This window comes from Podarcis cretensis (genome assembly GCF_951804945.1).
Source record: "Podarcis cretensis genome assembly, chromosome: 9".
Classification (NCBI taxonomy): domain Eukaryota; kingdom Metazoa; phylum Chordata; class Lepidosauria; order Squamata; family Lacertidae; genus Podarcis; species Podarcis cretensis.
The window spans coordinates 12,050,574-12,194,752 of record NC_137178.1 but is presented as its reverse complement, the minus strand read 5'-3'; the positions used below and the strand labels follow the sequence as shown (position 1 = coordinate 12,194,752).

Sequence of the window (144,179 nt, the reverse complement as noted above, 5' to 3'; positions counted from 1 at the left end):
TATTGGTGCAGTGTATTGATTAAAATGTTGGACTAGCCCAGGGGTAAGCAAATTTTTTCAGCAGGGGGCTGGTCTACTGTCCCTCAGACCTTGTGGGGGGCCAGACTACATTTTTTTTTGGGGGGGGGGGGAATGAATGAATTCCTATGCCCCACAAATAACCCAGAGATGCATTTTAAATAAAAGGACACATTCTACTCATGTAAAAACACACTGATTCCCAGACCGTCCAAGGGCCGGATTTAGAAGGCGATTGGGCCGGATCCGGCCCCTAGGCCTTAGTTTGCCTACCCATGGACTAGGCCCTGAGAGCGTTCAGAGTCCCATGATGCTCCTTAGTGACCTTGGGCCATCCACGGTCTTTTACCCTATCCTCATTCCTGGATTTTTCTATTTAACCGTGCTAGCAGCACACCTCGTTCCCTTCTTTGTGGTCTGCCATCAATGACCTTCTGCATGACCTTGTTTTTTTGATGCTACCATCATCCTGTGCGTTTGTGAGGACTATTGGGCTTCACCCGCCAACCCTCAACACCTAGCAATCCGGCAGTTTTGATACCCGGCGGCTTGGCATTTTTGCTGCGCCGGCTTTAGCAAAAGTTGCAGAATTGCAACCAACTTCCGAGAGCAAAGGAGGCGCAGCAGCCTTGTGTCTGACGTCTCTCGCGTTATTAATGCACCCCTTGTGGGTCCCATTCATTTTAATTAGTGATCAATTACCCAGCTCCATAGACAGCATGTAGCAGAGTCTCCTCAGTCCTTGGAGGATAACTTTCCAACATAATCACTCTTCTCTCTCCCTCGCCACCAACCTCCAAGTTTGCAAAAACTCTCTTTGCTCATAGCATACATGGGGGGAGTCTAAGAGAACAAAGGGTCTCTGGGTAATTACTCTGTCCAGCTACTAACACCCCTGTCCTTTATTTGGGGTGGGCTGTTCTCTGCACGTACAGTTTGGGGCTTTGGGGAATGGGGAGGGAGATGGGGGAGGGGCTCAGGACCTGGTGAACAGCTGGGCCCCATCACTTTTCATTGCTGGTCCTGGAGAGACACAGTTGACAGAGTGATACACAGAGGCTGTCCCAGTTAATGACTTCACCATTCTCCATCATTATTCCCATCATTAGGAAATTAGGAGGACAGAAGGTATTTACTGTAAACCTGCCACCTCCCAAGGAGAGATAAATAGAAACTGATAAATGGGATCTTCTGGTGCTGTTCGTCTATTAACCTTCTGCTTCCCAGCTCAGACATATGCATACCATCCTGCCATTAATATCTGGTAATTGGCATGGCAGCAGGCAACAGAGTACCTTTTAATACACCCCCCCCTCTTTCCCACACACACCCCCACTTTGAATATAGGTGTACCAGCAAGGAAAACAGAGGAAGGCAGGAGAAGAAAATTTGGTTGAAACTTCTGGAGAAGAGGAGGTTAAGGGGTGATATGATAGCCATGTTCAAATATATAAAAGGATGTCACATAGAGGAAGGAGAAAGGTTGTTTTCTGCTGCTCCAGAGAAGCGGACATGGAGCAATGGCTCCAAACTACAAGAAAGAAGATTCCACCTAAACATTAGGAAGAACTTCCTGACAGTAAGAGCTGTTCGACAGTGGAATTTGCTGCCAAGGAGTGTGGTGGAGTCTCCTTCTTTGGAGGTCTTTAAGCAGAGGCTTGACAACCATATGTCAGGAGTGCTCTGATGCTGTTTCCTGCTTGGCAGGGGGTTGGACTCGATGGCCCTTGTGGTCTCTTCCAACTCTATGATTCTATGATTCTGCTTAAAGGGACTACAACCACAATGGCCACAATACCTTAGAGTGGGAGTGGGGAGATGTTTTAAACCAAAGGGCCGCATTCTTTTCTGAGCAACTATCTGGGGGCCACACATAACCTCCGGTGAAAATTGTTGTTGTTGTTTAGTCGTTTAGTCGTGTCCAACTCTTCGTGACCCCATGGACCAGAGCACGCCAGGCACTTCTGTCCTCCACTGCCTCCCACAGTTTGATCAAACTCATGCTGGTAGCTTCAAGAACACCATCCAACCATCTCATCCTCTGTCGTCCCCTTCTCCTTCTGCCCTCCATCTTTCCCAACATCAGGGTCTTTTCCAGGGAGTCTTCTCTTCTCATGAGGTGGCCAAAATAGGAACATCCTATTCCACACACTCCAACATTTCTCTGATGAAAATAGAGGTGTCTCCTCCAATATTTCTCCAATGAAAATAGGGATGTCCTCGTCCATACCGTCTCACATTTTTCTGAAGAAAATATTTCACACTTATTCCCTGCATTTTGCCAGCTCTCCTGTGCATTATGACAATCATAGAGTCAAAGAATCCGTTCTATTGTCAAACAGCTCTTACTGTCAGAAAGTTCTTCCATGTGTTTAGTCGGAATCTCCTTATTCAAAGTGCATCATAACAAATAAAGTATTGCAAACTGTGCAAGTCATTCGACTTCAAAATAGAGGATCACTTGAATTATGGTGCTGGAGGAGACTCTTGAGAGTCCCATGGACTGCAAGAAGATCAAACCTCTCCATTCTTAAGGAAATCAGCTCTGAGTGCTCACTGGAAGGACAGATCGTGAAGCTGAGGCTCCAATACTTTGGCCACCTTATGAGAAGAGAAGACTCCCTGGAAAAGACCCTGATGTTGGGAAAGATGGAGGGCACAAGGAGAAGGGGACAACAGAGGACAAGATGGTTGGACAGTGTTCTCGAAGCTACCTTCTACCTAACTGCGGGAGGCAGTGGAGGCTTGCTCTGGTCCATGGGGTCATGAAGAATTGGACACGACTAAATGACTAAACAACAACGTACCTTACCCCAATCCAGTTATCAGTTTGCCCAGCAAGCAGTTTTTGCCAGATGCTGAAATTTCCAGACACATTTTCTGCCTGGCACAAAAAATAATCCAGAATTGGCACCAGGTAAGCCTCCCTGCCGAGGACATTCCACAGACTGGATGCATCAGTCAGGAAAGCCATCTCCCTAGCCAACACCTGCTTAACTTCATTTTGATAGAACTCAGAGGTGGAGCTCTTAAAACAGTGTTTCTCAGCAGCAGGCCTGGGGCAAATTTGAAGTGGGCTGCAGTTCCACAGCCTGCCCAGTGCCTTTTCACTTGCCTTCCCCACTTGCTAGCCATGCAATAGCCTTATGGTTGGGCCAATGAAAGCACCAGCAACACTTTGTATGCTGAGTCAAGGTGGCTGGGAGGCAGAGATGTTTGGGGGGGGTGTGGAAAAAGAGAGTCTCCCTCCTCAAGGGATGGGAGATAAATTTGATTCACTTTGCACTTCATGGTGAACCTCCCTATTTTATGCTTTCTGAAACAAGACGAGAACCGGAACAGAGCCAGCCTTCCAAATTTACACTGCTCTGAATCTTGCCGTGAAGCTCTCCAGCAAAGCAATAGGTTAAAAAATATATATACCAGGGCAAAGTGTGCATTAAAATGCATGTTAGTAGAAATAATATATAAAAATGCAGTATAATTGGGGAAATGTAAACATCAGGAGGAAATTATTTATTAGGTAAATGCTAAATCCCTTTTTTCTTTTTTAAGCAGGCTGGGATGGAGCAGGATCAATCGTGTGTGCATTTGTGGTGTGTTTTAGCTTATTTTATCCTCATTTTAATCCTTGTTTTTATGTTCATTTTTTGTAAGTCATTGAGTTTCATTTTTAAGTGACTAATGCATATAATAATACATAAATAATAAAAATAAATAATAAAATGATCCTTATTTTATTGTATTTATTTATGACTTACTGCAAAAAAATTATCTCAAAGTGACTTACACTTTTTTAACACACCAAATTAAAACAAATCAAACTAAGAGTGCTCATCCTGAAATAACATTAGAAAGACTAAAAGGTTAACAACAATTAAGAGTGGAATGCCGCAGCAAAAAGGTGTCTGTTGCATACAAATTGCATACAAAAGTTTGTATATTTTGAAACAGTCACACTGAAATTCTGATGAACTTCCATGAGAAATTTTTCTTTTAAAAAAATCTGACCAATATGGAGAACTGAATTTAAGATTGGAAAAGTGAGAAAGTGGAAGATACTGAAACTGATGAATTCACCCGTCTCTAGTGGTGGTGCTGGTGTCTTAGAATATTTTTTTAAAACCCAGCTATATTGAGATTCGGATAACATGTAAACAAATACCCATTGAATCAGTGACCTGAGTGATCAGTTACATAGCAGGAGATTAATCAACTAAAAAAATCTTTGTGGGTGATTAATCAACTAAAATTGGTTATATGTACATTCATAGAAGCTACCACAAAATCCCTGGTATATATGTGTATTCATAGAAGCTGCTTTTACTGTCAGGGACCTCAGTAAAGAACCAAAGTGCTGTCAACTGAAAGAAAACATTCTGTCTAATGCGCAACATCTGATTCCCTCCGCTCCTGCTCCTTGTTTTACACCGCAATACTTTTGATTCATTTCTTTCTCCTCCTCCACTTATGTTCCTGAGAACAAGATGGACCGCTTGCTTGCCAGATAGACAAGATGGCTCTGTAGCCCTGCAGCCAATCAGACAGCTTGGCTTACACCAGAAAGCTTGCCCAGCCAAATCCTGTTTTGACCTCCTTCATCTGCGCATCTGAAAACTTTTAGATGACTGAGAACTTCTGATAGCATTCTGCTCCAGTGAACCTAACCCTATGAACAATTCCAGGCATTGTGGGATAAAGATACAAGGGAGGGGGGGCTATTTTAATCCACTGGCATCAAACACAGGTCTTCCAAGAGTGCATCTGAAAGTCCAAACAAATTTGCTATGGAGAGTGTCTTCTGTAAATCCCTTGGATATATGCCGAGGCTGAACGTTCGCCAGGCATTCTCTGAACGTTTTCTAAGATACTAGCCGAATATTCGAAATCCGCATTGACGCCAGATTTGATTTCAATGTTTGATCGCATTGGCAGTTGGCAGTTGATGTGAGATGACATTTCAGTTTAGACAGTGTTTCCCAGGAATGAAGAGCCACCTGTAGCTCAAGGGCAATTGTGTGCTTCTCTGTTGAGCCGTTGAGTCTTCTGTATGACTTCTTTAGTTGTTCTCTCTTTCTACAAACCGCTTTTGTACCTTAAGGCTAGGGAATGTGCAGCCCTCCAGAGGCTGTTGGATTCCAACTCCCATCAGCCCCACCAACATGGTCAGGGATGATGGAATTTGGAGTCCAACAACATTTAGAGGGCAACCAGCTTAGCCACCCATAAAAAACCCACACACAAACTATTTGTTGTATTTCCAGCCCGTCTTCCATCCAAGGAGCCCAATGTGGTATTGTGAATTGTTCTCCATCCCCAATATTATCCTCAAAACAACTTTGTTGTGGAGGCTAGCATACCCTCCAACATTCCTCAGATGAAAATAGGGACATGTCTCACTCCCCCTTCCGCAGTTGACTCTCTTCAAACTCCCACACACACATTTTTGCCCCCCACCCCCATCCTGCAGAGCATTTCCACCACCGCTACACCAATGGGACACAGCATACACACCCTCCAATGTCCTGAGAAAAGCGGCAAAATTATATGCGGATGCACAAAGCATTTTTTTTATTTATTTAAAAAAATCAAGACTCATGCACTCCACTCTGCTCCCCCTGTCTTCCCGCCGAAGGAGGCCCTGCCTGCACCTCAGAGTTGGCTTGTCATGGCGACAGCCTCTCTTCTTCCCTGCCTGCTCTCCAACAGCCACTATGAGTTGCCTGTCATCTAAATATCAATCATCTATCTATCTATCATCTATCTATGCATGCAACAAAGGGGCTATTCAACTGGCAGAAAAAGAAAAAGCAATTGACCAGACCAGGTTTCATTTGGCCTTTTTGTGTGTTTTTTTAAATGCTGCTCACAAATCCTCCCATTTTGTTTACCTTGCCTGCTTTCTGTGCAGTGCCAAGAGAAATCGTCTCACTTTAGCTATTCTGCACAGCTGGTAACACTGCCAGAGGGTCAGTACGGATTCAGGGAAGATACCATTTGAACTGGCCCCATTTCTGAGGATTTCTTTCCCCCTGTGCAAAATCTCTCCGTTCCGGAATCTGACAGTCAAGCCACCATGGGGAAAAGCACAGGCACTTCAGTGATACTGGGGTTCTGGCTCTGAGCATTCATGAAATGCATTTTTTTTTAACCAAAGTGACACTAATTGGGTCTGTCCAGATTGTGGGATTCTACCCTGAGCTTGTTGAACTCCCAGAGCCCTGCTCCCCTATGAACAGCACAGAGACAGAGAGGCTGGATCTTAAAGGCTCGTAGCTCACACACACAAAGACACACAGAGTCGGAGGTGTTTTGTTTGTTTTTTTAAGTAATAAAACCCAGTCTCTTCATCATTATTGCTTCAAGGCTTGCCCAATTACACTTTTTCTTTCTAAGATGGGAGAGAGGATGGGAAATGTGAGCAACTGAAGGAAGCTACTGAGCAAAGTTCACCTCAGTCAGCCTTTGCCAACCTGGTGCCCTCCGGATGCTTTGGAATACAACTCCCATCAGTCCCAACCAGCACAGCTGATAAGGATGCCCACTCTTTCATGTCATGTGACAAAGACACATGAGAGCAGAAGCAGCAAAGCAGGCTGGGAAGTGCTTGGACTGCACAATCATTTGGGCCTACTAAGGTTATTCAGGCCCAACTGCTAAGTGTTGAGTCACTCTGACATGTGACTCATTCTTCTTATAAGTAGAGGCCATTTTCTCTCTGTGTTCTCTGTAAGATTTCAGTCAGAGTCAGTCTGCCTCAGTTGTGAGCAGAGTCAGTAGGTAATCTCAGTCCAACTGTCTGGAACCATGTTGTTTATGAAGAAGTTTATTTTAACTCAGTAAAGCTCCTATTCTTTCACCTAAAAACTCTGCATTATTAATTTACGCTGCGCGTCATTTCACTCAACTGAACTGTAAACTTAGCTGAGTTTCAAATACAATGACTTCTTGTTATTGACAACTACATTATATCAGAAGCACTTAACTCTGCAGAGCAGAAGGTATTGTTGGCATCTGTCTATCTCAGGAGACAGTGGGGTGTGCCTCCAGGGGTGAAGTTAACCCACTGTGTTTGCAACATCAAAGTGACCTCTCTTGGACGCAAGCCTGGGCAGGGTGTGTGGAGGCCCTGAACTGTCCAGAGCAAGACATTTGGCACCAGCTTGGCTTCTAGAGTTGCCGGGAGGAGGAGGAGGAGGAGTTTGGATTTGATATCCCACTGTATCACTACCTGAAAGAGTCTCAAAGCGGCTAACATTCTCCCTTCCCTTCCTCCCCCACAACAAACACTCTGTGAGGTGAGTGGGGCTGAGAGACTTCAGAGAAGTGTGACTAGCCCAACGTCACCCACCAGCTGCATGTGGAGGAGCGGAGACGCGAACCCAGTTCACCAGATTACGAGTCCACCGCTCTTAACCACTACACCACACTGGCTGTACAAGGTGCCATCCAAGCATATTAGGGACTCCACTCCGGATTTGTGTAGGGTTTACTCATTAGCCTTTTCTTTTCCCAAAGATATCCCAAAAGGCAGCAGAGGTTTAGGGTCAGAGTTTTCCTTCTCCTAGATGGGCTACCTTCCCAGGTTGACGAGTCCCATCTGCCCCTCACTTCCCTCTTCCAGCATATGCAGAAACTGGCTTCTTGACCATTGAATCCACTGTTAGTTTCATCTGCTCAATCCTGTCTTTGCATGCAGAGAAAGTCCCTTACTTATCAAGGTTTTCAGCTACCCTCACCTGGTTTAGCTGGCCAGTCAAAGCCATTTTCCTGGAGTGTTACCGAGAGATGCTAGTGGAGCTCAGCCTCTAGATTATTTGGACTGCCAGGGCAAAATAGGCGCAAAAATCCGGCACCCTGTCGTCTACAACTTCATCAACATCTATCTACAACTCCACTAGCATCTCTCGGTATTGTGAATATCACCAAACTTACCTTTTGTTGGTATCTTCATGAACTTATCTAAAAGACTAAGTTAAGCATTTGAAAAATCTATTGAAACCAGACATTATAGGATCATCTTAGATTTCCCTGAAGTGTGGCTGCTTCTGCATGCTGACAGCTTCTAGGAGCCGCAGGTGAGAGCTGAGTGCAGGATGGGGGTCAAAGGTGGACGAACTACCCCCAAAAGTGCATGATGTGTCCTTCACCAAAGGTACTACCCCTCACCTAATACCCCATACACCCCAGAAGGTCTTAAGGGGGGGTTATCCTGGGTGAGGAAATCCCACATATCTGTGAACTTTTCTAGCTATTCCATGTACTTTTTATTCTGGCCCAAATCCCATCACAGAATCTTCAGAAGTTTAAGTTGCATCAAGGTGTGCAAAATGGGGACTTGTGTTTGTGTGTGTGTGTGTGTGAAATGAGTAGCCATCTAGTGGGAAAGAAGGAAACTACCTGAGATATCTTGACAAAAAATCTAGTCCGTAGAATACAGCATAGCCAAATGAATTCTGCAGCATAGGAAAATCTATGCAAATAGGCTCAGTTTACATAATGGATGCAGGTTGTACAAATTGTTCTCATTTTCTTTTTTTCTGGCAAGGTTTGCAGTGCAGAATGTTGATGTGTGTTTTTGTAGACAATACTGCCCTGACCATTAATGACTCTCATTGCACTTTTAAAATAAGGATAGGCAAATCTGTCTATTTCAGGCCTATGCCACTGTTGCATGTTTTCTCATACTTCAACTCTGTTTCTGTATTCACCTTAGTTTTTAACACATACACACTTAAAATATTTATTGAAATATGTATTGTAATATTTAAATGTGTGTTTTAGTTCAAAACACATATTTAGGTACATTTAAACTGTCAAGAACTGCATTGCAGTGTTGAAGGAGCATAATGAGGTAGATGATTACAATCCTGCACATTAGTCTGAGGGGTTCAGAAAAAGTTGTGCCATCAGTGTTAGACCAAACTTCCTGATGCAAGAAGTGCATCAAGTGTGGATATGATCTAGTTCTAGGGCATCCTCCCCACAATCTTGGGTCCCCAGATGTTGCTTCACCTCCACCACTATGCATTGCATGGAGAAAGTGTTGCTGCTGGAAGTCCATTGAAGATGAATGTTGAGGAGATTCAGGACAGATAAAAGAAAGTACAGTGGTACCTCGGATTACATACGCTTCAGGTTACAGACTCCGCTAACCCAGAAATAGTACCTTGGGTTAAGAACTTTGCTTCAGGATGAGAACAGAAATTGCATGGCGGCGGCGCGGCGGCAGCAGGAGGCCCCATTAGCTAAAGTGGTACCTCAGGTTAAGAACAGTTTCAGGTTAAGAATGGACCTCCAGAACGAATTAAGTTCTTAACCTGAGGTACCACTGTACTTATTTTCACAGTGCACAACTAAAATATGGAACCCGCTCTCCTAGAAGGCAGTAATGGCCACCAACATGTATGGCTTTAAATAAAGATTAGACAAATTCACGGAGGACAAGGTTGTCAATGGATAATAGCCATGTTGGCTCTGTTCTCCCTCCATTGTGGCAGGAATTGTGCCTTTGAGGTGGCAATGGGTGTCAGATATCGTCAGGGACTGGGCAGAGGAGGAATGGTGGAGACCGCCTGCCCAGCCTGACCCTTCCAGAAGAGAAGGAGACAGTTCAAAATTACAACAGGGGGTTGAGGGAGATCATGACTCAAGAGGCAGATGAGGAGGAAAGCTGGGAAATAATGGAGGAGGAGGAGGAGGAGGAGGAGGAGGAAGAAGAAGAAGAAGAAGAAGAAGAAGAAGAAGAAGAAGAAGAAGAAGAAGGTGAGTGATAGCTGATGGACTCAGTGTCTTTAGAAGGTATTCCAGACCCTCCGTCTCCCAGAACACAGCGGACCTTGAAAGTAGGAGAGCAAAGAGCTCAAAGGCAGAGGGTATGTAGCAGCACCCATATTGATGACTCATGAGGAATTGGGAGGGGGTGGAGATTCACACTGAGCAATGCCATTATTCTGAGAGGCCTCTCTTGGTGAATATTGAATAAAAGCAGATGGTTAGGACTTTCCCTTGTCTTGTCCATTCCTGGCAACCTGACGTAGGGTTGGTTCCTCTGCTGCCTGACCGATATTGGACACAACATTGAGCTTCAGGCCTGGGAAAGGTTATGGAATAAGACAATTAACTTCTCAGCCTTAAAGTGAATATTTTAAAAGTAATTAACAGATGGTATCTGACACCCAGTTAGATCTATAAAACGTATAAGAGAGGCTTGGACTTGTGTTGGAAGTGTCTGGAAATGGAAGGAACATTAATACACATGTGGTGGTCATGTAGTTTAGCAAAGAAATTTTGGGGGATGGCTTATGAGGAACTGAAAAAAAATGTTTTAACTCACCTTTTCCAATAAGCTGGGAGCTTTCCTATTAACAATAATTGGGGAAGAAATATCAAATGAATTTTAAAAGCCTATTTTTTAATGCAACTGCTATGCAAAGTACTGGAAGTAATAGAATTTGGAGAACTAGCAAGTAAAATGGCTAAAATAAGAAATTGGAATGAAGAAAAATTAAAGAGTGAGTGGGATTGCCTAGGAGAATATCTAAAAAGAGAAGGTATTACAGTTAATTTTCAAGTGGGATAAAAATATGATCAGCAGTAAATAAGAGAAGGCAACAGAAAGGATGAAACAGGGTTCAATGGGACTGCAGCCAATGAAAGGGTATGAATTAGAATGTCAGTAAAAGATAGATTGGGAAGTCCACACAGTCCAAATATGTAACTTCATGTAAAAATGTATGTAACTGTAAAACTGAAAACGCATAAATAAATACAAAAGAGGGAATTATGCCTTTGAATGCCAGTTGCTACAAATCACAGGTGGGCATTATTATTTTTAGTAGTAGTAGTAGTACCCTACCCCACCCATCTGGCTGGGTTGCCCCAGTCACTCTGGGCGGCTCCCAAGAGAATATTAAAAACACAATAAAGCATCAAACATTAAAACTTCCCTAAACAGGGCAGAGTGCTGTTCCGCTCACATCCAGCTTGACAGCTTCCCATCTGGTTAGCAACTGTGAGAACAGGATGCTGGACTAGATGGGCCATTGCCCTGATCCAGTAGACTTGGCTTATGTTCTTACCACCAGCACCCAGCATGTTCAGCAGTTAGGGATGGTGAAAACTGTAGGCTAACAACATCTGGGGACTCAAGGTTGCGACAGGCCTCCAGAAAGTCACCTCAGTTTTGATCCAATTGCACCAGCTATTGTTTTCCCTACTGCCATGCTTCCTTGACACACCTGGGGCTCAGGTAACCCTATTTGATTTGCCCTGTTGCAAGGGGAGTGGACAGAAATGTATGTAGCCCATTAAAACAAAAGTTTCCATGTTTTAAAGTTTGGCAGGGGAGAGGAGATGCACTTCTGGAAATACTTAGAAGAGGGATATTGGGAATGACTAGCTAGCTCCCTTCCTTGCTGTCCTCCATTTATCTGCTGTTGCAAAATTAGATGTGGCACCTTGTTTAAAACTTGTTTACCAGAAGGAGGTTGTAAACTGTGCAGAGACCCGAGATCTGCTTAAAAGTTTAATAAAGAGGAGTATGCGAATATGAGTTTCACAGGCAAAATCTTCCTGGTGGGAAGTGATTTGTCCAGGGAAAACACTGAAATTCATTAACTTTGCAAGGAGCCACTAAGCTACAAGCATGCAAAAATGATGAGAGAAATTCCTGATGTGGGGCTTCAAAAATGAAACTTGTATTATGCTCCTGTCTTGACATTCTGCAGAGCGTGAGGCAAAGTTTGAACAGGGCGGGCACAGAGTAGGTGTCCTAATCCACTGTGTTGTCTACTACCAAGAGAAGGTGATGGCCTGAGCTAGATAAGGTAAAGGTAAAGGTACCCCTGCCCGTACGGGCCAGTCTTGACAGACTCTGGGGTTGTGCGCCCATCTCACTTAAGAGGCCAGGGGCCAGCGCTGTCCGGAGACACTTCCGGGTCACGTGGCCAGCGTGACATCGCTGCTCTGGCGAGCCAGAGCCGCACACGGAAACGCCGTTTACCTTCCCGCTGGTAAGCGGTCCCTATTTATCTACTTGCACCCAGAGGTGCTTTCGAACTGCTAGGTTGGCAGGCGCTGGGACCAAGCAGCGGGAGCGCACCCCGCCGCAGGGATTCGAACCGCCGACCTTTCGATCGGCAAGCCCTAGGCGCTGAGGCTTTAACCCACAGCGCCACCTGCGCCCACCTGAGCTAGATAGAAACCTGCAAAATAAAGGTTCTGAAATAGACAGGAAACTACAGCAAGGTCAGCACCTTGGACAGGGACCAAAGCAGTAGTTCAGGACCATGGTTAGCAACCCTGCAGCTGAGGCAGGAAAAGTAGTTGTCTAAGCAGTGTCTTGGAGGAACTGGCAAAGTGTTTTAGATTGGATCTACACACAGGAAAAAACGCTATAAATAAAAAACGCTATAAATAAAATTGTTATGCTATAAATTAAATCATTATAAACAAAAGGAGGTGGGCCATATGTACTGCCCTTCATCCAAAGAGCACAGGGTAGTTTACACATCCATGCTGATACTGAGGGTTGTATCTCAAACTATAACTTGTTGCTCCTGGTTGCAACAGCACTTGCTGGAAAGGTTGCATTAAGATTCCCCAACCTAATCCAAACCAAGACTAGCACTTGGAACAAGGCTGTGGCATTTGGCTGGACATGTCTGTGCACAAGGAACTCCTGGGACAAATCAGTTGTCTAACCCAGCATGGAAATTCTTCAGGTTTTTTTCTTTTTCTTTTTTTTCAAAACTTTTATTGATTTATTACATCCATAATGAATAAAACATACAAAACAAAATACACAATACTAGAAGAAAAATAAAATAATAAAAATAAAAACACATATTCTTTCTTGTATTCATTTTAAATTCCATTATTACGTGACTTCCTCAAATCCCCCCAACTGAATTTCATTATGTTCCCTTGTAACAGTTCTCCCAAACATCTTTCTATTACAATCAGTTCCTTCCATTTACTATCTTCATCTCTTTTCTTATTGTCTTAAATCCATCTTACTATACAACATTCATATTATAATCCTAGGCCTGTTTAATACTTTCAAGTATCTTCTTAATTATCTTATATTACAATATTTGGTTAAATATTATTTAAATTTCATCCAATCTTCTTGGTTTTCCTCCTCTTTCTGTTCGCGAATTATTCCAGTCAGGTCAGCCAGCTCCCAAAACTCCAACATCTTCATCTGCTATTCTTCTACCATTGGTATTTCTTGAGATTTCCAATTTTTTGCTAATAGCAGGCTTGCCGCTGTGGTGGCATGCAAAAATAATCTAACATCTTTTGGGGGCAATTCATCAGGTTTTTTTTCAAGCCAAATGAAACCTACTTTGCAGAGGTTCCGAGGTAGGGTTATCCAATGCAATATAACGTCATCGAGAGTCAGTGTCGTAGTGTGATGGTTAAGCATGTCAGATTGGGATCCAGAGATTCAAATCCCCATTAAACTATAGCTCACTAAGCAGTTCTGGACCTGTCAGTATCTTTCAGCCTAATCTACCACACAGGGTGGGACGTGGGTGGTGCTGTGGGTTAAACCACAGAGCCTAGAATTTGCCGATCAGAAGATTGGCAGTTTGAATCCCCATGACAGGGTAAGCTCCTGTTCCTCAGTCCCTGCTCCTGCCAACCTAGCATTTCAAAAGCACGTCAAAGTGCAAGTAGATAAATAGGTACCGCTCCGGCGGGAAGGTAAACGGCGTTTCCGTGCGCTGCTCTGGTTCGCCAGAAGTGGCTTAGTCATGCTGGCCACATGACCCAGAAGCTGTATGCCGGCTCCCTCGGCCAATAAAGCGAGATGAGCGCCCCAACCCCAGAGTCGGCCATGACTGGACCTAATGGTCAGGGGTCCCTTTACCTTTTACCACACAGGGTTGTTGTGGAGTAACAGGGGTGTGGATGTGATAAATAAAATCTGTCAACTGACTTGGTTTCTTCTTCTGCAGTGCTTACAGGTCAGCAAAGACACAGGGTCACCCCTGCAAGAAAAAACAGAGCCTGGACCATATTGAAGAGGCCTGTGTGCAACTGATGCAAATGGGAAAGGGGAAAAATTGATGTCCTCCCTCTGGTCTCGTTTCCCTGCCAAACATAAGGTGAGCTTTGCTTCCTTCTAGCTCTCCTGCTCTCGCTCTCTCCTGACTGCAATGCACAGCAAAGGCATCACAGGGAGGGGAAAGTGACAAGCTCCTAAGAAAATGAAGACCTCATTCTGTTTGAATATTACATTAACCCCAAGCACTGCCACTTCATTCGTCAGCTCCCAGCCCCCCTCCCGCAAACCTCTTCATCTCTCCGGCGCTCTCCCCCCGCCCCACCTGACCTGGTTGGTCTGATTATGAATGATCAATGTGCCCATTTGCAGCGGAAACCTCTTTCCACATCTCGAGACCCTCGGCCTTTAGCCGCTCATGCAGATAATAACGGCACTTCAAGTCGCTTGCCCATAACTCCAAGCTTCATTAAACAGTGGGGTTGTCACCAAAAGTCCCTTTAACTGTCGTTCGCCTCTCCGCTGGGGGAAATTGACAGTCCTGAGAAAAAGGGAGCCGGGATATAAATAAAGTAAAATAACCCATTTGGATATTCTGCCAAATGCCTGCCGTTAGCTTGGGACTGTGTGCTAGAATCTGCTCACGTAGCAAAGGGGGAAGAGATTGCGGGAGGCAGGAAGGTTTTAATGCTATCTGGTGGGTGAGCTGGCACCTAAACCATGCCTGCAGTTGTTGTTGTTTAGTTGTTTAGTTGTGTCCAACTCTTCGTGACCCCATGGACCAGAGCACGCCAGGCACTCCTGTCTTCCACTGCCTCCCGCATTTGGTCAAACTCATGCTGGTAGCTTCGAGAACACTGTCCAACCATCTTGTCCTCTGTTGTCCCCTTCTCCTTGTGCCCTCCATCTTTCCCAGCATCAGGGTCTTTTCCAGGGAGTCTTCTCTTCTCATCAGGTGGGCAAAATATTGGAGCCTCAGCTTCAGGATCTGTCCTTCCAGTGAGCACTCAGGGCTGATTTCCTTCAGAATGGATAGGTTTGATCTTCTTGCAGTCCAAGGGACTCTCAAGAGTCTCCTCCAGCACCATAATTCAAAAGCATCAATTCTTCAGCTATCAGCCTTCTTTATGGTCCAGCTCTCACTTCTATACATCACTACTGGGGAAACCATGGCTTTAACTATATGGACCTTTGTTGGCAAGGTGATGTCTCTGCTTTTTAGGATGCTGTGCCTGCAGTTAGCTTCCCACTTTCTTGGAAGGGATTGGCCAGATATTTGACAGAGGGGTGGTGCTCTTCCATTACCAGCTATTGATGAGATACACTTGGTTGTCAAGACTCCACAAAGTGGCTATGGGGCTGCTGGTCTTCCTTTATCTCTGGGAAGGACATCACCATCCAGCTTGGCTGCACACTCAGCAGCTAAAAGGCCTCGGCTTGCATCCAGGTTACTCTCAGAGCAATGGTAGACTTCTGAGAGTTTCTCTGCCACTGTTATGGGCAAAGTATTAACCAGTGTCATGGCCATTCCAGCTGGTTGGCATGAAGGAAGACAGCTATTGGCTACCAACAAGGACCTGGAAACTTGGAAACAGAGGGAGGGAGCACTATGCAGATATCTGCTATCTGGTGGAATGCTCTGTCCCATGAGACCAGGGCCCTTCAGGATTTAACTTCCTTCCGCAGGGCCTGTAAGACAGCTATTCCACCTGGCTTTCAATATGAACTTAGCCTGATCTTTTATTCCCCTTCCTTCCCTCCCCTTCCCCATTCTATGAAGATTACCCACTCTGGGATCCCACAGCTAATTCTCCCCTGGTCTCCTCGCTGGCCCAAATAGGACTAACTTAGCCAGCTAGCCCTGGTGATCATCTAATGTTTATTGGATGGATCTTTCCCCCAAACTGATTTTTGAATTCTGAATTTATTGTTATTCACGTTTTATACAGTGGCACCTAGCATTACATACGTTTCAGGTTACAGACTCCGCTAACCCAGAAATAGTACCTTGGGTTAAGAACTTTGCTTCAGGATGAGAACAGAAATTGTGCTCTAGCGGCACGGCGGCAGTGGGAGGCCCCATTAGCTAAAGTGGTGCTTCAGGTTAAGAACAGTTTCAGGTTAAGAACTGACCTCTTAACCCAAGGTACCACTGTACTGTATTTTATGCTGTCTTTTGTTGCATCAATTAAGTGAGCCCAGTTTTCTGAACCGGGAAGGGCGGGGTATAAATAAAAATGTATTATTATTATTATTATTATTATTATTATTATTATTATTATTTCTCCTCACAAGTAAGGCCTCTTAATTGGCTTTGCAAAGTAATGTAATGGATTAGGGTGCCTATTTGATACATTTCACTATTCAAACTCTTACAGCAGGATGGAAGCACATAATGTAATTAGTTTTAATACGAGACTGATGCTAGAGTTAAGGTGCCGATTTTTTTTTTGCAAGATGTTGCAACAGTTCATTCTTTTCCCTGCCATGACCCAGGACTCAGATTCCCATTCTTCAGGGGATGAGGCCAAGAATCAGAGTAGGAGAGGGAATTGTCCTCAAGGCCAGTCCCAGATATACTTAACCAACCAGAGACATTTGGAGAAAAGTCCCTGTTGCTCCTGAGGACAATATATTGCTCTGCTCTGACTTTGAGGGTTCCAGCTCAGAAACCATAGTGGAATCAATGGCTGGAGAAGCAGGCTGGGACCCTTTAAGGGAAGAGGCCTCCCCCATGAAGACCAGAAATAGCTAGTGAGCTAGAGCCACAGCTCCAGATCAATGTGAGGGCGACATCTGAGCTCTCCTGTTATGCAAATGGTGGAAAACCTGTGCCCCTCCTGATGTTGCTTGACTGCAGTCCTCGTCATTGCTAGCCATTGGTTATGTTTGGGTGTGGATGGAAGACCACATGTTACTCTGGTTGGCAAAAAATGATTGAATACTTACATCTTGCAAAATTAACAGGGAGAATAAGAGGAAATAGCATTCAAAAAGTCAAATGGTGAATTGTCAAAGAATATTCTCAAAAATTATATGGACAATGTAAGTCTGCTGGCAGATACAGATTAAATCTTGTAAACAGAGGGAAGGTACAGTAAAATATGTTTAGAATAACAAAGAGGGGAAAGTAGAAGATTCAATGTGATCTGTGTACAGAGTTAAGATTGATAACAAAGCATAAAGAGAAGAGTTGGAAGCCTATCACGTGTGGTGCAATGTCGGTCATGAAGGTATGTAGGGTATGTAATATTGGGATACTACCAGGGAGACATAGGCCATCACTGCCTCCACGCCGACTTCGGACTCCGGACGTCCATCGACCTCCCGTAGATACAGTATCAGCAATTAGCGACATGAGCTCCAGAAAATAGCTTTCACATTCCAGAACTGATGCACGCTCTTTCAGCAGATAATGCACAGCGAAAGTTGCACTCAGGAGAGCATTATTTACAAGTTTATTCAGCGTCGGTCAGAACAAAGAAAAACATGACTGACTGCTAGCGTGTTCTGGCGCAGAGAGAGAGACACACAACAGCTCTATCGAAACAGAAACATCCTGTGAACAGGAAATACGCAGGCTGTATGACTCACATAGCCTGCTCCCTTTTAAGGTGGAACGGAAATATCCTAACATGTAATGCATGCAATGTATGTAATATATTGTATGGAATCTGTTGAGTTTATGTTAATTAATGTATAATAATAAATATTATTTTTTTGAAAAAAGGAAGACCATATGTTGCTACTACAGGACCACTACAGCACTTTATAGACTATTTTTAGTGCCTTTAGGTGAAGTCACTAAAGTTTTCCACTTTCGTGGTTGTGGTTATGGAGCCGGCTGGTGGTGTCAAATGCCTGGCTAGTGCCGTCATACCCTCCAACATTTCTCTGATGAAAATAGGGATGTCCTATTCAACAACAACAACAATTTTATTACTTATGCCCAGTCCATTAAACATTAAAAAGCCTTCCTTATACAGGGCTGCCTTCAGATGTCTACTAAAGGTTGTATAGTTACTTATCTCCTTGGCTCAGGTGTCTCATAACTCCATACCCTCCAACATTTCTCCAATGAAAATAGGACATCCCAAGGAAAAGCGGGACATTTCAAATCAGAAACCAGGGTGGTTTCTGAAAATCCAGGACTGTCCCTAGAAAATAGGGATGCTTGGAGCATCTGTGCTGCCCTCATGCATCAAAAATACTTCGCAGCTTGCCCTGTGCCTTATGATGGTCTTTGAGAGAAAGCCTCCCAGTTTTAAGATGTTGAAGCCTTATATATGTGGACTGGGACTATATTGTAGGAACTCCACATCTCCAGAGAAGCTGGCTGGCTATTAAAAATCCCTCACCTTTGGTAGAAAAAAGGGTACTTTGGGAGACTGGGTCAGACAAGGACAGCAGGGCATGTTTTATTTTGTCTTTGCAAGGCACTTCGAGACACAAGTGAGAAGCAGGCTATAAATTTTTAAATAAATGAACGAATAACATTTATTCATTCATATACATGCTCTGAAATTTTGCTCTCGTGGCATTCAAAGTGGGTTACAAACAAGGCATTGTGAATAATTGCCAAACAACCCAAAATAATAACCTCGCTGACAGATGCAGCAGCATCAAGAAATCAAACACAGAAGTATGAAAACAGCAGCTGGGTCACAGAGGGTTGTATGAAAGCGAGCTTTTAAGCAAAGGTCAGAATGAAGGCACATGAGAAAATAAAACAAAGTTTGATAGATGCCGAACAAAACATTCTGGGGAGGTTGTTTTTTGGCATGGCACAAGTAAAGAACAGATTCTATCTCTTCTTACAATCTTCCTCTCATTTGGGAATGGGAGGGCACAGTGAAGGGTCTCAGATTATGAGCATTATGCTTATTTTATTTGATATCAGCTAAGCCAGCATCAGTATGAATTTAGATATTAGTTATAATATTGCAGGGGGAGATATGATTGGATATAGCTGGATGTGTGTTTGTTTTCATATCTTAAGTAATTATAAGGGGATTGTGGGGACATTGTTTAATTTTGTTGTGTACGTTTTGTCATGTTTTTTATTTACTGCTTATGAGTACTTATATTTTTGTAATTACGTGAACCTTTTCATGTTGAGCATGGTTTTAACTATGAAAGGGCAACAGAAAAATAAACGATAATGACAACGGTGATATTTTCCTGGTATTTCTTGTTCCAGAAATTAATGAATGACGACCATTTATCACCTTGGGCATTCTACTGACCTCTTGAGTAATGGGTCAGTCTTGTAAGTAAGGGTTTATCTCCCACTATGGAAAAAACAAGAGCCATTCTGTAATGTTAGGTGACTATATTGATCATATTGAAGATCTTTTATAGAGAAAGAATGCTCATGAGACTCCATTAGGCAAGGCCTCCTTCCACCTGCCTTGCCCCACCCTCCGGCCCTGGGTCTCCTCATAGGGAAGCTGTGCCTGGAGGCAGAACTGTGAGGGGAGAGACTCCATCAGGCAGGGCCTCCTTCCACCTGCCTTGCCCCACTCTCTGCTTCTCAATGTGTATTGTATTGTTTTATGTACTGTGGCTTGCTGTTGTTTTATTGATTATAGTTTAGATATTATTATAACTGTTCAGTGGATTTCTGTTTAACTTTTATATGTTGATATTATTATTTTATACTATTCTAATGATTGTTGAATGTTACTTTTTTGACAGAGGTTGCCTATTTTAAAGTTATGTTTTATTATCACATTTTTGTATCGCATTATAAAATGTTATAAAATGTACATTTTTTGATCTTCAGCTTGTAAACCTCCTTGAGTATTGTAAGATAGAAAGGCGGTATACAAATTAAAAATGATGATGATGAAAAAGATTTGACTTGGTGAGTTGGTTCACACATACACGTTAATGGCTTCAACCTTGAGTGTTGACTTGAGGGGATGGGACATCATGGACATAATGTCACAGACTGACCTTTCAGGTGTCCTCAAATTGCCAGAACATAATGTTTTCCAATGGCGCACATTCCAAGGGTACAGCAAACGAGCCCAGAGAATTCAAGGGTGTCCATGCAAGTGTGAAACGGACCCTATGTTTCCTGCTTCCTTTTTGGGTAGAGAAGGAATGAAGAAGTCGTTCTCAGCAAGGATCCAATTCCAGGACTAACCACGCCTGGATATTTGAGGGGACAAATTACAATTGGGTGACATGAATCCAGCAACATGATTTAGGAAAAGACTGCATTGTCCACATTGACCCCAAAGGCCACTGAACTTTTCATGGAAGGGAGCAAAGGAAAAGCCCTAAGGAGAAGAGGAGCAATAAATATAAGCACTTCTAGCTCTTTAAGGGAGGGTAAAATGGCCATTTGGTGCCCGGGGGGGTGGGGGCTGTGCAGACAAGAACCCGGACACCTGCCGGACCTAATGGACTCTGAAATGTTATTTCAGAATTAATCAAGTCATTTAAAATCATGGCCCTAGTCCCTCCATTCATGACTCCTGTACATAGATGTGCTGATCCTGATACTAATCCACATCGGGTGACTTCGGCAGTATATCACTATAATTGCTGTTTTAGGGCTGCAAATTGGAGCTAAAATAACCAGATGCAAAAGAGACGGCCATCTCAGGCTCTCAAGATGGATCTTCAAAGTTCAAGGAGAGTTCAACCATGGAAGAGGCAATAGAAAAGGGTCAAGTGTAAGGAGATTGTTCACGTTCGGGAGGAATTAACTTTACAAATATATTGTTTCAGGAGGTGGTAATTGTCCCATCTTCCAGCTATTCATACCTCATTGAATCTTCGCATTTCTTTCCAGGCATTAGAGTGAGTCTCCCTCATTGAAATAAATTTGATTTTGACAAAATATTCTGGTTTGAAGCCCGCGGCTTATTTCCCTGGCACTTTAAATTATCCTCTTGAAAGTCAAAAGAGGATGGTCTCAGGTTCGAGATCTTTGGTGAAATGGAGTACCGGGCCCCTCGGACTGTGCAGCTGAGATCCTACATTGAAATTTGTGTGGAAGAGGGTAAGGAGGCATCAAGGGAGTGGCCATTTTGCAGCATCAATATGTTTCCTGTATGAGACCAATGCCTAACTCACCTAAAGGCAAAACACATTTCAAACAAAAGCACAAACCATATACATCTGCTCCCAAAGCTGTTCAGCATTTTGTCTCCAAGGAAGGCTCTACATGGCATGGTCAGTATTACTGGTGCTGTGACTTGATCCACAGGAGGGTTTGATCTGGAGATCTGATGAAATCCACCCATTGTGCGACTGGTCATCTCCAGCCACAGAATAATGATGATGATGATGATGATGATGATGATGATAAATTAATTTTATTATTTCTATGTTGCCCATCTGACTGGTTTGCCCCAGCCACTCTGAGCAGCTCCCAACAAATTATTTAAAACACAGTAAACCAACATTAAAAACTTCCCTGAACAGGGCTGCCTTCAGATATCTTCTAAAAATCAAATAGTTGTTTATCTGTTTGACAGCTGACAACAGGGCATTCGACAGAGTGGGTGCCACTACCGAGAAGGCCCTCTGCCTTGTTCCCTGTAGCTTCATTTCTCGCAGTGGGGGAACCGCCAGAAGGCCCTCGGCGCTGGACCTCAGTGTCCAGGCTGAACGATGAGGGTGGAGATGACCCTTCGGGTATACTGGGCTGAGGACATTTAGGACATTAAAGGTCAGCACCAACACTTTGAATTTTGGGAGCCAGTGTAGATCCTTTAAGACCTACTGGAAGTAACTGGAAGGATACTTGCTCTTGCTTCTGCCTTCCTCTTCTTTCTGCTCTTATCATCACTCTGCTGCCATTCCCTCAACCGCCTGGGATGCAGGTCTAGCAGGTGGACAAAAAGGGTCGGACTTCCAGGTTAGCGCCTCCATCAATGGCGGAATTCCTCTGATCGGGAGGAATTTGCTCCGTGGAATTCAGGGTCTGGCTGCCACGGCGAAGGCGGAGACCCATTAAAAATCGCAGGCGGGAGAAGCCTGTGAACGTGGGATTTGGCTGGCACCTTTTGCGCCTCCCCTACTCGCGGGGAGACCCAGTTTCGGGCATCCGGAGCGATGTGGGGTGAGCGGTGCGGTGCTTCGAATTGATTGCTTCTTTCACGGAGTGAAGCCGCATTGCTGTTGCCAGAGAGCGCTGACTTTTTCCTGTGGACAATTTGATTCTAAACAACTACCCGTGAGTAGAACGGAAAATTGGATTTTTAAGCATCTTAATTTGGCACCGAAACAGGGAGGTTTCAAACAGGAAGTCCACCTTCCCCTTTTGTAAATAGATTGAAGCAAAGAATTTGCAAGCTAAAGTCCTGGAAAGTCCTATGTAAAGTACTAAACTTCCATCGGCTAAAATCATTAAACCCCCCTTGGAGGGAGGAGAAGAGGGGGGAATTTTTGGATCGTGTAAGCCTGCAGGAGAGAGTGAAGAAAGTTGGATCACCACCGCTCTGAACCTGGAAACGGACTGCTAGTAAGACTGACGTTTTTGGGAAAGTTCATTGACTGTGACAGTTAGTTAAATAAGAGAAATACATTGTTTCCATTGTCTCCTTCTGCGCTTAAAAAGGAGTAAAAGTAGTTGAAAATTGAAATTAATCTTACTGCTTGAACTGTGCTTAAAAGGATTGATACAAGCAGAAATTGTTTCCTCTAGAGGGAGCCGTTGAAATTGTTATAAGAGTTGGGCTGGTGGAATCTCCAGCTGCAAGAGAAAACCGTGAGATTGACCTTGGATTGCTTGAGAATGTCGACAGAAGAAGCCTTAGTGATTGCACTAGGCAAGATGAGTGAGTCATTGGAACAGCTCCACAAGAAGACGGATGTGATGAATATTAAAATTGATATTTTGGGACAAAAAGCGACTAATTTGGGACAAAAAGTGAACATCTACACAGAAACTATTCAGGAACTGATACAGGAATCTACTTTGACATGCCAAATGGTGGAGAAAGCGAGGGAGAAAGTTGTGGTTGTTGAACCTAAAGTAGTACAAAGGGAGAGGGAGAGAGCCCCAGCCTTACAGAGGCAATTTGATGACTACAAGTTGTTGCCCTCTATGATTGAATTCAGAGAAAGTCAGATTGGAACCCTGCTTGGACTGGAGAAAGAAAGTTGGATAGATCATCTCATGCAGGGATTTACTGACCTTTGGGATCTGGACTTGGGTCAGGAGGAAATTGGAGTTGTGGGGACCTTCAGATTTGGAGGGATTTTGAAACACATCCTGAAATATCTTTTGGATTTTAGTTTTAACCACGGAGATGTGGATGACATGTCGAGAAGGAATAAAAACATTGCTAGGTTGGAGCTCCCCCGAGACCTACTTTTCAGCATCAAAGGAAGGAAATTAACAACAAGATCAGCAGAAGACAAAGTATATGAAGAAGACTTGCAGAAGGGACCTGGAAAAGAGTTAAGAGCCTCGGATAGAAGATCACCAGGTTGATGGACTATATGGATTTGACGGAAATGACTGGCAGAATCCGAGACCAGGGAGAAGAGACGGTGGAAGAAGATTGGAAAAAGTTTAAAGTTTATTTATAGAAATACGGTAAAATTAATGAGTGTTAGAAAAATGTTGGAATGAAATTATATGGCTTTAATAGAAGTGTTATAAGGAGTTAAGCATAAATAAGTATTATAGTATTAATGGAAAATAAGGTTAAAATAAGTTAAGATATTTATATGACAGAAAATAGTGAAAGATGGAAAGGAATTGCTGAAACAATAAATAGAAGTGGAATACAAAAAGGGAGGTAAGAGGAAGTCGATGAAACAAGGGAATGAAAGATAAGGCATTGAAATGGTATGATGTATGTTTTTAAATTGTTTTTGTTCTGTTTTGTTTAGTTTAATGTGTTAATGTTGTGTGGTGAATTGTTTATATATTGTATTGCATTGTTTTTTCTTTCTTTTGTTTTTTCTTTTTTCTTTTTTTTCTCCTTTTCTTTTTCTTCTTGTTTGTAAGGTTTAAAAGCAATAAATATTATTATTATTTTTAAAAAAGGGTCATCTACATGCCCTTGGGGGATGCGGGTGGCGCTGTGAGTTGAACCACTGAGCCTAGGACTTGCCGATCAGAAGGTCAGTGGTTCGAATCCCCACGATGGGGTGAGCTCCCATTGCTCAGTCCCTGCTCCTGCCCACCTAGCAGTTCAAAAGCACACCAAAGTGCAAGTAGATAAACAGGTACCACTCTGGTGGGAAGGTAAACGGCATTTCTGTGCGCTGCACTGGTTCGCCAGAAGCAGCTTAATCATGCTGGCAGCTGTCTACCAACTCCACCTGGTACGCAGGCTGAGACCCTACCTGCCTGCGGACTGTCTCGCCAGAGTGGTGCATGCTCTGGTTATCTCCCGCTTGGACTACTGCAATGCGCTCTACGTGGGGCTACCTTTGAAGGTGACTCGGAAACTACAACTAATCCAGAATGCGGCAGCTAGACTGGTGACTGGGGGCGGCCGCCGAGACCACATAACACCGGTCTTGAAAGACCTATATTGGCTCCCAGTACGTTTCCGAGCACAATTCAAAGTGCTGGTGTTGACCTTTAAAGCCCTAAACGGCCTCGGCCCAGTATACCTGAAGGAGCGTCTCCACCCCCATCGCTCTGCCCGGACGCTGAGGTCCAGCGCCGAGGGCCTTCTGGCGGTTCCTTCATTGCGAGAAGCAAAGCTACAGGGAACCAGGCAGAAGGCCTTCTCGGTAGTGGCGCCCGCCCTATGGAATGCCCTTCCAGCAGATGTCAAAGCAATAAATAACTACCTGACATTCAGAAGACATCTTAAGGCAGCCCTGTTCAGGGAAGTTTTTAATCTGTGATATTTTAGTGTATTTTTGGTTTTTATGGAAGCCGCCCAGAGTGGCTGGGGAGACCCAGCCAGATGGGCGGGGTACAAATAAATTATTATTATTATTATTATTATGACCCGGAAGCTGTACGCTGGCTCCCTTGGACAATAAAGCGAAATGAGCGCCACAACCCCTGAGTTGGCCATGACTGGACCTAATGGTCAGGGGTCCCTTTACCTTTACCTTACATGCCCTTGGAGAGTCCAAAACATCAAGGTGCTTCTAGAGACTAAATGGACACAATTCTCCAGCCCTCATGGGTTTGAGGCTACAAACATGTATAGAAAGCCCAAAGCATTGGGCAGTTTCCCATTTCTCTTTTGGTTCTCCAGCCCACTCCATTAATTCTTACAGCGTCTTGCCAAAAATGGGGTGAGTGGCATTCTGCAGCTTCACACAACCCCCCACCCTTTTATCTTGTTTCAGTGCCTACATGCAGAATTGAAATTCCCCTCTGCATTCCTTCTATCTTTCATAAGCATCACCAAAAGTATAACCCGCTTCCACCCTTACATCTCTTCCCTTGTTCCACATCTCTCTCCCTCCCTCCATCCCTCTCCCTCTCCCTCTCTCTCTCTCTCCCCCACCCCACCCCTCATATTCAGGATATCAGGCAGATAAGAGTTATCAGGAAAGGTCATTCTCAATTTCTGTACAGAAATTATCTGTCTCCGGTATGTAATAAACATTTATCCATGCCTTTATTAGCTATATTGGATCTGACAGTTCTGTTAAACCATTTTCTTTCATTTTGCTAGGTCATGACGGTTAATGCCGCTAAAAAAATCTCATCATTGCTTTGATCACTGTATTGTCTTCCCTGCATAACTGGGATTTTGTAAAGGTAAGCAGAGACTGGAATTACCTATTACATTTACAGCCCGTTGACTTCCTGGTTGGGTTCCACACACCCCCCCACCCCCGCCCTCCTCCTTGTCCTCTCATATCATCCCAATAAATAAATAAATAAAGCAGAAAGGGCTGCACGAGGCATAAATTCTGCTTTTGGGGGGTTATATTTAGTTGGGCAGCTGACATTTCATTCAGCAGTTGCATTGAGTCCATTCAGCATTGGCACCGCTCCATCTTTCTCACATCCTTGAGCTTCAGAAATGACTGCTGGTAAAGTCATGCCAAAGAAAATGAGCCCCTTTAATGAGGATGTATACCTGGCGACGACATGCCGGTCAGAGGGATGCTGGGAAAAGGCAAGGTGGGTACCTTCTTTGAATGTGCGCAAGTATGCAGGAGAAACATACATGCAGATGCTTTGCCCCCATTCCCTCACTGACTCACAGAGCTGTCAGAAAGCCCTACAAGATCTAGAAACCTGGAAAATGTGGAACGTGTAGCCCAAGGTATCCTGATCATAGAATCGTAGTGTTGGAAGGGACCCTTAGGACCTTCTAGTCCAACCCCCGGCAATGCAGAAATATGCTGGTGGCCCATAAGGGGTTAAAATCCGCAACCTTTGCATTATCAGCACCACACTCTAACCTGCTGAGCTAACTTTTGAAAATGGATAATAATAATAATAATAATAATAATAATAATAATAATAATAACAACAACAACAACAACAATAACAACAACAACAATAACAATAACAATAATAATATTTTATTTATAACAACAACAACAATAACAATAATAATATTTTATTTATATCCCGCCCTCCCCAGCCAAAGCCAGGCTCAGAGCGGCTAACAACAATAAAAGTAACACAGCATTCTAAAATCAATTCATTCTAAAAATCAATTCAAAATCAAATTAATGGCATTGGGCTAGGGTTCTATGAGGATTACCAAAGGAGGGGGTCAGGCTGTGCCCTGGCCAAAGGCCTGGTGGAACAGCTCCATCTTGCAGGCCTTGTGTAAAGATGTCAGGTCCCGCAGGGCCCTAGTCTCCTGTGACAGAGCGTTCCACCAGATTGGGGCCACGGCCAAAAAAGCCCTGGCTCTGGTTGAGGCCAGCCTAACCTCCCTGTGGCCCGGGACCTCCAAGATGTTTTTGTTTGAAGACCGTAAGGTCCTCCGTGGGACATACCAGGAGAGGTGGTCCCGATCTTTGTGCCTCTCCCTCAAAATGGGTGGCACCCCAAAATGGTCAGAGCATTTTCAGATCATCCAGGAAGTTGAACTCTTGCGTACTTATAGCAGACCCTCTAAGTGTCACTATTTCCCATATTTACAGAAGCCATCGTGGTTTCTGGTTTGTTTTTTTAAAAATAATATTTATTAGCAGTTTAAAGATTACAAAAGAAAAGAAAAGAAAAAGAATTAAACAAGACAATACAATACAATACAAAAGCAAAAACAAAAACACCACACAACCCAAACCCTAAAACACTGAATCAACCAAACAAAACAAAAACAATTAAAAACACATCCAATAATTTCGATATCATAACTTTTGTTCACTTGTTTCAGCGACCTCCTCACACCTCCCTTTTTGTATTCCACTTCAATTAACTGTTTCAGCAATTCCTTTCCATCTTCCTCTGTTTTCTGTCCTGTAATTTATCTTAACATATTCTAACCTTGTTTTTTCCCTTTAATACATTTACAATCTGTCTATACCTAATTCCTTATAAGATTTCTGCTAAAGCCATATAACTTCATTCCATCATTTTTCTAACATTCATTAATTTTACAATATTTCTGTAAATAATCTTTAAATTTTTTCCAGTCTTCTTCCACCAACTCTTCTCCCTGGTCTCGGATTCTGCCAGTCATTTTCGCCAATTCCATATAGTCCATCAACTTCATCTGCAATTCTTCCCGGGTGGGTAAATCTTGTGTCTTCCAATACTTCGCGATGAGTATTCTTGCTGCTGTTGTTGCATACATAAAGTTCTGTCCTTCTTTGGCACCAATTGGCCGACCATGCCCAGGAGAAAGGCCTCTGGTTTCTTCAGAAAGGTATATTTAAATACCTTTTTCATTTCATTATAAATCATCTCCCAGAATGTCTTAATCCTTGGGCATGTCCACCAAAGGTGAAAGAATGTACCTTCAATCTCATTACATTTCCAACATTTATTATTGGGCAAATGGTAAATTTTTGCAAGCTTGACTGGTGTCATGTACCACCTGTAAAACATTTTCATTAAGTTTTTTCTTAGGGCATTACATGCCGTAAATTTCATACCTGTGGTCCATAACTGTTCCCAGTCAACCATCATAATGTTATGTCCAACATCTTGTGCCCATTTAATCATAGCAGATTTCACCGTTTCATCCTGAGTGTTCCATTTCAACAGCAAGTTATACATTCTTGACAAATTCTTATTTTGGGATCTAGCAATTCTGTTTCCAATTTTGATTTTTCCACCTGGAAGCCAACTTTTTTGTCCAAATTATATGCCTCCATTATTTGGTAATAATGGAGCCAATCTCGCACTTTGTTTTTTAATTTTTCAAAGCTCTGCAGTTTTATTCTGTCTCCATCTTGTTCCAAAATTTCCCAATATTTCGGCCATTTGGCCTCCATATTGAGTTTTTTCTGTGCCTTCGCTTCCATTGGTGACAACCATCTTGGGCGTCGTGGTTTCTGGTTTGACCCTGCAATGTCCTGCTTTTCCTTAAAGGTAAAGGGGACCCCTGACCATTAGGTCCAGTCGTGACCGACTCTGGGGTTGCAGCACTCATCTCGCTTTATTGGCCGAGGGAGCCAGCGTACAGCTTCTGGGTCATGTGGCCAGCATGACTAAGCCGCTTCTGGCGAACCAGAGCAGCGCATGGAAACGCCGTTTACCTTCCCACTGGAGCAGTACCTATTGATCTACTTGCACTTTGACGTGCTGTCGAACTGCTAGGTTAGCAGGAGCAGGGACCGAGCAACGGGAGTTCACCCCGTCACGGGGATTCGAACCGCTGACCTTCTGATCGGCAAGTCCTAGGCTCAGTGGTTTAACCCACGTCCCTATTTTCATAGGAGAATTGTTGGGGGGTATGGTAGGACATCTCTATTTTCATCTGAGAAATGTTGAAGGGTATGGAGTTATGCGACCCCCTGAGCCAAAGAGATAAGTAACTGTACAACCTATAGAAGACATCTGGAGGGTAGCCCTGTATAGAGAAGTTTTTTTTCAATGTTTAATGTTTTGTTATGTTTTTATATATGTTGGAAGCCACCCAGAGCAGCTGGGGCAACCCAGTCAGATGGGCAGGGTATACATAATAAAATTATTATTATTATCATGGAACAGGATGTCCCTATTTTCATCAGTGAAATGTTGGAGGGTATGTATTGTACTCCAAAGCCCCTACAGTGTGACAGTATTGGGAACTAGGGCAGATGGATAGACAGACAGATACTGTAGTGTGAGGGGGGAAATGAAGCTTCATATCGGGTCGGATGCAGAGGAAAGGCTCACAGCATGCAAGGATCAATGGCGGAGAGACCTTGGAGGCTTCTTAACCCTCTCTCCCCAGGCTCTACTTGTTCCTGTCCATAAAGTCGTGTGATGTATGCTCCACTGCCAAAAGCCCCTGCTTCTTTCTGACATGAATGGCACCCTGAGAAACAGACAGGCACACACACACATTTGCATCTCGGCTTCAGAGGAGCGCTGACTTCTTCTGTTGCCTCGGAAGAGCCCTGCTTTGTGCCTGCTACAAAATCCCACCAATTCCAACAAAGGAAGATCAAGGGTGCTAACCTCAGTGCCCTGGCTAACCTAACCTAAGCGTTCCTCCTTGCGCCCATGTTTGGAAAAAGGAGGGCCTTTTCTGTGGTGCCAACTGGCCACCCAGCTTCAATATCACTTCATAATAACTCACCCTTGGCCATCGAATGGTTTGGAGGTAGACGCTGGCTGCAACACGACTACTCCTTTCATCAAACTACATTTCAATATGCAAGACAAAAGAGGCACAGACCCAATTGGTGCACTCTGACCTCAATTTTTCCAGGACAGCAGGCGGGTTAAACAAGAGGCAAGCTCCCGTGGTCCTGGGAACTTGCAACTTACATTTTAAACGATGACTTGATATTGTCAGCGATGAGAGCAATGCTCGAATGAGCTTGATGTCTTTTCTCAGGTATGCCCCCAACACAAACAGCTGGTGCTTGCTCACTGAAATGGCTCCCCTTCTGTTACAATATCTAATATTTGGTATATAAATCCGGAATGTGCTCCCTGACAATGCTTCTGGAGTGAGACTGTGCTCTGAACCTGCCCATGTCTTAAGATCAGCCGCCAAAGGACCTATCCATCACCCGGTGAGGTGAGCGATGGCATGTGCAGGGATAGGCAGCGTGGAAATGTGGTTCCGTCCACATTTAAAGGTGAACTGGTTAAATCCGCACCTTCTGATATAATGCGGGAACTGAAACACAATTTGAAACGTCTCCGGATTTTGCAACGCAGTTCTCCATCCGCTAGGGTAAAGCGTTATTTTAAAAATGCATAGGTTGGTGACAATAACATGCAAACATGGGTTATATTAGGGGAAGCCACTTGCAAAACTCAGCAAAAATGCCTAGAAAAAATATGCTTATTAGGAGAAAATTGTGGTAAAATTTTTATGCTGACATATACACAAACAACACACACACCAATGTGGAAACATGGAGAAGTGAACTTAAGTTTGGAAAAATGAGAAATGGGGAGAAACTGAAATGTGACAGATTTACCTGTCCTTAGGAGAGAGGTCCTTCTTGGCCACAACAGCCCATCTCTGAAACTCTCCATCCTGAGAGGTACTCCTGGCACCATCTTTGTTTTTCCACTATTGTTACCAAATGTACTCACTTTACCTCAGCATATGCACTTTTGCACATTTTACTCAAATAGAGAGCTACATTGCCCAATCTCACACGTTTGGAGGTTTTATGCTCACGTCTCTCCCCCCCCCCCCCCCCCCGTTGACTGCTGCTGCTGTTTTGCTTTATTCGTTGTTTTTAAGTCATGGTTTTTGCCATTTCGTCATCAGCCACACAGAGAGCATTGCTGAAGAGCAGGCCTACAAACATTTTAATAAATGAACAACTATGCAAATGCTGCCACCTTCACTACTCCCCTAAGAAATGTTGCTCCTCTTACTGAAACCTTTTTGGCTTCCTTCCATAATACCTCAAGATATTTTGGCCTGAGGGGAAACTTCAAAAATGTTGCTACAGCCTAGGGATGTATAGGGGGAACAAGGCCCATTTGTTCTGTCAGTGAGTCCTGCCCATTGCTGAGTATATTTCCCTACACAAACATGCCTGCGATGTAGATAGGGGTTTCCTAACAACATTCAGCACCCTTAACAAAGTACAGCTCACAGGTTTCTTTGGGGGAAGCCATGACTGTAAAAGTGCTTTAAATGCGTAATGCAGATGTGGCAATGCGACTCATTCTGTGAGTGATATCCTGAAAAGTGGAAGCTGCACATTCTGACCCAAAATGTGGCCTATCAAACCATCAAGCAGTTTTGCAGCTGTTATGTAAGTTGACATATAACAACAACAACAACAACAACAACAACAACAACAACAACAACAACATATTATTACAACAACAACAACATATTATTATTTATACCCCACCCACTCTGGGCAGCTCCCAACAGAAGATTAAAAACATGATAAAACACCAAACATTAAAAACTTCCCTAAACAGGGCTGCTTTCAGATGTCTTCTAAAAATCAGATAGTTATTTATTTCCTTGACATCTGTTGGAAGGGCATTCCACAGGGAGGGTGCCAATACCGAGAAGGCCCTCTGTCTTTCATTACCCTCCAACATTCCTCAGATGAAAACAGGGACATTTCTCACTCCCCAACAACTGATCCTCCTCAACCCCTGTTTTTGTACGGTCCCCTCCCCACCCCGCAGAGCACTTCCTATCAGAAGAAGGGTGAGGGCCAACACCACTACCCTAATGGGACACAGCACACATGCCCTCCACCGTCCTGAAAAAGGTAAAGGGACCCCTGACCATTAGGTCCAGTCGCGGATGACTCTGGAGTTGCGGCTCTCATCTCACTTTACTGGCCAAGGGAGTCGGCGTATGGCTTCCAGGTCATGTGGCCAGCATGACTAAGCCACTTCTGGCGAACCAGAGCAGTGCACGGAAATGCCATTTACCTTCCTGCCAGAGTGGTACCCATTTATCTACTTGCACTTTGACGTGCTTTCGAACTGCTAGGTTGGCAGGAGCAGGGACCGAGCAACAGGAGCTCACCCCATCGCGGGGATTCGAACCGCCGACCTTTTGATCGGCAAGCCCTAGGCCCTGTGGTTTAGACCACAGCGCCACCAGTGTCCTTAGAAACTCCGAAATCCTGATTTTATTTATTTTATTCTTTGGTAGATTTACAAGAAGAAAAACACACACCAATAAATAAATAAATTTTAGAAAGGGGCAAGATTAGATCCAGATGCACAAAGCATTTTATATTTAAAAATTCAAGACTCCTTGAGTTTTGCTCCCTGTTTCTTCCCACCCAGGGCGTCCCTCCCCTCTGCCTGTCCCTCAGAGCCAGTGCGTCACACAGGGATGGCCTTTGGTGACAGCAGTCCCTCCTTCTCCTCGCCCGCTGCCACGACCTCCCCAAGGGAGGAGGCCAGCAGGAGCAGCCATGAAGAGACCATGAAGAAGCAAAAGGGTCTCCCTCTCAGCCGCAGTTGCTCGGGACAAGCGCCCACTCATCCTCCTCCCTGAGCCCAGCGGCGGCCGCACTGGAAGGGAAAATCGGGACATTCCGGGATCAGATCAGAAACCGGGGTGGCTTTTGTCATTCAGAGACCATCCCTGGAAAATCGGACACTTGTCTGTTGTTTAGACAGCGAGAGGAGAAAAAGAGAAGAAGTACTCTTGTTCTCATCAACCTTGAACCTGACCCAACCTCGCAGACGATTCCGTTCAAAAGCCACGCGGCCCAGCTCAGTTTAATAGTTAAATCACTCGCTCTCCGGCAAAGCAGAAATCCTGCCCTGAAGCGATTAACAGCAGGGCCTGCAGTTTGAAGTCTTGCAGAACGTTCTGCCGAAGACCCTCGTGGTTTCAGCAGCGAGGAGGGAAAGCGCTGAGCAGCCGTGAGAGGGCCTGGGAAAATGGAGGTTCACAGTATGAGGATATGAAGTTCTGATGGCTGTTACATCAGGGGGGATTGTAGTTAACGGCTCCGTCCGCACTTCGATCCAGCCTGTGCCTCTTCCCTGCCACAAGTGTTTATGGCCGAGCCTAATATCAGCCCACTTTGATAACAAGAAGGTTGTCAAGATAACAGCGGGAAAATTTCCACCGCAGTTTTTTTTGTTTTGTTTTGTTTTGTTTCTCAGAAACCAGTTTGCTGTCTCTTCCCTGAGAGGAGGCCTTTGGAAAGACGGGTGGTGTTAGGAGGCTGAGGCAATTGAGTTCATTTTTTTAAGGGGGAAATAATAATAATAAATAGTAAAATTTTATTTATATCCCGCCCTCCCCAGCCGAAAAGGAAAGGAATTTACTCAGGAGAAAGAAATCAGCGCTGGTGTGCAGGTGGCAAAATTAAAATAATGTTAACTGAACGTTTGAAATCAATGGGACAAGTTGTTGTTGTTTAAATGGATAGCAAGGCATACAGACATACCACAAAGCAGCTAGAAATTGTATTAAAAGCAGTAAGAAAATAACCACTTTTTGTTTAAAAACAATAGAAAATGAACCCCCTATGATTCAATGTATGCTCCGTTGTTATTAGTGGGAACTAAGGCTCACATTGAAAGCCGTGTCATAGCACTTTAGGTGGATCTGTAGGTGGTTGGCGGACCAAACCCTAGGAGTACTCATCAATGGTTCCTCGTAGTCTTGGGGAAATGTGTTCAAAGTCTTCATAAATGACCTGGATGAAGGAATTGAGGGTGATGCTGATCAAATCTGCTGATGACACCAAACTAGGAGGAGTAGCTAATGATGCAGAAGACCGACTCAGAATTCAAAATGGCCTTAACAGATTGGAGAACTGGGCCCAAGCTAACAAAATGAATTTCAGTAGGGAGAAATGTAGGGAGGTTCTACACTTAGGCATGGAAGAACCAGATGAAGAAGAGCCAACCAGGTCAGACCAGTGACCTATCGAGGGCAGAGCCACTTCCGCCCATCAGAGGAGGTGGAGTTGCGGGCTTCAGGCCCCACCACGCACGAGGCGGCTGGAACCCAGCCCCTGCGCGATTGGGGAGATTCCCAGCTGTGTCACCTCCTGGCCAGCCAATCGGCTAACTCTGGGGGTGTGGCCTGCCTTATTTAAAGCAGGACGCAGCTGGGGATCTCCCTCTTTGCGCCTGCCAGCTGTTCCTGCTTTTCCCACCCTCCCACCCTTTAAGGTTTTCCTTCCTTGACCTTGCTATGGACCTTGGTTGGTCGCCGTTGAGGGGCCTGGTAGGAATTTTTCCACTTGGCAAATTGGCACCAGCCACTTGGTTTTCGCCTACCTCGTAGCATATCATCACAACGTTCTTGGTATTGGCGGTTAGGCATTGGTATTGCTCTGTAGAAGGAAGAGGGGAGGTAGCGCCATTGCCTGCCCCGCATATTGAAGGGTAGTCCAATAAAGGATTATGGGGGGTGTGGCCCTGTCCGAAGCCAGGGGAGGTGAGGGCCTAAGGCACGCCCCCGAGTGGTGACCCCGGGGGAGTTCCTAGTTGATGTGCATCAGCAGGACTCCCCCTACTGGTGGTTAACCCTTCCCGGACTTCAAGTGGATGGGCTGAAGTTGGATATACCGTATTTTTTGCTCTATAAGACTCACTTTTTCCCTTCTAAAAAGTAAGGGGAAATGTGTGTGCGGCTTATGGAGCGAATGCAGGCTGCGCAGCTATCCCAGAAGCCAGAACAGCAGGAGGGATCGCTGCTTTCGCTGCACAGCTATCCCTCTTGTTGTTCTGGCTTCTGAGATTCAGAATATTTTTTTCTTGTTTTCCTCCTCCAAAAACTAGGTGTGTCTATAGTCCGAAAAATACGGTAGGTGGTTAGGACCAATGCCGAAGCCAATACCGCTCATCACCTGTAACCAATAAAGTTGTGGCCTTATTTAGCCCATTAACCTTAATAATTGTGTCGTGCGTCATTATTTTCACGGGGGGGGGGGGGGGCGGGAACTCGCCATGCAACATCCTGCTCTCATAGAAGCCAAACAGATGTCAATGAAAAATTGGACAGAAGGACCTGGACACAACCACACTCTCCGCACTTGTGATTTTCAGTAACTGGCAACAGAGGAACTCTGCGCCTGACAGTAGAGGCAGAACTTAGCCCTCATGGCTAGTAGCCATTGGCCACCTCATCCTCTATGTTTGTGTCCGAAGTGACTCACAAGTGCATCATAGTGTTAATAAGCTCAAAAAAACAACCCCACCAAACAAATAATCCATGCAAAATTGTGTAAGACAAATAAGTTAACCTAATTCAACAGCTTAAACTATAAGCAATGTTGATTAAACAATGCAAATAAGATGGCCTTATTAAATAACTGAAGAGAAAATAATATAATTGGAGAAGAAGAGAAGAGAAAATAATATAAGAGAAGAGAAAATAATATAATTGGAGAAAATGGGAGAGTGGCATCAAAAACACTCCTGACTTGGCGGGGGGGGTGGGGCACAATTTAATAGACCGCCCAAACTGGTGATGGTAGCGAAGTAACATGCAATAACTTTTGAGATTTATTATTGTAAGAATTATTGCTTACTTGCTATGCATGCTGGAGAGATGGGGTGGAGGGAGATAATGCCCAAATGGAGACGCCCCCCCCCCACCCCTCTGTTGCCCCCTAACTCTCCTCCACCCCTTTCTTTCTTGCATGATATTCCATTCAGAAGTTCAAATGAGCTGGGATGTAATGCGATTATTTTTTTAAAAAAAGGAAAAGAATAGTTGTATTGTGAAAATCTTCAAAATCAGTATTTCAGGGGGGGTTTCAGCCTGGGAAACTCTCACTATTGTTCCCATACAATCAATGCTTTGGGAAGGTTTTGGGTGTGTGTTTTTTTCCACAACTGCCTTTTATGCCCTCCATATATTATCAGTACGGGGAATTCTGACCCACTGACAAGTTTGTAGGCAATGGGAAGCCCCAAGTTGTCTGGGGGTGGGGAGCCCTGAAACCTATTGATGGGGGGGGGATGCTTTTGAATCTAAAGCAAGCTTAGTATCTATTTAGTGAAGGTGCATTTGTGCCACCCTACAGTAGAAAGCTCAGAGCAGTTGACAGAACAGTAATAAAAAGAATAAGGAAGTGTGGGGTCTGCAACAAAATGTTGCAGTGTGGACCTCTCCTTCTCAGGATCCCAGCCTGCCATGCATTGGAGGCTGATCCTTTAGGAGAAGTGGAGCACTGCCCCAAAGTTCAGTCTTCCTCAGCTATGCCCCACCTGCCTGCCTTTCTACTTACAACCAGTCCAAAGAGTGGCACAAGCTGTCAGCTTCCTCCACCTTAGCCCCAGTATTGCTTTTGTAGAACTCACTGGGGAGGATGTTAGAGACAATAGCAGATTTAGTTGGCTCTGCCTATAGGTGGCCCTCATTCCACTTATTGTGGGCATCTGGCAGGATCAAAAAGGTAAAGGTAAAGGTACCCATGCCCGTACGGGCCAGTCTTGACAGACTCTGGGGTTGTGCGCCCATCTCACTTAAGAGGCCAGGGGCCAGCGCTGTCCGGAGACACTTCCGGGTCATGTGGCCAGCGTGACATCGCTGCTCTGGCCAGAGCCAGAGCTGCACACAGAAACGCCGTTTACCTTCCCGCTGGTAAGCGGTCCCTATTTATCTACTTGCACCCGGAGGTGCTTTCGAACTGCTAGGTTGGCAGGCGCTGGGACCGAGCAGCGGGAGCGCACCCCGCCGCAGGGATTCGAACCGCCGACCTTTCGATCGGCAAGCCCTAGGAGCTGAGGCTTTAACCCACAGCGCCACCTGCGTCCCCTCTGGCAGGATCAAGCCTGCAGTAAATCACATGAAGTCAATGCATATATAACACAGGTCCTGAAAGACCTGCATTGGCTCCCAGTACATTTCCAAGCACAATTCAAAGTGTTGGTGCTGACCTTTAAAGACCTAAATGTCCTCGGCCCAGTATACCTGAAGGAGCGTCTCCACTCCCATCGTTCTGCCCAGACACTGAGGTCCAGCTCCGAGGGCCTTCTGGGAGTTCCCTCACTGTGAGAAGTGAAGTTACAGGGAACCAGGCAGAGGGCCCACCCTGTGGAATGCCCTCTCATCAGATGTCAAGGAAATAAACAACTATCAAACTTTTAGAAGACATCTGAAGGCAGCCCTCTTTAGGGAAGTTTTTAATGTTTGATGTTTTATCATGTTTTTAATATTCTGCTGGGAGCCACCCAGAGTGGCTGGGGATACCCAGTCAGATGGGCGGGGTATAAATAAATTGTTGTTGTTGTTGTTGTTAGAAAGAAACAGGATCTGCACAGGAGTGTTTGACCAAATGAGAACAGTAGGTCTTTTACCTATGAAGCAGTTGTGGAGACTGCCTTCCCACAACTGCCTAATTCCCCTCCTCTCTAGTGTTTTCCTCAAGTAATCTGAGACTGTACCTTCATGACACAAATTTCTCCGCCCTCTTCATGCCTCTCCTGGTTCTGGGAGACCTGTAGGGAAGATGAGCTTGTTGCTGTAGGAGGGGGAGACATCTAGGGTGCTCAGGTTGAAAAGAGGAGTCCAGAACCTTTCATCGTCATGTAGAATATCAGCCAGTGAACCTTAGAGGACAGGATAAAAAGTAAAGGTAAAGGTACTCCTGACTATTAGACCCAGTCGCAGACAACTCTGGGGTTGTGGTGCTCATCTCGCTTTATTGGCCGAGAGAGCCGGCGTACAGCTTTCGGGTCATGTGGCCAGCATGACTAAGCCGCTTCTGGTGAACCAGATCAGAGCATGAAAACACCGTTTACCTTCCCGCTGGAGCGGTACCTATTTATCTACTTGCACTGGTGTGCTTTTGAACTGCTAGGTGGGCAGGAGCTGGGACCGAAGAAAAGGAGCTCACCCCGTCGCGGGGATTCGAACTACCGACCTTCCGATCAGCAAGCCCTAGGCTGAGTGGTTTAGCCCACAGCGCCACCACAAATGTGAACGGTTCTGGAGCCCTGTCCTGGTTTGCATCTGGCCACTCTCAATGAAGCGTCCATGTTTAAAAGCAAAACAATGGTGGAAGAATCTGGCTGTCATGCCTTGCTCTTGAGCTTCCCAGAGGTAACTGCCTGGTTGTTATCGGTTACAAAACAGAATGCAAGACTGGGTGGCCCTTTGGTCTGCTATGCCGAGGCTCTTCTGATGAGGCACTGGCTTACCTGGCCAAAACCCATCCATGTTCGCAAACGCACATGTTGAAAGAGAGAACAAGAGCAGACCTCTCCATTTCTGCCTCTGCCTGCTTTGGTTTGGGGGTAGGTTTGCGTTCTTTCATGTGCCATTCAGTGTCCTTGAGGAGCTACACACGAAGGGCTGCTCTGTCCCACCAGGAGGGAAGCCAATCTGTTCAACTGCAAATTAAAACAGGGGGCATAAAGGAATTACACTGATGGCTTTAACAAAATGGAGGTGTAGAAGTCTACCAGTGGCAGCTCTCCACCTCTGTCTTTCTCTCTCTTTAACTCCTTGAATCTCTCTCCCCCGACCCATAGCCATTTATATATTTTATATTTTTCTTTCCCTTTTGCACATTGCTGAGCCCTTGCGTATTTCCTAATGCATCCCTCTCAACCTGGACCACGCTGGCCTGTTCCTCTGAGAGACGCAATATGGGATGGAGAAAGGGAGAGGCAGGGGAAACCGGGAAAGGGAGGGGGTTCCTTTTCTTTGCACTTGTGCGCGGCTTTGAATGTGGACCATCTGTGCCCCCAGCTGGAATGCCGGAGATGGTTTGGCACTTGAACCACACCATATTTACAGATCTAAACACAAATGGCTGTTGCCTGATTGTTTCATGATTCATTAGGCAGACAAGCTCTCCTCTCCCGCCAGCACAGCTGTTACAGAGTAAACCTTTGTCACTTAATAGGCCTGATTATTACTTTCCATCAAAGGTATTGATCTGTGTCAGCTCTACTTAAGGGGAGGGAAAGTGTGTGTGGGGGAGAGAGATGGAGTAGAGGAAAGGGATAGGTAGGACACCAAAATGTGTCAGAAGATCAAGCAAGGGGATGGTGGGAAGGGGATGGAAGGAGTAGACAGGACAAGCAACGCTGGTCGGCGCTTTTCATCTCCACTGGCTGCACTGTCTTCATTTGTTGTGATGGTCAGTCAGCCAGCTTGTTCCTGGAGACAAAACGTCACACAACCATGATGCAGTGATTCTTCCCCACACAAACACACACCAAAAAAAAACACCTTTGCCTGCACAGCTCTGGCCAGCCACACAGCCCAGACACAGATGGGAGTGGGCAGCTGAAAGATGTGAAGAAGACTTTAATTATAATTATTATTTTCCTCCCAGTAAAAGCTCTAAACAGCAGGCTGGACGGGGAGGGGGGTGGTCGTTAAACATAAGGGGGGGAACTAAGGTATAAAATAGAAGGCAAGGATGTGCTGTTAGATTAAGACGAGGATGTATGGCATAATGTTTCTAGAGCTGTGGGGTCAGCTTGGAAATGGCCTCACCATGGTCAAAGGCAATGGTATCTTCCCTCTCCAAGGCCCACCTCTGAAAAGCTCAGTTCTGCATGATTGCAGCGAAATGCCATTTGTGGACAGCGCCAATTGGCTAGCATCCATCATGTCAACAAGACTCCTTCCTCTGATCCAGTTTTGCAGCTGTTTGTTTTAATAAAGAGGGAGGGGGGTTAAAACATAATAGCACTTTGACCCTTGAAATGTTTTTTAAGGTCGCCAGTCTGCCTAAAATGTGTGTGGGGAGGAGGTATGAGAGAGGGAGAGAGAGAGAGAGAGAGAGAGAGAGAGAGAGAGAGAGAGAGAGAGAGAGAGAAGCAACACTGACAACTGAGACACATGCCCAACATGTGACTCAACATGCCTGTACCCTAATTAATTAATTAATTAATTAATACAAATACTTTGGAATTTTGCAAAAATTCATATCTGCACAATGCATTTCAGATGTTTGCTTTTACCTTGCAGACTGTTCCTCTTTCATAGAACACTATTTAAGGTGCACCAGTGGGCACAATTCCATTGGGAAGGCTTTAATTCTCTGTCCTCTCCCTTGAACTAGCATAAAGTTACCTTTATTCAATAGCTTTGAAATATTGCCTGCATTGAGATACGGAAATCTTTTCCCCCCAATAGAATGATCAAGAAATAGCAGTAAAAGCAAATGAGTTAATCCATTAAACAGAACTATAAATGGTTAAGAACTCTCATAAAATACATTTGTCTCCTCAGGTAAGTTTTTCATTAATTCATTTTATTGAGAAGTTTTTGAAATGTAGTTCATTCCTGAAATAATTTGCCATTCTGTAGAAGACTTCCTTTTACATAGGCTTCCATTATGCAAAACATCTGAATTCTTTGTCGGCCATGGTAAAGAGCAACCTTGCTTCTCTGAATTCATAATTGCCCAAATGCTTTGGTGAATCCCAAAGTACATGTAACTAGAGATGGACAGGCCCACCTAATTTGCATTTTCTGAAACAGTATGCGAACCAAAATACAGCCGTCTTTGGAATGCCAAACTTCTCCAAATTCTGCAATGAAGTTCTCTGGCCAAGTAATGTGTGCAAAAATGTATATACTGGGATAAAGTGTGCCTAAAGATGCATATATCGTTAAAATAGTGTACAAAAATGCTTTATATTGGAGGAGAGGGCTTTGCAAAAAACAAAAAAATTACGTTATGTGTGTATATTAGAATAAATTCACTTAATGTTTGTTTGTTTAATTTGTATACCACCCTATACCCACAGATCTCAGGGCAGTTACAATGTAAAATCACAAAATGCATAATAAAAACAACAACAAAATTATTACTACTGCTGCTGCGGCTGCTGTTACTATATAGCAGGGATGTGGACTAGAGAACCCTCAGGGTCCCTTCTGACTCCATAGTTCCATGATTCTATTATGATGATGACGATGTACTAAGAGGAATGTAAGTTGAGCAGTTAATGTGCATAATACCTGGCCAATGTGCACATTCACTGGGCCTCATGGAGTGCGTCAGAGCCAATCCAATGCTCCTGTCCCACCCCACTGAGCTCAAGTGCCTCACCAGCGCCATCAATAAGTGGCAGCAACACTTTTCCTTTCCTTAGCAGACCATAACAATATTTTCCCTTTCCAATAGCACCAGCGCAAGGCACTGTTCATACGGATCGTGTGACTCAATGTCTGCCCCATTCCAGATGGTGCTGAACATTTCGAAGAAATTTATTCCCGTTCCAGTTCCCAAATAGAGACTTCCTGTAATGGTGAGATTTATGAGTCCCTTCCTGCTGGGTATTGCTCAATGCAACACTGCGGACCTTTGTTGAGTATAACTGGTTTAATTCACACTGAAATGGGAATAGCTAAGTTGTATGTCGGTGAAAGGGTTTAACTAGAGAATTCCATCGTAGCTAAAGAACAGCAAGATGAGCTCTCTCACATGGAGCTATTTCTAAGATATATAAAAGAAACTTCCGAAAAGTTTTACACATCACTTGGGAAGACAGGTGAACTAATACCAGTGTACTGGAAGAAGCAAAGATCACCAGTGCCGAAGCAATGATTCTTCAACATCCACTTTGTTGGACTGGTCATGTTGTGTGGATGCCTGATTATCGTCTTCCAAAGCAACTACTCTATTCTGAACTTAAAAATGGAAAGCGTAATGCTGGTGGTCAACAAAAGAGGTTGAAAGACTCTCTCAAGGCAAATATATATATATAAAATGTAGTATAAACACTGACAACTGGAAAACACTGGCCTGCGAGTGGTCCAGTTGGAGAACAGGCTTTACCAAAGGTGTCATGGGCTTTGAAGACACTCAAACTCAGAACGCAAGGGAGAAACGTGCTAAGAGCAAGGCATGCTTGGCAAATCCACACCGCAATCAACTCCTGCCCGGAAACCAATGTCCCCACTGTGGAAAGACATGTGGATCCAGAAGTGGCCTCCACAGTCACTTACAGACCCACTGTTAAAACCATGTTTATGGAAGACAATCTTACTCGGCTACAAGTGATCGCCAAAGAAGAAGATTATTATTATATATAGAATTTATATACCGCCCTATACCCAGAGGTCTCAGGGCGGTTCACATAAAAAGATTGCAGCATATAAAATAAAAATAAAAGCAATAACCCAATAATACACACACACACACACACACACACACACACACACACAAAAGAGCCACATTTTAAAGGGGTATGGGATGTTGATCAGGTCAACCAAAGGCTTGGTTAAAAACGAACATCTTTGCCTGGCGCCTAAAGGTGTATAATGAAGGCACCAGGTGAACTTCCCTGGGGAGAGCATTCCACAGATGGGGAGCCACTGCAGAGAAGTCCCTGTTCTCATGTTGCCACCCTCTGGACCTCTCAAGGAGGAGGCACACAAAGGAGGGCCTCAGAAAATGATCTCAGGGTCCAGGTAGGTTCATATGGAGAGAAGCGGTATTTTGGGATGTATCTTTGATTTTTCTGTTTTGTTTTGAAGAAAGTTCCGCAAGTAAACTTTTGGATTAAACTTATGGGCCCGGACAAATTTTTTATTCCCAAAGGACTTTGTTTTTACGCACCCAGTCACTTCAAACTGCACAATATTAATATCTGCAATAACCAGCCCTCGCCAATCGCGCTGGCTGGGGGCTGATGGGAATTGTGATCCCAAACATCTTGAGGGCACCAGGCTGCTGAATGCTGGCCTCTCACAAACAATACCTTCTGTAATGCTGGGAATTGCCACTCATTAACACTGTAAGGAAAGGATGATTAAACTAATAGTTACTGAGAAACATTTGCGGTGACAGGAGGCAGCGATTAGAATAAACTGACTTCTCTGTGCATTTAGACCTGGGAATAATGGGAAGTGGCAGGAAGCCAATAAGGGAACATGGCCCTCAGCTCAAATCAATGAATTACTCTGCCCCGCCTCCCACCTTTATAGCGCTACATGGTACACTAATGAAAAATCAATAGCCCCCTGTAATTCCAAATTGTACTCAATCGTTTGACCTGACAATTTCTTTCCTTGCTTTTTTTTTCTTCCACCCCAACCCCCATCACACTCAATTGGGTTTTTTTTTTTTTTCTCTCCCTCCTTCCCTCCCCTCTCCCAGGGAGGACACAGTTCAGCTGAAAAGTGCAGTACTTCACCAGGCATACAGGAAGAATCTGCCACCGGCTACTAACAATTTATCCCAGCCGCACAAAGAGGAAGCGAGATCACTGTGCAGAGAGAATTCTACCAGGCCAGAGCTCAGTGCTAAAAACAAGCTGTTTGCATGCAAAACATCCCAGGATTAATCGCTGGCATCTCCTGGTGTGGCAGGGGGAAATCCTTCTCTGAAAGTGACACTTATTATTATTATTATTATTCTGCCATTTATCCATAGATCCCAGGTGGTGGCACATAAATTTTGGAACTCCCTATTTTCTAGAGATGCTCCTGATTTAGAGAAGCCATCATGGTTTCTGATTTGATCCCAGAAGGCCCCAGTTTTCCTTAAAAGGTAAAGGTAAAGGTACCCCTGACAGTTAAGTCCAGTTGCGAATGACTCTGGGGTTGTGGCGCTTATCTCGCTTTACAGGCCAAGGGAGCTGGCATTTGTCCGCTTCTGAAGGCAGTTTTTCCGGGTCATGTGGCCAGAATGACTAAGCCGTTTCTGGCGAAGCCAGAGCAGCACACAGAATGCCGTTTACCTTCCCACTGGAGTGGTACCTATTTATCTACTTGCACTGTGTGCTTTCAAACTGCTAAGTTGGCAGGAGCTGGGTCCAAACAACGGGAGCTCACCCCGTCGCGGGGCCTCAAACCGCCAACCTTCTGATCAGCAAGGCCAAGAAGCGTAGTGGTTTAAACCACAGCGCCACCTGCGTCCCCCCCTTTTCCTTAGGATGTCCCTATTTTCATTGGAGAAATGTTGGAGGGTAAGGAGTTACCTGACCCCTGAGCCGTCTGAAGGCAATCCTGTATAGGTAAGGTTTCTTTAATGTTTAATGTTTTATTATGCTTTTATATACAGTCAAACCTCGTTCTGCGTCCGCCTCCGCTTGCGTCCACTTCGGCAAACATCTGTGGCAAACCCGGAAGTACCGGAACGGGTTACTTCCGGGTTCGCCGCTCGCGCATGTGCAGAAGCGTTAAATCATGCATCATGCATGCGCCAACGTGGCGCTTCGATGTGTGCCATTTTTCGGGTTGAGGCGGGGCCTCTGGAACGGATCTCCCCCGTAACCCAAAGTTCCACTGTATGCTGGAAGCTGCCAAGAGTGGCTGGGGCAACTCAGTAAAATGTGTAGGGTATAAATAGCAAAATGATCATTATGGAATGGGACGCCCTTATTTTCATGGGAGAAATGTTGGAGGTTATGTTCTTAAATTCTTATGCATCTGGCCATGTGGCATAGGCCTTGCCTCCTTGCTTCTGCTGTAGCACCCTGCTTGTGGTTAACACTTAGCTGGAATGAAATATTCAACGCAGCAATAGAGAAATTAAAATAGTAATTTATTTGTCAGACAAATAAATATGAGGCACAGTGGTATATGGTTACCAAGCTCTGGCCTGGCCTCTTGCCATTCTGGCCAGCACTTATATTTCCTTAATCCAGCCCCCTTGCTCCTCCTGTGGCTGCCTCTGTCCAATCAGCCTGGTTGAAATTCCTATTGGCTGTTTGCTAGAACCAATCACAAAAGATACACCCATTTCCTTCTTGCCCTTTTATGGGAATCAAAAAGCTATATATTCTTCTATCTATAAATGACAAATAAGTAGTAATATATCTTACATGTGTCTCAACAAGGAATCTTAATTACCAGCTCACCTCTTGCCCTCCTTGCCCTATTGCCTTCCAAAACAGATGGTTAATCTTGAATTTTTATCTTAAGCATGTGTCAAGGATTTTGAGTTCACATCAACATTGAGAGATCTCCTTCATTTGAAGGTTTCTAAACAAAAGGCCTGACAACCATATATCAGGAGTGCTCGATGGCGTCTCCTGTCTGACAAGGGGGGCTGGTGGCTGATGGCCCCTGTGATCTCTTCCAACTATATGAAATAAGAATCTAGCATTTCTTAAATCCTTTGCATAATTATATTTAAACTAATATATTTAATACATAAATAACCTTTTAAAAGGAAAAGAAATCTTAAAAGGATCTTAGTTTAAGAAAGAAACAGCTTTAGAAAAGACTTCCCAAAAATGCTCTCTTTCTTTCTGCCAGCTCTTCTTCTCTTGTTTCTCAGCCTCAAAAATAGAAAGAAAGAAAACCTATTTTCTCCAGCCAAGCCAGTTGTCTTTTTCACTGCTCTTGACCTTCTTAATCTTAGGAAGAAGATATGGCTCATTTTACTATTTATCCACCCTTAATTTGTAGGGTCAGTGTAACCTTGGCTCTCAGCCTGTAATTCCCTTTTTACGACTTTGAGAATTGTTTTCTGCTATAAATCAGGGGGCCCCCTTGTCTAGGAGTAAAACATTGCCAAGGTTCTTAGGCAGCTGGTCTTCTGCCTGGCATGAAACATTTGAAGATCTTTAAGCTCATTTTTAAAATACAAGCCCTGATTAAACATATAAGCTTTGATAAAAATGCAGGCTTATGATTAGATGCCTCACTGCTTCTTCTTCTCTCTATTCTACCTTTTCTCTGCATTACTGGTTTGCCTCCCTCCTCCCCACCCCACCCCAAACCCACCTTCCGCTTCCTTTCTTGGAATATTATCACAGGCTTCACTCCCTACTGTAGACATGCAGTGTGGAGTTTCAGCTGCAGGGTCTCTGCTGCCTGAGGCAAACCAGGACAGCTTAGTCCACTTTGCAGGATGTGTTTGCTGCCTTGGGCATCTTCCTGCTTGGCCTGTGAGTGGGCGGCTGCTTCCCCTCCTCTCCCAAAATGTATTAGCACCACCTGCTGAATAGGAACACTGGCAAGAATGACAGCTCTCAGGGGCAACAGGGTGATAGATGAAGAGAGCCTTCCTAGGAGCATTCTGGGCATGCTGTTAGAAGTGCAAATGTTTTTTAGGTGCACGTAGGTCCGTACAGTTAAAGCTATGGTTTTCCCAGTACAATCGTACGTCGGGTTAAGAACTTAATTCATTCCGGAGGTCCATTCTTAAACTGAAACTGTTCTTAACCTGAAGCACCACTTCAGCTAATGGGGCCTCCCGCTGCTGCCACTCCGCGATTTTTGTTCTCATCCTGAAGCAAAGTTTTTAACCCGAGGCACTATTTCTGGATTAGCAGAATCTGTAACCTGAAGCGTATGTAACCTGAAGCGTATGTAATCTGAGGTAACACTGTAGTGATGCATGGAAGTGAGAGCTGGACCATAAAGAAGGCTGATAGCTGAAGAATTGATGCTTTTGAATTATGGTGCTGGAGGAGACTCTTGAGAGTCCCATGGACTGCAAGAAGATCAAACCTCTCCATTCTGAAGGAAATCAGCCCTGAGTGCTCACTGGAAGGACAGATCCTGAAGCTGAGCCTCCAATACTTTGGCCACCTCATGGGAGGAGAAGACTCCCTGGAAAAGACCCTGATGTTGGGAAAGATTGAGGGCACAAGGAGAAGGGGACGACAGAGGATGAGATGGTTGGACAATTGTTCTCAAAGCTACCAGCATGAGTTTGACCAAACTGAGGGAGGCAGTGGAAGACAGGAGTGCCTTGCGTGCTCTGGTCCATGGGGTCACGAAGAGTTGGACACGACTAAATGACTAAACAACAACAAACAGCAGTGTTTATTCCAGTTCTGTTTGTGTCCAAGGAGGATTCAGCCAGGGTGTCAAGTGCAAAACACCAAAAAAAGGCAACAGAAGAATTGCCTTTGGCTGCATAAATGGGGGGGAAAAACCACACTCTATCCTCAGAAAGTTGTTTAAAGCTACCCCACAGATTGTGGCACTGCCCAGCGGACCACTGCAATTGAAAAAGGGTGCTATCATAGGACTGCTGAGTTGGAAGGGATCCTCAGTGTCATCTAGTCCAACCCTCTGCAATGCATGATTTTTTGGCCCAAAGTGGGGTTCAAACCCAAGACCCTGAGATTCAGAGTCTCATGCTCTACCGACTGAGCTATTCCAACAGCTTGGCACAGCTTGGCACTAGACACAACTCGTTCCCTATGTGGGATGACAAAGTGCCCCATTTGCCCTAAAGGAGCAGCCTCCAGTGCCCAGATATCTCTGGATATCCTCAGAGCAGGACATGAAGGCAGCAGCTTCTAGTTTTCTTACCTACAGGAAGCCAAAGTTGCTTCGACCTCTTCTGGAGACAAGTTGGAATCAGTAGGACATTAGATGTGTTTAAAGTTATGCTTTGTGACCTATAGCATTAAGGCAGTTTCTGACAGGAAGAAAACAAGCAAACCCACCAACATTTCTTGGGTGTTTGGGTGTCTGCATTAATCACCATCAAGCGGCACAGAGAATAAAGGTGTGCGACTGAGTTTTCACAAGTCTTGCTCTCCTTAGCTACTATACTTTATTCTTTGAATCACTCGATGTTGAGCTCAGGGTAAGATGTATGTGCATTGCTAAGGGCCCTCGGTAAAATATGTTGTCTTGTGTTGCTTGCGCAGGCAACATTTATATCATCTATTTTTACCTTTGTGCTTTGAATATAAGGGACAACAGCTGCTGAATTTATATGTACAGTGCTTTATTTAAGCAGTTAATATGTGTATGTTTATGCAGAAGCGGTGGTGCTTGAGTGCTGCGGGAAGTCGACAGCCAGGAAAACTAAAGGTCTTGAATTTCTCCTCAGGCCACACCTCACACTGCCCCTGTTTCATGCCCCCAATGTTTGTGCCTGGCTGGAATGCCCTCAAACTCCCTTTGGCTTGTATAACTTGCTGTTGAAATGGAATACTCAGGATGAAACGGTGAAATCTGCTATGATTAAATGGGCACAAGATGTTGGACATAACATTATGATGGCTGACTGGGAACAGTTATGGACCACAGGTATGAAGTTTACGGCATGTAATGCCTTAAGAGAGAATATAATGAAAATGATCTACAGGTGGTACATGACGCCAGTCAAGCTTGCAAAAATTTACCATTTGCCCGATAATAAATGTTGGAAGTGTAAAGAGATTGAAGGTACATTCTTTCATCTTTGGTGGACATGCCCAAGGATTAAGACTTTCTGGGAGATGATTTATAATGAAATGAAAAAGGTATTTAAATATACCTTCCTGAAGAAACCAGAGGCCTTTCTCCTGGGCATGGTTGGCCAATTGGTGTCAAAGAAGGATAGAACTTTCTTTATGTATGCCACAACAGCAGCAAGAATACTTATTGCAAAGTACTGGAAGACAAAAGATTTACCCACCCGGGAAGAATGGCAGATGAAGGTGATGGACTATAGGGAACTGGCGGAAATGACTGGCGGAATCCGAGACCAAGGAGAAGAGTTGGTGGAAGAAGATTGGAAGAAATTTAAAGTTTATCTACAGAAACATTGTAAAATTAAGGAATGTTAGAAGGATGTTGGAATGAAGTAATGTGGTTTTAGCAGAAATGATATAAAGGATTAAGTAAAAATGGATTGTTAATTGGTGAAAGAACAGAATGTAAAATTATAGTATATTAAGATAAATCATCAGGATAGAAATAAAGATGGAAAGGATTTGCTGAAATATCTAATTGAATTAGAATACAAAAAAGGGAGGTGTGAGGAGGTCAAGGAAATAAGCAAAGGAAAGAAAGTTATGTAAAGGATTGATTTGTTTTTTCCCCCCTTTAATTATCTGCATCTTTTTTCTGTTTTTTTCCCCTTTGTTTTTGTATTGTTCTGTATTTTTATTTTCTTTTTTCTGTTTAAATATGTTCTTTATTTTTTCTTTTTGTAACCTTTCAAATCTCAATAAAAATCTATTGGGGGGGGAAACTCCCTTTGGCTTGTCTGGATGGAGAGGGAGGGGTGTGCCTAGAAGCTAGACTACTGTCCAAAGACAAAATTTGCATATGTTGCTCCACCCACATTCACTTCCTCCTTCGCCCACCAATGACATGTGGCCTCTGGATAGTTTCCCAGAAGAGAGGATCATCAGGGCAGGTGTCTGGAGCAAGTCAGAAATAACCCACATGGTGCCAGTGAACTCTCTTTATTCACATAGACAAAACAGCCAGGCCTAGTGAGCACAGCAAATCTTCCCTGTAGATGTTGTCCCACTGAGGCAGTTGTGAAGGCTGGAGGTCCCCGCCTTCCCACAGCTCCCTAAGTCTCCTCCTCCTGTGGTTCCTTCCCAACCAATCTGAGGTTCCTTCATCTTTCCTGTCTTCGCTCCACCCTTTTCATACCTCTGCAGGTTCTGGAAGACCAGGGGGGATGGGAGCTGCCGGTCACAGGAGGGAGAGACAGCCTGGCTTCCTTAGCAGCCTGCCTCCATTCTTCCTCTTGGACTCCCCTCCTCTCCAGCCTCTGCTTCTGTCTTTGGTTCTGGACTTCTCTCTGCCACAGCTTCTTCCTGCTCACGAAGCCCTGTTTCCTCTTCATCTTCCAACACCACTTTTTCCTAGTCTTCTCCTAGTCGTCCCACCACCAGTCCCCTGGCTCTGAGCCTTCTTCCCTTAGGGGTTCCCCAGCTGATACTTTCCACCAGCCAGTCCATGACAGAATGTGGCCCTCGGCCTGAAAAGAGTTTCTCGTCTCTGGAAGGCTATTGATGGCTATCAGCCATGATGGCTATGCTATCATTCCGTGGTAAGTGAGGAGGTAAAGCTTCTGCAAAGCAGGAGGGGAGAATGTTCTTGTGCTCAGAACCTACCTGATACTTTCCTACATATATTTGAAGGCATCTACCACATCTCCCCTTACACAAGACAAGAAGAGTCTACTGGATCAGGCCAGTGGCCTGTCTAGTCCAGCATCCTGTTCTCACATATTTTTAGGCTTTTTTTTTTAGGAAGACTCCAAAAATTATTGAGCTTCTTTTGGGAAGACCTGAAAGTTGTTTTTGGACAAACCCCAAAGTTCTTGAGCTTGAGCTGTTTTTACAGAAACACCAAAAAAGGTGGTGATGATGATGATGATTTACCTCAGGCTGCACTACAAGTTATATAGGTTCCAAATTACACAAAGGGGGGGGGCTTTTGATGGGTGGGGATAGAAGCGGAGAAGGAGGAGAAATGAACACTTGTTATCCTCAGTGATGAATACGGCCAAAACCCATGATTTTTTAAAATCTGACTTGCCTAAGATCCAGGACAAAGTGCCACCTTTCCAAAATTCCTCCTGGACATCAATTCCACCTTTGAAATCCCAGTAATACCAGGGAAAATCTGGACGTATGGCAGCCCTACACAGTGGCCAAACGGATGCCCATATGAGAAACACACAAGCAGGACCTTTAATGTCGCAATATCTTTCCGAGTCAACAGGGCATTTGATTCTTCAGAACTGTTATATCTGACACGTACCTGCCTCCCTTTTTTTTTCCTGCTGCTGCTGCGCTAGAGGAGGGAGATAAACAAGCCTAACCAGGGAAGAGATAGAGCAAAATGCAAGCGGAGTCCATCAGCTCCATCATGCTTCTGCTCGTGATTTAAATGTTACTGTTTGGTTCACCGCGTTGAAGGCAATTTCCCGAGCATGTGACTGCCCGACATGTTGAGACGCAGCGGGCTGGCCCCTAATTAATGGGTACACGACCCCGCCATGTTTATTTAGAGAGATCCCAGTGCCTTCAATCCATTTCCCTTGATGATGAAAGGCAACTTTCATTCAAGGAAAAGTTCATGAGCGCCAGCTGATTGACTGCATGCCGTACCTGCCTGCCTGACACTTAATTCATCATTATCACCATCACCTGCTCCATCAGTGGGATGGCTGCTGGTGGTTTGTTCACCTAGTAGCTCATGCGCAAACACAGGGGATTAATACACCTGGCTATTATTTATCAATGTAACGCCATCGGTGCTCCTGAATGGCTGGCAGTGAGAGGGCCATGGCAACACACGATATACTTTGCCTTCAGAAGCCCCCTCCAATTAGAAAAAAAGACTGCAATGGGGAACTTCAGAAACGGGCCTGTAATGTCTGCTGCAGTGAGACAAAGCTACTCACATCTTCCATAAGCATTAGCAGTGAACGGTAAACGGACCCCTGACCATTAGGTCCAGTCATGACCGACTCTGGGGTTGCGGCTCTCATCTCGCTTTATTGGCCGAGGGAGCTGGCATACAGCTCATGTGGCCAGCATGACTAAGCCGCTTCTGGTGAACCAGAGCAGCGTACAAAAACGCCGTTTACCTTCCCGCCAGAGCAGTACCTATTTATCTACTTGCACTTTGACGTGCTTTCAAACTGCTAGGTTGGCAGGAGCAGGCACCGAGCAATGGGAGCTCACCCCGTCACTGGGATTTGAACCGCCATCCTCCTGATCGGCAAGTCCTAGGCTCTGTGGTTTAACCCACAGCGCCACCCGCGTCCCTTGCATTGAACAGTAAGGCCAGATAAAAAGGGACTAAGCCCACACTCTAAGACAGGGGTAGGCAACCTAAGGCCCATGGGCCACAAGCAGCCCATGGGGGGTCATTTAACTGGCCCACAAGCCACCCCTGAACCGAGCTGCCTGCTCAGCAAGTCCCCACATACTGCGCTAAACCGGCACAGAGACTCGCTTCCACGGTGCCGGAAATTGCATCTGCAGAGACGCAGACGCTGGAAATCGTGGTCACATAGTATTGGTTTCACTTTTATCGGGTTGGGTTCACATTCTGTCTATTTGCTTTTGGGTGGAGGGCAAGTCCTGGCTAATAATGATCTCTGCTCAAAATGAACTCAATGCAGGAGGGATTTATGAGGCTCCAGGGACCAGTAAGGAAGCCCAGCAGCGCTTCCAAACCTTGGTGACGGGGTGAGCTCCCATTGCTCGGTGCCTGCTCCTGCCAACCTAGCAGTTTGAAAGCATATCAAAGTGCAAGTATATAAATAGGTACCGCTCCGGCAGGAAGATAAACGGCATTTCTGTGCGCTGCTCTGGTTCACCAGAAGTGGCTTAGTCATGCTGACCACATGACCCGGAAGATCGGCCAATAAAGCGAGATGAGCGCTGCAACCCCAGAGTCGGTCATGACTGGACCTAATGGTCAGGGGTCCCTTTACCTTTACCCCGCCCATCTGGCTGGGTTTCCCCAGCCACTCTGGGTGGCTTCCAACTGAATATTAAAAACAATAAAGCATCAGACATTAAAAACTTCATTAAACAGGGCCACCATCAGCTGTCTTTTAAAAGTAAAATAATTGTTTATTGCCTTGACATCTGCTGGGAGGGCGTTCCACAGGGCAGGCACCCTGTGTGTAATGAAGGTGCCAGGCAAACTTCCCTGGGGAGAGCATTCCACAGATGGGGAGCCACTGCAGAGAAGGCCCGTTTTCGTGTTGCCACCCTCCAGACCTCTCAAGGAGGCGGCTCATGAAGAAGGACCTCAGAAGATGATCTCAGGGTAGGTTCATATGGAAAGAGGCGGTCCTTGAGGTATTGCAGTCCTGAGCCGTTTGAGGCTTTACAGGTCAAAACTAGCATTTTGAATTGGGCCCAGAAACTAACTGGTAGCCAGTGCAGGATCAATGTAATATGCCCACATCAGTGAAGTCGAGAGGGGGTTTGTGTTGTATGGGCAACCTGGGACCTCCACACACACTGCCCAGGATTGTACCCCAGGTAAAGGTAAAGGGGTAAAGGGACCCCTGACCGTTAGGTCCAGTCATGGCCGACTCTGGGGTTGCGGCGCTCATCTCGCTTTATTGGCCAAGGGAGCCAGTGTACAGCTTCCGGGTCATGTGGCCAGCATGACTAAGCCGCTTCTGGCGAACCAGAACAGTGCACGGAAACGCCGTTTACCTTCCCGCCGGAGCGGTACCTATTTATCTACTTGCACTTTGATGTGCTTTCAAACTGCTAGGTTGGCAGGAGCAGGAACCAAGCAACGGGAGCTCACCCTGTCACCGGGATTCAAACCGCCGACCTTCTAATCAGCAAGTTCTAGGCTCTGTGGTTTGACCCACAGCGCCACCCGTGTACAACCCTGCTAAAGCAGCAAAAAGAACACAGAAGGCAGTGGTTACGAGTTACCGGTCTCTGCAGCCACAGCAGGCTCTGCGTTTCTCCAGTGGTTTGGCTTCACCCCAAAGGTGCACTCCATTGTCCGTCGAGACAGACAGATGCCAAGAAGAAGAAGAAGAAGACAGGGCCTATAAATCAGCGTTTTTATTTCTATCTAGCTCAGCTCACTGTGCCTACAATTGGACAGCTCCTTTGCTCTTGCAAAAAATAATCGGTTTTCTGACCTGCTGGACAGCTCCCCATCCTCTTGGCAAGAGGGCAAGTGAAGCTACACAGTCCTGGGGCCTGAATGAGTCGCTCAGCTATGAACACCAGAGAAGAAGAGTTTGGATTTGGATTTGATATCCCGCTTTATCACTACCCGAAGGAGTCTCAAAGCGGCTAACAATCTCCTTTCCCTTTCTCCCCCACAACAAACACTCTGTGAGGTGAGTGAGACTGAGAGACTTCAAAGAAGTGTGACTGGCCCAAGGTCACCCAGCAGCTGCATGTGGAGGAGCGGAGACGCGAACCTGGTTCCCCAGATTACGAGTCTACCGCTCTTAACCACTACACCACACTGGCTCTCAGAGAAGTGAGCTTGGGTCAGTTAATACCTTTCCACCTAACCTACCTCACAGAGCTGTTGTGAGGATCAGATTTGGGAGCCGTTTACATCCCCTTAAACTCCTTGGTGTGGTATAAAAGTAATCAATAAATAAAGCCAAGGCTCTTGCAGAAGTAAAAATATATATATATTATTTTATTAATTTATTTGACATAATTATTACAAAATATAAGCAAAATATTGCAAATACATACATACATATTTCAGATAAGCACACATATATTTTTTTAAAAAGAGGAAAAAAGAAGAAAAGAAGAAAGAAGAAGAAATAAAGAGAAAAAAGAAGAAGAAAAGTTGGAAGAATTTCTTCCAAATTTATTCTACAAATATCTCAATATGAAAATAATAGTAAGATTTCATTGATTGACTTCCATCGCTTACACTGCACTTCCTATATACATTTTGTGCAAGATTGTATCTGTTATTCCGTATTATTCCCATACAATCTCACACGAATATTCTAATCAATAAGTTTTCTAAATCTTTCCTAAATCTATTCTAAACACAACCAATACTTTACATTTAATCTTTGCCTACATAAATTTATGTAGATAAAAAAATTAAAAGGAAGAAGCAGCACTCCAGAGAAGGAGCCCCTCCAAAAACGATTGCACAATGAGGAACGAACATACCAAGTGTCAGGGATGAGGACGGATTGGCGTGTCCTGATGGAAGGCATGGCTGGCTGGAACACTGAAGAGGAGCACTTCACACAGCCACAGTGTCAGCCTAGCATCAGATCTATTTATTTATTTAATTGATATTGAGCAGAGACATCACCTTGCCAACAAAGGTCCGTATAGTTAAAGCTATGGTTTTCCCAGTAGTGATGTGTGGAAGTGAGAGCTGGACCATAAAGAAGGCTGATCGCCAAAGCTCTCATCCCCCAGCTCTCAATTTTGCATGTGCATCATGGCAGCTTGGGGTTTCAGCAAACAGCTCTGTCACTATTTACAGGTCCTCTGCTCCTGAGCTATAAAAGGGGAAATCCCCTCGTTCAAATTCTGCATCAGTTCTGAATGCAATACAAGCTCCTATTTCTCAGCCCTGACACCTGCAAGATGGGGGCTACCCTATAGGGCTGCTGTTGCAAAACATGCTCTTCGAACACACATGCAAATTGGCTACATGTTATTCCACCCCCAGGTTTTCCTGTGCCTTTCTCAGCCTCTGCCTCTGGTCACCCGTTCTTCTCCCTCTGCCCCCCTGCCCAAGAAAAGCCCCCTTTCCCGGCTTGTCATTTGTTGCTAATCAGCTGTCAGCGTCAAAGCGATGACGAGAGGTTCATCTCTCACCGAGGCTAATGGCCTTAAAAGTCACCGAGTCAATGTCAATGGGAAGGCTCCAATTCAATCAGAGGGCTGGATGAGGGATGGTTCCTGCTGACATTAGCACTCATTTTGAGTTCAAGCATCTGGGGCCTAGTAAATAACCATCAGTGGGTGGGTCCGGGGGACAGGTCATTAGCCCCGCGAAAAATAAATATCGCTTCCCTTGATGGCTGCGAGTAATTTAGCTCAGACGAGGAAATTTCACCCTAGATTAAGTATGATGAGGCAGTATCAGTCAGTGGAGGCCAAACAGTGAGGGCTTGATGAGTTCGGAGGAAATTTATATGCAGCTGGCTGAATGCAAGATGAGTTCAAAGAAATGATGGACCTCTTTCTCCCAGTCTTTAGCCATGGAAAGGAGCCAGGCTTAGTCTCTTCCACGTCCAAAGCTCTCCCTCCACCTGCTTCCACCTCCGCAAGTCTGCTCCATTTTTAATAGCTCATTGGCAGAAATGTCCTAGAACGAAACGGTACTCTTATTTTTGCAATGGAAGAGGCCAAGGACCAGGCTTTTTGCACCCAATCCCCCGCCCACAAAATGTCAGCTGGTTGTAATTATGCATAGGAAGCTGTCTTACATCGAGTCAGACCATTGGTCCATCTAGTTCAGTATCGTTTACACTGATTGGCTCACCAGGGTTTCTTGCAGGGGTCCCTCCCAGTCCCATTGGAGATGCCAACCAGGGAATGATCCTAGAATCTTCTGCATGGAATATGGATGCTCTACTATTGAGCTATGGTGGCCCTTCGCCATTTCTTAAGAAGAAAAGATTCTGCACATGTTCAGAGGCATTCAACTAAGCTTTACTCAGAGTAGACCACTGAAATTAATGAACATGGCTAAGTTAAGGTCCATTAACTTCAACGGGTCTACTTTGTATAAACCTTACTTGATCGCCATCCAAAGCCTTGCTCTCTAATCCTGGGTACTGTTTGTTTGATTTTGATATTTCCATCCCTCCTTCCTAGCTAACATCAGTGAAATGAATTTAAGGTCTAGAGCACATCAAATAAACCCTGTTTTAGAAAACAAAAACCAGACAGACATATTTATGTGTGCTATATGATGGTAGTTATTAGGTGGTAAAAGAAAGGCCCTCTGTGTGTGCTTAAGAGCACTATTTTCATTTTCCTTATGAACAAGGGCTGAATTAGACCATTGAAAATAAATTCCAGGGTCTAGCCCTAAGTAGGAATGAGCGAATTTGTCAATTTCAGCTTTTTCTCAGTTTTCCATTTTTCTGACCTTAAGTTCAGTTCTCCACATTTCTACATCAGTTTGCTTTTTTAAAAAAAGGCCTCATGACAATTCAACACTTTAAAAGAAATTTCTCATAATATACACATTTGTATGCCGTTCTGCCTAATATACACATTTTTGCAAAAAATATAATGCATTTCTGTATGTCATTTTCACCAATATTTTCACACTTCGCCCTAATAAAGGCTGGCAGTGTTTTGGTTCATGTATTGATCCGCAAAGAGCAAACTAAGTTCACCTTTACATGCAAAACTGAATCCAATTCCTTCCTTCCCTGCTCCTAGGCTGAATGTTTGTGCCTAATAACCTGTTGGGTGATTGTGCACAATCAGAAGCAATTCAACTTCCCACAGCAGACAAAGTGTAACAGAGGCTGTTTTACTTAGTAAACGCAAAACACACTAGACCAGGCATGGCCAAATTTGGCCCTCCAGATGTTTTCGGACTACAACTCCCAGCATCCCTAGCTAACAGGACAAGTGGTCAGGGATGATGGGAACTGTAGTCTCAAAACATCTGGAGGGCCAAATTTGACCATGCTGCACTAGACATACACTATACCTAGTTGCTTCAAGAAGGCTCCTCTCACTGAGCCCAGAGAGGGTTTTCAGCTTTCAGAGTCCTTTCTCCAAAGTCCTGCAACTTCAGTCCTCTGTTTCTTCTTCACAAGTCTTTCCAGCTCTTCTCCACAATTCTTCACCAGAATGTTGTAAGTGGAGCTTCTGATAAGAGCCAAAGCTACATGCCAGCCTGCACAGCAAGAGAGATATGACAGTCATGAATGTTCTGCAGCTTTATCCGGGGGGAAAAAGCTTTTGTACCATCTTATGGGGGATGCGGGTGGCAGTGTGGGTTAAACCACAGAGCCTAGGACTTGCCAATCAGAAGGTCGGCAGTTCGAATCCCTGTGACGGGGTGAGCTCCCATTGCTCGGTCCCTGCTCCTGCCCACCTAGCAGTTCGAAAGCATGTCAAAGTGCAAGTAGATAAATAGGTACCACTCCGGTGGGAAGGTAAATGGCATTTCCTGCACAGCTCTGGTTCACCAGAAGCGGCTTAGTCATGCTGGCCACATGACCCGGAAGCTGTACGCCGGCTCCCTCGGCCAGTAAAGCGAGATGAGCGCCACAACCCCAGAGCCGGCCACGACTGGACCTAATGCTCAGGGGTCCCTTTACCTTTAACTTTACCATCTTATGGAGAATTAACTCATTCCTTAACATGCTAAGGAGCCCAGATTAAAACTGTGCCTGGAGGAAGTTGTTTACAACGAATGGGTCAGCTGGTGGCAAGTTAATATGAAGCTGTGTGGTGGTCAGAAGTGTCTCTAGCAGCAGGCTGGCCATCCCTCTTTGCAGCATTGCAGAGTCTCTGCGGCAGGCAAACCTACTAGCTCAAGAAAATAGCAGGAATTGTCCCTCCCCTTTGTCCTTTCCCAGCCTCCTTTTTTGGTTGTACACAAATGGAATGTTAAGTCGGCAATTGTATCTCAACGCTGCTTTTTACTCGTTCCATCTATCTCAATCTCACCTGCCAAGCGCTCAGGTGACAATTAATGCTGCCCACATTGCCTGAGTGTCATTGCAGCTCCCTGGCAGGGAAATGTGGAAAGTAGAACTCTGGTAAAGGTAAAGGTAAAGGTACCCCTGCCCGTACGGGCCAGTCTTGACAGACTCTGGGGTTGTGCGCCCATCTCACTTAAGAGGCCAGGGGCCAGCGCTGTCCGGAGACACTTCCGGGTCACGTGGCCAGCGTGACATCGCTGCTCTGGCAAGCCAGAGCCAGAGCCGCACACGGAAACGCCGTTTACCTTCCCGCTGGTAAGCGGTCCCTATTTATCTACTTGCACCCGGAGGTGCTTTCGAACTGCTAGGTTGGCAGGCGCTGGGACCGAGCAGCGGGAGCGCACCCCGCCGCAGGGATTCGAACCGCCGACCTTTCGATCGGCAAGCCCTAGGCGCTGAGGCTTTAACCCACAGCGCCACCTGCGTCCCCCGGAACTCTGGTAGCCGAGTGTAATTGGGAGTGTCCAAGATGCTCTGCTAAACAAAAACCCCAAAGACCCCACTGGGCTAAAGCTCTGGAAAGAAGTGTGGAAGCCACTGGAAACAAGATGGTCAAATGTAAGGTGTGGCAGGCAGTTCTCAGACCTTCAGTAGCAGTGCAGACTGTAAAACAGTTTCCAAGTTTCCCTGTCCTTGTTCCACACATGATTGACTGTCATGGGAGCAGACAGCAGTGCCAAATTTACATATAAGCTAAACAAGCTATAGCTTAGGGCCCCACTCTCTTGGGGGGCCCCAAAAAAATTTAAAGGAAAAAAACCTGGATGTACAAAATATAAGATAAAAAACTAATAAAATAAAACATACATACAGCAACAGTGTTTTGTTTTGTGTTATGTTGTGTAGGTTCCTATGATATCAGTAATGGGCCCCGCCTTCTAGCCTGCTCCCTAAAATATCACTGGTTTGATATTATTATTTCATGTTATAGCAAGTTTCTAGAGACTAGATTATGAGTCTTTGTAAATTATGTTTCTAAAGGAACTTTTGTTATTGCCAAATGCCAATGTGTTTGCATTACTAAGTTTGTTATGAATAAAAAAATCATTTTAAGTTAGAGCTTAATAATTATTTCACTATTAATATACTTCTACTTAATTGTATTTCACTATTAATATACTTCTTCTTAACTCTATTTCAGTTCAACAATTACTTTGATAAAATACCTATTTTGTTATGTGCAAATGGCTTTAGATACCTATTAGGTCGATAAATTCCCATATAGCATATACTCAGCACAAAAAAGTGACAATTTGTTGTTGACAAAGGACAGCTGGACATATAAAGGGCCCCATTACCTTCAGGAGCTTAGGGCCTCATCAAACCTAAATCCGGCCCTGGCGGGCTGGATGTCATGATGTCACAATATATTAAAGCTCTAGTAGCAGGGCTCCACGTGTGACTGGCTGTCATGAGGGAGGTGGAATGTCATGATGTCACAACATACTAAAGCTCTGCTAGCTGGACACTGCAGCAGGGTTAGCGAATGTGGTGCTCTGTGGTTCTTTTGGACTACAACTCCCATCAGCCCTAGCCAGCATGGCCAATGGTGAGAGATGGTGGGAGGTGTCGTCCACCACATCTGGAGGGCACCGTGTTGACTATGGCTGCACTGGAGAGCATTAAGCATGAAATTGCTGGTATTAGTAAGGGATGCGTGTTGCGGCTGGAACTTGTAACCTAGTCAAAAGGAAGAAAGAATCCTTCCTGTTCATATTGTAGCCACCCATTATTCAAAAGCATAATGAAATTCCAGAGAACATCAGATGCTGAAGTACATGCAGATAATTTTGTTTTTATAACCAATTTCAGACAGATAAATACTAGCCTCCTTTACAATTTCCCCCCCATGAAACTGAAGTGTCAGTGAGATTTACAGCCCCCTCAAGTTCTCTTTTCATAGGAACATTCATTTACATAAACAGATAATCCAAGATAAAAATTTCCATTAGACAAAGGTGAAATGGATCAATTTTCTCTGCCAAGGCAAATCTTAAATCTTGAACAGATAGGGTCATTATTACACACCAGCCCCATTTCAGAAATAATGTATTTTTTTTTAATAAAAAAAAACACACCATCCGATAGCAGCCATTTCCAGCTTTCCAATTATCTTTAAGAAAAGCTTATTCTGTGGACAATAAAGCACATTACGGCACAATATGATACAGTCCATAAAGATCACAACATTTTATGGAAGGTTAAAAAGAAAGCTCAGCACATTTAAGAGGGAATGTCATAACCCACAAAGACTTTCGAGACTTTGCCCTGACAGCATGCTCCTGATGTGTAAACACGGCGGTCAGAGAAATTCGACAGTGTTTCGTTTTGCTTAAAAACTATGGGGGGGGGGGCAATATGCCATAGCCGGCCCGCCATAAAAGTGGGCCCTTGCATTAGGTTAAACAACAGAGAGGAATGGTGGTCTCAGAAGATGTTGTTTTCTCTTCGGAGAAGACGCTAATTTAGGCTGCATTCTACCTCCTGTTTGCTACGCACTCACAGCATTTCCAGAACTGTGTTTTTAATCTGCGTTCACACAATGGCGTTATCCTGCTAGTGCACTCACACAGCTCTCGCTCTCTCCTTCCCTGAAAAAAGCAGAAACTCAGGAGATCAGGCAAGGGCTACCAATGCAAAAGTCAATTGCTGTGGTCGGCCAACAAGCCCTTGTTTTCAGTTCCAGGCAGGTGGCAAAACAGACATTTATTGCATTCCTGGTGTGCAACCTGACACACAAAAAGCTCACATTTTCTTATTTCTTTAATAAAGTTCATATGCCGATTGGTGGCAGGAAAAGCCCAATGTGGCTTTCAAAGCATAATTCCTGGGAGATGGACATACCCTCCAACATTTTCTCTAATGAAAATAGGGGCACCCTATATAACAACAACAACAACATCAACAACTTTATTATTTGTACCCTGCCCATCTGACTGGCTTGCTCCAGCCACTCTGGGCAGCTTCCAACATATATAAAAACATAATAAAGCATTTTAAAAACTTGCGTATACAGGGCTACCATCAGATGTCTTCTAAAGACTGGATAGTTGCTTATCTCTTTGGCTCGGGGGTCACATAACTCCATACCCTCCAACATTTCTCCAATGAAAATAGGGACATCCTAAGGAATTGGTGCTTTTGAATTATGGTGCTGGAGGAGACTCTTGAGAGTCCCATGGACTGCAAGAAGATCAAACCTATCCATTCTGAAGGAAATCAGCCCTGAGTGCTCACTGGAAGGACAGATCCTGAAGCTGAGCCTCCAATACTTTGGCCACCTCATGAGAAGAGAAGGCTCCCTGGAAAAAGACCTTGATGTTTGGAAAGATGGAGGGCACAAGGAGAAGGGGACGACAGAGGACGAGATGGTTGGACAGTGTTATTGAAGCTACCAACATGAGTCTGACGAAACTGCGGGAGGCAGTGGACGACAGAAGTGCCTGGCGTGCTCTGGTCCATGGGGTCACGAAGAGTCGGACATGACTAAATGACTAAACAACAACAAGGAAAAGCGGGACATTCCGGGATCAAATCAGAAACCGGGACTGCATCTGTAAAGCTGGGGCTGACCCTGGAAAATAGGGACACTTGGAGGGTCTGGGTGGAGCACAACTCCCTTAAGTTTCTAGTCCTTATGAAGGTGAAGATTGGCTTGAGAATGCTGAAATCTCGGGAGGCTGAGCAAGATTTCAGTGTTCCAGGGGAGAAGGTTCCGTGCTTGACTCCGCCACTACACCACACTAGTTCTCTTTCCTTACTATCCCATAATATTTTTTGGGGGGGGTGGCAATAAGCACCTTGAGGTCATGCTTGTTTTGCCCCACTGATGAATAGTGATACTAAGCATATAATGGATAGTTAGACTTTCCATAATTTCCATTCAATATGAATGACCTAATTCACACTTTCTTGAAACATTGTGAAAACTGAAACACAGCTATACTTTGAAATTCCCATTTCTTCATATTTCATGATGAGCTTCTCCAGCCAAGTGATGTGTACCAAAAATGTGCATATCAGTGGAAAGTGTGCATAAAATCGCCTATGTTAGCAAAAGCAACATGCAGAAGAAATGCATGGGTTGGACAGTCAGTACAGCAGGAGATTCTTAATCTCAGGGTTGTGGGTTTGAGCCACATGTGGGGCAAAAGATTCTGGGTTGGACTAGATGACCCTCGTGGTCCCTTCCAACTCTACAATTCTATGATTAATGAAATTAACATAAGACAAAAGTGCATACCAAATAAACTGTGTACATTAGGAGACATGTATACTAAAATGCTGACAAACTTTCATCAGGGCTTTTTTAAAAATCCCAAACATATGCAAGAATGTGGAGAGCTGAGCTGAAGGCTTAAAAAATGAGAAAATGGATAGAAATTGAAACTGAGATATTTCTCCACCCCAAGCTGCAATCCTTTGCATGGAAGTAAATCCCTCTGAATGCAGTGAGTGGGGCTTACTTCTGAGTAGACACGCCTCGGCTGCTGCCCAAGATGGCAACCCTCGTTTCCACCTAGGAAGCCACAGCATAATTTAAAAGAAGACAGAGATCAAGTTTCTCCAGAGCCTCTGGGAGCGGAGTTTATGAACGGTGACAGAAACAAGAGGGATGCACTAGAAATCACTCTCTAATAGACACAGCCATCAAAGCCAAAAACAAGCAGCAGCAAATGCAGCTCATATTTTCTTCGGGGAGGAAACATATTTCTTTGCTAGTTAATGAAACCACATTCCCTTAGGAATCAGGGGCTGGTGGAGGAGAGGAATAGGGCTTGAAGAAACTATGGAAAGATCAAGTGGCAATTTAACAGTACGATCCTCAATATACTATTGACCCAAACTTGCAAAGCTAGGCAGGGAAAACAGCAAAAATATTGTCAGAAATTGTGTTTGATTTGTTATCTACAATGTAATGATCAGAGTTTGCAGTTTCCTTTTCCTTTTCCAGAAGTCTCAACTAATGCAAGGAACCAATTTGTCGCACTCTCAAGGAAGGCAGTCCAATTGAAATCAGTAGGGCTTATGCATCAGATTGCATTGCACATTGTGTGTTGATGGAATATACACACATCTTGTATTATTTATTGGAATATGGGGATTACTCCCAACAAATGTGCATACGATTACAGCCTTAAGCACATCTTGATTCCATGGAAATAGGCTTACAGGTTTTGCTTTTAAATCAAATCCTGAGAAAACCTCACTTTTATGAAACTACTTTTCCAGTTTCAATACCCCAGCTTTTGTGTTTGCTTTCAAACATCCCTTCCAAACATCACTGAGGACTAGGAACTCTTCCTTGCCTGTTTTAGTAAAAACTGAGATACTGTACACAGAAACACAAATTCTATGCCAAGCATTAAATTCTGGATAGAATTCCATGCATGTGTAAGAACATAGTGGTTTTCCTTCACTTTTGTGTAGTGTTTAATTGGCTAAAACAATGGGTGCTGTGGGTTCACACCTACCTGGAAATCAAACCTTCTGCCCCTGTGCTCAGGTACAAGTGAGTGCATGTTTCAGTTTCTCAGTGACACTCTGCACATGCTCTGAAGATATGCTGGAGCACATTGCACAATCTGGGGCTGACTCCTGGGTGATATTAAGCCACAGTCCTATTGTGTGAAACTTTTTCAGTTGGTTTTTTTTTTTTTTTTTAAAGTTGCCTAGGCAATTATTAGTTGGGTAGCTGGAAGAGCCATCATAACATCTAATGATGTAGAGATGCTTGCATTATAAAATTCACAGCTGGGTAGCTACATGGCTCAAGGCAAGTCCCCCCCCCCCCCCGCTCGGTTCCCTCTTTTTAAAGCCAGTGTTTTAGTAACGTGTGGGTAGATGTTTATTAAAACATTATGTCTATTAAAAATATATGACGCATCCATCGGTCATTCCATGTGATGTGATGCCAGACTGTTTATCAGGCTCTCCACCTGGGATGATGCGCAGGAAAATCTGGCAAATGTGTTTGACAAGCCCGCAGCCTCATAATTTAGTAGGCCATCAAACAATAAATACATTTCAACTCCCAGAAATTAAATCACCGGAGCCTCTCAGCCAGTAGGCCTGTCCATAAACTTGGGGTGAGCCTTGGCGTGCGGCTTCTCCGCTGTCATTCAAAACTTGCAACGAGGCCTGACAGTCCAAAAGGTAGTAATTGCTTCATCTTCGCCTCCCGTCTGAAGTTGTACAGATGAATAATAACGCTGATGTTCTTTCGAGAGGCGGTGGGGGAGAAAGAGGAGGGGAGAAACAACCCCCACTGAATTATGCCACTGTTGTTGCTGCTGCCTCAAGCTTTAGGATTGGGGTCTTGGACCTCTTCAGGCCACGGCAGCTGGTAGTTGAGGCATTGCTTGGGGGGTGTCTCAGGGGGTTGGGGATGGGGAGAAGCAGAGATGGACCCTTAAGGGGTCCTTGTCAGAGCTTGGGAGCCCAGGAAACAGGCAAAGAGGAGGAAGGGGAAAAAGGAACTGGCTGGGTTTTTGCTCCATCCTTCCTTACGTTCTAAGCAGGGCTGGATTAACCATAAAGCCACTTCCGGCCTGCCCAGGAGGTGGGGTTGCGGGCTTCACGCCCACCCCCACGTGAGCGGGGGCTGGTTTCAGCCCCCGCGAGAACAGGGGAATCCCAGCCGGGTCTGCCCTATTTAGGGCCGGCGCAGAGGATGCTCGCCCTCTTTTCGCCGGCTAGCCCTCACCTTTTCCCACCCTCCCTCCCTTTAGGTATGCTTTAGGTAGGTCTTTGACTTTGCTATGGACTTCGGTCTGTCGCCGCAAGGGGCATGGTAGGAATTTTTCCCAATTGGCAATTTGTAGCCTTTTGGTTTTTTGCCTACCTCGTAGCAACTCGTCACAACTCTTCGGCATTGGCGGTAGGCATTGGTAAGAAGGGGTTAAGAGGATGGGGGGGGGAGGAACGCCATCACCTCCTCCCAGTGAGCGAAGGGTGGTCCGTTAAAGGACTCAGGGGGCGTGGCCCTGTCCGAAGCCTATGGAGGTGTGGGCCAAAGGCACGCCCCAGAGCGGTGACCCGGGGGAGCTCCTAGTCGACGTGCCTTGGCAGAAGACTCCCCCGACAAAGTGTTAACCCTTCCCCGTGTCTCCGGCAAATGGGCTGGAACCGGATAGTCGATAGGACCAATGCCTAAGCCAATGCCTCTCATTCCTGAATTCAATAAAGTTGTGGCCTAATTCGCCCAATTAACCTTAATTATGGTGTCTCGTGTCTTTATTTATCCTGGTGGGGGGCGGGAACTCGCCACGCAAAGCAAAATAAACATGTGCTTAAAACATCATGGGAAGGGGGCACCACAGAAATTTTCCATTGCTGGATATTTAACATTAACGGTCACAAATTGCTCAGCTAAACATTCATTTTCTCAGTTGAAGTATATTTTTAAAATCCCCTAAACGGCAGACTGACTGGTACACCTTACCAGAATAGACTCTGTTTATGCTCTCAGGCTGTTGATTGCATGAAGCATATTTTACTATACTGTGGGCTGTATAAACAAGCCAGGAACCAATTAATTAAGCCCTTATTGGTCAATTTACCTGGAAACCCTGTTATCTTTTATCTCAAGTATCTCCTTGAAGATAAGGGAAATGATATAACCCTGGCCGTGGCAAAAATATCTCACGGAGGTAGAAAGAATTACAAATCAACTTGTCTTGGATAAAACAGTGGCTGTCTAGTTTTATCTTTTCTGTATTTCTGCTGTACTTTGCTTTTGAAATTGTTTTTGCGGGTCTTTGGACCATAATAAAGAATGTGTTTGTATTAACAATCCCAACAGAACTTCTGTTGGATGCCTTATCTCTACTACGCATAGAAGCAGATGTATTACATAAGATTAGTTTTGAGGATGTGATCAAAGACTTTGCAATTAGAAAAAGCAGGAAAAATGTTTCAAATATAAATAAAATGGAAGCACACAAAAATAAATATTATTTCCCATCCTACTGCAGAAAGGGGGGCAGCGGGCCAGGCCTTAGAAGGGTATAATCAAGGACAGAAAAGAGGTCCTGGGTATTCCTTGAATTGATGTCAATCAGAAACGTTCGATTCGCAGCTCCCTTGCTTCTGCTGAGATATCCAATATCACATGAGCTCAGTGTCGTAGCGTGGGTTGCCAGCACCCAGGGCTGCGCAGAGGGGTTGGAGAGAGGGAATGGATGGAGTATGCATGTGCATTTAAGTGCCTAATGGCATCTGCATCACCCAGGAAATCACAGCCACAGAGATAATAAAATAAGAGTCATCCTGTTGCCTGGAGTGGTCACTTCCTGGTTTGCATGGAGAAGCATTTTCAATGGAGCCCAGCAATGGAAGCACGCAGCTGTATTAAGGCAGCACTGGGAGTTGGAATTTTGTACCCCTAACAATTTTGCACCTGGGTCAACTGCCCCTGTGGCTACACGCTGTGCCATTACATGAATGCTTACCAAAAGAGGCATACAGGCATGGAAGATGCTAAAGATTGTGTCTTTCCTGCGCTACTTGAAAACCACAAGAAACTCCAAGACAGCGGTAGCCAGCTCAGTGCCCTCCCAAATCATTATGGGGTGGGGTTAAGGAGATGGGTCTATAGGCTACAACCAGCTCTCCCAACCTGGTGCCCACCAGATGTCTTGTACCACAACCCCATCACTGCTGAGTGTTGCTGACTGACTCATCACCATCACTGCAGAACTGTCTTTTCCTTTAAGAATTCGCCTTCGTCTATAAAATGTTGAATCCAGCCCTGTTTCCCATACAATTATCCAGAAACCATTGCGTATGTGCTTGTTTTTGCACAAGATCGCACTTTAACATAAAAGGACAATTGTCATTAAGCCTAATGGCCAGCAAAATAAATCTGAGCCAGCCAATGGGGGTGACAGCACACAGCCTCATTGCAAACTGTGGGTGGTGTTATTTCTATTAATGCTGCACAAACAAATGGCCTCCTCTTCCCACCGTAATAATTCCAAAGTGATTTAAAACAAGAGAGCATTTTGGGGTAGAGGGCATGGCTCCATGAATTAGAAAAGATACTATGGCACAATTTACAGTTGGCTTGGATTTACCTTCCAGACCCTATATATTGGCTTAGTCTGCGAGCAAGCTCATTTTTTAAAAACTACCATCAGCTCTGTGGAGTTAATACAACGGCAATCGAGCAAGCTGTTCTGCCTCATGTCCCATAATTGCGCCTCACACTCAGTGTGTCGAAACACAGAATATTAGCAAATCCAGCTGCCCTCTGAAATTTCAGCTCTGTTCAAGAGAGGAGCATCTGAAGGGCTCCCCCCAGCCCAGACCTCAGCTTCCTTGGGGAGATGCATCAGTTGAAAATGTCAGCTTGCTATAGACAGCCCCATAATGTGTAGAGTTAAAAGATATCCATGCAGAACTGAAAGGAAAGCCATCATTCTACAGAGGTAGCATTCAAACTCAGTCCACAGTTATTAAAAGCATCACAAATGCCCCCTTCCAGGGGCGGCAGGAGCTGATGGGGACAGGTGGGGCAGAAGGCAGGGAGCCCAACAGTCGGTGGTGCCAGATCCAACGGCAGGCAGAGGCAACTAATTCTAGTTTCATCCTTATCCACTTCCCTGCTGAGTCCTCCAAGGGCTAACGCTGAGACTGAGGAGGAGGAGGAAGTTGGCAGGTAATGACACCCCCTGGATTGGCTGTCTGTAAGACAGGCAGGGTGTCGGCATGCAGAGGGCTGGGAGGTCAGCTGGCAAGCCCCAGCTCGGCCATTTCCATCCACCGACCTGTGCAAAGACCATCACCTCTGCTCCGATGTAAATCAGCGACCCGGGCTTCACAGCCAGGGCACACTATCAGCAGATTGAACTGCACACACAGAATAGGCATGAGGCTTGTGGAAGCATACTACAACTACAGATTTATTAATCATAAATCAGGACAAAGAAACATGTTGTCTCTCTCATGTCGTTTCAGAGAGAACAGCTAAAAGCAATACACACAGCGGAAGTTCCCAGCATACTGTGCTGGAATGTAAACAGGCATGTGACACGTAACAATCCCATGTCTGTTCCTTAAGGTGGTATGGAAATGTCAACACAGGGATAGGGGGCTGCCTGGGGCACACTGAGTTGGGTGGGGCAGTGCCCCATTCACCTTAATGGACCACTTTCAGGGCTCGCTTCTTGCCCAACCAAAGGGAAATTTGAGAAGCACCCTTCATAAATTCACTGGCATCAGCAATGCCACAGTCATTTGGCAGCATCCATTTCATTCCTGATATACATGTTGGGTGAGGAGGGTGGAGCAGGAGCACAGCCTATATTGAACTATACTTGAACCTTACTCCAGTATGGTCTACATGGACCTGGTGGCATGTCAGGTCAAACCAGCAATAGATCACCCAGAGTAGGTGAAGTTATTAGAAAAACAGGATCTGCACAGGAGTGTCAGGCCTAATGAGCACAGCAACTCTTCTTTGGTAGGTTTTGCCCCTATGAAGCAATTGCGGAGACTGAAGGTTCCTGCCTTCCCACAGCTGCCTATTTCTCCTCCTCTCCCAGTTTTTTCTCAAGGAATCTGAGACAGCGCCTGTGTGTCTGCCTTTGCACCTCTCACATTATGCCTCTCCTGGTCCTGGGAGACCAGCAGGGAAGAGAGCTTGAAGCTTGATTTCTACAAGTTTCCTTCACATTGCTTACATTGTTTTTTAATCTAGACTCATGCATAGTTACATAGCAGGCATAGGCAAACTCGGCCCTCCAGATGTTTTGGGACTACAACTCCCATCATCCCTGACCACTGGTCCTGTTAGCTAGGGATGATGGGAGTTGTAGTCCCAAAACATCTGGAGGGCCGAGTTTGCCTATGCCTGATATATTGTATAGCTTCTGCCGCAATCAATCTGGTAGTTTTTAGAAAGCCACAACAAAACTCTCTTTGTGGCCTTTGTTGAGAACAGGGACTACCAGGGCAGCCCTTCTGTTCCTCTATCAGTGAAAGCACTACTTCCAATGGAAATTATGCAGAGACAGAGTGACATCTGCTGGAAAGCGGGAGGAAAACTAAGTTTTGGCAAATTGTAATGTACTGTAAAGGGAAATGTTAAGTTTAAGACAAGGTTACAAAGTAGATTCTGAGTGGCCGGTAAAACTGTAAGTTCCAGGTTCTGTCCAAGACCGGTCAAGAATTTTTTCAGCTTCCCCCATAAATGTGAGCACCAGGTTTAACTCCGACTCTACCCCAGCTTCTCAGAGTTGTCTCATCCAGACTCTCCTCTGGCTCACGTGGTTTTGGGGGGCAGGGGAATCATCGAATTGTAGAGTTGGAAGGGACCCTAGCACCATCTAGTCCAACCCCCTACAATGCAGAAGTCTCAACTAAACCACCCAACCTCTGCTTAAAAACCTCCAAGGTAGGAGAGTCCACCACCTCCCAAGGGAAATTGCTCCACTGTCAAACAGCTTACAGTCAGAAAGTTCTTCCTGGTGTTTAGTGGAAATCTTTCAAGTAGCTTGAATGCATTGGAAAGAACGTTTAAAATCAAGAGCTAGCAGCCTGAAGATCTGCCTTCACCAACCTGGTGCCCTCCAGTTATTTGGGGACAGCAACTCCCATCAAGTCCAGCTAGATTTTTGTTGTTCTTTTTTCTTTTAACAAAGTGGTGAAAGAAAGTACAAAAAACACATTAAGATATAGCATAATGCAATGTGTATTATTAGTTCCAGATAGATAGATAGATAGATAGATAGATAGATAGATAGAGTGGTAACTCAGGTTACAGACACTTCAGGTACAAACACTTCAGGTTACAGACTCCACTAACCCAGAAATAGTACCTCGGGTTAAGAACTTTGCTTCAGGATGAGAACAGAAATAGTGCTCCGGCGGTGCAGCGGCAGCAGGAGGCCCCATTAGCTAAAGTGGTGCTTCAGGTTAAGAACGTACCTCCAGAACAAATTAAGTTCTTAATCCGAGGTACCACTGTAAATAGACACACACACACACACATGCGCGTACATCCTTATTTCAGACATCATGGTATATCACAATGGTAAAGGTAAAGGACCCATGGATGGTTAAGCCCAGTCAAAGGCCACTATGGGGGGAGGTGCTCATCTCGTTTTTCAGGTCCAAGGAGCCAGTGTTTGCCCACAGACAGCTTTCCGAGTCATGTGGCTAGTATGACTAAACTGCTTCTGGTGCAACAGGACACCATGACGAGTACCAGAGCACAGAGAAATGCAGTTTACCTTCCCGCTGCAGCAGTACCTGTTTATCTACTTGCACTGGTATGCTTTCAAACTGCTAGGTTGGCAGGAGCTGGGAAAGAAAAATGGGAGTTCACCCTGTCACGTGGATTCGAACCAGCAGCCTTTCTGAGCTGCAAGCCCAAGAGGCTCAGTGGTTTAGACCACAGCGCCACCTGCGTCCCTCATCGCAATGTTTAGCTGACGATGTATCACAATGTTGAAAAACAGCTATTGCCCAGCCCTAGTCACTGTGTCAAACAGGAACTGCACAGACTGAGTAGATGCTGTAGAAGGGTGTGTATTTCATATAGTATATGAACCAACAGAGCAGGAAGATGCTGTTGCAAATGGTGATGTGGAAAAACTCTTAAGTCATTATCAGCAGGGAGCAGGGAACGTAATAGGACATTTTCAAAACACTCACATGGTGAGGGGAAGTAAGTACATGATTGATTGCAGGAAATATCTGAAAGTCGTTATTATGTGGCTGGAACTGGCAGAATGGTGGCATCAGATGATACAGCATGGCAGAATATAAAAACTGGTGGGTTATGTAGCATAGCTGGCAGTGTAATTTAACTGCAGTTTATAAGGCCACAACATCTGGCCCTTGGCAGCTGTCTTTCCATCTTTTTATTTCATACTCCAGGTTTTCTGTGCCATGTTGGGTGGGGGTGGGGATTGGGTAGGGAAAGAGTTTTCACATTTGGGGTTGAGTCTTATGGGGGGGGGGGGACCGCTTTAGCTGCCAAATGAGAGAAATACAGAGTGCATGGGAAGGATGTCCCTGTGTACCCGGGTAATTATATTGGTGTTATAGTGAGCCATATTTAGAAGCAACTTCTATGCTCAGCTAAATCTCCCAGATCAAAACAGACAAAGATACCAGCTGGGTTCAGACCAATTTAGGCTGGGTACACACCATGCATTTTGAGCACATTCTTCCCCCCAAGTATTCTAGGAACTGTCGTTCACCCCTACAATTCCAAGCAGCCTTAACAGCCCCCAGGGTTCTTCTTTAATGCAGAGGATGTACTTTAAATGTACAGGTGAAACTCGGAAAATTAGAATATCGTGGAAAAGTTCATTTATTTCAGTAATTCAACTTAAAAGGTGAAACTAATATATGAGATAGACTCATGACATACAAAGCGAGATACGTCAAGCCTTTATTTGTTATAATTGTGATATTATGGCGTACAGCTGATGAAAACCCCAAATAAACAATCTCAGAAAATTAGAATATTAAATTAAATCAGCAAAGCAAGGATTGCAAATAGAGCAATATTGCACCTCTGAGCAGTAGAAGCATGCATATGTACTTAGTACTTGGTTTGGGCCCCTTTTGCATCAATTACTGCCTCAATGCGGCATGGCATGGATGTGATCAGCCTGTGGCACTGCTGAGGTGTTATGGAAGACCAGGATGCTTCAACAGCAGCCTTCAGCTCTTCTGCATTGCTCGGTCTCATGTCTCTCATCTTTCTCTTGGCAGTGCCCCATAGATTCTCTATGGGGTTCAGGTTAGGCGAGTTTGCTGGCCAATCAAGCACAGTAATCCCATGGGCATTGAACCAGGTTTTGGTACTTTTGGCAGTGTGGGCAGGTGCCAAGTCCTGCTGGAAAATGAAGTCAGCATCCCCATAAAGCTCGTCTGCGGAAGGAAGCATGAAGTGCTCCAAAATATCCTGGTAGACAGCTGTGTTGACCCTGGACTTAAGGAAGCACAGTGGACCAACACCAGCTGATGGCATGGCTCCCCAAATCAACACTTCACACTGGACTTCAAGCACCTGGCATTGTGTGCCTCCCCATTCTTCCTCCAGACTCTGGGTCCTTGGTTTCCAAATGAGATGCAAAAGCTGCTCTCATCAGAAAAGAGGACTTGCAACCACTGAGCAACAGACCAGTTCTTTTTTTCTTTAGCCCAGGCAAGATACTTCTGACATTGTTTCTTGTTCAGGAGCGGCTTGACAAGAGGAATACGACATTTGAAGCCCATCTCCAGGATCCGTCTGTGTGTGGTGGCTCTTGATGCACTAACTCCAGCCTCAGTCCACTCCTTGTGAAAGTCCCCAACACGTTTGAATGGTCTTTTCCTGGCAATCCTCTCCAGGCTGCGGTCATCCCTGCTGCTTGTGCACCTTTTTCTTCCACACTTTTCCCTTCTACATAACTTTCCATTAATGTGCTTCAATACAGCATTTTGGAAACATCCAACTTCTTCTGCAATTACCTTTTGAGGCTTTCCCTCCTTATGGAGGGTCTCAATGACGGCTTTCTGCACAACTGTCAGGTCAGCAGCCTTCCCCATGATTCTGCTTCCTACTGAACCAGACTGAGAGACCATTTAAAGGCTCAGGAACCCATTGCAGGTGTTATGGATTGAATAGCTACTGCACCTTTTCACAATATTCTAATTTTCTGAGATTGTTAATTTAGTTTCACCTTTTAAGTTGAATTACTGAAATAAATGAATTTTTCCATGATATTCTAATTTTCTGAGTTTCACCTGTATGTCATATATGTAGCAGTCCGATATCCTTTTCCCTGCTGTAAGCCACCAAATGCCTCTGGGAAACATACAAAAAAGGCATGAAAGCAGTTGCTGCCTACTATTGCCTATTGTTCAGCAGCCTACTACCTCTGACTCTGGAAGTTTCCCTATCTTTAGATGAAGGGCAGTATAAAGGTAAAGGGACCCCTGACTGTTAAGTCCAGTCGCGGATGACTCTGGGGTTGCAGCACTCATCTTGCTTTAATGACCGAGGGTGCTGGCGTACAGCTTCCGGGTCATGTGACCAGCACGACTAAGCCGCTTTTGGCGAAACCAGAGCAGTGCACAGAAATGTCGTTTACCTTCCCGCCAGAGCGGTACCTATTTATCTACTTGCACTTTGACATGCTTTCGAACTGCTAGGTTGGCAGGAGCTGGGACAGAGCAATGGGAGCTCACCCCCCGTCGCGGGGATTCGAACCGCTGACCTTCTGATCGGCAAACCCTAGGCTCAGTGGTTTAGACCACAGTGCCACCTGTGTCCCATGAAGGGCAGTATACATGTCTAAATAATAACAATATCATCATAATTCGTAGCCATCAATAGTTTTATCCTCCATGATAAAACCAGAGGGCATCGGGGTGCTGGCAAGATTTCTGCTTGGAAACAAGGGGTGCATCTTATGCCCTTTAAGATATTATTATCATTATTATGTCATTATTTCCAGTCCAGCAATAAAGGACTGTCCCTTTAGAAAGCATTATTTAAAAAGTATTGGCAGAATCTTAAAGCCGAACATATGCGACAGCAGCCACCAAATTTGTTTACTCCATGTCCCATCTATCTATTCACATATAAAACAGGAGCTGATGTGGAATTCTTACATGAAAAGGCATGCGGACGCAGGGCAATCTTAAGCATATCCGGCGCCATGGTGCAAACATCTCTCGGGCACACACACACACACACACCCCATTTCCCAGAGTTGTCAACCTTTTCCCAAGCCTCTGCAGGGATCACTCTCCTCCTATGGAGGCTTGGGAAGTAAGCTGCACGCCCACCAACCATACGGTTGATGGGGCACAGCTGGTGGGCGTGCAGGGAAAGGGGAGTCCGCCAGCAAAACTGTGCAGCACCCCCATTCGCTGGGGCGCCCCTGAGAGTAGAGCACCCTGGTGCAACGCGCCAGTAAGCCCAATAGGAAAGATGTCTCTGTGTGGAGGCCTGGTGGTTCACCCCCAGTATCAGATCTCAGCTTTGACAAAAGTGCCTGGGTAAAAGAAGGTGGGGAGAGAAGAAAGATGGGCTCAGATTCTCTCAGCAGTATGCCTTTTCTTTTTATTATTATTATTATTATTATTGCTAAAACAATTCAACATTAATACACATACAAACATACATTTCATACTACATACCTACATACATACAACATACCTACAACATACCTACACTCAATCCCACAGATAATTCCCATCACCATCCACCACCCCTCACCTTTTGTGTTAGACTTACAATCTACTCAATTGCAATTTCTTTCTACTTCTATTACTTTCTTTCACACACCTTTGACCTAATTTCATATTTCTTTTTCTATTACACATTGTTATCCATCTTATTTACTGCTTATTCAAATATTGGAATACTAAATAAGCAGTATGCCTTTTCATGGGAATCATTTATTTTACTTAATTACACACTGCTTGGTTATAGTAAAATATTACAGGAAATACTTATAGTATAAAATAAAACGTTTGAGTCCCAGCCAGGTAAAAGGCGGGGTATTAGAACAACAACAACAACAAAATTAAAAATAAATATATGAAATTAATAGCCCTAACTTAGCCACGGCCATTCACCTCTCTTCAGGTGAATAGGAACTGACAAGAAGAAGAATTTTAAAATAAATATATGAAATTAACAGCCCTAACAGCCACAGCCATTCATCTCTCTTCAGGTGAAACAGGGGAGGGAAGCACCAGCCAATCAGGCCGCTCCCTTCCAGCCACGCCTCCCGGTTTCCCAAAGGATTCAAAATCCCAAGCCCCAGGTGCCAACCGGCGCCGCGGTTCCCTTTCGACTACGCATGCGCTCGTCCTTAACCCTCCTCTCCCCCTCCCTCTCTCTCTCTCCCGTCGCTACGCAACGTCAGGGCTCGAAGCGCCCGCTCGCCCCCTTGGTTTGTTTGGTTCGCGGCGAGCGAGCGCGCGCGCGGCACGTGCGCCGCTGATGAGGCGGGGCTTCGGCGCCTGATTGGTTGCCGCCGTCCGGGCGACGCGGCTTTCGCGCGACGGCGGCGCAGTTCGAGGGGGGCGGGGCAGCGGGCCCGGCCGGCGAAGTGGGAGCGGCGCGGCGCGGTGCGGCGTTCGTTCTTCGTGGCTGAGGCGGGGAGCGGCCCTTTGCCCGGCGCGATGCGGGGAGGGCTGGGGCTGCTGAGGCGGCGGCGGCGGCGACCGGGGTGAGCGGCGGGGCCAGGGCTGTATGGCGGGCCGGGTTGCTAGGGGCGGCTCCTCCGCCTTCCCAATGGCCCGCCTGCCTTTCTTCTCGCGTGAGGCGCGCAGGGCAGCCGCCTGACGCGCGTCTTCTGCTCGGCATCGGTTGTTTCCAGCGGGGCTTAACTCCCAGGGAAGCGCGTGCATGTCTATGTCGTAGAGGGATTGCATGATCCCCAATGAAAGGGCTGGTGCTTATTTAACTGCCTTCATTTAACTGCTGGTAATAAAATAATAATAATAATAATAATAATAATAATAATAATTTATTTGTACCCCGCCCATCTGGCTGGGTTTCTCCAGCCACTCTGGGCGGCTTCCAACAAAGATTTTAAAAAAATACATTAAAATGTCACACTGGTAGGGTTTGAATAGATGCGAATGGTGTATGCATGAATGTAAGGATGCTTGGAATGCGTTTATAAAAAATTCAATGGCTTGTTAGCAATTGTGTACTGGCTGGGGAAACCTAGTCAGATGGACGGAGGTATTATTATCGTCGTCATATATGCAGTGCTTTTTTTCTTTAAAAAAATGTTCAGGGGTGCTCTCATTTTCCTACTCATATTGAAATACAGCCCCTCAATGAGGCCAAACTTAGATTCACAAAATGTGTAGGGGTATGCGTAACACCAGAAAAAAGCACTGCTTATATACCTATCTATAGTATCCTATTACAGTTTCAAGTATCTTTTTTGTTTTTTCATTTCTTTCACTTAACTTGTCCACTAAAATTTTCCAACAAAACATAAATTTAAAAAACCACATACGCACACATACACATAGTTTTAATTCTGTTGTTATCATTACTTATAGACCTATATATTGCATTGTATTAATTTCAAACACCTTTTTTGTTTCTTTTCTTGCATTTCTTTCACTTGTCCACTGAAAATTTTCAACAAAACATACATTAAAAAAACCACATAGAGAGTTTTAATTCTGTCAATGTTTAATTGATTGGGGGGATTTCTATGTTTTTACCTGTTCTTATTTTTTATCTATAAGCCACCTTGAGTCCCTGTCAGGCGGTGGGGTGGGGAATGTGGAGTATAAATAAATATATAATTATTATAATTGTGGCAGCTGTGAGACTCCCACATTGTTTACCTGCAGAGTTCAAACCAGACTTGCTCCCTATGTATTTCATAATCAAGATGGTGGTTATATTCAGTAGTTAAAGCAGTGGATTGTTAACAAACCTATTTGCCTTTTAAAAAAGTATATCCAGTTGCTGCCTTGGGTTCAATTTATCAGTCCATCAGGCTCTACTGGTGAAAGTTTCTCCTGTGCTTTATAACTTCTGGGTTGTACAATAGGCCTTCTTGTCTCAATGTTCTTCTCAGGAAAAGAAAAATACCTTGGCACATAGTCTTGTCTATATTGTGAAACTTTTAAACTTCTCCGAGTTGGATGTATGTAAGGGGGAAGGTGACCTTATTTTATATTCTTCCCAAAAATATATAAGCCACTTGAGATTTAAATATAACTCCTCAAAGTGGTTTACAATGAAAAAGAGATATTAAGAGCTGCTGCTCGTTAGCTCCCTAAGTATATTGAACTGATAAGGCGCTGAAAGGTCTCTGTATAACTTTAGAGAACTACTTTGTGATAGACAGGTGAAACGTGTAGTTGGATATTATCATATGTCTTGATGTGTTTGCAGGTAAACTGTAGCAGAGGCCTTCAGTACTACTAGGTATTTTTTACTCTTGCCTTAATTGGTGAGTGAAATACTGCTGGAATGCATCAGAAGCTCCTGAAGAGTGCTCATTACATTGAGCTTGGAAGTTACCAGTACTGGCCGGTTTTGGTCCCTCGGGGAATTCGCTTATACACCTATGAGCAGATTCCAGTGTTCCTTAAGGACAATCCATACATCACAGATGGCTACAGAGCATACCTACCTTCCAGGCTATGTTTGAAAAGGTATGAAATTGATCCAAATGGTTCAACTTTGAAGTACAACATCAGGCCTAAGTGGTTGATGGATTTAATACTTTTACTTGAAAGCCATTTGTTTCTCTAAATGTCTTGCTCTTCTGTAATCAAAGAAGGGCATAGATTTCTGTGTGAGAGTTTTTATAGCCTTTTGTCTCTGCTGATCCTGTTTCAAAGAGTAGAGCCAGATGTCCTGCTACTTTTGCCAGTGCAATAAATTATGTTGGTTAGAGTGTGGTGCTGATAACTCCAAGGTTGCAGGTTCAATCCCCATAAAGGCACCTGCATATTCCTGCACCACGGGGTTGGACTAGATGACCCTCAAGGTCCCTTCTAACTCTGCAGTTCTATGAATGCAAAGGAATGCAAAGTTCAATGAAAGCAACCAAGCACTAGTGGAAATGAGCCACACAAGAGAGCAGGATGAATACTGACTAGCTTGCATAAGAGCAATAGAGAATACAGCAAGCATCTAATCTGGAACACATGATCAGGTTGTCAGTTACAAAAATTGTTCCTTTGACTTGCTCATAGTCATTACTGCTTTCTTCTCCATTTCCCAGCCTATTCATTTTATCCAATGAAACCGTTAACATCTGGAGTCACTTACTGGGCTTCTTCCTCTTCTTCACTTTGGGCATATATGACATGACTTCTGTGTTGCCTTCAGCGAGTGCCTCTAGAGAAGATTTTGTTATTTGTTCTATTTGTCTCTTCTGCTTTCAAGTAAGTCCCTTAGTAAATTGCAGTCAAACATTTTTTGTGCTTGTGTCAGGGACAACAGACAGGAAAAAAGGTCTGCATTCTGTCAAAAGCTGAGGCTTGTGGAGTCTTTCTGCTAACTCTAGCCCACTTACAGTAGTGTCTTGACACTGGTGGTTGGAGAACCTGCACTCAGGCCACCTCAGCCTTGTTGTTGTTGTTGTTTAGTCGTTTAGTCGTGTCCGACTCTTCGTGACCCCATGGACCAGAGAACGCCAGGCACTCCTGTCCTCCACTGCCCCCCACAGCTTGGTCAGACTCATGCTGGTAACCTCGAAAACACTATCCAACCATCTCGTCCTCTGTCGCCCCCTTCTCCTTGTGCCCTCCATCTTTCCCAACATCAGGGTCTTCTCCAGGGAGTCTTCTCTTCTCATGAGGTGGCCAAAGTACTGGAGCCTCAGCTTCACGATCTGTCCTTCCAGTGAGCACTCAGGGCTGATTTCCTTCAGAATGGAGAGGTTTGATCTTCTTGCAGTCCATGGGACTCTCAAGAGTCTCCTCCAGCACCATAATTCAAAAGCATCAATTCTTCGGCGATCAGCCTTCTTTATGGTCCAGCTCTCACTTCCATACATCACTACTGGGAAAACCATAGCTTTAACTATACGGACCTTTGTTGGCAAGGTGATGTCTCTACTTCTCAAGATGCTGTCTAGGCCTGTCATTGCCCACCTCAGCCTTACATTGTATTTATTTAAGTAAGCATTTTGCTTCCTGTTCTCATTTAAAAGCAGTTGCTCAAAACAACCCATGAATAAGCTACAAGTTTCACTCCACTGCACATTGGAAGGGGGGAATGTTACTAGATTGTGGAACATCTTGCCCCGTACAATATGGATTTTTTCAGACTGATCGCTTTTTGTGATGCAACGATATTTTTTAAACTTAGCTGCTGAGCCTGTCTTCATTTCACACTGTAGTTGGCTGTTTTAAGCTGTCCTGACTGAGGAAAACGCATTGAGAGAGTGGATATATATTTCCTAACAAAACGGAAAATGTCCCCATGCCTTTGTGGAGTATTTAGTGGGGCCAAGCATCTTTACTGGTTGAGGTCAAGGTGCCTGGTGTGCTTCAGGAGGCTAGGGACAAACAAGATCTGCATGCTCACCTGGGAGTAAAGCCTATGGGCCTTGCATCAGAGTAAGCATGCATAGGATTGTACTGAAGTGGGACCTGCGGTGAGGCTGAAGGCTTGATCTCTGCCACTTCTGGTTGAGGTATCTTGAAGAGCAGACTTCTTTAGATATTAGGAGTGTCACTTGACTAAAGAAATCATTTTGATCATGTAAAATAGCAATGCAGCATATCTGTGTTTGGGTGAAAACAATAGTTCCAAAGGAAGAAATATTAAAATATGAGTCTTTAAAAATCTGCTGCCTGATTAATCAGGGCTACCTTTTTAGCCAATTAAGTAACAGAGATCAGACCAGAATTCTTTTTTAGTAGCAGACCAATCTTCCTCTTGCAGATCCAAAATCTTTAAATTTAATCCAGTTGTTTTTAAAGTTGTTATTGCTTGATGCTGAATATACTAGACTTTGAGGAAATTAATGCAATTTGTTTGAATGTTTTTATAGGTTTGTATGCTTTGCTCAGTAGGGTATCACCTCTTCTGTTGTCATCGCTCAGAGAAGACCGGTCGACGATGGATGGCACTGGATTATGCAGGAATTTCCATTGGAATCCTGGGCTGTTATGTATCTGGAGTCTTTTACGCATTTTATTGCAATAATGTAAGTTTAGCAGTCAGGTTGACTGGTGTAGCTTTCCCATGGATAAAAATCAAATAAAACGATCTTTCCTTTGAAAAATTCAGTTTTAGTCTTGCTTTAAAATAAGCATATATATATATATATAGTATGCATATGCTATTTTAATTTTTTAAAAAACAGGCTTTGAGATCAGGTTATTGTTCTAGCATGAAATGCAGAATGTTGTCCTGAACAAGTGTACCATATTTTATAGTCCAAGAGAGACAGTACGTTGCATGCAAGGAAACAGAAACCAGGCTGTTCAGGGGCCTCACTTTTCTCAGCCAGTTTAACAAGAGGCAGCTGAAGACTTGTCCATGCATCTCCTAAACTGGATCTTCCACAATACTGTGTGGTATGAAATATTTTAAGATCATTTTGTTCTGTAATGGCAGCTGAACTATATTTCTGACTTTTTTTCAATGAAAAAGAAAATATTAAAGGCAATATTTCCTGATAGAAGGGAGTAGAGTGTTTTTATATATTAAATGACAGTTCTCCAGAGTAATTGTTGGTTCTTTAAGAATCCTGCAGTAGATAATTTGATTGCCTTGGTTAATCATGCAGTTCATTGCTTAAAATTGTAGGTGCGTCTAATAGTTGGTTGCATTTGCTAGCATCGGCATAAAATAAATCCTGCCTGTGGAAGGTATTTTAACTACCAGTATAAACCCTGGAATGTGTAGCATTTTCTCAAGGAAAAAGTGACTAAGTGACCACAAGTGCTCAGTATGAAAAGCTGTCAGTATTTCTATATATTTGGAACAGTGTGTTAATGTTCATAATACTATTGTATGTCAGAATTTGAACGCCTTGGTAGTCGAACATTTTAGCTCCCAAATGCCAGAAACCCAGAAGTGAGTGTTCCGGTTTGTGAACGTTCTTTAGAACCCAAACGTCCTATTTGGGTTCTGTTGCTTCCGATTGGCTGCAGGAGTTTCCATTCGACTTCCGAGGTACGACTAAATCTAGTCCAACCCCCTGTTGTTACTCCAGTCTGTATAATAAGGAATGAAGAAGCTTGCCTGTAACACTACTACACATTTTGAGGGAGAGCCCTGTTCGACAGGGACTTCAAAATGAAACATGTTGGAAAAAATAATCGAATCTGGATTTTTTTTAAAAAAAATAATAATTCTGCTGCTTAGATGTAAAACACACTTTTCTTGTATGTGCCAAGAGAGAATACAATGCTACCTTTGTGCCTTTCGTAGCTCTACTGCAATCTGGAAAAGGCTGCTTTAAGAGCACATTCCAGAATTTGGGAAAAATCCATTTCATTTTGCTCTATTTTGATGCAAATATTTTATTCTTATCACTTAGTGGCTGCCTACTTTGTTTCCCTCCTTTTTCCAGTACTGGCGTCAAGTATACTTGATCACTGTCCTTGCTATGATCTTGGCAGTATTCTTTGCCCAGATCCACCCCAGTTACCTCACTCAGCAGTGGCACAGGCTGCGCTCAGTCATCTTTTGCTCTGTGTCAGGTTATGGAATCATTCCTACCATCCACTGGGTTTGGCTCAACGGTGGTGTTGGTGCGTCTATTGTGCAGGTAAGCTAAGGAGTCACCAGGCTTGCATCCCAAAACCTAACTGGGTTTGGCTCCAAAGAACCGTATTTTCCCATGTATAAGATGAGGTTTTTTGCTTTAAAATTTTAGTAAAAAGGGGGGGGGTCTTATACATGGAACATGGGCATACAGGGGAGGGATTTTTTCATTTTTAAACAAATGTCCGGGATTTTGGCTTAGACAGGCTGTGGCGGTCCATGCTGCCACTGTCCCCTCATTCTCTTCCCCCTTCTGGCTGCGTGCTGGTGACTGGCTCGCCTCCTGCGGCCTTCCAGCTTGACCGCAAGAGCAGCAGCTGCTGAGAGCTGCCTCAGCTACCTTGCACTTCTTTCCTTTTTTTTCTCTCGCCCTCAAACCTCTGCCCCTGGCCTGCTCCTGCCTTCCTTGGCTCAGTTTGCCCCAGCTGCCTTCCCTGTGCTCTGCCTCTGTGTTCTGCTTGGGAGCCTTTTGCCAATTGCCTGCATCCAGCAACAGCCACCGGTGAGGGGGAACAGTTTCCACACCACTGGGTGCTGGAAACTTTGAGGGTGATCTTGCCCAACAAAAGGGACATGGGTGGCACTGTGGGTTAAACCACAGAGCCTAGGGCTTGCTGTTCAGAAGATCAGCGGTTCGAATCCCCGCGACGGGGTGAGCTCCCATTATTCGGTCCCAGCTCCTCCCAACCTAGCAGTTCGAAAGCACGTCAAAGTGCAAGTAGATAAATAGGTACCACGCTGGTGAGAAGGTAAACAGCGTTTCCGTGCACTGCTCTGGTTCGCCAGAAGTGGCTTAGTCATGCTGGCCACATGACCCGGAAGCTGTACGCTGGCTCCCTTGGCCAGGAAAGCGAGATGAGCACCGCAACCCCAGAGTCGTCCACGACTGGACCTAACAGTCAGGGGTCCCTTTAGCTTTACCTGCCCAACAAAAGTTCAACAACTTTCTGCCCCCGCCACTTCTGCTGTAGGGTTGTGGTTCCTTAAACTTTGGATTCAAAAAAATAGGGGTCGTCTTATACATGGGGGCATTTCGTACATGGAAAAATAGAGTAAGTTCCATTGACTATATTAAGACTTCATGATCAGCCGGTTTAGGAATGACTCCTTTTACTTTATCCTTTAAGGAACATTTTCTATAAACAAACACAATGGCAAAGAACAGTAGAAATGGAAACTTAGATTGCATTATGATGAACAGGTTTGTTTTTCAGTTGTGTACATCACTAGCCCTGATCCAAGTAATTAGTTTGATAGCTACAAAGACATAATGAAGGGTGTGGAGAGAAGAGCTTTGTTGTGGGAGAGTTCTTTTTCTTCTGTAAAAGAAGTGTGTATCCATCTTGGCTTCTTTTTTTAGGAACATATTTGACTCTGGAGAAAAGCTATGGGGTGGAGGTGACTCAGGAATGTTCATGGTGCATAAATTCTGTTTGTGGCTTTTGCTTAGAAACAAGAAAATCAAGTTAGTAGAGCTGGGTTGCACCCTGATTTTAGGGACCTACTTAACATTTTAAATCTGTTGAAAAGGATTGCCGTCTTGCCTCTCAGGTATTAGATAGATAGAAAGAGGAGAATCTTGCTAACCTTTTTCTGCTGCTTTTGTCTTTCAGGAATTTGCTCCCCGTGTGATTGTGATGTACTTGATCGCTGCCATAGCATTTCTCTTTTATATTTCTAAAGTCCCAGAAAGATATTTCCCAGGTAGGGCTGAATTTTTTTGGTAGCTGAATTATCCAGGGCACAGGCCGTTCACTGTTAATTTAAGGTTGTGGGAGCAATTATTGCCCTCTACATCTCTTCCCCATGGCTGCTGCTCCCAGCTGTATGGTATAATAAAGGAGCATGCCATGTGCCTCCATGCACAAGTTTTTAAATATCTACCTAAGAATTCAGCTCCCACAACACACCCAAAGGTACATCTTGCCCAGTGTTCTTGTTTCTAACAGTACAACGCTAAGTGGCTTGGTAGCTAACTTGAAAGGAATGCCACCCCTGTTGGAAAGAGAATTGTCTGAGGTCACGTATTATTTCATTTCCCAGCAATACATTATGATGCTGGGAATCTGTCATACATTCTGACTGGGAAGGAGACTTATCTCAGCCAGACCACTTTGTGTCACACTGGAATAAACCTGCCCTTGTGCATCAAAGCACTGTCCCAATGCATAGAAGTAGCTTCTGCTACTGAATATTTTAGCTAAATTAATGTGTTTTTCTTTTCCAACAGGGCAGTTAAACTACCTCGGCTCCAGCCACCAAGTATGGCACATCCTTGCAGTAGTGATGCTGTACTGGTGGCATCAGTCTACCGTCTACATCATGCAGTATAGACACAGCAAACCTTGCCCTGACCATAGTGCACATTAGCACGCAAAGGTATGGCGGTTTCCTGTGCAGGAGGAGATGAAGATGGACTGGGTTGTGATGGGGAAGGGGTTTTGCCTTTTTGTTGCCACAGTTAAAAAGACAGTGGTTGCCCAGAAGTCATAAAGGGTCTATTCAGGAAGAGGAGTCCTTTTTGGGGTAAACTGGCCAGTAACAAAAGCCCTGGAGCTCTTAGGTCACCAGCTGGTAAGGAGACAGAGTGCTGCATGCTTCCCTTTTCACTTGTGCTTCTGCTGCTCCTGATTCATAGAAAGCTGCTTTATACAGAATCAGACCATTGGTCTGCCTAAACTTGCTTTTATACCCTAACTGGCAGGAGATGCCAGGGATTGAAGCTGGGATATATATATATATTTGCATGCAAAGCATATGCTCCACTAATGAGCATTTCAGTTCCTCTTTAGATACCTTATCCCTGCAGTATTAATTCTGTGTTCTCCTAGCTTCCTTGTATTTGGGCTCAACAGCCTCTCTTACCGGGACAGCTGTTAAATCATGTGGCAGTGCTATGGCACCTGAAGCCCTGAATCCACTTCTTTGAATTCGGACTCTACTATATAGGCTCACAGGTGGGTCTAAAGTCAGATGGCCTCTGCTGAGGAAAGTGATGGGGACCCAAATATTTTGCATTGACTCCCCTTAGGTTGCTATTTAATAGCTCTACTTTAAGGGACAGAAATTCCAGGGAAGGGACGGTGTTTGGAATGTGGCCTACCATTGTGAAGGAACAGGAAGCATTTTGAAGTATACAACAGGCGCGTTCCAGTCCCCAAAACCTTCTTGAAAAATGTATCTTTTCCCATTGGTGTCCAGGGCCATGTTGATGCCTTTTTCAAATTGCAGTAGTTTTACTTCTCAGCGTAACAGGAAAGGAAAATACTGGTTTTCTGTATGATTTACGAGGCTCCTTTGTGAAGGATTAAACCCTGCCACTTCTGATTTCACCGCATGCTGGGAAGAAAGGACTTTCCACAATTCGATTGCACGTATTGAAGACTCTGCATTCTACAAAACTTGTTCCACTTTTTTTTTCTGAAATAGCAGATGCTGGTGGTGGCATCAACTTTCTTTTACTGCTTTCCAAGGAATCTCTCGTTTGTTTTGTTTACAGTCTATGTCCACGGCAAAAAGTCCCACCAATGCTGTTTACATAAATATATAAAACTAAACTTGCTACCAAAATGTCAGCACTTAAAGCAGCAGTTGGAAAGTCCAACTGAGCAATCCATGAAATGTAAGCCATTTTAAAATTGTTTTAAACCAGTCCATCTTCTAAAAGGCCCATTTAAAAGCCAGAACTGATTAGCCCAACTATATTATATACCCCTTGGGAATGATGTTCCACAAATGGGGAACCATTGCTGAGAAAACCCTATGCCTAGTACCCATTTATGGTACATTGTAGACCCCCTCATCCTCCTTATCCTATTTTGTACATCTTCCCAGACCAAATATGAGGAAACCCAGTGACTGACCGACCCATTTACTTTTGTGTTTCTCCCCCCCCCCCCAAAAAAAACCCCAAAAACTTGCAGAGGCTGACCATCCCCACTAACTCACTCGCTGCAGGAGGCTGATCATGAGATTACTTGCAGTCTTTTGAAATTGATTAATTTTATTTATTTATTTTATTTCCGTCTTATCATTGTATGCCAATTTCAGAGGCAGCACCCAAAGCTGTTCTCTTTCCTTTCACAGGCAATAAGTTTGGCAGTCATGCCAAAGACCATGAAAGAGGTCGCCAGCAGCTTGGTGAACTCTTGTTGTTGGCCACAGTAGAACAAATCAAATTTGTTCAAACTACTGATAAACAAATGGCAGAAATTGCCAGGAAACTATTTCTTCTGATAGGCTGAGGAAACATCCCCCAGTATGCATGTGCGGTTCCCGTGAGAAATTCTCATTCCAGGATGTAACCTTATAAGTTGGAAATGTATTATGTCTACTGTATGTGCAACATGTTTTGTGTCCTTGCACTGATGTATGTGTTATAATTTAAACATGGATTTTTACTTGATTCCCCCCTCCCTTTCTGTAGAACAGTATCTGCTGTTGTTTTCCTCATAGACTAATCTTTGGAAAAGAAGTTGGGATGCCCCAGTAATTGTAAATTTTGGGGTGGTCTTCAAAATGCGGTTTAGCAGTGAGTCAGAAATTTGGGGTCCCTTGATTAAACGTCTCAGTGCCCCAAGGTTTATTGTCAAATACAGTGGACGCTCGGGTTGCAACCGTGATCCGTGTGGGATACACGTTTGCAACCCGCAGCGGTGCGTCTGCGCATGCACAGGTAGGTGTGATTCGGCGCATGCATAAAGTGTGATTTAGCGCTTCTGTGCATGCGCGACTGCTGAAACCCAGAAGTAACCCGTTCGGTCTTCCAGGTTTCGGCGGGTGCGTAACCCAAAAAAACGCAGCCTGAAGCGGCTGTAACCCGAGGTACGACTGTACTGACATGAAGCGCAAATCAACATTTTAGCAGTGATGGCACTAAGGAGAATTGCTCTTGAGTGATGTTTTAAGAGAATAGCATTTATCTGTTGACTAACACAGTGCAGCTGCTCCTTGCCTAGCCATTGGCAGATGTTGGAGTGTAGCCACTTTGTTTCGAAGTTCCAACTGACACATCTCAGCTTGAATTGTAGACTTTGCTAGAGTGTAGCAGAAGTAAACCTACCCTTTTGCATGGCAAATTTGGAAAAAAGTAACAACAGCTAGGGAACAGTCCTATGAGTTTTCTTCTTCAGAAAACCAGTACTTCCGGAGGCAAGGTGGGATGTAAAAGTAGTAATTTGCTTGTATAGTCAAGGAACTCTAAAAGTGTATACTTTATACCTTTAGTTAGAAAGCTTCAGAGAACTGGTCCCCCAAAACCGACGTGCTTTTAAAGAAAATGCTAAGTTTTTGTTTACAGCTTCTTGCATTATACAGAAGCAACTCCGCTTTGAGAATTCACTTCTCTACTGGCCCTCACCACCATCCTTGTTTTAATTTTGCATTTAATGCATTGTTTTTCTAAAAACAAAGTCTAGGATATAAATGTTTAGTATTGCAATTGGAAGAGTTGAGTTCAATTGAACTCCAGTTTGTATAGCTGTATAAAAAAACCTTTTGTAAATGTCAGACCTGTGCATGCGTCGTTTCTAATATTTATTTTTAAGGAGCTGTGATATAAATGAGCTTTCTGACGAGAGAGCTCTTCAAGACAATAGAAAATGGAATGCAGAAGGGTGAAACACTACTATAGATTTTCTGCCTTCTAAGCTTAATAATTGTGATTATCAGCTAGCAAACATGTACCATTATTTGCTGTTGGAGCCTCATTTTTAAGTTACACTATAAGCCTTGCTTAAGTACAGTGACACATACTGCTGTGCCTTTAAAAAATGTTTTAATTCCTTTATCCATGTTCAACTAGATGTACAAAGGAAAGTTGCTGCAATCTATTCAAGTTGTACCAATATGTATTATGTAAATAGCTCCTCTGTGAATAAAATTGTTTGTTGGCAAATGTACTTGCTCTTCTGTGTGTGAGAGACAAGCAATGTGTTGGGCTCTATAGAGGCCTGAGCTGCACAGGGGGGACGGCCTCTCCTTTTTATGTAGCTGAAGATTACCTTGCGGAATGGCTGCTAATCAAGACTGGATTAGAAGAACCAATGGGGAGAAGGCCTTTTTATGCAGAACCATTGTTCATATTCTCAGTATTATTTCTGTACCTTCCATATCTATGGTGTCTAGACCTGCTTTCTTGATGCTTCCAACAGGGGCCGATGGAAGAAAACAGGGTTCTGTACACCAGGTATTGTCAACTTTTTTCAGACTCTGCGGCGACTTTAAACAAAACTATTTGGGAACCCATTTCTTAATCTTTACTCAAATATTTTGCATTGTGGTAGTGCTCCTGTTGTCTCAGGCCATGACTCTCAGAAAGGGGCGAGCCAGGGCTGCCCCGACTTAAGTGCCCCCTAGTAAGCCCGCCCCTACTGCCAGCCGATTGGCTGGCCACTGTGGGTGATGAATAATAATGACCCTGGGAAATCCCTGAGTCCAGCCCCTCGAGAATGTAGGTGGGGGCTTGAGCCCGCAACACCTCCCCCTCCTTATGTCGGGAGTGGCTTTGTCTCAGGCCATGACTCTCTGCGCATTGCTTCCCTCAAAGAAACTCTCAAGCTGTAGTTCTGAAAAGCACTAAAGGTATTGGCAGCCTCAGAGCTGTCACAAAACACTAAATCTCGCAAAGTTCTGACAGATGGTACGACAAAACTTGATGTGATATAAAGCCAAACCGATGTCCGGTGTTGCTTAGGATATGGTAGCCCAAGTCCTTGGAACAAGTATCAAAACAAAATTCTGAAGTTAGGGTCAACTTCTTCATAGATTTGTTGATTGTCATTAAATAAGTTCACAAAACGAGCTAACTACTGGCATTGACTGCAGCAAAAGAAACAACAGGAGGCATAAGTAATGCAATAAGGGTTTTTTTTTTCATATGAGGCAACATACACAGGAAACTCAATTAGCATTTTGCATGGCAAGATCTAGAACACCCCGGCTCTGCTGTAAAAATTACACAGGTTTACAGAATCATGGCATCTGGTATATTTATTTAGTAACAACTGACAGTTGTTCTCAGCTACATTAATTTCACACAAAAGTTCTGTTTTAGTGGTACACACACAACAAAAAAAGCTTTAGAAATTTTGAGTCTTGACAAGAAATGGAAGTGTCATTTGAAAAGTGCACTTAAAGCTGTTTGCCAGCAATTAAAATATAGCATTGTTTTATTCTTGAGTGATGTTCTTAGTCACAGAAACAAAACTTGGCTATGGACACTTACTTTTATTATTTCTTTTCAATGAAGTGCTTTAGAAAAATAACTGGACAGCCAGTCCTTTGCATTTCCTTGTTACTCTTAGCAGCTTTTGGCTATACTTATTTTTCCAACGCCATGACAATGATTGTGACTGCAATGTTGTTTTAGATCACAAACTCCAAGAGATGTGATGTGTGCATGTATGTTTTTTATATGTTTCTCTCTATAAAAATACACCCTATCATATAAAAAAAAATCTTCAGATAGACTCTAGTTGCAATTCTCACAGTAGTAGCTACAGCCATTCAATCTCACAGTAGTTATTTCTGGGTGAAAAGGACAGACTTTTAGGCAGCCCTCCTCCCGAAGCTTGGGCATTGCTCCTGTCCCTCTAAAATTACCAGACACATGTAACCTAGTTCAAGAGATGCAGGATCAAGCTGTAAGATATAGGCCTCCTTTTCTACAGAATAATTATGGAAGTAGAAAGCACCCACCCCCCACTGATATTTGGATAGGGGTATGGATTCAGTTTCTTTCACCAAGATCAACAACTGTACCGTCAAAGAACTGAATCACACAAATTTGGGTGATGGTATAGTAACCATGAGCTGATTTTACCAGTGATGGCTAACATTGAACCAGATCCTGTTGCTTTTAAACCTTTAGGAGCATGTCTGCTATATTAATCTGTACAATAAAAGCACCTTAGGGTGACCATCATGTCAGAAGTAACACGCAACACTGCTTCAAGATGAACTAATTCTGCAGCTGATTTTAGAAGATGTACCCAGCTGTCTGTTATATGCTAATTGGAAAGGTCAAACCATTGGAGTAGTGAAAAATCCTCCATCTGGCGGCCACTGATATGAACTAATACTTCACAATCTTCCTATGGTTTTAGGAAAGACCATGGTAGGCTGGATTTCAAATATATGTACACGTACACAATGCAAGCAAAAATATTTCTCCCAAACTACCAATCACTTCTTTCAATGAAGTCCAGAACAGAAGGAAATTATTAAACCTGCTTTCTGCAGCTCTTCAGCAACAAACAAACATAGGGAGAAATTAATTCTGTGGGGTCTGCCAGTATACCCTGGCAACCACAAAGGAAAATCAACAAAAGTTCTTATTTACAAAAACCTATGAAAATAAAGTCATATGCAATCAGCAATACATGAAGCAAGGCCCTATGAGAAAACAAAGAATATTGGCAACAATCTCAATGGCCACACGTTTATTTTGGCCTTGAAGGGTTATGCTACAGACGTTTTGCCCATGGCCCAGTCCTGCAGAGTTGCATCCATTATTAACTACACTGCCAAGCTAACAGCATCAACTGAGCAGTGCAGGTGTCTTCCAAGAGACTGCTGAAAAGTGTGTCTTAGGACCTGAGGTGATGACTGAGAAAAATGTGTATATTTTCTATACCAACAAACTCTTAGGATAAATAGTAGGGAAAGTGTCAGAACAATGCAAATGTGTTGCTTCTACGTTCCCCACTGCCTTTGAATTATTGCAGGATAAGATTTACTTTCATCTTGGGTCAAAGGCATTCCATATCTCAATAACAAAATGTTCAGAATGGAATTATCTGCCAGTAACTAGGCATGTAGTACAGATATATGGAAAACCCCTCTGACAAATGCAGGCAATGGTTTTAGGTTACTACAAATAATTAAATGACCAGGTTGTTCTAAATCTAGTGTTCGTATTTCACAGCACATGGAGTCTTGTGGCAAGGAAGGGTTTTTCAGACAGCTTGGAATATAAAAGCTGGCTACCAACCGCATGCCAGCTTAAGATCAGACACTAGATACTGTTCCTGAGCCAGATTTTTTTTGTCAAAATCAACAGGACAAGTCAACTGCTTTTAATGGGACTGTTAACTTGACTACCAGAGCTGCTGTGCCTATTTTGTGCCACCTGAAAGCACTTAAGACCTTACAAGCACACAAGTAGAAGTTATTACATTGGAATCAGCTAGTTGTGGGCAGCTCTGGATTAACTCTGCAACTCCAACCTGCTTCAAACATTGTACGTTTCATTCACAGAAAACCTTTCCATAGAAGAAACAATCACGAGGGACATATACATGTTTGCTCTCTGCATCTATTTGTGTGCTCATTTGCTGGGAACACACAGCTGATCTCTTTATGGGTAGGAAATCTTGTCACAGTTGAAGCAGCACTTCAATAGAGCTGTCCGGTTACAGTTTTAATAAACCTTTGTTACAAAATCTGTATTTAGCTCAAAGAGGCTTTGGCACAAGAATAAAAGAGCAGGCATTCTGAGGTATGTGCACAGTTAGCCATTTTTTTGCCCTATGTGCTTTACAGAAATATTTAGAATGACAAGACATCTAACTGACCTGGGATTTGTGCTTGATATGACAAAAGAGTGAAACACTGCAGGACTAGAAACATACATCTGGAGAGAGCTTCCAATCATATTTTGATCGCCCAAAAACCCATCAAATTTTCTTAAAGTTCTCATTTTTTAAAGCATCTTGTTCTTCTGCCTCTGTCAAATTTATCCTGTATTAGCATCATGTTACAAAAAAAAGTTTCTTTTGATATTTTGCTTCTGCACAGCAGCTAGAGAGCAAGAGTCCACTGCTGGGAAAGCATTTACGGAAAGTCATTCGCCCAGGGCAGTAACTGTTTTAGATTTCTTACTCCCACAAGTTCACATTCAAGCCAGGTAAACAATACCTGAAGAGCCCAGTTCTTGTACCTTTTGCGTAAAGTCAGATTTACAATGTGAATGGCTATGCAAAGCCCAGGATCCAGAAACATTTCAGGCTTGTATGCATGAAGTAGGATTTTGACTCCTTTTATACAGTTGACCCAATACATATGAAACATTTCAGTTTCAGAAATAGTTTGCTATATTTCATGAGAGCAAGGGGTCAGCTGCTTCTGCATAGGCACTGGAACTACATTGCAGTGCTCCATGGATCCTGACCACTCACTTCTGTATGATTTAGGAGCAGCTGGTTACTGCAGTGTTTTCACACCTACATGTTTAAAAGAAAGCCAAGCTGGGCTAGATTGTAGCCCAAGGAACTGAAATGTGTAACATATTCAGCCAGAGCTCCCACAGCTAGTCAAGAATGGGCCACAGACAGCCAAGGACATTATGAACACCTTTGTCCACGTGGGAAGTTCAGAAATGCATCAAATACTCACCTTCTAAGTTCTACATGTTTTTAAACTGTGTCTCAAGGGCACCAAATGGCTCAGAGGTAAAAGTATGACAGGACACTGGTCCTGGCTGTAAGGCATTGGTGGTTTACTATGCAGTTTACTGGTAGCAGACTCAAATCAGCATCATTTTTTTTAAAGGCTTCAGTTTTATACCTCCAGTGCTGGAAACTGCCTAAATTCAAGTTAAAAGTTTCTTTAGAGTTACGTGTATTTTGTATGAACTCTCAAGATAAGTACAATATTGTGAGACAGTATGCACTCAAAAATATTAAATGGGACGAGTTAAGTGAGAGTGATTCAAAAGACATTTCTAGGGTATACCACAGAGTACAAAACCCTAGAAAAATACATTAGGTGAAAATCCTACTTTATCATAGAGCTGTACAGGTTAGAACTTGCCACCAAATTTCCGGCTTTTGTCTTCTCTGTCTTGTCGAATGTTGTATATGCAGGTAAACCAAGCTGGAACTGTATAATCTTCGAAGTGTTGCAGAATCCAGCTATGTATTTTTATTTTCCTCCTTGATTCCCAACTTTATCTAATATTGTATTCCACTAAGTTCTTGAGATCTTAAGAGTTAGAACTATCCCTGTTTTACATTAATGGCACTTACTGGGGGGGAGCAGAGTTCTGGGAACCACAGCTACAAAGGTTTGGGTTTTTTCTGATGTTTAGGAATCTAATGTCAAGTCAGAAACCTCAGAAGTTCAGAGATGTTTTAGGAGGGAACCCACAACAAGCAAGTGAAGCAGTCCCAGATCAATCCAGCTTCTTACATATTTAGGCATTTTCTCATTCCCCTCAGGCCAGTTATAACACACCTCAAATCAGACCTTTCTTGTAACGACCTCTTTGGTGAAGAGTACATGGTAAAAAGCACACCATGGCTGTTTGTTGATAAAGTAATAGGCAGTAGCTGCAACAACAGGAGATTTTGAAAAGAGATCAGAAGGTCTTAGTGAAATTCTTTTACCTCTTCGCCATCTCAATATTGTATGCTTAAGATAGCAGATTTTAAAATATGAGGTTCTCTACTGAGAAATGAATCAATTGTACTAAGAAAAAAAGTTTATTCTCAGTTGAACCAGATAGTGTATAGTGGTACAGAAAATCCTTAAATAATGCAACAGTGCTCCTGGTTCAATCTATTGTTTGGAAGGAAATGGAGCAGCCCCAAAAGGATCCAACTCTACTGTCTGTTGCTGCTGGCTTTGTTGAGATGTCACAGTCTGCACAACAAATTCCGTGAAAGGAACTGCCCCAAAATCATCTGTTAATTTTATCCCATCACCAGAATGAATGGTACCAAGTAGTGAACTCTGTCTAGGTCTACCAGGAACTACTGCGTTATAGTCTCCACAATGATCACCCAAACCTTGATGCTGTGGAAGAAGCACCAGTTCCGTAGGGTGGAAAGGCTTGGCTCCAAAGGGATCCAGAAGACCGTCATCTGCTTGCAGAGGGTTGACTCTGTCCTTGCTATCTGAAAGGGCAATACTTATATTTTCCTTGGAATCAGAGATTGTCAAGAACTCATTACTACTCTGGGAGTCCCGACGGCCAGCTTTTTTGTGCCTGCGGGCTCTTTCTGGTGTGCGGTAACTGGGCTTCAAGGTCTTCTTGGTACTAGTTGGCGTACCATGGTGGCGTTTCCCATTGTTCTTTGATACTTCCTGCTTCATGCGTCTCTGGCGAGAGGAGAGTTTCTGCAGATTGCGTTGCTGCTTCACTTTTTGCTGCTGTTGGCTCCCTGCTATCTCTTCGAACGGGATAAGCCCAAACAGGTCCTCTTTACTCTCGTCATTCTTTGGGATGGAATGAGGGAATGGGATACAGCCAAAAGCATCCACACTTTTGGGCAATATGGGAGAAGGTTGGTTTTCAGAACCTGAAATCAAATCATCTTGCTGAGATATTTTTCTGCTGAATGGGGCTTTGGTGAAGACATCAAAATCATCCTGATCTTGGTCTAAGCCAGGGAGCGTAGCCTGGGGAGAGAAACCTTTGCTATCATTTTGCTTGGGCTCTTGAGAATGAAGAGCAAGGAATGGAACTGCTCCAAAGACATCAAATTCTTGTTTGGGGCTCACCTTGGTTACTGTATTTGGCAATTCGGTCAACACAGGAAATGTTACATTAGGCTCCCTGTTCTCAACACTGGCAGTCCCTTCTCTGTATCTACTGCAAGGCATCTCATCCACAGGCCTAGCATGACAAGAATCAGAGTCAGAACTTGGTTTATCATCATCTTCTGCATCTTCATCAGAATCCATTAGAAGAGGATGCTGGCCAAAGTTCTCTGGTTCGGTATCATTGTCATCAATGAAATCTCCATGCTCACCCTGCAAGACTTCATCCTCTTGCTCCTCTTCCTCACTGCTCTTAGGAGATGGAGGATCTGATTCAAAGTCACTCTCTGATTCATCATTTCCTTTTTTCGTGTTTCCTTCTCTCACCTTCTTTACATTTTCATGGTCCCCAATAGCCTGGCTTGACCTCTCATTTTTGGTTGGGCTCCCTACCTTGTTCTCTAGACTGCTGTCTGAGTTATTAATTTCATTTCCTGGGGAACCTGAAAGAATATGCAAGAGAACTTCAATTTCTTCTTAATTTTCCACACTCCGGATAAACATACTGTATACGTTTAACACTGCTACTACACATTGAGATGGGCTACATTTCCTTTTTTAATAGTGGTGCTAGACTTCACAATAAATGAAGGCAAATGAGAAAATTTTATTTTTCATTGTACAGCATTTGCTGCATTATGGGATTTGCATATGTATTATGTAATGTGAAGAGGACCCCATTTCAACCACCCTAGGGCATGCAAAAAATACCTAAGTAAATACCTGCTTTGCTGAATCAAGGCAACAGTCCATTAGATGATAGCTAGTTATTATCCCTCCAAAAGTGGGAAATCTAATGCCCCTGGGAAACTATCCTATACTGGCAGAGCATGGGCACTCCATTCTTAACTGTTTAGTACCCAAGGAATATTTTTTTTTGGGGGGGGGGGAGAGAACCTGCACTCTGATCTCAATATTCAAGAACCTTCGCTCTCTACAGTCTCATAAAAATAATTCAAAATAAATCTGCACATGCATTTTAAGAAAAAATAGGAATGAGTAGAAACATCAGGTGATTAGATCTTCAGGCTATTTCAGGTTTACTCCCAGTGTCAGGTTCTTCTAAGTCAAATTAAAATGTAGATTTCATCTCTTGATGTAGATTTCCCAAAGGAATAGCTGTAATAACAGAAATGTAGATGTCCATGCCATCTAAATCCTGCCATTTTCAACATTTGCGTGGATACTGTACTTGTTTACATGGACGTAATTTTGTAAGATTAAAAAGCTTAATCTTTCCACATGAGTATAAGACAACCTTGTTGTTGGAATACCAATTTTCAAATGGCTATCAGCACGAGCTTTCTTTTATTCACATGTGGAAAACAGAAAACTGTTTCTTCCTCCCTTAGGGCAGACAATTTTTAAGATGTAGTAAGTTCTTTGTTGATATGAGATCTGAACAAAGAGCTCATGTAGAGCTTTGTAGGTGCTTCTATTCTTCTGCATACCTTAAAAGTACCATCTTACTTTCTTTGAATCTGGGATAGCTCAGTCGGTAGAGCATGAGACTCTCAATCTCAGGGTTGTGGGTTCGAGCCTCATGTTGGGCAAAGGTTTCCTGCATTGCAGGGGTTAGACTATATTACCCTCATGATCCATTCCAACTCTATGATTCTATGAACCCCGATTTCTAATTTAACTTTATAGGAACACCACATTCAAAATTATCCTAGGCCCAAGTAAGAGTCCTACTAAGTAATTCAGCACTACTTCTCTCACAGAATGCTATTTTTAACATGTTTCCACACACAAGAGGCACTAACCTATTTCAAAATCAATTCAGCTTCTCAGACCAAACAAATCCATATTTCATATAACATTGTTACATTTGGGCAAATGCTCAAGAGGAGGAAAATCTCAAGTTCACTTTTAAATTAATGCCATGATAATGTTGTAATAAGGCGCTTTAAGACCAACATGTAGGAAAAGATTTGAAGTAATCTCTAAACTGCTGCAATGAACATTTCAAATCTAAATTTATGGAGAGCTGAAGAACTTTGTGGCATAACATCTGCTTGTAATGTATTGTGCAGATTACATCTCTTCTAATCAGGTTTGCCTCTTGTATAAGGCTATTGTTCTTCCTTCAAATTCAATGCAGGTAGAACATCTAATCATAAGATCCCAATCTTCAAGGAATATTTCTGTTCTGATGTTCTTTTTCTAGACATCCGATTATAAGAGGATGAATGGCTTGTAACAACTGGAGTAATTACATGCCTTCTGCTAGTTCATCATTTCAGGGACTGAGAGAAAGCAGAGGCATAACCATTTTAAATCTCCTTCTGAATTGGTAACATACTGCCATCATCATTTCACAACAATTTGCCACATGTCAGCACCAAGGATTACTGAGACACATCAACTAAATCTGCACTGTTTTTTGGCAACAGGCAGAGAGGCAGATGACAAACACGGATGGATTTAGGGGCTGCTTACTGCTCTTTATTTTGAGGGACAGACGAAACCTGGAAATTATGTATGTTTCTGTATGTCTTTATCAAATACACAGCTGGACTTTAAACTTGTCTATAATATGGAAGTCTCTTGTATTCTATTCAGTGATGATGAAATCGATCAAGTAGAAATGAGAAAATTGTTTCTTTCAGTAATAAGGAACTAGCAAAAGACAAACTGAATTTATAGTCATCTGAAACAGTGAGAATTTTCTTGTCTTGATTCCATTATTGTAATTTAAATTTTACAAATTAAGACTAGAGGGTGGCTCTAAACACGCCTCAATCATTGTCTTTTGTTGAATCCTGACAACACAGAAGTATTGTTTCTGGGGGACAGGGGGCAGGCAGGTGTGGGGTACTGCCTGGTCCTGAATGGGGTAACTGTGCCCCTGAAGGACCAGGTGCACAGCCTAGGGGTCATTTTGGACTCACAGCTGTCCACAGAGGCACAGGTTAATTCTGTGGCAAGGGCAGCTGTCTACCAGCTCCATCTAGTATGCCAGCTGGAACCCTACTTGCCTGCCTGCGCACTGTCTCGTCGGAGTGGTGCATGCTCTGGTTATCTCCCGCTTGGACTACTGCAATGCATTCTATGTGGGGCTACCTTTGAGCGTCGACTGGGACCATATACAAGTCCTAAAGGATCTACACTGGCTCCCAGTAGGTTTCCAAGTACAATTCAAAGTGTTGGTGCTGACCTTTAAAGCCCTATATGGCTTCGGCCCTGTACACCTGAAGAAGCGTTTCCACCCCCATCCTTCAGCCTGGATACAGAGGTCCAGTTCTGACAGTTCCCCCTTCTGGCAGTTCCCCCACTGTGACTGGGAAGTTACTGGGAACCAGGGGAGAGGGCTTTCTCAGTAATGGCACCCACCCTGTGGAATGCCCTCACATCAGATGTCAAACAGATAAAACAACTATATGACTTTTAGAAGACATCTGAAGACAGCCCTTCAGGAAAGTTTTTAGCGTTTGATGGAATAGTGATATAAGAGCTTAGGAATCCAGGAAGAACCAGGACAAAATGGAACAAGGCACTGATGACCCATCAGTGTCAGGTGACTCATTTGTACTTCTTAATGTACTTTGCTTTGAGTTTGTTATGTTGGTTTGATTTTAATTGAGATTTTGTGATACAGAAACAAATCGAAAGGGTGACATCCAAGACATACTCAATGGACTTAAAACCACTTTCAGTTGAGTGTGACCAACAGCTGTCACCCAACAAACCTCAACCAGTTAAGAGATAAAACTAATTTAAGTGAAATGCAACTAAATTCTAGCAAAACACAAAAAATCAAGGTTCGTCCTAGATAGGAAGACTGGTACAGCTAAGGGTGATTTTGCCACCTCCCTAAAAAACCCAAAAATCTATTTGAATACATGAGAGTCTCTTCACCTAGAGTTCAGTAGGCACTGATGAATCTTTATTTCTGGACTCCAATTAAGTATAGAAATAAGGGCAAGAGTCCAGCAAGTTTCAACTAACTGTGAACGGCATGTGTATCACTTAATAGGATCTTCCCAATATGCTGAGACACTTTAAAATACATTTCTGAATTATGCAGCACAGAGCTTGTGCAGTTGATCAGCTGTTGAATATCGTGAATATGCAGTAGAAATATGAAAATACAGAAATACTGTAAGGATTAACACTGCAATGAGCATTCCAGTAAGTTTAATAGCGGGGGAAAGTCTTCTAAAATTCAGTATCTGGTGTTAGTTATCAGGCATGTTCTGGGTTAGGTAAGCAGCAGGAATAGGAAAGCTACTGAAGCAAGTACTGATTTCAAGAATGAACCTAATGCACTATCAAGAGATATTTAAATGAAAAGCAGTGATGTTACATTATGTAACTTGCCTGGGTGAGAAATGAAAGGTACAGAACCAAAGGGATCTTCTGGAGGGTGGTTCTGTGGAACAGAATGTGGCTCCACATTCTTATCTGAGGAAGTTCTCCTCTCCACGAGCCTATCTGCAAGGATAAAAACGAAAACAGAACAAAAAAGTAAAATAAAAATGGCAGTTTTTATGCCAGCTGAAAATAAACAGATGTATCTTATTACCAGCTCTTGAAAAAATTCATGGGCACAACATCCCAAGACTCTTATTGAAAGACCCACAGAAATAGAAGGGGAATTATGCACGTCCATGTTTCAATAGTTTCAGTGGGGTTTGTCTATAAATTCCTAAAATGGTAATATGGGTAGCCCTGACCTAAAGACTCATGTTAGGCCACACTATTAAAAAAACAAACAAGTCTTATAAAAACAATGTCTGACTCAAGACTCATCAACTTCCTGCAACCCAGCTAGTAAGGTGAAATAGCAAGTTGTACCACCACTTCCAGCAAGGTTTCCATCACACAAATATGGAGCAGCCCGCAGAGAACCAACAGACATTTAGCAAAGAAAAGAAAAGAAGAACAATCAAAATTGCTCAAAAGTCTGTGAGGTTAAAATTCTGTACTTTTCCTTGAATCAGAGGATTTGCCTTTTTGTTGCTGCAGCTCTTCTCTTAGTTCTAGTCTGCTGTTCAACGTAAACTATGAGAAACGTGCAAGTGTTTGAGCATACCCAAGTCAGTGTTTAGATTCCAGCCCATGTATTTTTCAAATATCCCTCTGAAAAAAATCCGTAATTAGCAATTCGAAAAAAGCGTCTTAGCATGCTAAACAAGTTTCCAATTCTGATTCAGATCATATTGGCTTGAAACTGGACTTGCAGAAGTAGAGTAGTTCACACAGTGGCATTTCCTGCTCCCTCCCCTACACCACAACCTCCAGGGCCCACCCCCATGCCACTTCTGAGCACCTTTTCCCAATTTTGACAAATTGCACACTGCAGTCTGCCAGGTCCCATCCCATGTTATTCTGAAGGATCCCCCAAACCCACAGAGGCTACTTTTCAGAAGGATACATGGTGGGGGACAGAGAGGGAAACTGCCACCTATGCAAGCAAATCTGAATTCAAGCCATGGTCATTAAAGATAGTTTCAGCTACTTGCATCAAAACTGTCACATAAAAATAATTAGACAACAGTATAAAAATTGAAAAAGCAACTTTAGAGCTAGTGCACTTTTCCTTGTACATGCCCCAACTGTCTAGGAATCTTTACTATTTGTGAATGAAATATAGATGTTGAGTATTCACAGAGCCAAGGTCATGTAGTGATGAACGAAGACAACAAAATGTAAATATTTTTAATTAGAATTGTAACATTGTAAGAGACAATACAGGTAAGGTTGTATGTTCAACCTTTTTTAAAAAAACACAGTGAATGAAAAATATTCCTTAAGCAATTATTTAAATATGTGGACAGCAAAGCCATGTTCTGGCAAAGCAAAAAGGTGCTTCAATTTCCTCATGTTTTGTATTCTTTCTTTTACAAGAGAAAGAAACTCAACAGCCAACCAATTTTTGATACAGGACAGTTTCTCTTCTACATACATATCAAAATGCTTTTTGAAGAGCATAACTAATTATCATTTTTGGAATACACAAGCGCAACTTACAAACAGGATTGATTGAAACATTCAGTCAGCTTATTATGCTGCGTTGCTAATTATATAAAAGTAATTTGGTCAACTGAGGCTTTTATAAAGGTTCATGTTCTATGCAAACACTAAAAAAGCCACAGTAGAAGATTGGTGTGTTGTCTTAGACCTGATTCAAGTGTGACCACCAGAAAGGGGTGGGGAGGACAGACTAAATACAGAAAGTTCATGAAGAAATATTTAAGTAATGTACATTTCAAGGCTATTATGCGTGACTTCTTCACACTATGAAGAACAGTATTTGTTCTAGTGTTAAATAATTGTGTACACTAGTCAAACCACAATTAAAATGTATCCTTCTTCTTCCTCTCAGATCACTAAAACTAGGGGGCAAAACAGAAACTGGAGGTTTTTTTCTAATTTGCCAACACTGATCCTGATTTGTCTCACTTCCACGTTACTTAGTTCATTTAGACTGTATTATTGAGTACATACGGTGCAGCAAAAAGGCTGAAGTAGTTCTAGTAGCTCCATTTTAAATAACATTCTGTTTATTGACCGGGATCCAAAACAACTACTAACAGTGAAGCATACAAAAGTTATTATGGCATAAACAATAATTAGAGAGAATCTTCTATTAATTTAGTGGGGAAACTACAATTCCAGATATAACGGTAGTTCATCAGAAACAAGGAAACTTGTGACATTTTATCTGATACATACAAATCAGTACTACACTTTTGTTGAAGTTTTCTCCCACAGTGTAAATGTTGTTTCGTTAATACTTGGGGTTTGGACATGCTGTTCATCTAACAACTCCAAAGGACACTCGAAAGCCTCTCACTCACACAGCCTTCCAGTTCTACAAGATAAAAATTCTCAGCATGCAATAGAAAACACTGTGAATATATGATTTGTCCACTTCTTTTTTGATCCAGTAACGGTTCAGCTAAATAAAGAACATTCTTGCAAAACTGAGGGCTGTCAAGACTTCTATACTTTCTTCTTTAGTATATTTTAGTTACGTAAAGAATATATGGCAACGTCAGATGTCAAAACGTAATCAGGATGTCAAGCACAATATGGCAAAATGAGGCAAATGACAGTTGAGAACGGCCAAGTCTTCAAACTCACTATTGAGACACTGAAAGGATCAGCTCTAGTCAGCTTATCCGCAGACTTTCAATGCAAATGTGAAAGATCCCCAATCATATTTTTAATATGCCTACCAAAATAAGCCTGATTTTCAAAACTACTGCCCACAGAATGGTTGCATTGAGGACTGGAAACTTCATTTCCTCTGGCTCCAAATATGATGTGAAAATGCCTTTCTGACTTTTTAATGCTTTATGTGAAAAAACATTAGAAAATACTAACATAGCAGAAAAATCAACATTTCTTTGTCTGCATGCTACATAATGACTTCTTCTTATTATCATCATCATCATCATCATCATTATTGAATTTATATACCACCCTATACCTAGAGGTCTCAGGGTGGTTCACAGAACAAAATCAAAATATAAAACCTTGTCCCCCTCCCCAGTCCAAATAATTCCCTTCCCTAATAAATTGCAAGGGATCCTCAAGGCTTGTACTCAGAATAAACCATGACTTTATGACTGAATTACAAGTCTTTCAAACTAGTGTTACTTTCAAACTTAGGACACCAGAATGCATCACCGATTTCATATACTGTAAGTGTCATTTACGTGTGGAGTGATTTGTTTTCTGAAAAATTCAGAATCTCTATCTTGCCCTGTACCTTATACCTTCTCCATAACTCATTTCTGTGAAAATTATGTATGAAGAAAACAAGCAGAGGTGCAAGTGATTGCAAGTAAACACATTAGCTTTTTTACTTTTAAGAGAGTTTATTCAACTATTGTGTCCAAACAATAAAGCAGCCCTTACATTAAGCCACTCAAAAGACATTACAAAACATTAACATAATGTACTAGGTCATTTCCCCTCTTTCAGTCATTTCCAAAAAGCATTCCAGACTGACAAAAAACTTCTGTTCTAGTGTGCAAGGGAACAACTGCAAAGTGAAGCAATGCAAGCAGCTGACTGGTGTTCTGCATTGTTGTACATCCCATTATTTTCCGTTTCTGAATTTCACACTCAAGAAAAGTAAGTATTCAAGAGATGACCTTAACATTCTTTGTATTAATACAAATGCTAAACAATTAATTTCTATTGCACACATTTTTGTGACAGAAGGACAAGACACACAGCGGGCCTAGTTCTGTCCTCAAACGCTCAGAATGTTTTCTACAACAAGACTGTGTGACCCTGGAACAGAACAGTCTTTGGCACTGCCGGCTGAACCTAAAGAGCTCTTATTTACTGTGAAGCGAAATAAGCCTTCAAGCGTCCCTTACTTGATCTCAGAAGGTCAAATTCCCTGTCCAACAGCTCCTCCTCTGTTAGCTTGGAAAAATTGTCTTCTCCGAACGGGTTCCAGCCAGACATATCAGGAGGGTTACTGACGTTCTGTTTTGGATAGCTGGAAACAGACTCAGCATCAGCGGCAGATGACCTGTAAAAATTGATTTGAGAAAATTACTTGTGGTGATAATAGAATTTAAAATACATTAAATGAATCACTTTTGTAATTACGAGGAAAAGGTATTTTATTCTGTAATGATTATTCTATAATGAACAATTATGGTGTCCCACAGAAATCAGATCAGCATTCTAAGCATCAGATTGGGGAGGGCTATCATACAGCATGTCTTTGTACTCATTACAAACATCAACTGAGGGGGCTTGCCTGTTTGTAGTATAAGGTGTGTCCAACGCTGCACCAACATGAGTTGGAAAGGATTTAGAATGGGGTATTAAGGCTGGTGAGAACTCCTGAGGAGAGGCAAGAAATTCAGGAGAATGTTTCGGAGGTTGCAACTGCTTCACAAGGGCTTGTTGATGTAGGAGAGCTTGTTGGTACTGCTGCACCTCAAAGAAAGAGGGAGAAAATGTGAAGCTTCAGAAAATCATGGTACCTTCAACAAACAATTAAACTTCATGGTGTGCAGAAACATAACCTTTAACTACATTATCAAAGCTAAATTGAATCAACAACACAGATGTACTTACCATTACTGACACTAAACAATGGCATCAACAGAGCCATTCTACTGAGGTTAGTGGTGGGGAGTCTGTGGTGGAGGAACTGCCACTTTCTAAATCACACCAGGATTGCAGCAGCCAGAGCAGAAGGTGTGGGCAGTGTGGCTGACATGGAGACCCTCCTGAGATGGGAGCTTTGGATACCCCCTCAGAGCACTTCCATTTCTGCCTACCTCATCCTCAGGGTGGGCCTCTGACCATCATGGTGGACCTCAACCACAGACTCAATGACTGAAGAGGTAGCTCCACAACAGCCTAGAGCACTTCTCCAAGGAAACATAGGATTGCTCCCTAGGTCCCTCGATTAAATTAAAATGAATTACTTGGAAGAGTGAGATCAGTTGACAAGTGTGACATAAGTAACTAAGCATTTGACATCCATTTGATTTTATATTATGCTAAACATGAAATACGACTATACTTGCACCTGGTGCAAGCACAGTAAAATATTTCAATTCAACGTGACATTGAGGCAACATGGCCAAAATAGTTTTGTTTGTTTGTTTATGAATATGGGCAAGAATACTTGTATCCCAGTATTCAACGCAAGGGGAATTTGTTCTTCACTTAAGTAACTATATATTATAGCTATCAAGTCCATTTTGGAAGCACTAAAATTAATGGTATTATTTCCAAGGTACAGTCTTAAGCAAGGAATGGACTCAAATAAATATGTGAGTGTTTTACTCAAGATCTTCAAGATCTTTGATTTATTCATTTTTCCTGAAATGAAACTCTTGCTTCCATAGTTAAAACATTTCATAAGGCATGCATTTTGTTGGTAGATGCCTGTTGTTTCATAAGCAAAAAATTACATGAAAAATAAAATGTAACACAGAGGATCCTCCAGTAACAATAAATATGTTATCTGTACTATACACCCTTCATTGCTTTGCTCAGTAAGCACCAATGTTTCAGTGAAGAAAAACTGTTACTTTGAATTATGTTTCAACAAGTATTGTGGAATGTGTTCAGACATTTATACTGTAATGTATTTGAGGTGCGAAGATGATCTGATCCAGTGACAGTTACGTTTGCCTGTTGGCTGAAGCCTTAATTTACAGCTGTGGATTAGAACTCTCAGTGTACAAAAGAAGGATAGGCAGTATACAATTTTGATTGGTGGGTGGGTGACTATTCAGAATTTTCAGTTAGACAGGCTGGGGCTGGACTGGAGGGTATATATGGCTAGAGGCTGGCCAGCAGTTATAAGAAGCCGGCTAGTTGTAGTTGTAGTTGTAGGTGATTGGTGTTTGTGGAATCAGCCAGAAGACAGCAGAGGAAGAAGACTGGGAAAGAAAGAGAACCCAAAGGGTAGGTAGAGTGGATTAGTGGCTGAAGACTTGCTAGAGATAGCTGAAATCACCAGGCTTAAGGCTGAGGAGACGAACGGAGAACCTGGACTCAGCTATACAGCTGCAAATAAAACATTTTAAGTGCAATATACAATTGTGACACTAGATGGCAATGGTGAGCCTTATGGAAAATTCCATGTACTGTATTTGTAAAATGCTTTTTAAAAAAGCATTTTCAGAATGGTTTTTAAATGTGTGTAGATTCCACGCCAGTTTGCAGTGCTGAGGGAAGAAGTGGGAAGTAGCTTAAAAAGATGCACTCTGGTTACTAGTAGGAGTACTAGAGGGAAGATTTCCAGGACAATACAAAAAGACAAACCTAAGGGATAGAAAAACAGACTTCTAGGGGAGTCCTCCATTAAAGTATTGGTGAGATTAACTGGGGTGAAGAGAATAAAAGGACAATTTGGCTAAACAGGGTAGCTGTTTCTTGAAAGCTACCTTAGTTGAATATAAACTGCTGGTATTTAAAATACCAGTAACATTAACAAACCCTATACTCATTTAAAGATGCAGTACCATTTAATAATCTTGTAACAAACAAACAAACCAATACCCTTGTTACCTACAATGTCTGTGCCTGGTTTGTACCATGTCTGTACCACACAATTACCAAGTTATTTGTAAGTCAATGGTTCAGAGGCAATAAGTGAGACTGAATGGTACCAGCGCACAAGTTAAGAACCACTGGAGTGAGAGTTAGTTTTTGCTGTTGTAGAGTAAGAGATACCTCCTTCAGTTTCTGTAAAAAGCAGCGACTGTAGTTAAGAAAATATGCCATCAACAGAGTCATGCTATTTAAGGTAGTCAATTTTTAAGTGGCTAATTATTACCCTTCTTTATCTGTGTAGTAATATTTATCAGTAATCAAAGTAAACAGAATTTTGTATTCAAAGGTTAACTTACCATGGCTGGATAGGATGGGGAAGGTTGCTGCTGGTAAGCAGAGCGCATCAAAAGCTGCTGTTGAATCATGTGCTGTTGCATTGCTTGTTGATACTGTTTTAGAAAGGGACAAATTCTTATCAGTCATGAATACCAGCTGATCAAGTGATTTTACACAAATAATTGTCCTTGGGGCATGTGCAGCACTTTGAGATGCTGCACTTTGTAGTATTTTTACTGTAAATGCTTAATTTTATGTAAGAGAGGAAAAAGTCAGACAAGTAAACAGAGCTGGACCATACTGTTCCAACTTCTTATCCTCACTTCTTCCCACCCAGTGTCCAATATAAACCAGATCAGCATGCCATAAGCAGAAACGTGTAATAGAAGGGTACTTGCAGAACAAATAGCTCCAGAAATGTAATCTAGCCAAGCTACAAATGAAGTTGAACACCCAAAGTAACTAGTCTGACACGGGAAGGAAATTCTTCTCTCCAGTGGCAAAGTGAGCACAACCATCAACTGAATCTTAGCAAGTTATATTTATAAAGTTGTACTGATAACGGAAGAGGCAAACCTGAAAACTGGTTTGTACTACAGCCAAAACACATTGGTACCTGATGCATGTATGCATCCTGAATCAATTGTTGTTGCTGCTGCTGCTGGTGGTGGTGATGATGATGCAACTGCTGTAGCCTCCAGTCACCTTGCTGTAGTTGTTGCAGTACTCTATTTTGCTGTGGGGCCTGATTAGTTCCCTGGGACAACATACTCTCTTGGCTATTTCCAGATTTTGAGGCTCCTAGGATATTTTCAATGCACATTATCTGTTCAATGCATTTTTAAAGTCTGAACACGGAAAGCTTCGTAGTAAATTACACATTTAACTTCTCTATTCCAAGATAAAACCACCACAGAAACCCATTAACTTTGTACTGTATTCCTCTACAGAATGCTTTGCAAGTATTTCTTTAGTTAAGTCATTTAAGGCACACACACCCCGCCCGTGAATCTGTCTCATAGGGACAAATCTCAGCTGTAACTCTGGAGTTAAGTCTCCAGTTATTCTGGCCTTGTTAAGCTGAAATTTCAGCACCACAACAATATGCAAATACAACCATTTGCAATTTAACATATCTCCTTAAAAAGGTGCATCAATCCCAGTGTTCATTTTCATGAATGAATAGGCTACCTGTCAGAAGGACCATGCACTGAGTTTTCCAAAGCAGTATGTCACCACAACTTTGTGTAGCAACTCTTCTCATACCATGATGCAACTGGGCAATTAAGCAAAGGAGGAACTCATAATTGTAGATATACAGGAATCAAAACAAAATAGTTGTCAAAAGGATTCACAAAGGCTTTGCAAAAAGGTGCTATCTAATCTCCAAACTTAATAATGCTTTTCACTCAAATCCACTCCATTAGTATGAAGAGTTACCTTTTTGTCCATTGTTGAAATCACTAGGGACTGGCACTTTGACTGGTGTTGCTGAGCTCTGAATTGTTAGTACACTAGAAGTGGCAGTGCTTGTATTGGCCTTTGGTCTTTGTCGTGGTGCTATTGAGGTTTCTGTTGGTCCAATGGCATCTGTTATTCTAGAATGAAAGAGATTCTAGAAATTTCTGAACTTCAAAAAGAAGGGTATAGTTAAGATTAGAAGCATATCTTCTGCACTGTCATTTATACAAAAATAACTTTCCATATATTCTCTCAATGTGCACAATTACCATAAGAAGGGTCTTGAAAAATATTCTCCTTTCCAGGAAGCAACAGCTTGATTCAGCATTCTTCCATGTGCCATTCAACACATCTTTATGGTGTGTATTCAGTAAATTTAACTAACAAGTATACACTCAAGTATGAAAATACTGCTATCCACAAAATCAAGTACTCTAATGAATTTCCCTCTCATTTCATTCCAGTCTCAGCTTCTGCTCAATCTGCCACTTTCCTCAATGTCTCCTGCCTTCCTCTTTGCACACACAGCCCATAACCAGCACAAGTTATTTGACTGCAATACATAACTAACACATGAGGGATTTAGAGTGCCAAACTTATTTCAGGTAGTCAATAGCTCAGTGTTGACTTGAGACTTCTGTTGCACTCACAGATCTCTGAAACTGGATCAGTCTGCAATCATTACATAAAGTAATTTATAAGGTTTCTTCAGTAATAACTCTATCATTGGACTAAAGTTTTCACAGAGTTCAGTCAGTCATGATTTAGTAATTTGGTTAACACTGGCTAAGAGCTGATTCAAAACAGCTCTTAACCAGTGTTAACTGAATTACTACACTCCAATGACTTGAATCCTAACTTTCCTTCTAGAAATGGAATTCACTTTCATTAATTTCCGCTTCCCTCTGCAGATCCCTGCAAGTGCACATACACACACACGTTTGCGCTGAAGGTTGAGAGACCCTTCCGAATGCTGCGGGACATTGTGTAGGGAGGAGGTGGATTGAAGTAGACAGAAACTGCTCCCTCCCTTATGTGAACGGAGGAGCAATTTAAGATCCATCTCAGTTTTCCCCTTTCTGCAAAGCAATATTCCACTGAGAACAGGTAAATGAGTCATTGAAAGCAGTTCTTTGTTGAAACCACATTAGATGTAGAGACAGTAATATTATGAATTTGTGCAACTTCTCACTCTTCTTGTGCAATGTGTGATCAAAGTTGTGCGTTTTACTACTGTAGACCTGTGCAAGCACGTTTTGTTCAAGTAGATTAAGAAGGGCGTGTGTGTGTGTACCTCATACTGTCACAATCTCCATTCTCTTGTAGTGGGAATAATCAATTCACCACTTGCACTGGTGGCCCCCATCAGTGCCCACAAAAGCATTTTTCCATTTCAAAAATGTCTCTAGTCCTCCAAGAAAAAGAGTTATGATGCAACATGTGCAGAAACCATTTCCTGGTCAATGGATCCACTAGCTATTTAAATAAAAGTAAAGGGACCCCTGACCATTAGGTCCAGTCGTGGACGACTCTGGGGTTGCGGCGCTCATCTCGCTTTATTGGCCGAGGGAGCCAGCGTACAGCTTCCGGGTCATGTGGCCAGCATGACTAAGCCAGGCAGCTATTTGAGAGGCTTTTAAAGAATGTGTGTACTGGGGTAAAGGAAGAAACAAAGGAACTGCATGTCACTTGTTTTGTTGCCTGCTGAGCATGTGGAGCAGGTAGATGCTTAAATCACTTTTTGAAAATGTGGTGTGTGAAGAAACATGCAAATCTTCCCATTGCTGCTGTAGCTTATTGCCTACATGCACATGGAGAAGGGAAGCTGCTTGAGAGGGGCCTTAGTTGATTTTGGGGAGGAGGGAGGATATGGAAACCCTTTCCTGTCTTTGCTGCATGCCCTACAGCAGGCATTGTTTCAAATGTTTTTTGTGGGTGGGAACCCAGGCATCATATGGATGATGGTGATAATACTTAATCATATCTTTTGTTGTTGTTGTTGTTGTTGTTGTTGTTTAGGGGGACCCATTTCAGAAGCACCATTATTATCATCAACTTTTCCTCCTGTCTGGCTCATAGCAAAGATTGATCCCAAGCTGTTTGGGGAGGACAGAGCACAGTGGAAAAGCAGAAACACTGGGTCATTTTCAACTAAATTTTACTCTGAGTAGACTCACGGAATAGAGCTAAATTAGGTTCAATGTGTCTACTATGTGTAAAAGTTAGTTGACTCCCACCCACTATTATGATCCCCTCATACACCTGTAATTTTGAGAAGTTTGCGGATGACATTCAACCTCAACAATCACACCAATCTAGCCAGTATTTTTCCACTACTATTCTGGTGAGTTTATGTATTTGCCTTGTATTTATATTCTCTTCTAAATATAATAAGAATACTTGCTAGCCAACATTAGGTATCACTTTTTATTTGTGACTATGTATGTGCATGGCTGGTCTTGAATACTTTGAGATTATTCCTGAATTCAGTTATCCTTTATACAGTGGTGCCTCGCAAGACGAAATTAATCCGTTCCGTGAGGCTCTTCGTATAGCGGTTTTTTCGTCTTGCGAAGCAAGCCCATTGACAGCTTAGCGGATTAGTGCTATTAGCGGTTTAGCGGCTTTTAGCGATCAGCTGTTAAGTGGCTTATCAGTGGATCAGCTGATAAGCGGCTTAGCGGCTTAGGAAAAGGGGGGGGGAGGAAAAAACCCCCGCAGGAACTCGCAAGACATTTTCGTCTTGCGAAGCAAGCCCATAGGGAAATTCGTTTTGCGAAGCGCCTCCAAAACAGAAAACCCTTTCGTCTAGCAGGTTTTCCGTCTTGCAAGGCGTTCGTCTTGCGGGGCACCACTGTATTTTGGTACTAGTCTACAGCAGCACAGCAACAAAAGACAACCTAACAAGCAAGGCTTAACAATGTCTGAAAAAGGAAAAATGTTTTCAAACAATTTTTGTTAGGGGAGGAAAAATAGATTTTACCATATTAAGGTGCAATGTTTTTGTGCAAAAGGTGCATAAAACTGCCATACTCACCGAGCTTTTATTTGGCTTTTCTTAGCAGCAGCCTCACTAGCTGTCAGGGGCTCAGGAAGAGTTGAAGGGAGAGGAGAATTCTTGGGGAAATAAATTAACCACGTTATTAGACTTCTAAAAGTAAAATAAGGAGCAAGTTCCAAAATAAGTAGCACCATTAGCAAATAATTATATCTATCAATATGGGACGCAGGTGGCGCTGTGGGTTAAAAGCCTCAGCGCCTAGGGCTTGCCGATCGAAAGGTCGGTGGTTCAAATCCCTGCGGCGGGGTGCGCTCCCGCTGCTCGGTCCCAGCGCCTGCCAACCTAGCAGTTCGAAAGCACCTCCGGGTGCAAGTAGATAAATAGGGACCGCTTACCAGCGGGAAGGTAAACGGCGTTTCCGTGTGCGGCTCTGGCTCGCCAGAGCAGCGATGTCACGCTGGCCACGTGACCCGGAAGTGTCTCCGGACAGCGCTGGCCCCCGGCCTCTTAAGTGAGATGGGCGCACAACCCCAGAGTCTGTCAAGACTGGCCCGTACGGGCAGGGGTACCTTTACCTTTACCTTTATATCTATCAATGTCGAGCTCAATTCTCTGACAGCCAGTCCTTTTATACCCAGCACATTGTCATTCATGAACAAGGAGAAACCCCCAGGGTTTGTGGAAGTACAAAAAACATTTAAAAAATCCAAGAGGGTACCCCAAAACAGTGTGAGAACTGAGAATGCTCAGTGGCCTTGAAACACTGGCTTACTGTTGGGAAGAGGCAAAATGGTAAATTATGCAGTGGGGAGAGACAGAATTGAATATCCTACAGGGGTCCAGGTGGGTCCAGGGAGTGATTAATGCTTTGCCAGGGGGCGGGGGCGGGGAGAGAAAGCTACATTCCCTGCAGCCACCATTTTAAAATTTAGAGGTGGTTTCATAATGAATTCCTTAATTATGGAAGAATATGATATTTTAAATGTTTTGGAAGGGTGATACATTTTATTATTATGTTACAGGTTTTGTGTTTTTATGTTGCACACTGCCCTGTGATCTTTGGATGAAGGGCAGTATATAAATTTACTAAATAATAGTAAGTAAATAAATAATATTTTTGATGTCTACTTAGTAAAAAGCTGGCACTGGTATGCCAAGAAATACAAACTATAGTCTGGAATCTTAATTAAGCTTAAAGACCAAGGCTTTTGCAACTCCCTTTAGTTTCAGAAGCTTTCTATGTCACCTAGGAGCAAAAGGACTACTGGGATTTTTTTGTGGGAATGAGTAGAATGAATTCAAAAGCTTTGCTGCACCTGCAGAGTTCATCATGCAGTAGGCTAAACTGTGTCTATAGCAGCATTCTGCTTTACTGTGTCCTTGAATTCTGAATACATTTTTGGGGGGAGCCAACCAACCCAACTGCATTAACTGACTGAATTAACAATCCTGACATCTCCAAGAGGAAAGCTCAAAAAAGAGAAAGTGCCCAGACCATCCAACAATTTTCTATTGCAATTGATATGGGAAAAAATCCATAGGTTAATGTCATTTACTTTTCAAAGCAGGCACAGTGTGTTTTTCTGAATTACCATGAAGGCAATGTTTTGAAAAATTATCTGAAGTTACTAAATTTAGAGCCACTTTGTATGGCGGGGAAGGAGTTCCCATTTTTTAAAAAAGTCAAAAAGCTAGTGCTATTCCTTTTGCTAACCTTAAAAATATTAGCATTATGTAAGATCTACTTACATTGATATTGGATATTGGACAGTCCTTTTTGGCAAGTTTAAAGGCAAAGTAAGAAACTTGAAAGATATCAGGTCTCTGTTCTTGATCTGGTTCAAGCATATACCCTGTTGATTACAGCAGATTAAAAGATTAGCAGCAAGAAAGAAGCCTAGATTTAGCAAAGTAGAATAAAAGTGAATCAAATAGATTTTGTAGTGCAGTTTTCATTGTTTCTATGGACAGACAGGTACCACACAACCAGTTTTTTGTGGTAGGCAGGGGGGTAAAACTATGCCTTAAAATTAGTTGCTGGAGAACAACGTGAAACAGCTGCTGTCGTCCATATTCTGCTTGTGGGCTTCCTGAAGGCATATACTGCCTACTATGGGAAACCGAATGCTCAAACAAGATCCAGCAAGCCTCTTGTTTTCATCTGCCAGGTCCTAAAACTAATTGGGCACCATGCAATCTAGAAAAAACTGCCTTCTCTATTATGTTGCATTATATAAAGTAAAATACACAGACACCATTCTTCTCATTTTTTTGTGAGAAATTAGCACGTATCACCCTTTTCAGTGTATTACTTTGCCCGCATGCCCCCCAGAAAAAATCCTATAGCACTTCATGTGTGAGAGAGAGGGATGCACTTGGAAGATGCAATTGGGGTGGGGGGAGGTGAAAGGGAGGGAGAGATTATGAATACGTGGTATGTGAAACATAGAGAGAGGTGCACTTGGGCAGAGAAAGAGAGATGTATATGTGAAATGGGTATGTATGAGAGAGAGAGATCCATGCGTGTATAAGATCTGTAAGTGCACAGTAGGTACGTATGTGTGTGCAGGAGAATGAGTGTGGTGTGGCCACCGTGTATATTTTTCATAGTACTGGTAAATGCTCTGTTATTAGACAGCAAACACCATCACTGTGTTCGTGAGTGTGTGTGTGTGTTTGTGAGAGTTAGAGACTGCATTATTGCGTAACCGCCACAATCAAGACCAACAGGACATTGCTGACTCTCCATGGCAAACCTGAGCTTGTCCCAGGCTGGAATGGGCAAAGAAAAGTAGTAATAACTGCTGTGTCCAGTGCTTTTTTTCTTAAAAAAAACTTGTTTCGGATACTCTCATTTTCCTACTCATATTGAGATACTGCCCCTCAATGAGGCCAAACTTAAGATTCACAAAATGTTTAGGAGTATGCATGCCCCTGCGTACCACCAGAAAAGAGCAATGGCTGTGTCTAATTCAATGTTATGCCACACATCCCACAGCTGCCATGTTGTGTTATGCCATGAAAGCCAATTTCTGACTAGTGTCCATGGCACTTTTTCTAAATGTGCCTGGCTAGGTAAATCGGGATGGCAATCCCTTTGATTATATTAGAACCTTAGGTTTTTTAAAACAGATTTTATGCATTAACATTTGGAGGGGGCGTATTTTCCCTTCTTAAATTTTCTCATCAATTTATATTTTTCCATTTTAAGGCTATGGTTAAGATTTTGATTTTGTGGCACTGGGGCTTGGATCCTAGGATTACGCCAATAAGCAGGAGCATCCCAAACAGAGTTCTTCTCATGAAGAAGCCTCTGGTGGAAAGGGAGAAACACTTCTACCAATTTCCCCTTCAACCTCTTCTGGAAAGAACCTTCCAGAACCATGTGAGAGATGGTGCTGGGAGAAGGACAGTGATATAATCAAAGCCAACTCCTCACTGTCCATCAGGAGAACCCTCTGCCGACACAAAAAGCTTCCGTAGATGAAAAGAGCCTTTGTTTGCAGAAGGCAAAATTTAGATCTGACCCAATATACTGATTAGTGTTTGTTGAGGCACTTTTGGATTGAATCATTTTAGAATATGTATTTTGTTATGCAATAATGTATGCAACATGTATTATGTATATTGCTGTCAAAGCACTGAGCAGAAAATAAAATGAAACGAACACTCAAAAAGGCCTGGGGAAGGATTGTCCTTTTATCTTAATATTGGTATGATCATATACTTGAAAGCAAACATATTGTATTTTTCGCCCTATAGGACGCACTTTTTCCCCTCCAAAAATGAAGGGGAAATGCGTGTGCGTCCTATGGGGCGAATGCAGGCTTTCGCTGAAGCCTGGAGAGCGAGAGGGGTCAGTGCGCACCGACCCCTCTCGCTCTCCAGGCTTCAGGAGAGCCGCAGCGCCAGTCCCACAAGGTCGGGGGACAGCGGGGAGGCGGAACTCCGCGAACCCGCTGTCTCCCAATGTGGTTTGGAGGCTGACGGCGGGGAGACGCATGCTTCTCCCGGCTGCCAGCCCCGCAAGCTCTGGGGACAGCGGGGAGGCGCAGCGCGTCTTCTCGCTGTCCCCAGACCTGGTCTGCAGGCGGGCGGCGGGGAGAAGAGCTCTTCTCCCCGCCGCAAGCTCCGGGGACAGCTGGGAGGCGCAGCGCGTCCTCCCGCTGTCCCCGGACCTGATCTGCAGGCGGGCGGCGGGGAGAAGAGCGCTTCTCCCCGCTGCCCGCCCTGCAAGCTCCGGGGACAGCTGGTGCATCCTATGGGCCGGTGCGTCCTATGGGGCGAAAAATACAGTACATTATTTCCACAGATGTACTCAGCAATGAAACCTTCAATCAGCAATATAATTCACTTTTGGTTTAGCACCCCATCAAAGATTAAAGCATTTCACAGACAATGTAATTTGAAAGTTGCCTCAGTTACTTACTTATCAAACAATGTATACCATGGGAGTAACGTGAATTGTCTGGGATGGTAAAGCTTCCATCACAAATGGCAACCTGACTCTCACCAAAGGGAAGTGTGAAGAAACAAAGCTTATATAGCAAGCAACCAAGAGCCTATAAAGTGAAACAGAAGGTGAAACACAGTTATTGGGGGAAATCACCAAATACCAAGACTGTTTAAGCAGCGTTTGACCATTAACAACTTAAGTGTAAAACTTAACACTTCAGTGATAATAGAAGTATCACAGCTTCCAAACTAATTAATGAGAGGTGTTTCACAGTTTTCTAAATTAATGCAAGAACAGCAAAACTGTTAAAATGTTTTTGCTAATCTGATCATCTCAGCACTTGTGTTTATTTATTTATAAACGCATTTATATACTGTGACATTGTTGCACATCAAGCATCAGATTTACACAGATTTATTAAGCGGAAATTTGGTAGTGTTGCTCGCTCATTACAAAAAGCTTTGCTAAGAGCATCTCTTGCTGCTGCTGGCACACAGTCAAGCTTCATAGAGATGGTAAATTGCTCAACCTTTTGCCCTTCAAAATATACAGTAGAATTGCTAATGGAGTGCTTTCATTTAAAGCACTTTACAAGAATTTGAATCCTATTTTTTTTCCATGATTCAGCACAAAGAAACAAGTAACAAGTATAATGATTTATTAATTGAGATTATGTATTTTACCCTATATTTGACTGAACAAACATTGAGATATGCAAGCCATTTTGGTGTTATTCATAAAGCTTTTATCTAAATATTAGGCTTAATAAAGAAACATTTTGTGGGGGAAATGCAACAAATTCTATACTATTCAACAACAGTAAAATTATTCAGTTTTCTTACCCAGATATCTGCCTTGGTAGTAATTGGTTTCCCTCCATAAAGATTAATCATTTCAGGAGCTCTGTATGATAATGTAGTATACCTATGAACATATAATTGGATAATTAAAGGTGAACAATAAAATATAGACTTGTTTTGAATTTTCAGACTGTGCATTACTGCACTAAGATTGGGGCAATGCAATTCAGCAATATGGGCAAAAGCCTAAACGTATCAAAGAGTAACAATTCTTTGATGTATCACCATATGATGAGAGCACTTTTGTTATTATCCTGAAAGTATCCTCAAAATGTAACAAAATTATGAACTTGTAAAGTCAATAGGGTTGCTTTTTCTTTCTACTTGCCCCTTTTTCATGCCTTTACCATTTTGAAATCAGACTTTTAAACTGACCTCTGCAGCCTAGAGGGCAAGTGCTTTCTCACTTGTTTTTTTAATAAAATGAAAGCTGCAACAGAGTAACAAAAAGGAAAAAAGCATCTTAGAGGCCCAATGGCATTTGAATGCAATTTTTTAAATTGCGTTATTATAGCTCTTTGAATGTACTGATTTTAAACAGTAAATTTGAAACTGGGAATTCAAACCACAATTATAACATACCATCAAAAACGGGCACTATAATCACAGAATGTATACAAATTGGTGTTCTAAATAGCCAAGAACTAAACTAATCTCTATTCATGGACTGACCCTTGGAAGGAGAGAGACCATGAAAAGGATTACCATAACAGTACACACAAGGGAGAAAGGAACAGAAAATCATGCATCTAGCACTCAAGAGATTAATGTATTTATCCTGCTTTAAAAGACACTGATACAAGCTCATATCCAGATGTAGATATATATGTAAACTGGATCTTTCGCCATATTATGATGTTTACCTTCTAAAATACCTATGCATATGTAGAACGACACTTTGAAGTTGCCATGCATGTGTTTCTATTGTTATTAGACAGATAATTCTAGGATTGTCAAGAGTACTGATGTTTAAAAAGCTGCCCTAAGAAATTGAACTTACTTTTTAATTTCTTCTTCAACTACATTAACTCCATCTTTCTGAGAATTAAGGAATTTATTAGTGGCACTGCCAAAGTCACAGAGGACATAGTTTCCACTGTCATTCAACAAAAGGTTCTCAACCTTAGAAAGAAAAAAGCACACACATATAAAATAGAAGGCACTCCTAATTTTCAAGCAGTCACCTTTCATTTAATGTCTTAATCTAGCAGGGTCAGCGGCACTTTAAAGTGTTCATACTTCAGCACCAATACTGAAGGATCAAGCTTAAATACCCTAAAGCAGCCTTACTCAACTTTGGATCCCAATATGTTGTTGGACTACAAGTCCCATCTTCCCTAGTGAGAAGGGCCATTAGTCAGGAATGATGGGAGTTGTAGTCCAACATCTTGGGACCCAAGATTGCTCTAAAGGAAAAAAAGGATTGCCAAATGCATGTAAGCTTTAGATCCAATTGTTAAAGCGTGTTAACCAAATGAAGAAGCTAAGCACAGCATGTTACACTGCCATGTTTTGTTCAGATTGATGCCATTATTTAACAATGGCTAACCTTTAATTACAAACACATTATTGGTGGTTATTCCTATGGTGTAGCAAAGTTTGATACCCTCTAAACCAGGGATAGATAACTTATGGTCCTCCAAAAGTTGCTGAACAATTCCCACTGTCCCTGAACATTGAACATACTGAGCGGGACAGAGATGGAATCCAACTTCACCTGGAAGCTACAGGTTTCTCATACCTGATCCAAAAGTAATAATCCACTCATCCTCCTGCTATTTTTCCATACCCACACATCCCTTGCAAAAATGTGGGCAGTCTATTCTCAGACCTTAAAAGGCTAGCAGAAGAGCTCTTTCTCCTGGCCTTGAAGTTCATTAGCCCTTTAAAGCCAGAATGAAAAGTACAGATATACAGCTCCCACAAAGTTGCCATTTCCTAGCTGAGTAGCACGAAAAGGCTCTCTGCACTGCCTCTTTCAACTTTAAAGGATTCAGACAGCTGGATTTGGACAAGTGGGACATCATGGACCTTTGCGATCTTCAAATATTTGAGTGAAGAGCTCTTCCCAGGTTGTGCAAAATTTCAACCCCTATCCCCATTCCTAATCCAAAGAAAAGGAAATCTAAGGATGTTGCACATGATCTCCTAAGCAATGCACATCAATTTGCTATTACAGTAATACCAAAGTATATCTTATTTCATTCAAGTTACTCAAAAACAATGTACAAAACAATGAAGTTGTTCTTAAACTTTTGGAGACTCTTGTTCAAAACAAGAAATCCCTACTGTATCACCACATAAACATCTATTTCAAGGATTTTCAAAATTGGTGAATAGCTTTAAAAAGAAAAGGGACAGATGTACCTAAATCTAATTAAAACTTAGTGTTGTTAAATGCAATAAAACAGGAGTCAAATACAGAGATTTTATTTCAAGAACAGAAGAATTCCTCTCAGTTCCTCTCACCTTCAAATCTCTATGAACAATGGGAGTTTTGCATTGATGCAGCCTAGCAACAGCTTCACAGGCATCGCAAAATATCCTTAGCACTTCTGGCTCAGTAAAGCCTGTCTGCAATCTCTGGTTCATCTGATTCACTACCTGTCCAGCTACAAAAAGAAGGCAGATATTACAATACTACATTAAAGAGGATGTCAGCACAGTGAAAACACTACTTATTCAAAACACAAACATTTTAAATCTCTGACCAACTATGAGCGCTGTTTTTAAAAAGTTGAAGTACCACATTAAGGCTCTCCTTTGCCTGGGTATAAGCGCCACTGAATTCTGAAGAGACATTTTATTTATTTATTTATTTATTTATTTATTTATTTATTTATTTGATATAACACCTTTCATCAAAAGATCTCAGGGCAGTTCACAGAATAAAAAAGTGAGTAAGATTGCACTTTTAATATAGAAAGTACTATCATATGAAAGTAACTATTGTGTGTTAGACAATTTTTTATATTTAAAGTGACAGAGGCTTACCACGACAGTATTCCATTAAGATGAGCACTTCCCAAACATTATCACTAACAGAATTAACAGCACAATCCAAATACCCTACAATGTTCTTGTGCCCAGACAGTTCTTTCTGAAAAAGAAAGAATAGTTTAGGAATAAAGAAATAAACTTTTTTAAGGGTTGAAAAAAATAGTATACATGCATTACCGAAATTAGCCTAAAGTGCCATAGTCAAAGCTATCTAAAATATTACTATTATATATTTATTTATATCCCTTATTTTCCCCCTCACAGGACTCAAGGCAGTTTACAGATTAACATAAGAATCACTAAAACGGGGGGGACGGGGGACGACTATATATATATATATATCTATTAAAACTACTGATAATTACAATAAAGGCAGCATGGCACCATCCTTTTCATTAAAAGCAGCTACCCAAGCCTATTGAAATAAAATAGTTTTCACCTGCCAGCAGAAGAACAAGGAGGGAGCCATTCTAACTTATTTAGGTAGTAAGTTCAAAAGTCCTGGAGCAGCCACTAAGAGGGCCCTGTATGCCTGTGAGGGTGGCAAGACTGAGAGAAGGCCTCTCCCAAAGTTCTCAAAACACAAGTGGTTTCGTATGAGGGAATATGTTCTCTCAGATAGCTTGGAACTGAACCATGTAGGGCTTTATAGGTCTATCAGCACTTTAAAACATTTGCTTCTCGTGATTATCTTGACTAAACAGTTTGACAAATTGATTTATAGAGACTAAGTAAATAGCTTAAGATCGTATACAATGTTGTGCAAGCAGAAGGCAGCTTGTACAACTGATTTCTTTTGTTCCTCCACCATAAAGACCCGGTTCCCACCACCACCAGAACCCCCCTCCCAAGGGTCAAAGGGAGCTACTGGACAATGTGGGACAATGTGCTGCAGTGGGAAGAACTGTCCACAATAAGGACCCCTGCATGAGCAGTTTAAGATTCCTCTGCCTGTTATTTGATACAGGTGATGAAGTTCTGTTCAACATCTCTGTCTCACCACCAAAACTGCAATTTCCAGGGTTCTCAAGGAAGACAAAATGACTGTTAAACCAGTATGTCTGGATTGCAAGTGTGCCCTAAGAAAGAGGGGAAGGAAATGGTTGTGAGAAAACGGAACAAGAGGGATACACGTCCCACACTGCAGGTTAGGTTTAAAAGGGTGGGTTACAGATTTGAAGAGGAGGGAAACTACAGAATTTATGGCTTGGTTCCGAAGTCACATTAGACCATAGTTAAAATTAAATTATGGTTTTACATGAATGAGAATTGTGCTGGTCAAAAGGTCTCATTGCATTCCACCACTGCTTCCTTCATCGCGCAGGGGAGAAAACAGACCACAGACTGGCTTTGCATTAGCCCTGTAGTTTTTTTTCTCTACAAGCAAACAATGGGCAGACGCCAAAGAGAGAAAACAATAATGAGTACTGGTTTGTAGGTACGATGAAGTCAGCCTCTGGTTCATTTCCTTCCCAGTGCGCCAAAGGAAGGAGTGGGGGAAAGAGTGCAGTGACACCTTTTGAACCACATTAAACCACAATTTAATTTTAATTATGCTTTAACATGATGGTCAAACCTGGCCTCTGTTACATTCACACTATCCTAGTGAAACGACTACGAAGAGTAATCTGTATTGTGTATTGCCCATGAATGTTATGATAACCTCTATTAGTTTTTACACTATGTTTAGACCACATTCAACTATGATTTAGAAAGAAATGAATAAGCCTAGCCTTTCCCAGGCTCACACATTCCCCCTCTCTTCTCTTCCAGCACAGGCAGGGGTTCTGAAGCTTTTGCCCACAGAAGTTCCTGTGTCTGTTTGAAAGTAATACAAGTGAAGCCAACATATTCAAACTTTTTTATATTAATGCATGTTTGGTATAAAAAATGAGCTGCCAGTATTGTACATGCAGAAAAAATGTATTTCAATATAGAATTGGCCAAAGGAAAGGCAAAAACCTTTCCTGACTTTTTTTGCTGCCTGAGGCTCACTCATGGAATATGTGATGGGACATATATATACAGGGTCTTCATCTTTTGTCTGCCTTCCCAAGACCACAGAACACTGTCTGAAGTGGCTTCTGTCCTCTGCCATTTGGAGTCCAATTTATTTCACTTTGGATATCTTCAAAAGCCCTTTAAATCCTTGTTCTTCTGCATGTGGGTGGAACTTACATGTTTTTATGCTGTTGTTGTTTTCTCTTGAAAATCAGTAATATATACCAAAAAAATATGTTGACAATAAGGTATTATTTTACTTACCATTATTGTTATTTCTCTTTTGCAGATATTGAGGTCAGGCACATTATTAACATACATTCGTTTCAATGCACATCGGACTCCACCATGTGTATGCACAAGTAGCACTGTGGAAAAGCCACCTGAAAGAACAGAGACTAAAGTTTACTAGGTCTGTAAACATATTAAGATGCTCAAGTATAAACAAATGATTTTAAAATATTATTTCTGAGTTATAAATGAGAATCTGAAATGAATGACAAGATAAAGGACAAGACACTATTATTATACACACACACACACACCCAGTATGAATGAACTGAAGATTGGTAGTGGGTCCTCAGAGAAAACCTCTACCATGCCTACAGCCAGCCAGCCTCCTGCTACTAAACAAAACAAGACCTCGTCCCTCCTCTGTGCACATGGAGAGGACCTAGAAGAGGCAGAGGACATAGAAGGCACAGCTGACTAGTAAGCCAAACCAATATTTGTTGACATTTTTAATTACACCAATGTCCAAATGAAACAGGAGCAAAGTTGCATGAATGCTGTGAAATGCTGGATTTCTATGATGGCTCAAAAGATTGAACAGGACACAAAAGAAGAAAAATGTTACAGTGGTTCTGGAAACATTTAATATGGATTCAGCTGAGTTTAACACTATCTGGAAAAACAGATTGAAAATCCAAGCTGCCATTGTACCCTCACATCCAAACACTGCAAATTTCAAATGGATTCCAGCAGGTGGATTTGAATCCAAACCACAAATTTTAAATCTTTAGCATCTATCAAGGCACTACTTTTTATCGCTTTGGACTGTAATATTTAAAACATTCAAGTATTTTTATGTCCCACCATGTTCAGTATGAAAAAAAAAATCTACATAATAGTGTTTATGACTTGCTGTTATCTGTTTACAAGATGTTCACCAGCGCATAAAGACTAAACACATACTTAAAAGACTAGATATGCATACTATCGCTGCTCAGTTCATGTCATAGGCATGGTTCTGAAATTACTGTCCAAATAACTTTGGGGCTATATTTGACAACTCATAACATACGTATCTACGCTGTACCAACTTACCCCCATAGACTTCTGTCCTATTGCCAGAAGAGTAAGCCTCAAAAGGCAAAAAGCATATTATACCTAACTTTTGAAACTGGTCATGTCTCTGCTATTTATAGACAGCAAGACTCTTCACTGCATTATACCCTATGGTTTAACTTCAGTCAGCTTTTAGTGTGGAAGCAAATTTGACCATGCAAATACACCTATCTGTTCCAAATCGGTCAATTTCCCTAATCTCAAGCGTTTGTACAGCTTAATACACAACACTTACAGAGACCATGTACCTCAAGAGATCCAGTAACTTCACATTAAACAAGATTTAAGCTGTGGTTGGCCCTATATGAATGAACCCCAAAGATCCTCAGGCTTGCTTGCATGTTCCCTCCTCCTTTGCATGCAACAATTCCCACCCCTCCCTGCTTTGCAGAAAGCCAATTTGTCATTTCATCTAAACTGTCAAATTATGGTCTGCTTTTGCCCTACAAACCAAGATCAAATTATGCTGCCATTGCCACTTCTGGAATCTGATACAGTGGTACCTCCGATTACAAACTTAATTAGTTCCGGAGGTCCGTTCTTAATCCGAAACCGTTCTTAACATGAGGTGCACTTTCGCTAATGGAGCCTCCCTCTGCCGCCATGCCGCGCAACTTCTGCTCGCATCCCGGGGCAAAGTTCGCAACCAGGAGCATCTACTTCTGGGTTAGTGGAGCTCGTTACCCGAAGCATTCGTAAGGAGGACAGTACGTAACCCGAGGTTCCACTGTACAGATAAAGCAAAGTGAGAAAAGAAACTTTACCAGGCATAATCAGATAATCAAGGACATGTTAGCAAGGAAAGGTTGGATCCAATGCTTCACTGGCGGAGTTCCATTCACCCAATGGATCTTCGGTTTCCTTTTATCTCCCCCTCATGCACTCCCACAGTCTCCTCGGCAGGCTATCCCAACCCTGCAGAACTGATTTTAAGGATGAACAGGGGACTGGAGGACACAGGAGAGAACAGGAAGTTCTGTTGCACAAATAGATCCACAGAACTGGATACAAGCCAAAGCATCCAAGAAAGATGATTTTGAACGTGCTTGAAATTCTCTAAGATATTGTTTTTGAAAGCAAATCAGATAAAAGCTTAAGTGACGTTGCACTTCTTCAACTGCAACATTAGTTCAAGCTTCCTACTTCTTACAATCATTTTTAGATTTAAACTGCCAAAGAGACCCTGTTCAGTGCCAAGGACATTTCATGGGCACACATAGTTCCTCCTTGCCCTGCATGAACCACACACCTGCAGCTGTGCACTGTAGGGCAAGAGCGGTAATGGTGGGCAAACTGTTTTTCAGGAAAGTTTGTCCACCAGTTTTCACCTTCTCATTGGGAAATTGCAAAGTTCCACAGCATGCAACATGGAAAATATTGAGCGGAAAATGCAAGCAATTACTCTTATGCCATTAGGTGGCAATATAACCTAACATATACAGTTTTAATGCCATCACAATTCAATCAATCAATTGTGATGATCTGAAAAATGATAATTTATTGTAGCTCACAGGTAAACAAAAAAGGCTACACGTTATTTAACTGCTATCGGTCTAATCAAGAAAGTGCTTATATCACTATGTAGATATAGCTTATATCACTATAAGTAGAGTTGAGTGTCCTGCTAATTAAAACGACTGTAGAATATAACTTGCATAGTATAAACAACCTACTTTTCAACAACAACAAACATTTACTAGAGAACTGTGGGCCCTTTAATATCCTTGATACATTCCTTACTATAAATCATGGAAAGCTAGTTCAGGTTTATGAAAAAACTGAGATATCAAAGCTTTTTCCACTTAAAGCATGTGTCCAAATATCTTCAAAGAATGAAGCCATTTCCCAAATTTCCAAATTCCATTCACAGTAACACACTCTCAGACAAATTTTGACATCAAACCCATATTCATGACAAACACTGATATGCAACGTTGTTCCTTAATACTTAGGAGCACTGTCTGAACTTAAGTTGTAGTATGCAGAGCAACTTAACATTTATGCAATATTAGTTTTCAAGTTTCCAGACTCTCAACAAGTAAGACAAAAAAGCAGTACTAGTTGAACACACATGACTCTTCATATCCAAGCCTGTACACACACTTCTGCTTCAAGAAGTTTTCCACTTTTCCCATGCTTTCATGAATCAGAGCAAGGAAACCCAATTGATGTTCGCTCTGATTCAGTGCTAAAGAGCAGGTTTTCCTGGGGAAAGTGATGGGAAAAACAAAAAACCGCTCAGACCCGTGCCTAGAAAGCATGGGAGAAGTGGAAACAACAACAAAAAAGGTAAACTGAGAACAAATCTTGGTTGCCTCATAATTTGTCTGGAGGAAGACAAACCACAATCATAGATTTGGATATGCATCAGCCCCACGCTGTACTGCAGCAGCAGGACTGGAGAAGAGGATCTGAGAACTTTAACATTTGCTCATGTGTATTAAGCCATGGCTTGGTTTACTACACGCAAACCCAGTAAAAATACAAGTGGGGCAGAAGGCCCAATCAACAAAGTGTACAAGCCGCACACACCCCAATTAAACTTTTGCAGGCACACCTGACTGTTGTTTATTTTAACAATGGCAAGTTTAAATAAGTCAGCTCCAGCAAGTATAGCTTTAAGCAAACTCTCTGAGACTAGTCCCCCCATTAATGTTAACACACACACTTGCTGTTTTGGATGGCATGACAAGTCTGCTCACCCCTCTTGGTGCAACAGCGTTGCAGGACGGCAGAGGCTTCACTGGGGCCCTGATGAGGGAACTTGAACAGCAGTGCCCTTCCTGGTAGGCGGCTTAAACCCCCTCCGCCTATCAGGAACAGATCCTAGCGGGAACCCAGCTATGGCAAATGGGGATGCAGGCTGGGGACTCGGGCTGTGCCAGGGGGTGGAGCCAACGAAGCAGGTAGGCTTCCCTCAATCCACCCCTTGCCCATTTAAGCAGCCTATACCTGGAGCACTACCTGTTTGTTCCTTTCCAGGGGTTTTCCCTGCTCACCCACCCTAGGTTTAAGCTGATAGTCAATGACTATGCTGTGACTACAGTGGTCACCGTTCTTTAAGCAGCCAGGTAGGAATTTGCTCACCGGGTGGTTTTGCCTACCTCATCCGGTGGTTTTGCCTACCTCATAGCAATCGTCTGGTTGGGCATTGGGGCAATCCTTTGCTTTGGATGGAGGGGAGGATGTAGTCTCCATTAACACACACTTGCTGGTTTGGATGACATGACAAAATGCAGTTAAACTAAAGGAACAAATGCTCCTAAACTCCTTTTCTCACCTGCATAGGAAAGATGAGCTGAAAGGGGAGCACATAAGCAGGCGGCATGCTCCTGTTTAGTGTGGCATGAAAAAATATGGCCATTCTCTCAAAAATCCTTCCCACAAGCTTTCGAAGATTTTGCTTTCAATATGCAACGTATGGCAATTAAAGGGTACTCAAAAACACACCGAAAGAGAATAGGAGCCTGAAACTGATTCAGCACACTTGGATTATGCATACTTTTGGTTTTAATTCACTTACACATTTACTAATAGAGACCTTATACACACACACACACACAAACACACACTCTCTCTCTCTATATATACATACATACATACATATACATACATATATATATACATACACACACACTCCCATACTGTACATGATTTACAATGGTTAGTAACTATGAAACAGCAAAATCTGATAATGTGTCTATTTCTGTTGCTTATTCATTTTCTGGAACAATGCTTTCATAGAAAATGGGAACTCTGTACAAAAATATAACAACAGAATATTTCCATTATTGAAAGCTTCCCAGCCCACCTCACTAGAAAAGATACTTAAGTGAAAACCTTACAGTATTTTTAAACTGCCTGTATTCAGATTGTATAAATACAGAGAACTTCTAATTTAAATAGAATTTAAGAGTAACACTAGTTTTGTAGCCAGCATGAAAGGAGATGTATAGAATGTTGCCAACTCTTACCACATTAGGAGCCTTTTATTTATATGTTAAGGCACAACCACCTCCAAGCAGCTCCTAACCTGCTGGAAGCAACATGGAATGCCTTCCTTTAAGTGTCTCTGTATTGGCCTGGTTACCATACAGTGTGCATTACATCCAGCTATGCCAAAATCTCAGAACACACTGTGCTGGTTCAGATTATCATATCTTGTATTAAGATATACACAGCCCTTTTGTTCAAGCTGTAATTAAGCCTTGAGATTTGTAAGCCGTGACATTTCCTTCCTTTGTCCAAACCAGAAAAGTAATGGCTATCAAATTAGGAACAAGCCAAGACTATTAGGACTAACTTCAAACCACGGTTTAATACTTCTGGCTTGCTCCAAAGCTGGTAACTACAGTTTCCCAGTTTGGGCAAAGCAATGAACTATGGTGTATAAGAAACTTCCTAGCTGATTTTAAAGTAGTCTAAGTTGAACAAGTCTGTATCCAAATCCTAAACCCCCATATCCCTCTCTAAGTTAGGGTAATCTATTGGGCAAACAGATATCTCAAACACAGCACAAGGTCAGAGGAAAATCTGATCGTCTATCCAGCTCTAAGCTTAAGTCAGGGTGGGTGGTGGAAAGGGACAAGCTTCTGTCTCTGACAGATCAGGGTGGGGGTGGGGGAGTCTCTATACCTTCTTGATCTTCAAGCTGATGGGGGGAGGCAGAGCTAGCTAGTTTACCTCTGCATGTAGCTCCATATTTAGATTCAAGTTGATCATACTTAGATTAATGTTGTTGATCATAGCCTGGGTTCCATCTAACCATGGGGAAATGGGGGGGGGGGAGGCCAAACAAAATCTACCTACCCCTGTCACACATAAAGAACCTGAAACAAAATGCTGCAATACATATCCAGCTCTTAAACAGAATTGTTCCTGTTTTGGGCTCCAGTCAATCTGGAACAAGAGTCAGACAGCACTGTTCAGAACTTGAGGTGGGGCCTTTAGGAGAGACAGTAAGAACTTCTGAAAACTTCCCCTTACTGCACTATATACAGCTTGTTACTATCTCAATAAACCAATGTTTATTATGACACGAACACAGAAACTATTTCGGAATCATAAATACAATGTCAGTTATGCACTCATTCTGTTTTCTATTTCCCTTAATAAACTTTTGTTTGCTAATTCTGTCATACTTTCTCCTTAATATTTCTTTAAATCAAAACAATTGTGAGAGGGATAATATGGATTGAGGTGTTAGCTCTTTCTCTGTACACACATTTCTCCTCAAGATACAATCCCTCTCCTCTCCCATCCAAACATTTTTTTTCTTTCTCTCTTTCTCTCCCTCTCTCACATACAAAACCACTTCACCCAGTTTTTCTACTCCTCTCCTTGCTTCCTCCAATCCAGTGTTTTCCCACTTTAAAAAACCCTCCCCACCCCTAAACACCTATCTGACATCTAGAGGTGGGCAGGAGGAAACTGCACAGGAAAAGTTTAAAAGTCCATTCCTCTGCCCCCCCCCCAATAGAATGCATCTTCCACATTTCAAGGTTTTAGTACCCTATACCAGTGTTTCCCAACCTTGTGCCTCCAGCAGTTTTTGAACTACAACTCCCATCATCCCTGACTAGCAAGACCAGTGGCAAGGGATGATGGGAATTGTAGTCCAAAAACAGCTGGAGGCACAAGGTTGGGAAACACTGCCCTATACTACAGTGGTGCCTCGCAAGACGAAATTAATTCGTTCCGCAAGTCGCTTCGTCTTGCGATTTTTTCGTCTTGCGGAGCACGGATTCCCCGGGTATTAACGGTTTTACGAAAAAGGAAGCAAATTCACAAGACGTTTTCGTCTTGCGAAGCAAGCCCATAGGGAAATTCGTCTTGCGAAGCACCTCGAAAAATGGAAAACCCTTTCGTCTAGCAAGTTTTTCATCTTGCGAGGCATTCGTCTTGCGGGGCACCACTGTACTTCTGAGGGCATCAAACATATCTGAACTTCAGAGAGCTGATTATTTAAGCATTAAAAGATACTAGAGCAGAGGTTTTCAGACTGTCTGATGACTAGCTCCATTCAGGTGGAACCACAATAAGGCTGCGTAACAGTCAATAATTTCTATGCTTGGCCCTGTACAGTACTTCATTCTCTCCCTGCCCCACTGCTGAGACCATTTTGACCACCCTTACTTCTTGGCCATCATTACTGCCTTTGGTTTGGCTAGGTCACAATGGCTGCCATGAATGTCAAAGCCACAACTAAAAATCCATGTATATTGGGCCTCGTGGCTTCCCTTCCTACTGGGAGCTCTTTCAAGTTTCTGAGCTGCCCAACCAAAGTGTTCCTATCCTGGGACCTGTGGGAGAATTTGAATTCCATCAAAACTCACTACTTTCCCTCCTCTCACAAAAGAGACTACACCACTTAATTCAGCTACTCAAATTTTCACCCACAACTGAATCCAAAGGTGTTTTCCTGTGAGTACAAGAACACTGCCTAAGAAAAAGGAATTGAAATCCAGAGGCGGCCCTCTTTTGTTCAAGTCCTTGCACAACATTATTTACTATTTTTCTATGTATTCTGTACCTTTAACTGCTTACAGCTTAAATTCCTTTCTTGTGCACAATCATCAGACATCATAATTATGTCAGGTGACTGACACCTGTCAAAGTTGGCCCATGAGGATGGGAGAGATAGGTCAATGAGGCTTGCTCAGTCCTGTGCACAGCATTTCCCAAACACCTGACTATCAGATGATTGTCAGACTTTTGAGAAGTGCTGCGCACAAGGATAAATAAGCTTTGTAAGCCCTGCACTAGGTTTTTGGGAAGTGTTGAACACAGGCTTGCAAAGTGACTTGTGCAGCGTTTCCCCAATCAGCTGGTTGTCGGGCATTGGGAAAGTGTTGCACGAAGGGCTTTGCAAGGTCTGTGCTAAGTGGTTTCCAAGCACATGGCTTGCAAAGTTATTTGCACAGTATCTGACAATCAGCTGATTGTCTGATACTTCAGAAGTGCTGCACAAGGGGCTTTACATACACAACCAACAAGCAGTGCTTATAAAGCCTTTTCAGCCCAGCCTCATGTCATTATGGCATCAGGTATAGGACAGATGGGTATGGGTTGCCTGAAACAGCCTTGCCGGCCGAAAGGGGAGGCCTTGTGGGCCAAATTTAGCCCTTAGGTTAGAGATTTCGCACCCCAGCAATACACAACAAACCAGTATTTTTTATTTGACCATATGCAGTTTGTTTTGCAATGATTATTCAAATACTGTCAACCATGCAAGACAGAAAACTACTCAGAAATACTGTGCATTAAATTCATGCCTGTTGGGAAATACCCATTATTCACAACTCTGGCAAACTTCTGTTTCCAACACAATTTTGGAAAAATAAGCTGAAGATAATCTGTAATAAGAATAGGGCATCTATCCAATAAAGTTAAGCACGTTCAAGTTCAATTTATTTAAATACAAGAAGTTTAACTCTGGCTCACTGAAGTCAATGAGACATATGCTTAACTCTGGCTAGTTCGTGCCTGTGGTAACTTTATCAAATTTAACTATCTGCAGCATATCAGAAAGGCAAATTGCTACTACTGTATCAGCTTTGCTAATATTTATTTTCTAAATCAACTAAATAAATTACTCTCTTATATTATGCAATTTGAGACTTTCTTTCAAACACAACCACAGAATAGGGCTAACACACAAGTATTTGCAGGTAACAGGTTATTCACTTGAAGACTTCTCAATTCTATTTCATTTAAAATATGTAAACAAAAAAATCAATACTTGAGCTATTTGGCTACTTCAGAGATTCTGGATACTACAAATTATTAACAAAAACTGGAGAATGGGGGAGACCTAATGGCAAACTTCATTATAAACCAGCTACTTAACTGAATACTAGCATATAAGTAAAGAGCACCTCAGACTTCAATCCACAGGCAAAAAGGAAGAGCTGGATGGATATAAAGGAACCATGAACAGGTTTCCCATTCCTAACATCCCATGCACTGCCAGTACGCACATAGGTATGGGGAGAAACAGAGCTCTATTAAATCTATCAGGTTCTAACATGCATGGGTTCTATCCATGGTGCAAATGGATAATTTGCAAAATGTTTTTGAACTGAAGAATGCTCAGGTGTTTGTTTATTACTTTGAACACTTTCCCCAGCATATCTTAAATAAAACCACAAGACATCTATACTAACTCCTGGTGTATGGCATTTATACCTCACACAGGAAAGCATTTAAATGACCAGAGAAAATATATTGGAGGAAAGGCACCTTCCCCAATTAAGTGGGTACCAATTAAGATTTCAGGATGAAAGTTAGACTTGAGACAAGGTTTCACCTGTGCCAATGAAGGTGCCATCTAGCTGCTCTTAAATGGGCATGGATTATGGTACCTTTGTCCCACAGTAAGGACTATAAGACTAACAAATATTAAATATTTAATGCACCATTTAGGCACCTAAAATGATAGGAGTATTTAACAGGATCTTTACCATCTAAGGGAAGTAACTTCAAATAATCTGTTTTTCAGGATGATACTTTATAATACAGTTTATTTTACAGATAAGTTTACACATAAGACACACAAAAATATTTTTTTAAAGGAAGCCACCTGTAATTTACCTATACCCCAGCCATGGGGAAAGAGGACTACAAGTTCTATTACAATCATTGCTTATAAACAGCATTTCCTACATCTCTAGAAAAAGAAACTCATAAGCTTTAAAGCTTGCATAGACTGGCAAGTGAGTGCTAATAGCACAATCCTAAAGTTCTTTTTCAACATCAATAAAATAGTCCATTTTCTAGGGGTAAAGAGCAGAAATATATCCCAACACAATATAGGACTTTACTGCATCCTATCATCCCCACAAATGACAGATGTATCTACAATAACCCCCCAAAAGACACATGTTTATGTTTGGGTTAGCCATGCCCCAAGATGAATGGCACTGCCTGCAAACCTAAAAAAAAAAAAAATTCCCTCAAGAAAGAAGTACATTCATTACTTGATTAACATGTCTCAAATGCAGCAGCAGCAACTCTTTTGTCAAAAGATATGGACATTTTTAAACTACTACATGCACCATAAACAACACAAGTGTTGTGTTTTGTGTGTATTACAGGGACACACAAATTCAGGGCTACCTCCCTGATTTTTATTAAAGGGATACTCCTGTAAGCAGTTTTTCAGGATAATCCTTTCAGTTTCATTATTTTATTTACAGCTGTAACTAAACTGTGAATTCTTATGAGTAAACGCCACAATATGGCAAGAAATTCTGCCTCACATTCTAGGGCAAAAGTGCACACACACAGAGACCCTCTCCCTCTATAAAACCTAGGGTGGCTGGGTCCTCCAAGGCAACACACTCCTGTGTATTCCTCACAGTGCTTTTCACCTGCCACAGGATTCCACCCTCCCTGAAAAAAACACATCCTTATCTAAATGATGTTTACCAAAACTGTGTTCCATAGGATTTACAGTACTTTCTTATGTATGTGCATGCAGCTGGAGTCTGACCCTGACTATCAAGAAAACACAACTCAACTGTTAAAGGACATCAGCGCAGGCAATAATGACCCACTGGGGGAGGGGACAATTAGAATGGACGTTGTGGTGGCTTTCATAAAGGTAAAGGTAAAGGTACCCCTGCCCGTACGGGCCAGTCTTGACAGACTCTGGGGTTGTGCGCCCATCTCACTTAAGAGGCCAGGGGCCAGCGCTGTCCGGAGACACTTCCGGGTCACGTGGCCAGCGTGACATCGCTGCTCTGGCCAGAGCCAGAGCCAGAGCCGCACACGGAAACGCCGTTTACCTTCCCGCTAGTAAGCGGTCCCTATTTATCTACTTGCACCCGAGGGTGCTTTCGAACTGCTAGGTTGGCAGGCGCTGGGACCGAACGACGGGAGCGCACCCCGCCGCAGGGATTCGAACCACCGACCTTTCGATCGGTAAGCCCTAGGCGCTGAGGCTTTTACCCACAGCGCCACCTCATAGACCCAAACAAAAAGGTGGGTGGGGTCTAACTCAGTTTGGGGGCCTTAGATCCCCTCCCTATTCCCCAAAGATAAGAAGAGTGCCTCTCTGAGGCCCGCAGCTGGAGAAAACTACACCACAGGCAGCTGCTTCGGCACGGAGCCTTATCATATACACTGTTGTCGCACTTGCGCCCCACTTCACATGACACCTCCGGGATGAGGGCACCGGTCTTGGGCGTGTCAAAAGGTGCGCTTTTGAGAGCAATGCATGCGCCCTCCTGGCTTTGCAGCCGATCCTGCTCAAGGGGGCAGCTACGGCCAACGCTACCAGGTGTGCAGGTGTGGCCAAGCGCTGTTGGCATCCGCATCTGGCCGTAGTAGCACCTCTTCCCCCAGAGTAGCATGCGGGGCTCTTACATCAGAAAAACACAAGGGAGGGGAAGAGATAGAGATGGATAGAGAGAGGGGGGGGGAGAGAGAACACGTCTGCAGCACTTATCGCAACTTACGGATTCGGCAACTCCGTGGAGATTCCCACCCACACCCACCCTCGCTTTACCAACAGCTGGCGTTGAACGCAGCTGGTCTTGCGAGTCATGGCAACAGCCGAGACCCCACCCCAAGGAGTCCTTGCACCCGATACCGAGGGGGGAGGGTCGCGGCGGAGCCCCCGGCGCCCTCCGAGGCCTCTCCGAGAGCCCAGCCCGCCTGGAGGTCCTTGCCCGGCCTACTTCCCCAGCTCACCTTCCGCCAGCAGCTCTTCCACCGTGACCTGGAAGCGCCCCACGGCGAAGACCCTGCTGCTGCCCACGGCCGGCCCGCCTCCGGCCACAAAGCCCGACACGGCCGTCGACGTCCCTCCGCCGCCTCCTCCACCTCCGCCGCCGCCGCCGCTACTCGTGCTGCCTCCGGTGCCGTCAGACTTGGGCATGCGAGAAAACTTCTTCATGGCGGGCGAGGAGCTCGGGGAAGTAGACCCGAGGAGGAGCGGGGCGAGGGGGAGAAGAAGAAGAAGCCGAAGCCGCCGCCGCCGCCCAAGGAGCCGCCCCTTCTTCCCTCAGGGGCTGGGACCGCGGAGGCTCGCGCCAGTCAGTCAGCGCCCGGCCCCGCACTGGGGAGCCCCAGGCCGCCGCCGCCGCCGCCGCCGCTGCTACTGTGGGAACCTGCGCTTGACAACCCCGGCTCCGCCGCGCCTCACATTCCGGGAAGGAAAGTGGCGTGTTATGTGTGTGTGAGGCGAGCCGAGTCTCGGCCACCCCCGCCTGCAGCGCCGTATCTCTCCCCTTCTCTCTCACACACACACGCGCGCGCGCTCTCGCGCTCGCGCTTCTTCCCTCACAGGGAAAAAAAAAGAGAGAGAGAGAGACGCTGTGAGGGACGGAGAGACCCCTCCCCCTCCCGCTCTAGAACGAGGCTGCAGGCGCGCGCATGCCACCCTTTAACGTTCCGCGCACGGCTGAGGGGAAGGACGAGAGGGAAAACCCGAACTGGATTTCATTCCCCACCCCCCACCCCCCACCCCCTTCGCCCTCTCGCGCTGCTGTCAAATACTTCCAACGTCTCCCTGCTTGCTTTTTTTTTTTTTATCTCCTTCGCGCAAGCCAGAGGAGGAGTTGTTGTTGTTGTTGTTGGGTGGGGGGGGGGCGGGGGAAAGAATCACTGCCCTGAGGGAAGGGAGGGAAAGGCAAGCCTCGCCCCTTCCCCCAAAAAAGGAGGTCTGCGCACGCGCGTGGCTTTGCTCGTTACTCTCTTTTTTTTTTCCTTCCCCTTCCTCTTAACAAGTCCCCGCCCTCCTCGCAACGCCGCTCTGTGCTGCCGGAAGTGAGGTTGCCACGCCTGGGTAGCACGTGCTTGGGAGGGGTGGGGTGGGGTGGGGGAACCGCTTTGGTTTGGCTGGCGCCGCCCATCTCTGTTTCGGAGGGCGCGGGCGCTCACGTGCTGCTGCTGCTGCTGCTGCTGCCGCCGCCGGGATTTTTTTTTCCACTTTCGAGGCGAACGTTCGAAATCGTTGGATGGAGCCGTTGGAAAAGGACCGTTAGGCTAAAGGGGGGGAAGGGGGTTGGGGTGGAAGGACTGTACAGTACTGTAATGGAGTTTCTGCGCCGCTGGTGTTGCTGATTTTCTTATTTTATTTAGATTTATTTCTGTTCGCTTTATATTTTTAAGAAAAATATCAAAGCGATTTACAGCATATTAAATTAATAAAACATAAAATAATCTAAAGAAAGTCAAATACAGTCATACCTCGGGTTACAGAAGCTCCAGGTTGCGTTTTTTCCAGTTAGGGGCTGCCGAAACCTGGAAGTACTGGAATGGGTTACTTCTGGGTTTTGGCAGTCGTGCATGCACAGAAGCGCCGAATTGCAACCCATGTGTGCGCAGATGCGGGTTGCAAACGTGTATCCCATATGGATCATGTTCACAACCCGAGCGTCAACTGTATAGAGTATACAGTGAGCCCTTGGGTTACATTACCTGTGGGTAGTGTAACTTTCAGGCTGCGAAAGCTGCAAACCTGGAAGTGTATACTTCTGGGTTTCACCCTGCACACATGTGCAGAAGCGCTCTATCACGCTGCGCATGTGCGCAGAAGCGGCACCTCATGTTGCGGACTTTTCTTGGTACGTAAGGACCCCTGGAACAAATTAAGTTCATATCCAGAGGGTCCACTGTACAGTCAAAGCAGCATAACACAAAACTAAAATATTAAAAGATTTCAAAATAAAACATTCCAAAGAAGGTCAACTACAGAATACATATTTAACATTTATCTAGTATAGCCGTGCTTTGGGTTAGAGACACTTCAGGTTGCGTTTTTTCAGGTTATGGACCGCCAAAACCCGGAAGTACCAGAAGGGTTACTTCCAAGTTTTGGCAGTTGCGCATGCTCAGAAGCGCTAAATCACGCATGCGCAGACACGCCGAATCGCCACCTGCATATGCGCAGACACGCCGCTGCGGGTTGCGAACGTGCATCCTGCACGGATCACGTTCACAACCCGAGTGTCCACTGTATTGAATTCTGCATGGCAGCATATTTCCCTGCATTTCTTCAAAATCATACAAATAGATAATTTGTACTACTAACTGATTCAGAGAGTATGGACTTTACTCTTTAGAGTGTGCACCTGCTCTAAAAAGCAGTCTGCTCTCTGGCACCAAGCCAGAAATTAAAAATTGACAGTTGGATCTTAGTTCCATCCAGGAATATGTCAGTTTCCCCTAAAAAAATAAATAAATGCAGGTTTGCCTTTAAAGGTAAAGGTACCCCTGCCCGTACGGGCCAGTCTTGCCAGACTCTAGGGTTGTGCGCTTATCTCACTCTATAGGCCGGGAGCCAGCGCTGTCCGCAAACACTTCCGGGTCACGTGGCCTGCATGACAAGCTGCATCTGGCGAGCCAGCGCAGCACACGGATGCAGTTTACCTTCCCACTATAAAGCGGTCCCTATTTAGCTACTTGCACCTGGGGGTGCTTTCGAACTGCTAGGTTGGCAGGCGCTGGGACCAAACGACGGGAGCGCACCCCGCCGCGAGGATTCAAACCGCCGACCGTGCGATCGGCAAGTCCTAGACGCTGAGGCTTTACCCACAGCGCCACCCGCGTCCCCAGGTTTGCCTTTAGGAATAGCTAATAGTTCTCATTTACTTTTTCTGAAAATAGTTAAAAGCTGGTGTTCCATATGTCCCTCAAACTTTAAAAAAACAAAACGAAAAAACTTTGATTTTGATAAACTAAGATTGTACTGTACACCCTCAATTATTTTTTTCCAGAGCTTTAGCAGCTGCCTTCAGTTTTCCATTTGGCAGCTCTGGAAATTCAAGGAACTAATGGCACTTTACCTACTCAGTTGCCTTGGAAATAAGATGCAGCATATGCAGGTTGGATTTACATCTAAATATCACCACCATCCCCCCCCCAAAAAAAATCTGTAAGTACCTTTTGCAATGTATTCCCAGAGTTTGTAATAATCCTCTAAGACTGATCTGTGCAAAACACATGCATACACACAAAAGCAAAAGTCTATAGTGTTCCAAAATCTATTTCCTATTCCCAGGTACAAAGTGAAAAATGTTTAACTGCTGGTTTCAGAACAATATTAATAAAGAAGCTAAAGAGCGGTTGAAGCAAGCCCTCTTTCAATTCCCCAGGTAACAAGTAGATTTAGAGAGCCTGAAAAGAAAGCCTAAGGTTTTTAAAGTTGTTTTTTTTAAAGTACCACTATTAAGGGGGTTGTAATAAATATGGCAAAGCTTATATTTGACCAAAATATTGTGCCTAAACAAAATAAATCTCCCTACATCAACTAAAGCAGCAAAGGCAAAGGCTTCCTTAATGAAAATATTTATGCAGCTTGTGGTTGAGCACAGAACATTAATCCACTGGGGAGAAGCCTCTTCTAACTCCAGCCACCTCATTAAAAATGTAATTTCTTATTGCCCAGTTCTCAAGTTCTCTCAACTACTTTGCATACAGTTTTACAGCTGTGTTAATCAAAATTATCAATCTGTAATTGGTAGGTAGCTTCCTATTGCCCACCCCTCTTTAAAAACAGGAACCATAATACTCAAATCCTACCCAAGAGGAAAAAAATAGCTGCCAAATCAGTATAATCTTAAACCTGGTTTCATTTAAACAATCTGTATGTCGTGTTATCCTCGGTCCTTGCCTTTAGAGCAGGCATGTCCAAAATCTGGCCCTAAAAAAAGCTCAGCAACTTGAGGAAGCTTTGGTGTAAAAGGTCAACAACTTTGGTCGGCCCTCGCGCATGTTCACTTCATCAAATCTGGCCCTCTGAAAAAAGTTTGAACACCCCTGCTTTAGAGAGATGGCTCCAGCTTGCTTGCCCAAGTTCTCTGCCACTCCAGCAGGTCCACCGGCACCAGGAACCAAGATGGATTTGATGCCACTCCATGGTGTAGCATCCTACTAGGTGCATTGCAGAGGAAAGCATGATTGACCACACTGCCATGCAGTTCACCAGTGGAAACAGCCATGTCTCTTCCCACCCCGAACCTGTGTACCTGACAGGATGCTACTTTACATTGAAGTCCTTTCTCAGATGCAGTTTTGGGCTAAGAATCGGGACATGATCGCTGCCGCTGTTTTGCTATTGGGGGGTTAAGAGTGAGTGGGGAGCAGAGCAGGTGAAGGAGGGTGGCATGGGTAGAGTCTTCAAGGTCAGACAGAGAAGCCTGGAGCATCGTGTTAGGCCATGGGTAGGCAAACTAAGGCCAGGGGGCCAGATCCGGCCCAATCGCCTTCAAAATCCGGCCCGCGGACGGTCCAGGAATCAGCGTGTTTTTACATGAGTAGAATGTGTCCTTTTATTTAAAATGCATCTCTGGGTTATTTTTGGGGCATGCTTGGTATTTTTTAGGTAAAGGTAAAGGTACCCCTGCCCGTACGGGCCAGTCTTGACAGACTCTAGGGTTGTGCGCTCATCTCACTCTAGAGGCCGGGAGCCAGCGCTGTCCGCAGACACTTCCGGGTCACGTGGCCAGCGTGACGACGCTGCTCCGGCAAACCGGCACCAGAGCAGCACACGGAAACGCCGTTTACCTTCCCACTATAAAGCGGTACCTATTTATCTACTTGCACTTAAGGGTGCTTTTGAACTGCTAGGTGGGCAGGAGCTGGGACCGAACGACGGGAGCTCACCCCGCCACAGGGATTCAAACCGCCGACCATGCGATCGGCAAGTCCTAGGCGCTGAGGTTTTACCCACAGCGCCACCCCTGTCCCTTTTTTACATGGTATTTTTTACATGAGTATAATTCATTCATTTTTTAATTTATTTTTAATATAGCCCGGCCCCCCACAAGGTCTTAGAGACAGTGGACCGGACCCCTGCTGAAAAAGTTTGCTGACCCCTGTGTTAGGCCACTGGACCCAAAGTTCCCCAACCCCTGTTGTAAACAGTGTTGCATAGCTACTGAACGTGCTCTTTGGACTGTTACCGGTGCAGGGGGAGAGAGATTTCCAGAGAGACTTCCCTCCTGTGACTGTTGCCATTTTGGCTACATAAGTGATGGTCTTCTGAGAATTGAATAATCAGAATGGAAGCTATAGGGTACCTTTCCAGGAATCACATCTTCCCCTGGGGCCTTATCACACAGCAGCTTGTAATTAGTTTCTCTGTGTCAGGATTTATCTACTGCTATATGGGTCCATAGATCGGTATCACGGAAATTAACATTAAAATCTTGCAAAGCTAGATCAGGAAAGTCTTACCAAATATAGACAGGAAGCGTGATCTCCAGGCAGGATGTGAAACACCGGTTGTTAAAATATTGTTATAATAATAAAAACCATAATTAACATTTTCTCAGATGTTGGCACTGTTTGAATTTCAGCACCGAGAGAAGCCCAAAGTTGCCTTTGGTAATCAACCTTCCTTTTCAATAGAAATTTATATTCCATTTTTGCTTTCTAAGACCCTGGTGGACTATTCTTTCATAGCTGATTTGCACATTATCGAATCATAAAGTTTTGAAAATTGGTTTATTGAAGCTGGGACCACAGGAGCCGGCTTAATATTTTCCAGCATTTGTTGAAAAGTACCATAAGACTGGGAGAAGCCAAATCTTCAGTTTAAAATCTGATACACGAGGGTTATAGGATCAGATGTTAATAGGTTACTAATATCCACCACAGGCCCATCTCAGTGAAGATATTTAGACTATGAAACTTCTACTGCTATCATATTTGGAATTACAAAATTCCCATATCAGAATATTTTTAAAATTGGCTTTGATTGCCTATTGAATGCTGCTTCCATTTTGGTGGTATATCAGACCCCCAAAACTGTCAATAACATATGCATAGCACAAGCACTGGTGGCAGAAATATGTGAATATTTTCCATAACAGTCAATGGGACTTCTTCCACTTAATTTTTTTTAATGTAACATAGGGCCCATTCCCACATTATATTAAGTGTGTAACTTGCAGTCATGTCAGATGATTAAAAAAACTAAATATATGTGCAGTTCTCAATTAGGGTTGCCATATTTTGATGAGCAAAAAAGAGGACACATATGCCGACTTCTACTTCTAGTAATAGTGCCACTGTATTCTGCTCTGGTCAGACCTCACCTGGAGTACTGTGTCCAGTTCTGGGCACCACAGTTCAAGAAGGACACTGACAAACTGGAACGTGTCCAGAGGAGGGCAACCAAAATGGTCAAAGGCCTGGAAACGATGCCTTATGAGGAACGGCTAAGGGAGCTGGGCATGTTTAGCCTGGAGAAGAGGAGGTTAAGGGGTGATATGATAGCCATGTTCAAATATATAAAAGGATGTCACATAGAGGAGGGAGAAAGGTTGTTTTCTGCTGCTCCAGAGAAGCGGACGCGGAGCAATGGCTCCAAACTACAAGAAAGAAGATTCCACCTAAACATTAGGAAGAACTTCCTGACAGTAAGAGCTGTTTGACAGTGGAATTTGCTGCCAAGGAGTGTGGTGGAGTCTCCTTCTTTGGAGGTCTTTAAGCAGAGGCTTGACAACCATATGTCAGGAGTGCTCTGATGGTGTTTCCTGCTTGGCAGGGGGTTGGACTCGATGGCCCTTGTGGTCTCTTCCAACTCTATGATTCTATTCTATGATTCTACTTTTAACTATGGATCTCTATGATGACTCTCATCAGGAAAAAGAGGGTGTGTCCTGGAAAAAGAGGACACATAGCAACCCTAGTTGGTAGGATTTAACCCTTCCCAGCCCACCTGTGATCCCAATGAACATTACCTACCCCATGCTGCAGTTAGTGACAGAAAAAGCACCAGTTCTAGTGCCAACAAAATACAAGAATCCTAAGATTTCATTAGAGGAAGGGAGAAAATGTCCATTTCCCTCAAGTCCCAGTTTTGCTGTAATAGTCTTGGAATTCCTGCCAATAAATATACCAGCCAACGTTGTAACAGTTTGGATAACTATCCTTGTGAGTTTCAATCAGAAAAAAGCAACATTTTTCTAAACAGCATCAATAAAGTACTTGGAATTTCTAAGGGGAATATAAACATTGATTAAAAACTAAGACCATCTGTCTTCATTCTGGGTCTTATCTGTGATGTTTATATTTAATGTGTAGTCGTGAGTTGTTTAAAATAACTTATCCTTTTTTCCCCCTTCTGCAACTAGAACTTATTCCCAGGAAACAAAATTTCATCAGTGTCAGGCTCAGTGACCCAAGATTGCTGGAAAGAAACATGTGTTACATCACACTTTTGTTTTTTGATAAACTGAAAATTTCACAATTGCTCTTACAAGGAGACTTCCAGGCTGATTGGTTGAAATGCTGCAGCTGCTGAAAGGATCTCCAGAGATGGGGTGGGATCCACCTGCTTCCTTGCCACAAGAGGGGAACTGGATGGTGCACAACTTGAGTTACTGCCATAGGAAAAAATGAGCATTATGAATTAATGACACGTGTTCCTTAATTTAAACTATTTTCTTTTATTCTAGAGTCTCGTACAGTGTTAGGGAGAACAGTTTCCTTCATATACAGTACCTCAGTTCTGCAAAGCTACTTTTTCTGCAAATTAGCATATACCAATGTACATTCTTCTGCATTTTCTCTTTGTGTTCTGAGAAATAACTTTTAGACAATCACAAGCATTTTATACAAAGAGCACAAATGCTGCAATCCACTCTCCCTTAGCTTATCAAATGTTCCTTCTTTAGCTCTTTTGCTGATGTCCCTGGCTTATGTACCGTTTCAGTTACAGTTACCAGCTTCCACATCAAATGTTTACTTTTACTGCGGCAACTAACGAAACACACAGGAGTCCTATGGCTTTTGCTCATGTCGGGAGCATAATGTTAAAGATCCAGTGTGGTCCAAGAGATAAGAGCCCAGGCTTACTTCAAATCACATCATAGCAAGCAGGCATACTCAATGGGCTTTGCTGACAAATTATCTGTCAATTTCAGTTTCCCATCTGTAAATGAAATAAGTATCCAGCCCACATTGCACAAAGCAAGCATGATGTAAGGGAGGCCTCAAACCAGGAGCGTAGCTGGGACTCTAAGGCAAAGGCTTTAGTCCTGTGGCAAGCTAGCTGGGTTTTTGCTACCCCAAGTGCTTTTAAAAAAAAAAAACACTTTTGTACTTAGGTATTTATAGGATGTGCACAGGAAGGCAATGACACTCTGGTTGCTACTAGCTCTGCTACCTTTTGACGGTCTTCGGTGTGGTGTACTGAATTACTGCAAGTTACTTGTGATCGTTTTATTAAGGGAAGGGACCCTCTGTACTCACTTGGCTGTCTAGCCACTTAGGAAATACTTTTTATAGTTATTAATCATAAGGAGGACAGATGTGAACTGGAACCTGGGGAACACATTGATGCTGGTTCCTGTGGGATGCAAGTACTTGGCAACAGCAATTCTATGGAGGAGTTATTTTTTAGTCATGGCCTCTAGAGGTTCCACAGTGATTTAGCTAAGGGGTTAGCATTGCTGTGCTGACAGCTGCTCCCATCTATTATTGCCTAATTTCTAAATGATTATATATTAAAGTTTATAAAGCCATGTAAAAGAGAGATCTCTGGTGTGTGTATTTGGCATTATTTTCCATGTTTCTGTGCTATTTAACTTGAAGCATAGGAAACTGGCCTTTACCAGGTCAGACTATAAGTCCATCCATCCCAATATTGCATATTCTGGCTTGCAGCTATTCTCCAAAGTCTCCCTTCGAAGGTCTTCCACATCACTGACTACTTGATCCTGGAAGCATCAGAGGTTGAAACTGGGAACTTCTCCATGGAAAGGAAACTGACAAGGAGAAAGTTCTGAGCCATGCACTCCTATAATATCTAGGTCAGAATTTGGCCAGGTCAGAAAATCTCGCATCGCTTCTGTGTACACATTCCCTGGCAGCAGAACTGCATTGCAAAATTCTGAGGCAGGCAAATTTCAAAGGAGAGCTATGTTTCAGCTCACATATTGTGTGAGAAAGTGTGGGTTTGGCAGGCTCATCTTCAAAATCAGTCGAATTTCTCACCCAGCCCTAATACTGACATCAGATGGTTTCCTAGCTATGAGATCAAAGCCAGAGACATTAAAGCTTGCTGATCTGTAAACTATGCTACAGCTGGGAAACAGGTAAATTCTGTAAAATGTGAAACCAAGCCCATTTAAAGTGCTATATGTTCAAACCAGAGCACTGAATTGTCCCTGAGAGACTTGAAAAAGCCAGTGGAAATAAGAACCAGTGTTAATGCATCTCTACTGACCTCCCATCGACAGGCAGGCTGCCGCAATCTGGGCCAGGTATCAAAGGATGCACATACCTGTATAATCTAGTCAGCCTTAACTATTGTTTAAAGCAAGCTTTTAAAAGTTTAATTCTGGACTGGATGCATGTTTAAAGGATACCTAGAAAAGCCAGGACCAGCCAGTAAAATCACACATACACACCATTCAATTTTAAAACCGTGCCTACTATTTATTCTTGTTTCACTTTATAATGGCCATGGCTTTGCTCCAGCCTGCTGTGCCATCAGCAATTCTTTATCCTTCATCAGTCCCCAAGGAGCTGTGGTTCAACCCATCACTGTTTAGAACAGGGTGTCAGCTACATAATGACACCAAACACTTCTATAGCCCCTTTCATCTTCAAAGCCATCAAGCATATTAACTTAACTCATTTCCTTGGGAAGTGAGTGAGTAACAAGGTGGTAAGGAATGGACAGAGCTCTGTGTTTTGACTGTTAAATACAAAAACTTCAACATGAAACACTATTCTGATACAGTTAAACTTAACTTAATGTGCATGAAAATCTTCATTATCCAAATGACCTACATTTACCAAAAGACGCTGTAATAATAATGCTTCCTGGCTAGTAAAAAAATAATAATAAATCATTTTTTCTGCTGTGGAGAAGTGGAGAAATGAAGCATTTTGAAAACAACAACAACTTATAGGTCCATTATCTCCTTAGCATAGTGGAAAATATTAATCTTCCACTTCAGACTACTGGCTCATGTCTCTAATGCAATTTTGACTGGCAGAGGTCTTTCCTATCCCTATTTCCCATGGTCCATTTTGAGTGGAAATATTGAGTCAAATCTGGTGCCTTCTGCATGCAGAACTACCTGTTTCTTTACTGAGTTACAGCTCTTCCTATCAAGGCCTGTTCCAGAGATGAGTGAGATCATGAATTTATTGGGAACTCAAGAAGAATGAGGAACCCACTGCCCCAACAGCAACAGCACAGCATCCCAAGAAAATCAGAAGGGATTCCCAAGCTTGCAGGCACCACTTTTTCTAGGTTAAAGAGTGTGGGCCAAATATCCCTTTCTATGGGCCCCACGGGACGCGGGTGGCGCTGTGGGTTAAACCACAGAGCCTAGGACTTGCCAATCAGAAGGTCGGCGGTTCGAATCCCCGTAGCAGGGTGAGCTCCCATTGCTCGGTCCCTGCTCCTGCCAACCTAGCAGTTCGAAAGCACATCAAAGTGCAAGTAGATAAATCGGTACCGCTCCGGCGGCAAGGTAAACGGCGTTTCCGTGCGCTGCTCTGGTTTGCCAGAAGCGGCTTAGTCATGCTGGCCACATGACCCAGAAGCTGTATGCCGGCTCCCTCGGCCAATAAAGTGAGATGAGCACCCCAACCCCAGAGTCGGTCACGACTGGACCGAATGGTCAGGGGTCCCTTTACCTTTACCTTTTATGGGCCCCACGAAACCCGGCACCGGAACTGTCTTCAACCCATAGTTCAAGAAAATTGTCACTTGGATGTTGTCATACTGACACCTTTAAATATATTATTGATTTATGCAACACCTGAACATTTCACAAAAAGTATAAATACTCTACTCACAGCAACTTACAGGCAAAAATCAGAAGATACCAAGAACTAGAGTGGGAGAGTGTGCAGGCTGAAAAGCAAAGTGCATTTGCTAGCAGTTCTTTCCCTTCTAAGCTGTAAAAGCAGAGGCTGGAAAATGTCGCCACAAAACACAAAGCAGGGGAGCTCCTGGCCCTGTGCATTCTGTTGAACACCTGAGCTTATGCGGCAGGTGCCTAAGGCAACTTAAATTAATTAATTGGGTTTCCATTAGAAGCAGGGCCTATTTACTAGTGGTACCATCTCTTTGAAAAGTGTGCCACAGGCAGGCCTGCCTGCTCCCAACCTGGAGAGCCCTCAACAGCCAGATAAAATCCGGGATCTTTCAAGAAAGCTTGGGGGATCTTCTGATCTCTATGTTCATTGCTTTCCAGCTCTAATGGCCGTTCCCTTTTCATTCATTAGTGCATGGTGATGTGCATAGGCTGTTTTAAGTGTGCTATTATTTTCGTTCTGCTGTTGTCTTTGTTTGTTTGTCATTCGTAGAAATTGGTTATTCTCTCAAAGTGCAATTCTATGTGTGTGTGCTCAGAAGGGAGGCTAATTGAATCTAAAAGGTTTTACTCCTAGCCTTAATCTTGTTTTGCTAGCTGTGTTGTGTTTTTCAAAACTGAGATTTGATTATTTATTTTTTAGGGAATAGCTAAATAGCAAGTTGCCTGATATAAAGTCTGTCCATTAGTCCATCTAGCTGAATATTGTCTACACTGACATGCAGTGTCTCTCCAGGATCTCTCTCCCACCAGGACTCTGAAGTGCCCCCAATCCGAGCAATCTTGAAGTTACTGCCAATCAGCTGAGCAGAAACTCTGAGTTTAGTTGATCCCAGCAGTGCCTGAAGTCATCGTTACTCAGCTGATAAGCAGTGTCTTGAATCCTGGCTTTTGGGCAGGAATCACATACCCTCCAACATTTATCCAGTAGTGATGTCCTATTGTACACCCTCCAACACTTCTTTGATGAAAATAGGGACGTTCTAGGGACTTTCTGGGATCAAATCAGAAATTGGAATGGTTTCTGTAAATCCGGGACTCTCTGGAAATTAGGGACACTTGGAGGGTCTGGAGTCAGCTCCACTTGGGAATGCCAATTGGGAACTCCGCAGTTGAATCAAACCCAGCAGAACTTGCCTTTGGCACCAAATTATACAGCCCCAAATACAGTCCCCTCCCAGAGGCCTCCTGTGCCCTCAGTGGCCTTACAATCCCGCTCAAACCTTCTCCCTTCTATTGGAGTGGGGGAGGTTATCCGAATCCCTGAATGCTTATCCCTGTGTTGTGCTGATCTCTGTATTTCACTCTGGTGCTAAAAACACAGGAGCAGGGTAGACT

General features: G+C 43.4%; 2 protein-coding genes and 3 long non-coding RNA genes across 9 annotated transcripts; 3 read left to right on the top strand and 2 right to left on the bottom strand.

The window, feature by feature from the left end:
• Nucleotides 1–54,547: 54,547 nt before the first annotated feature.
• Nucleotides 54,548–59,172, bottom strand: LOC307224478. The gene is made up of 3 exons (XR_013842565.1): nt 59,116–59,172; nt 56,815–57,003; nt 54,548–55,449 (listed from the first exon to the last, which is right to left on the bottom strand). It is a non-coding gene; the product is annotated as an uncharacterized lncRNA (long non-coding RNA).
• Nucleotides 59,173–74,845: 15,673 nt separating this feature from the next.
• Nucleotides 74,846–86,947, top strand: PAQR3 (progestin and adipoQ receptor family member 3). 2 transcript variants are annotated; one of them, XM_079991150.1, is made up of 7 exons: nt 74,846–75,006; nt 76,707–76,969; nt 77,545–77,707; nt 79,324–79,479; nt 80,854–81,051; nt 82,661–82,751; nt 83,278–86,947. In XM_079991150.1, the coding sequence occupies exons 2-7, from the start codon at nt 76,785–76,787 to the stop codon at nt 83,415–83,417; spliced, it is 933 nt and encodes a 310-aa protein (XP_079847276.1). In that variant the 5' UTR covers nt 74,846–75,006; nt 76,707–76,784; the 3' UTR covers nt 83,418–86,947. The 2 variants fall into 2 exon arrangements, with proteins under 2 accessions (XP_079847276.1, XP_079847277.1); XM_079991151.1 differs by lacking the exon at nt 74,846–75,006 and adding an exon at nt 75,143–75,263.
• Nucleotides 86,948–87,897: 950 nt separating this feature from the next.
• BMP2K (BMP2 inducible kinase) lies at nt 87,898–132,508 on the bottom strand. 4 transcript variants are annotated; one of them, XM_079990735.1, is made up of 16 exons: nt 131,743–132,508; nt 119,965–120,083; nt 117,694–117,799; nt 117,169–117,311; nt 115,700–115,821; nt 114,682–114,763; nt 113,813–113,945; nt 111,133–111,236; nt 109,420–109,499; nt 106,362–106,519; nt 105,538–105,722; nt 104,942–105,034; nt 102,325–102,506; nt 101,933–102,090; nt 97,914–98,027; nt 87,898–94,033 (listed from the first exon to the last, which is right to left on the bottom strand). In XM_079990735.1, the coding sequence occupies exons 1-16, from the start codon at nt 131,945–131,947 to the stop codon at nt 92,607–92,609; spliced, it is 3,411 nt and encodes a 1,136-aa protein (XP_079846861.1). In that variant the 5' UTR covers nt 131,948–132,508; the 3' UTR covers nt 87,898–92,606. The 4 variants fall into 4 exon arrangements, with proteins under 4 accessions (XP_079846861.1, XP_079846863.1, XP_079846862.1 ...); XM_079990737.1 differs by having other exon boundaries at nt 102,325–102,497; XM_079990736.1 differs by having other exon boundaries at nt 102,325–102,500; nt 131,743–132,505.
• Nucleotides 132,509–134,016: 1,508 nt separating this feature from the next.
• LOC307224441 lies at nt 134,017–135,706 on the top strand. The gene is made up of 3 exons (XR_013842522.1): nt 134,017–134,242; nt 134,611–135,640; nt 135,679–135,706. It is a non-coding gene; the product is annotated as an uncharacterized lncRNA (long non-coding RNA).
• A 1,086-nt stretch (nt 135,707–136,792) lies between these two features.
• On the top strand, nt 136,793–140,539 carry LOC307224472. Its single transcript, XR_013842559.1, has 2 exons — nt 136,793–137,382; nt 139,137–140,539. It is a non-coding gene; the product is annotated as an uncharacterized lncRNA (long non-coding RNA).
• The last annotated feature ends 3,640 nt before the right edge of the window (nt 140,540–144,179 follow it).

Bases quoted from the DNA above. Each gene is read 5' to 3' on its own strand.
- PAQR3 (XM_079991150.1), top strand. From the start codon at position 76,785: ATGCATCAGAAGCTCCTGAAGAGTGCTCATTACATTGAGCTTGGAAGT. The intron at 77,708-79,323 runs GTAAGTCCCTTA...ATGTTTTTATAG, and splicing joins TTTGTCTCTTCTGCTTTCAA to GTTTGTATGCTTTGCTCAGT. The intron at 82,752-83,277 runs GTAGGGCTGAAT...CTTTTCCAACAG, and splicing joins CCCAGAAAGATATTTCCCAG to GGCAGTTAAACTACCTCGGC.
- BMP2K (XM_079990735.1), bottom strand. From the start codon at position 131,947: ATGAAGAAGTTTTCTCGCATGCCCAAGTCTGACGGCACCGGAGGCAGC. The intron at 117,800-119,964 runs GTAAGTAAAATA...TTTCTTTTTCAG, and splicing joins AAAGAGAAATAACAATAATG to AAAGAACTGTCTGGGCACAA. The intron at 109,500-111,132 runs GTAAGTAGATCT...TATTTCCCCAAG, and splicing joins GTCCAATATCCAATATCAAT to AATTCTCCTCTCCCTTCAAC.